Below are 105,328 nucleotides of genomic sequence, written 5' to 3'. Positions count from 1 at the left end.
TCAGTGGAATGCAAACTAGAACTGGCAGATGGTCTGAAATAGGATCGACTATTATTGCACTAAGGGGTTTACAATCAAAGATATTAGCCCAAATGTGGTCAATGATTGTAGAGCTGCTTTGAGTGATTCGAGTTGGCTATGATACCACCGGATAAAAAGAAGTTGAGTTCATCAGTTCACAAAATTCATCTACAGTCTTGTTATTTGTTTCAAGAAGATTATAATTGAGGTCTCCCATGATAGTACTATTTTTCGATAAGGATTGGAGTGTTGATTCGAGAATACTGATAAATTGATTATTGCTTTGACTATCTGATAAGGGGGATTTGTAAATTGTTTCACAGGTCACAATTCTATCTTTCAAATAAATGTCTACAAAAATGGATTCAAAAATTCGGTCATTCATAACTGAAATGTCAGGTCTAGCCTTGAAAGTAATATTTTTTTGATGTATAGACCAACACCTCCACCCTTCAAAGTAACACGCGAATTTGATAAAAAAGTATAACCACCCAGGTTCATATGAGATCCTAGCTGGTTTGGTTTTAGCCATGTTTCATTGACTGCTATTAAATCTGGGCAAATTGTCATTGAGACTATAAGAGCTTCAAGTTTGGAAAAATTGCTTGGGTTGGCCAAGGAACTCATATTGATACACATTGTGATAAGTGGGTTCATGTCATCCTTGCATAGGGTATCTAAATTAGTGGCAGAAAGGTATTGGCAATCAGACATACAAATTTTTGTGGAATCGCTTATTTCATCATTATCAATATTCGGCGGTGAAGCCTCAGTAAAAAATTCGTTGAGAATTTCTGGCATAGCCTGGGTATGAAGGCATTTGGGCTGGATTTCATACTTGTCATTCTGATCCGTAAAAAGGGGGAGAAACATCCATAAGCATTGCATAATCGATAACACGAAATGCATGATGTCCAAAACTAGTTGAGGTGAAAGGTTATCTTTTACGTGCGAAAATGCGGAACTGTGTGTTGATTAGTGACGCACCACTACCGATAATTCTGTATTTACTAGCTTACCAACGTGTTCAATCCATGCGATGTGTCGTCTTGGCAGTGGCGGTAGCGTTCGTGATCAGGATGCTGACTTAGGTCGTGTCGGTATTCTGCGGAAGGGTGCTGCGGTTCGGTTCGACACGAAAATTATAAACGTGAACAGTGAATAATTCACCTTTCAGTCGGTGACCGGTAACCTTTAAATATCGTTAACTTCAGTTTAGACCTATTTATGTATTTAGTGCAGCAGTAGTGTGGCAAATCGTTAGGAATACCTGAATACGCTCGCGACTGCCAGATCGCACTTCCTGACCTCTGATTACCCTGTGTCTGTGTGCGGCGTTGCTGCTGTGCTGTGGGGGTGAATCCAATGTGGGGATAATTATGTGTAAGAGGATTGCCGCACTCCTCGCTGTTGTGGGAGCATTATTGCTGATTTTCTATTTTGTTATAAGTAGGGTGGTGTAGCCAGTCTGCGGACGATTTCATCCAAACCGCTATAAAACGAAAACCAATATTTCTGACCGGAACCCGTTAATTTTTTCACCGTAGGTGCATTGGCATTTATTCTACACGCTGAACTTCGAATTAACTTTCTACGACCAGGGGTTAAAGCTATACAAACCACCAAAGTACGACACTCTGAAGACGTATTTGCGACCGAACGACCAGTGTGCGATCACGGATTTCAAGCCTTGAACATCGTTTCTGCTGCGTCGAGACTAGGGCATACGCAGCCATGCGTGAAAAAATGGGCTTCTAATTGCATTTCTGACCGTCATATATTTTAAGAACAAGATTATTTCAAACAAAATTCTTCAAGTTATAAACAAAGCACCGCATCACAGCAATCAAACAGACAAAAACACGGTGGTCGCAAATTAGTTGACAAAGATATTATTGACGTATTGGAAATGCGCATCCCCCTACTCCCCCTCCTTTGAAGGTAGTAACGCGAAACTTTAAAGATGGTTAAAAGAAACACAACTCTACCCACCTGTCAAGTTTCATCTCTTTATCCCTTATATTTGTATGGATTTTCAAGCTTTTTTGAAGGAACAATGGGTAGTTTGCGACATGGTAAAATGGTCCGTTTTTTTTCTTCGGTCAGGTTTTCGGTCGTAACTTTTTTATTTGTGGCCGCATTTTAGTGTAATTTCGCAGAGCTACGAGGGATAAGGGGACGATACCGCGTGAGAAATATCGTCACGGTTCGTTAATTTTTTCGGCATTAATTTAATCGATGAAGTTGATGGTCGCAGATAGGTCATGGCCGCAAAGTGGGTAAGCCACCCTAGTTTAATTGCTATTAAATTTAAGCGACATTTTATTTTGAATATCTTATTCCTTTGAAAGTTTGACCAGCCTTATTTAAAGTACAAAAATGGGTTTTTGAAATAACGACATCAATTTGTTTTGCCTATGTTTCATTCATTCCTTTAACGATTTCAATGTTTTGTTTGACACTTTTAGTATAACAAGTTTTTATGCAACTTTTTTGTCGTCAAGCCATGATTCTTAGATGGACATATTCATTTCTGCATTTATCTTTGATTCAGTATATTGCAGTTTCAGGAAAAAAAGACTTGGATCTTTACTGTGGAGGTAGGCCTAACATTATCTGAAAACTGAATGTTTTTTATAAAATAATTTTTTTTATATGTGGTCATTTGTTTTTGAAGGATTTTAAATCAGCAATTATGCTCAGGTTGTGCTTAATCATTGGTAGACTATAATAAATATTCACTAGAAGGTAAAGGGTAAAATTTTAAATATTTCTGTATTTGGGAAATTTCTCTCAATTTTTCTGAACTTTTTTCACATTCTCTCTTTTTACTGTCATCGGGTCAATTTTAAAAATTTGATTTACTGTAAGCAAACAACAACAGTATTTTACATACTGACATAAATGATTCCAAGATTAATGATAATGAGATACAGTAAACAAATAGAATCTGAACTTTGTTTCTGGCGTTCGCTGCCTGCCATGTCAGTTTTTTATTATCAGCTATCTGCAAAAGTTTTATTAACCTCGTTTGAAAATATATTCTTCACCTAACATGTTGGCATTGGCAGTACAAATTTGATAAAAATGACTCACTCTTGAAACAAATTTAAATCTTCCCAGTATCTATTCGGGTATGATACATCATGGCTGGTAAATAAATCAAATTTTGTTGTTTAGTATTCTTATCCTAGTCGAACATTTGACTGAGACGAATTATCAATTCACCTGGTTCCTCACTCAATTTGATTTTTGAAACCTTTTATTTTTGAGCAGCATGTAAAGCCATTGTCAACGAAGTTGAATACATTGTGAACAAGGTTGACCCAAAGAAAACAATTGACGTTGGAACTTTTAGACTTGATCCAAATGGAAAACAAAAGTCATCAAAGGTGACGTTATATCATTTTAATATCATTTATATATAAATATGATGCATAATTGTTCATAATGGAATTATTGAAGAACTTGAGACATTTTGTTTCCTGGTCAGAATTTATTTTTTGAGAAACAATTAAAACTAGAGCTAGTTCAATACCGGTGTAATCTTCCAATTAACATTTTCCAAATTGACGGATGAGAACAGAACAGGCCTAAGTCACAATTTTGAGTTTTGGGAAAAACGCAAAAAACATTTGGAATTTTTTTATTTTTGAATTTCTAGATTTTCACACTTAGTAAAGACCTGAGCTCTGGTTATTTTAATGTGGATGTGAATATCTTTGTAATCAATATTTTTTGGCACTTCAGCTTCAATTCCTTCCTGCTTTGTTAACCCCATAATGGACTTTGGCCCATTCTTCTGAATTTTTTTGTATGGGATGCAAGGCAAAACAAGGTGACTTAGGCCTAAGTTGCACTGAACAAATTTTTAGGGATGTAAGTTTCAGACATTTTATTTCTGATGTTTATGCCCATCCTATTGGAACTTGGGACTATCTTTTTTCTGTATTTTGGGGTTTTGAGCCATGCTCTACAAGGTGGTGGTCTTAAAATTCTGAATTTCATAATATTAAAAGTTTTAGCTGGACTTAGGCCCATTCTGTTCTTAACTTCTATAGTTCTAAGTCCAGCTAAAATTTTTAGTATTGAGAAATTCAGAATTTCAAGACTACCACCTTGTAGTAGAGCATGGCTCAAAACCCCAAAATATTGAAAAAAGTGAATTTTGCAAAAATGTGACTTAGGCCCCTTCTGTTCTCATCCAACGAAATATCGAATGTTAGACTGTGTATTTTGAATCTGTATGTCATAAATTTGTTTTAAATTGAAATATGCTTAAAATGCAACTGTATGAATACAACCAAATCTTGATTTATGAGAAATGTGCTTATGTAGTTGTTGACAAATTTAGCCATAAATGTTAACGGAAACTCGATTGATCATTATCTCAATTAATAAGATCCTTGAATTAATAAAAACAAAAGGTTTCATATGCCCGATCTGAAATACACTTAACTGAGTTATTGGAAGATGTATGTTCAAAAATGAATGGCTATGCAGAATCCAAATCTGACTCAGGAAAACGAGAATATGTGAGGACAAGTTCTCGGGATGGGGAGGCAATTGCGTTGAACAACATTTCAATTAGTGGCGACATCTCCAAAAAATTGAAATATGCTGTAAGGAAGTAGAATGTGTGATGCATGGCTCTCTTCATCATACTAATTTGTTGTAGTTGATTTTACTTAATCCTTTGATTGGAATCCTGAAGATATATTTTTGGTCAACTATCTCGAATGATGTCATATGCCCTGTGTATGGAACCTAGCTAAGTTTATCACAGTCTGTTTCATTCTTTTAATCAGCTTATTACCTCCACCTTTTAGTTTGTCATACATACATTATCTCCTTCATTTGTCATATAATTGGGAAGGAGAGTTTGGAATTTTTCAGGCCATTTGTGCTAAAAGAAAAAACATTTAGTTCAAACTCACCAGGGGCGCCATTCGCCGAACTTCTTTATCGTTTAACGTGTTAGTAAAGCACCCACTTTCTCGTAAAAGGCAAAAATGGTCTTCTCGAAGTATCGTTAATATTCGAGAGAATTTTTTGCTCACCAAAACAGACGTCTCGTAAAGTGCCTTCTTCTCTCATTTTACTGAGAATCTGTATTCACCCAAGTTCTTTAACGCGCCGGAGTGCTCGCAAACTGACTAGGGGAAAATTTTACTCGTTAACAGTAGTTTGGCCAGTTTCTAGCATGAATTCAGGTTAAAATGTATGTGTGTTTATTTGTAACAGTATATACATAATAATTAAACGGTACAACTAAGACGGGATACATGTTCAATACCTTACTGGCCTAAGACAAGTATGTGCGACATGCACCCCAACAAATGCCGTGGTGTTTGCATACAAAAATTGGTATGAAAATTCCCTAAATGCCTAATTTAGGTAAGAGTGACTGTAGTCTAGTAGCTGTGGACCCACCAATATATGCCAACTAACACTGTACCAACATCAAATATGGGATTACATATTCATCTATTTTGTTGTCTGTTACAGAAGTAGTTTAACAGTATGTATCTCAGAATTTATTTCATTCATCCATAGATTACTGCAATATTCCCCAAACTTTAAGTCACAGGCTGCAAAATGTAAAACAGACCGTTTCGAGAGAACTTGCGTGACTGGGCGTAAGGTTTTTACAAAATGTTTCGTGAATCGCACTTAACGATATGTAGTAACTGTGTTTTTGAGAGACAAGGTTACGTGCTCGTAAATGCGGCTTTTTACGAAGTTTGGCCAATGGGGCCCTTGATCTTATCAATTAAAGTGATCAGTCAATCAGTCATACATTGATTTCCTGGCTAGTTGTACTAAAAGAAAACAAAAACATTCAGTTAAACTCACCCGGTCTTATCAATCAAAGTGTTTGTAATATCTGATCATTGTCACTTGTCAATCAATTCCATTATTGGGATTTCTGTGTTGCACTGTGTAGACAAAAATAATTTATGTGTTTATCAGCTTGACTTGATCAGCATGTTTAGCTAATTCTGTTTTTGTTCTTTTTCTCTCACCCGTATATACAAAAACAACACACACCACATTGATGCAAAAATACAACACTATACATATATACACAAATGTACAAAATTGCATATACATTTCTGTGCTGATAAAGATAATCCTATATTTTACACTTCTAAAAACAAAGCTAATATAAAACATTCACATGACAAAATACAAAAAAAAACAGGTTTCATATGCTAGATCTGAAGGTCACCTAACAGAGGTTTTGGAATCTGTCTGCACAGAACTTTCAAGTGATTATGTGAGAAATAAAGATAAAGAAACTGGAAGAATGAGGTGATACTGAAAATAAATAGCAATCAGATGAATATTGAAAATATGAATTCTATATACCAGGGATGGCGAACCACTGACCCGCGGGTCACAAAGTGACCCACCGCTTTTTATTGTGACCCGCAAAGGCACGAATAAAATTGAAAAAAAAAAATGCTAAAATATCAGTGATAAAAATTTATAAAGCTGGCCTTAAATTAGTCTAACTATAACTAAACTATTATAATGTACCGTTGGGTAGTCAGGGCTGCGATCGCTCATATTCCAACTGATCATTTCCGGTATAATATTTTTTTATAATATAATTTTCAAAACCCCTAATCTTGGACGCATGTCTGCACCGATGTGTACTGTTATTCAGCTATTCATTAGCTCTGACATCGTTTATGACATAACAATGCAGTTGATCCATTCATTTCTCGCAACGTCTCGTCTCTTTCGGAAATGCATCTGCAGACTGTTTTAGGAATTAAACGAGAACTGGGTGCTACTTTGCATTTTATTAGCTTCTCGCCTACAACGGCAATGAGAAAAAAAAAATCTTTCAGATTTGAAATAAAAACCCAGAAATCTGAAATAACAATGGGGCAGTATAAAAGTGCCTTAATGTGGTTGGAAGCTGATCGGAAAATATAACACTATCAGAGTGGAATTCCCTCCAAACTGCTTGGAACTGTAAAATAATTTGCCTCATCATCCTAAACCTTTTTGTTAATTCATATGCATGTTTTCGTACTCTAATTTCATAAAATCGAGTGCCGTTCCTGATAGAAGTAAAGCCCAAAACTACACCATCACCAACAGAAACTAATGAGATTTGTTTCAGAAGTTTCTTATAGATGAAATATTGATTAAATATATGTGACCCACTCTCTTCTATTCTGTGATAAAAATGTATTTTTTGACCCACTCACTGTAAAAGGTTCGCCATCCCTTTTATATATACAATCATCTTGAGTGACTGTCTTAAACCCTTGTTTCGGTTACTATTTATTTCGTTGAACCAGTCAAATTGTTCAAACATTTGGCCACAATCAATATATTCTATGCATAAGCTTATATACTGATGTGTACAAATTGAATTGCTATTTGACTTTTTCCTCATTAGTTATTCTGAGCCTCTGAGTAGTGATGAATGTTATTGCAAACAAATCATTCAGACGAAAATTTCAGAAAAAGATCCACTCAGATTTAGTTTAAAGGCAGTTATTCAATTGCCATTGCTGATTTGGCTTATTGTATGCCAACAATGAGATGTAGAACCTATATATACGTTTCTCACTTTGAACCCAGAAACCTCAAACTGTATATGTTCCACAAATTTATGCTTCATGAAAACCGTTGAATTGAGTCCAATTTTATGTGTCACAGTTTGAAAAGAATGGTGACTCGTGATGGTAATATGGCAAGTGATGTTGATTTCCAAGCGCTCATGCAGAATGCACAAAATGCTGGAGACAAACCTCCTGATACCGATTCAAAACAAGTTAAATTCATCGTGAGTTCACATTTAGTATCATCTAAATTTTAAAACAATTTCCATTGCACAACTAATTTACTCACAACTGTACAATGTCTGATTGTCTCATTCTTAGTCTTGAAATAATATCTTATTAATGCCTAAACTTTGAATAATGTAAAATCAATTAACATGTATATCATTCATGCTATCAATTAACTTGATTTTCAGTGATCTTGCATGCTTTTTGATTTCAATAACACAATACTAAATATGAACTTATTCATTGTTTTATTGAATAGTTGTTATTAATAATAAATTCATTTAGATTTAGTTGGCATGTAATTAAGGTGGTTAGAAATTTTCTCACTTTTTTGCTATGCATTATGACAGTTTTATTTTGTTACTAGGAAATGTACTTGCTGTAAACAGTATATGTAATGCTTCCAATTTTTAGTGCTATGTCAGTGGGATGGCTATTCATAATAGATCCTACAAAAATTATTTTTGGATCTGGAATTACTTATGCATTTAAACACATAAATATTATTCAGTTTATTAAAATCCAAGAAAATAGCAATTATGCTTTATTAATGATGTTATCATAGTGAAACAGGTGAAAATAAGACCTAATATGGGATATGTGATGGGAATGAAATTTAAAGTGCCCTTCTTCGATTGGGGCTTCCTATGAATTCTGCACAAACCTATTAATCCTGCTTTGTATCCCAGTGTGAAAGTATCATAGAAGATCATGAAGATGAATTTGTAGCTTTGTTCGCCAAAGGTGACAAAAATATTATTGAAAAAGTATGCAGAGATCTTGGAGGTAAGTGGGTTGGTTTTTAAAGTTTGGCCAGTTCAATAAGTATATTGGTAAAGAATGCACATACTTCATAATTAGGTAAAACTTTTTCAAATCCGGTTCAAGCAACTACACGTCACTCAACTGACAGCAAATCGAGTACTAAAACTATATAGACTTGACAGGAATGGTTGTGATAAAAGGTGTAATTTTATAGCAAATTAAGAGTTTTCATTGCATACAAACAAAATTAGTAGTGTATAGCAGCATTGTTGTATTGAGTATCTCCTTCGCATCTGGTTTATCTCAGCCTTGGTGTTGAAAACGGGCATCCTACTTTCACTGGACATGCTACTGCGAACAATTGTTGCATAGTGTGGAAGTGAGTATGAAAACACTTGTGATACCGCCATAAAGTTCTTGACATTCTTCCATTTTACTGTTAGATATACTTTACTGCTGAGGTTATGTTTTTGATGGTGAGGTATTCATACTGGGTCTGCAGAACAAACAATGTTGGAATTACCAAACCATGTTATCTGTTGACAGCTTTAATTTGACTAGAAGTCTGTGGTTACCAACCATTTTTTATTGAATTCCCCCCATTGAATTTGTGATTGCGGCAGGAAATGTTTGTAGATGTGGCAGCTTCAAAATTTCTTTTGTTTTAAGTGTCTGTTTTAAGTGGCAACTGTAAGACCTTCGTGTTACTCATCTAATAACAATTTAGTTGTTAATCTGAAAAATTAAAAATTTAATTTTTAAGATAACCGGATAATAAAATAATTGATGGTATTTGAATTGATTCAAGATATCTATTTTGCAAAAAACTCATTGAAGCTTTCCAAAATATCATGGAAGGGGTCGCGGCATGTGAGAAAATATCCAAAGGGAGTTGCGACCAGTGGTGGGATTCAAATTTTTTGTCAGGCGGTTCCATCACAAAAGTCATATTGTTCAGCCGGTTCTGTCACAAAAAGTCATGTTTTTTTTCAGTAATGCTAACTGCTTCGCTGATCTAATAAAATTCTGTGAGACGGTTCTGTAGAACCGGTGCGAACTAGCTGAATCCCACCACTGGTTGCGACGCAAAAAAGTTTGGGAACCACTGGAATAGAGCAAGGGAAGGCAATTTATACAATTGTTTTGGGAAAACTGCAATAAGATATTGCTAGACTGTTGTGCAGGTTTCATAATGTTGTTCTTGCCCCATCACCGTTGGCATTTTTTTATTGCAGTGTGATAAAACGGATTTCTCACCCATAGGTAACAAAAAATGTTTGAGAAAGTATTGTTAGAGCTTTGGAGAATAATGTACATATGAACGCCAATAGAATCTGTACTCCATTATTCATGGGTTCCTGAAAGAAACATTTCTAAGCTCCTTATATATCTCACGGTAATGTGGATGTATGGGACACCGAATATTCCATATTGGGGCCATTCCAAGCAAAAGTTGAATTCCATCAATTTTTGAAAAGTGTAGTGAAAGTAATTTTTTTTTATTTTTGATATCAAAAGACATTGGAATTTTATTGGACTGCATTCATTTCATCGAACAATTTAAAATTTCACCCAGGTTTTTGATGGTTTTTAAAAAATGGCCTGAAATGTAGAAATTTTGGTATAATTGACATATTTTGTGATGATTCCGGACACAAAGTGTTTGATTGTGTGGTACAGTTATTTCATATGGAATTGATGCACTGAATTTAAGTTAATAAAGTTTAAATGTTTGCAGTGCTGTAGAACATTTCTTCACCCATTTAACGATTTATCACCAGAATTTTAAGAGATAATAGATGCCGCTATTCCGAAGGGGAAAAATGTCACGTCCTGTAGTGTCACATACAATATGCACATTATTGGCATGGATTTACAGTGTTACATTAAGTAACTTGAGCAACACATAGAGGGGTAGTTCAGCTACTGCACCAGAAAATATTATGGGCTCCCACTGTACCATCGCAGAAATTTACAGCACAACACAACGTACTGTTAGTGCATGGTGGATTTGCCGTCCTGTAGTGTCACGCTATATTTTACTATATTTTTTTTATCTACTAAGTAAGGTTGGGTGTAACTTTTGTGCAATTTTTTACATATTCAATAAAGCAACTGATTGGACAATAAAACAAAACATGTAGCTGAAAATATGAAAATATATTGAATCTAACAACATGCAAAATTTTTGGAATTGTCCCGTAGTGTCATTTGGAATAGCCCATTGGGACTGAATACTTTTGTTTCGGTCATTGTGCACTGAGGAGATTTCCTTTTCTGATAACCTTGGTGCGATATGGAACTGAGAATAAAGTAATTAGTTTCTCCCACAAACCCAATTTGAGTTGTGCAACCATGCTTAATTCCGTAGTAAAATGAATTTTTACTCCCAATTACCCCAAACAACACACAATTCAAGCATACCCGCCATGTACAACATGAATGTTTTTATTTCAGAGTACTGTAAAGATGAACAAACTAAAGATGAGCTTTGATACCTGTCGAAAAGTGGAGCTTTGCATCAGCTGATATGGCATATTCTGGGTGATCATCACGCTGAACTAATAATTGGGTGAAAGTTCTTTCGTAATTGAGCTTAGTTGTGATTCACTGGTATTGACCAAAAGCAGAATTTTATTTCGAAGCATATCCTGATTGAAGCCTCTCTATTTCTAATTCATTTCATCTCAAAATTGGTTCGGCCGATGCTTGTTTATCCATATTTTAATAAAGGTTTATGAAGGTTATAGCTTGAACTGCTCAAGTGTTGGGTGGAGGTGATTGGTCCAACTGCCAGTTAGGTAAGAAGGTGTTCCAGGGTATGCGATGCGAATTGTCTGCATGTTGTCTTTATTCACAAATTATGAAGACATTGTGCATGACTACTTAGGAATACGCATTACGTAGCTCTGATGCGAATAATTTGTTATAACAAGTCAAAAGTTTGAGTCTCGTTGAAAAATAAATTGAAATAACACAGCAAATGCAAATTTCCCACGGCCTTCGTACACCAACTGTTCAAGTTACGGTATGATGTTGAGGCTGAACATTACCTAGGTGATATATAGGTAAGGATGATTGTTACAATACTTAATAAGTGGAGGGAAAGTGGGCCCGTACTCTGCATGTTCTTACCCACGAGCATACTATTAGTCCAACAGATAAGGTTTTTTTTTGGGACCAACCTTGTTTTCAGACTAAGTTTTTTTATTTGCGATTATTCATATTGGGGTCATTGCCCATCATTTCTACATGGGTGTGGAGTTTGCAGCCTTGAGCAATTTTTTTTACGGCTTGATATTTGTATGGTTGTTTTTCGTCAAATCCACAACCTGAACCCGAACCTGGTACACCTATGTTCAGGTTGTGCGCCATCTTGAATCACCAAATTTACTTGAAAAAAAATCGTACCGAAAATATTTTCAGGCGACCCACAGATAGGGAAACACTGTTGAAACATACGGGTAATATAAAGAGTACTATTTCAAAATACCCGCTATTGTTGCAATTAACAATACAAGCCTGCTGATGCAGTCGGCAGTGGTTCAAGTGGAATGCGCACAGATATACACCCGGTGGAGAACAGTCAATTATTTGTTAGCAAGGATTGTTATGCAGCGGGATGATCACGACGATGCAGTGAAAGATAATGCTATCACGAGAACACGAATGAGAAAATTGCTACATTTCATAGTATATCCCTGGGGAAAAAATGTAATTTAGGTTTATGTCCCATGCCAATGCTTTTCAAACTACCAAAGACAATTGACTGGCGCGGCGGTGTGGCTCAACGGGCTAAGCGTTAGGAATACGCTCGCCACCGCACCTCTAATTACTCTGCGTGGGTTCGCAGGTTCGAATCCCATGCAGGGATGGTTATGTGCGAGAGGATTGCTGGACTCCTCGCCGTCGTTGGGTGGTTCACGTAACCGCTGGTCGGTTACGGCTTCCTCCACCACCAAGTCCATGCTTCCGAAAACAAACAATACAGTAAAAACTAATCCCATACCCGACTTGGAATGGTAACCGGACGAGAGGCCGTGGTTCGCCATATGGATAAGCCGTCTTATCGGCTTTCCTCTCCCCCGGGATAAATATGTAAATCCTATCCTATCCTACTCCAACATTTTTGCTTCTTCTCTTCTATAAAAATACATAGATATTATATTTATTTTGTTCGTGCTCCTAGATAACCGATCCGTGGTCTCCAAGGAGGCCGGAATAACCGTGCTTTTCTTGCCTGTTGTCATGCTGTCCCTCGAATTCAGCTACAACAAAAAATTCACTTAAACGGGTTTTAGATTTTGTGATCTCATTAATATTCTCGACAATGAATGATATGGTAAATAGTGGAGTTGTGCCACTATAGCTCAGCGGAAGAGTACAAATATAACATTGTATTACTGAAGTCTGTGTTTTTGGTGTAGTTACATTGCGTATATATTTTCTAGACTGGCGGTTTTTAGCCTTTGCAAACCTGCCGAATCCCTGCGTCCACGTTTCCCAATCACGGACGAATTTCTCTCTGGGGAAGAGTTTTGCTTTGTACTCACTATTATAGTATATATATTCATTATTACTAATATTTTTCAGATCTTCAATATTACTATATAACATTTACTTAGGAACACGTAATAAGCTTCAACTAACTAAGCTGCACAAGTGTGATTAGTGATATGGGGCGTATTTGAAAAAGATAATTCTAAAGAGGTTATAGACGCCAAGTTACAACAAAGAAACAAAAATATATTAAACTGTAGGCGAGTATAGTTGTCCGATGGAGTCCCCTTACGGCAGAGGTTTCCAAACTGCAGTAGGCTTCAAGCAATGGTTAAAAATGTGGCCCCGAATGCTCAATATACGCATTGTGTGATAGGCCTACAAGTGAGGCACTGGTAAGTGTTCCATTAAACATGCTACTTTCAAATATTGTAAAAGTCGTCAACTACACATGACCCCTTATTGTTATGCGACTGCATTTCACGCTTGTTGTCAAAGGGCGAGGTGCTCTTTCGTGTTCATGAATTTTGAAATGTGATGCTATGTTCTTGCGACAAGGAAACCACGAAAGAACTGGAGATTTTGAAGATCCGAGTTTTTTTTAAGAAATGAGGCATATCTGTGCGATATATCTGAAAAACTTAGTTGCCTCAACGGTGACCGTACATTTGAACCCATGCGTATATCCGCGGGTTCAATCTATATGCGGGTGCTAAAACCCATGGATTAGGGTTAATATGGGCTCAAATATCCGTGGAAAAAAAATTTCCATAGGTTCAACAGTATGCAGGTGCAATTGTCGTGGGTTCAAATGTAATGGAACCGTCTCAACACCCGTCTCCAAAGAGGAATACTCCCACTATAAGTTTTTTGATAGAATTAGTGGCTTTCAAAAGAGCTAGAAATATGGAAAGCGGATTTATTGAAAAATAACGAAAAGAGCGATTGTTTTCTAATATTAAAAGTACATATTTTTCACAAAATCTGAAAGTTGAAAACAAAAAAGGTTTTGATCAGCATCTTGACGGCCTTGTTTGTCATTTTGAACATTATTATTTAAAAGTATGGAACAGCATGATTCGATACGCAACCCATTTACCATGTGTCCTATATTTTCAGAGTACTTAGCAACTAGCGAAACTGAGCAATTTATCGATTTGATATCAGAACTTTCAGTCTTCTGAATTTATTGAATTTCGGGCAACCATCCGTTTGGAATATCCGCTAGTGGGGAAGGTTGGGACACTTTTTTCTTTTGCATATTTTGAGCCGTTTATTCTTCACATTCATTTCACTTTGCGGGACTCATGCAGAAAGGGGTAAATTTACTTTTTATTCCGAGACTAAGAAATTCGCTTGCGACACACACCTTATCACCAAAATGCTTTGAAAATCGTTTGTCAAGTGTCCCACTGTACCCCATTTGTGGGGCACATTCGGACAGACCCTGACACCATGGGACATTCTGTTAAATTCAACAAAGCTTGCCCTTAAGTATCTAAAAACGGGAGACTTCAAATTTGGAGATTTAATATTTTTGAAATCAATGTTCAACCAAAATATTTCAGATATTTTTCTAAAAAATTTCCGTAAAAAAATTTAAATTAGTTCTTTTTTGAATCTGAAAATAATGTTGGTTCTCGAATATATTCCATATTAGGACAAGGACTCCAGGTATAACACCGCGTTTCAAAAAGATGTGTTCAGCGCAGAAGCCGCATACCCTTCAATACATAAACTTACCAATTTACCAACCAGCAATTTATGTTTCTTGTAAGTGCGCCGTGAGTTTTTCCCAGGTAATTTGACGCGGCACAAACAAAAAGTTTGGAAACCGCTGCCTTACGGGACATATTTCACAATAATCTGCTGGTAATTGTGAAAAAAGTTTGGGATAAGCTTGGAACTACCACGAACATTGTGGCGTAACCTTAGATAGCATTTCATTGTGTCGAAATAAATATTGTTGTGACATAGTGGCGTCGGCGACAGAGAATACGTTGGCGGAACAGCGCTTTTTGTTTTAAAAGTTGTAAGAATTGGTAGTGTCAATTTAAAAATTGCAACTTTAGAATTACGAAAACCGAAACGTCCTAAAAACGTTGATTGCTTAAGACAGGGCTTCCTTGCCTTTTTTCGCTGTGAACACCTAAATTTTCCTTCAAAGTCGTATGAACCCCCAAGACGACTCGCATAGATTGGGGCAGTTTTGTCATCGTGCTTGTACCGTGCATCATATTTCTAGTACTGGTACTCAAAACAAAAAGTTTTTTTTCAATATATTTAAGTTTTTAGTACTATATTAAAATTTATTGGTAAAAAAGTCTCTAATATGGAGACTCATTTCTGCATTATCGTTAAAATGTATGCTCCCTAATAATCCAAGCACTAATCTAACATGATTGAGCTCATTTGGTGATTTAGTTCATCCAACAACATATCAATAGAGCAACATCTTTAATGAAATCTATACTCATTTAATATAATTAGCATCTGTGGTCCCCCTCTAATCGTGATGTGGCCCCATGGAGCATGGCGGTCCACCTGGACAACGTTGGGAAGCCTCTGGTTTAAGACATTCATTTCTCGGACTTCAAACTGCAGTCAAAAGTGGAAGAAAGCATTCACTCATCGGTTCATAGAAACCTACATGCGATATATATAACTCATATTGAGGTCGTCAGAACGTGTGATAATAATTTTGCGCAAAGCTCTGCAATGTAAAATTCCTGCTGAAAATTCAATATTTCAGTAAAATTCAAACACGCCCACATTTCATTATCAATTATGTATACTCACTTCCAATTTTGAACTCTAGCGCAATACTCACCTACATTTCATTAGTGAATATTTCGAAGCTATAAGCAGAAAACATCATGCAGGAGTAGGCTACGCTACGCCCAAGCGCACCACATTTGTGATGATACACAACGAGATTTCAATGAAGTTTGTAGACTATATATATATATTTTCATTAACTATACCAGTCAGTGATCTATACTTTATAGGCCTACCTGTCTTTTACCTCCAGGGAAGAAAATTCTAAATAAATAACTAAAAACTTTTGCGCGGGAAGAGGTGCATGCAAGAATGCAAACTGAGATGGACAAAAATATGCCTCGTCGAAATTACTTTTATTATGCGATATATCTCAGACGAAGTAACAATAAAAATCTTTCGTAGCGTTTCCTTTACAATATTTGGAATGAGGAGAAATGAAACTTCTACAAGTTATATTTCAAAACGAGACTTCTTATTTGTAATTGTTATATTTGTTTTGTCCATGCCCTTGTTGTTTGATAGATTGTTTAAATCTATTTGGTCTCTTAGGGGCAGGACGCAGCGCAAAATGTGATTGCGGTGTAACAATGTCAAATTTGAGCTGAACGCTACTATGGTCATAGTTATTGGATACGAATTGGGCCTGTTGTATTCCCGAAATTCGTGTATTCATTCTTATACTATTTTAAAAGTATATTGTTTCATTTGTCTCTTTCACTTGAAACTATTGAAATGAGTAGATTCGATATACTCGCTAACATGTGTAATGCAATGTCGCCTCTGCTTGCATGAAGCTGAGAGCTTACAACTACGAAAAAACCTCGCGTTGAATTTATTTATAATATATGTTCTACTAGTTCTTAATACAAGATAATGTTTAATAAAGTAAACACTTATATACATTTAAATTTTTTTTTAATTCCGGAATATCATGATCAATTTTTTTGGTATCAAAACTCTGCAAAGGTATTACAAACTACGGAATTTCAAAGTGTCAACTGCTATGCTTCTACGTTTCTTATTTGAATACGGCGGTTTGGGTTATTTTTAATCGGTATGGGAATTTCACGTTCTATGTTGGGCATTTGATGCGTTTTTATTTGGTTTGGTAAGGCACTTGGTCGATCGGCATCTGCGTTTCTTTTGATTTCTCGATTAGGAAGTTTTGTTGTCTTTATTCTTGTTTCAGATTTTGAAGTTTTTAACTTATGATACGAAGTCGCTTTGCTTCGATGTGCAATCGAAAGTTTTGTCGTATCTGAAGCAGTGTCTTTACCGGGCTGTAACAAAAATGATTTTCGACTATTTTTTCCAACCCCAGAGCTGTTCGATGTGGTATTTTTGTCGAAACAATCAATTCTAGCTGTCAATTTCTTCAGCTGAGCTTTGTTAGCTTGCTCTAATTCTTTCACTTGAGATTTTGCTCTCCTCAGTATTGGCTGAGATGCACTGAATATTAAATAAAATGTTTACCACATTTCTGAAATAAGTAGACGGTGTGCCATAAAACTAAAACGAAGTTGTTATTTTTTCAGAAAGAAAAACATAATTGCAACCGTCTTAATTATACGGTTTCAGGGGTGCAAGTGTGAAAAATCAGGTATCAGAATTAGGATGTGTAACGATTTTTACCTGATGCAACTGATAGAGTCTGAAAGCATTGAAATTTGTCTCCACTCTACTTCACTTTGTTTCCTATGTAGGCTCTGCAATGCTACGATATCCTCTGCAATTTCTTTTAATTGCGGATGTAGTTTTAATCCTTGAAACCAGTACTGTAGATAATGATAGAACAAAATTTAACATTTTTAATATAGTCTCAGATGATAATAATATATTATATATATAATATTTATTGTTACAGGTTTGGTGTTGAGAATGGTAAATCTGATTAAAATACTGTTTTTTTTTCGACTCGTCAACTAAAATATATAAAAAAGAGCCAAACAATTGTATGCTTTGCTCTCTAAAAAATAGAACTAGAACTGATGGAAAATTTGATTTCAAAATACTTCATTATGTTGTTGAATTTACACCATTGTTGGATCACGCCATCACTGTTGCTTTATGAAATAAATACCTGCATGGATATTAGAACATCATTGCTGTCGGCTGTCCACTTTATCGGGCGTACTCTGGACATACTTTTTTTTTCATTTCCTAATTCACGAACTTTTGTTTTTTGCCAAATTTTCACTTCTCTGCTTCGGTTTGACAAAAGTTCTTTTACGCGTCCCTTTGCGTTGTTCAACATAGAATTGCATTCTTCGATGCACTAAAATATTCAATTTATACGGTTCACAAAATTGGATACTGGTATACTAACTTGCACTTCATTAGCCTACAACAATTGCTAACAGTAATATTTTGTGAGTTATATCACGACCCACAGAACAATAAATAAAATATTTCATTGAGAACGCTCTCGATCATTTTTAAAGCAAAATCGCAAATATCACGGATTGGCAACCTAAAAAAGGAACTAAATGATCATCACAATCGGTTTGACAGGAACATCAGCTTTATGACTAAACATAATGCATTCAATTGTGTGTATTATTACTTATCGATTTTAATCGGTAAGTATGTTGATAGGTATTTGTCTGTCTGTTTGTTTGTCTGTTAGATACACGCGATATCTCACGAAACCAAGATTGAATATGCTCCAGATTTTGCATGTGCATTCATCATATGTCGTACCAGAAGCCTATTGATTTTGGATAAATTATGTCGTATAATTAGCGAATTATTAATTAATTAGTGATGGAACACAAGGTGTCACTATGGAGTAAGAGCGCTGTTTTGGGGGATCCCCTAACTTTCGATCGATAAGTCTTCGGTCTTTGACCAATATTCTCGTCTGGATGTATTTTTTAAATATACAAGTTTTGTAAATGGTAAGTCTGCGGCTATTGATTTGGCAATTTTTCGTCAACTGAAAATTATTTTTAGAACTTCACAGTTTTGGTGTGTAATATCATTCCCAATAACAAGAAGTTAACGCCTCGCCAAACTGCTTCAATGCATCATTTATTGTAGGATCTCAGTCGTTACTGAACTTTGATGCTGCACACATAAGTTTACTATATGTATATTTCAGAATTCAAAGAAAGATTGGTTAACGTATAGCGTATTGCTGCCCCTTCACTACTATATACTATTCCCCAGAGACAGATACCAAGGGACAAACGAACCTAGACTTCACTAGAGGGCTTTTTATCAACTAAGTTATCATAAAAGATCAAAAAATTTAATAGGCTCTTGCCACTTGAGCAATAGTTATAGTTACATCGTGAAATAATATACAATTTTTATTCTAAATTACCTTTTTTGCTCGACCAGCATTTTTAGATCGATTGCTAATTCTCTGTCTTAAATTTTCCATGTCAATCTTAGCGGAATGTAGAATATCTTTGACATCATACTTATCTATATCTATATACCGTTTGTAATCAAACGGCGTTCCAGTAGCAGTGGTTGAAGTTCGAATTCTTCTGAATGAAACCAGAAACATTCCTTTTATTTATACTTTAAATGTAAGATGCTGAGCACAATTTTGTTTATTACTTTGTATCAGTTAGGCCTGGTCATCTTGGGGTTACTTCCTTTGTCCATAAACATGGTATTGAGGAATAACAATCAAAATGTATTTGTTTATTAGATGATTTTAAATTAGACGAAACCCGGAAATATGAAAGATTCTTCGAACTAATGATTATAGTAAAAAGTTTGACGTAATAGTATTGCTTGTTTGAATAGCAGCAAAATAATTAATATGGTACAATTACATAATTTTTGCTTGATACGAAATAGCATTCAATAATATTGCTGGTTTTATGGTTTTATTTTAAATATCTCTATCTGAATTTACATTGATAATTGTTTCCAGTCCCGCGATTAAAAATATATTCACGAAAATATGACCAAAATACCTTTTTATTTGTCGCTCCCCTAGACTTCCATATTGTGGAGCACTTTTTGTCATACTGCCAAGTTGGTTTTCTGAGCAGATCGTAAATTGTTCGCTGGATTGTGTTTTATTCATTGCGCAAGGAGCAACTTTATTGTTTTTCTTGGATGGTATCGTTATGTATGAATAATTATTACATTCCCGACGTTGTGAGTCTGTCTCTGTTCCAGAATACGCGGTGTCTGTCATTGATAAATGAACTCGGTGAGACAAATCAGCGATCATGGATTCTTGTTTTTTCTTGACCACCTGGAACACGGTATAAATTATATTCAATACAAATCTACAAGTAGAAATGACTGGCATAAACCACTCTAAAAACGAACTCAAACAAGAAAACGGTGTATATTCTTTCTCATTATTATATCATATTACATTCACAATGTTTTTTTTTTCATAGTTGAATCATACAGTACATATTTGGGACGTGGGGATGTACCTCTAATATAGGAAAATGCTGTAGAAATAAATTTCCGTAGAAATTAGTATTAAATTGTAGTGAACGAAAAATATCCCAGAAAATTGATTTGGTTTTATCATGCAAAATGTGAATGCTCACAACAAATGAATTGGTAAAATAAGGAACTTTTGGTCCTACTAAATGGCCAAACTTTCAATTAAAAGATTCAGTGCTGAAGCATTCTATTTATGTTCACAATCGCACTCTCAACATGTTTACAGATGAAGACATACTCCTATATGTTAACATTTTATTATCTGCCATTTGTATTTTCTACTCTACTTTCCATTTTCTTACACCTAAAATATCACTTCACAAATAGATTTAATAAATAATATTTCTTAAAAGTATTTATACCTTATACAAGAAAACCAGCACTACACTGAGAGTTATGCAAGCACATAAAATTCCTATTGCTGTCTCTATTGAACTGTATCCTTGTATCGTATTCGTAGTAGAGTTTGAGCTGGGTAATGCAGGGAATACGTATGTGTGATTTAACAGTTCTTTGACGTCCATTCACTGTTTTATTTTCCTAAAGTGTATATGGTCTAAACTATAATTTAAGGTTACATTCTGCTTCTGTATCCAAACAATGAAAATCTGAAAACGACGGGAAAAGATAAAAAATCCACACTCTATTTTTCAAAGTTATATGCTTTATTTTTATAGCGGCAATTGAAAACTTTATTTGACTGCCATTCCAATAACCAGCCATGTGGAAGAATTAGTGGCATTATTTAAGCGCTCGTTTGCATAAAAATTGCACTCTACGTAGTGCATATTCGAGACTGAATGAAACAGTTTCATTTCTAGCAATTTTCTAAAGTAAATCTGAAAATCATTCGGTTTCGTTTTTATTAAGAAAGGCTAGCAAACAATAAAAGCTCGATAAATAGCCTATGTGAATTAACATACAACACAGCACTTTGAAAATAAATACTTTAACAGTCAAATGATCCCATGAAGTAGAAATAATTTTAAGAAAGCACAAGTTACAAAAATATATTTCAATGTTAGCTTTAAAGATTTTAAATAAGCGCTCAACCTGCGGTAGAGTGGAACAATTATAATACCATGCATTTAGCTCTTGAGCTGATACATTCCTATAAAACCAAATATGCATGTCTAGTCAACTCATTCTCAGCAAGCAGCTAATCAATTTCTGTCTTTATGCAACCATGTATTTGAGGTCAACATTTGAAAATTTTGTTGTCAGATTTGCTATTTAATAATACACTTTACTGGTACTACATATTTTAATATGCGTATTGTATACTCATTCTATTTCATCAACATTATATTTTATAGGTATACTTATAAGTATTAACATTTTTGAAAGTTTCTAAATATCCCAAACATATATATTATATAATGAAGTTTTTGCAATTTTTCAAACATTTTCAGATTATGACAACCCTATGAATAAAATTCCTCTTGCCCTATCCAGTGTGTTACTTTTTTCAATACTGTGTATGTATCACTGAGTTGCACTAAATTATTCTTCACATTCTCATCACAATAAAATTTTTGTCCCTGATCCACTGTGTATATATATCCATTTTTTCTGATTATTAACGTCCAAACCCCATTGAATTTAGTAATTTAGTTTTCAGATAAGTATAAATTCCCATCACATCATTCTGGGTGCTTTAGATTAATTTTTAATGAATGCAACACCGGACACCCCCTTTTTGATTTTCTTCTTTTTTTTTCCTTTAAAAACAAACGTTCATAACAATGCATTTACCCAGGAATCCCCTAATTTTATTTTTGCCACTGGTCATCTTTCAGTGTTAATCTTAATCACATCAGCGTATATGGTGGGAGCTGACTTCGATGACCGCATCGCTCCCTCCAGTCCATACCAAAACAATATTATTTGTTAGTGCTATTTTATTGATGACTGTATTTTTGGTTGACGAAATAATAATATCTCTCTCTCTCTCTCTGTATAATTTCCTGTTCGACTAACAACCCGCAAAATTTTGAAGCATTCTAATCTAATTTCATTCTACACAGTCCCAGTATCGTCGATGGAGACATTGGTAACGGAAAAAGTTGAAAAATAGTGTACATATCGTCACAAACATGAGTATGATCTATTTGAACAACTGTATCATACAAGCACTGAATTGCTGTGTCGCGGTGTCGAGTGGAACTTATACCAAAGACGTGTTATTGTGGCGGTTAGTTTTATCAAACTTCAGATTTTACGTTCAGGAAAGACTATTACGACATAATCAACCAGTCGTGTTAGTTGGCATATCCCAGGATTTCCCAAACTGTGTGCCGCGGCACACTGTAGTGTGTCGCTACGGTCCTGAAAGTGTGCCGCAGATTTTTACAGAATTTCCGAGATTTTTCCACAATACTCAAAACTGCAACATGAACTTTTTTATATTGCAATCAGCAACGGGTTCAGTTCATTAACACACATATATAGGGTGACCCCAAAAACGGAATCCAGTCCATTTGGAACATAGGCTATTGTATGGATTCCGTTTTTTGTATCACCATGTATAAAGATTTATAATTATGTCCATCGACAGGTGATGTGATATGCCACAATTCTCTAATATATAGGGCGTTATGCGTTTTCGACCCCAACCCAACAATGCAAGTTTAACTATAGGCAATTTTCTTCAAACTTTCAGTAGTTATGAAACTGAAGAGACTTTTGAAGTGATATTACTTTCATAACTTTTCACATTTCATGTTTTCACGTGAAATATTTCCAGTTGTTAAATTGTCCCCAAGTTTTCTGTCAGTATATCAGTAATACGTTATATCAGGGGTGGCCAACCTGCTTCCGACCGCGATTGACTAAAATCTTCAAAATAGCTCGCGATCGACTGATCTGTTGTAATGTCACAAAAAAAAAAAGTGAATGGATACGAATACGCAGATAACCGCACAAACGCATACAAAAATTCCACTACTGCTAATAAGCTCGGCTCTGCGGGCGCATTCTCAATGAAGTTGCCACAAAAATTGGCATTTTTTTATATTCCACTCAATTTGTTACTTTTTTAATTATGTAATTGTACCTGGAGTAGATATTTTATCATTTATTTTAAATTTATTCAAATCATACAATTCAATAGGGCCTGTCTTATTTTTAGTCGTAGGTGTTTTCAATTCCTCCAAAAACCTTGGATGAAAGTATCCATGGATTATCTAAACAGCGAATAATGAACAATCTCAAACCATAAATTTACATGACTGCTCGAACTTCTCTATCTAATTTACAGTGGTCTTCAAGTCCGATTCTTTGCTCGCTTGGAATTCAACTTTCGACGCGATCGACTACTCGAAACGTGGCGATCGACCGGTCTATCGCGATCGGCGTGTTGGCCACCCTTGCAATATATATATATAGTACAACAAAATATTTTTTCCGTTTGCATTTTCATAATTTTGCAAATATTAATTTTATGTGCTGACAGAATTAAAAGGCTAAAAACGATAAAGACTTGTTACAATTGACCCACGAAACCTTGTTTTAATCATATATTACTGCCGGAAAGCATATTATTTACGAATGAGGGATTTAATAAAACTGATTTGTAATAAGTGTGCCGCGACTTTTTAATCTTGTAGTTAGTGTGCGGCAAGCTGAAAATCCGATAAGTTTTTATCTAAATTATTGTTTTAAATGATATATCAATTATTATTTCACCCCCGGTATACGTACAGGTAACCATAAAATAGAGAAGTTAGCCACATATTTACTAGCCTACACACAGGGTGAATTTGAAAAAAAAGTTTTTGTGGTACATCAGACATGTTTGAAAAAACATGAAACGACCTGAACGATAGACGTATGCTCTGTTGACTGAGTTTTCCACGAATTCATAAATGTTTACAACCTTAATTATAAATCTGCATCGTGTATGGAAATAAAAATAGCTAATGCTATTTATTGATTCTGATATGTTAACACGACAAGATGAAATATTTCTATTCAAAATTAAGTCCTTGCAAAGAATTCTAAAAATGTAGTGTGAAACGACATGTAATCTATTCGTGTACAAAGTACGTAGAAGAGTATGGAAATGTTTTGGTCACGACTCCATTTTCGGCTACGTCAAGATTAAAATATTTATTTTAATGCTTACTCTCTGCAATTTGTATTTTGTTCGTCTGTATTTTCCCCGCATGTCACTTGTATTTTGACACGAATTTATTCACCAAATTTCCGTAATCTATATTAACTGTTTTTTTTTGTGAATAATGAATATTCAGTGACTACCTAATTCCAGTCACACGAGCAAAATTGTCTAAATACCTCTGATTTAGGTACATTCTCGGTGAGATTAAAAAAGTGTATTTTTGTAAGTTCAACATAGTTTGCTTTATATTGCACAACACATGAATATTCATTGAAATTATCCCGAAATTACATATTAATAAGACAGACAAACGTGATTATGATGGCAGCGTGACCTAAAACGATGTCTGGTACTTCATATTCACCTGCCAACAATAGCTGTTGCTTCCGTTTACAGAGGCAAACTTCATAATCGTATTTATTCATATTTTATGTGTATGCTGTGGTGAACGTGTTTATTATTAACTCACAATAAGAATCGTCTTGCGTATATTGATCCGGGATCTGATCTCAACTTTCAATGTAAAGGAATTACACAGTTAGTAGTTACCTAATTGAAGTTAGTGTTCTCTGTGTTATCGTTGCACATCAGGTATAGATACTGCCTAAATCCTACAGCAATCAATTATAATGGATAAAAGCTGTGAAGCGGAAAACAATTGTTAAAGCGGCCATTGAGCTATCGCACAATAATGAGATAAAACTTCATGTTTGAACGTGCTCATCAATTTGGCGCTGATTCTAATTTGGCTTCTCAGCCGTGACAACTGTATTTATAAATATTTCTGTTTCATTGTAGGATATTTTTATATAACTCTAAACGTTTTTATGATAACATGAAACATCAATTTTCACAGTAAAAAGAAAAAGAACCCATTGTTTTTTCTCTATTTTGGTATATATATAAGGTAGACACCTTAAAACTGCTTAAATGTAACCCAATTCATGGACGTAGAAATGAAATTTATATTGAATACGAATAACGATAACAGTTGGCTCTTATTATATTCTTTAATATCGGGTATTCCGCCGAGTGTATATATTTGCAGTGTATATCTTAGGAATTTTCTGTTTAAATGATTCAGATAAACGATGGCTTACCAACTTCTCTATGCACCTGCATTGACTTCTTAGTAAAGCCGGCATATGAAGTTAGTTTTAGTAAGGATTAAAACTAGCAGTCATAAATGTGGTATACTCTGAGATCAATAATCAAATTATTGGATTCAAGCCGATTTTTTTTAAATTTATCGCTTGCCAAAAACGCACCGACCGTTTGGTATGTATAGTAATTACGCATAATCAACCGCGGATAGTTGTTATTTTTAGTAGTGTAAATAAAAGAGATTTAACATGAATCTACCAATCTACGTACTGTCATTAATAATTTCCGTTGTTAATGGCAATATTTTCTTGGATTCGGAATGTAATATACTTTCATCCAAAAGTATTGAATGGAACCGAGTAAGTATCATATAAATATATTTTTCTCTATTGAATAAACCATCTGAAATTCATATTAAAATAGTGGATCTCAATCTCCTTGGTAATCTCGAAAGAGAACAACATACAAATAAAGCTCTGCGCAATTTTACAAGCCCAGAAATGAAGTTGAAATAATTGTTAAAACATTGCAGTTACAAGGGTTGTGGTATCTGACTTTAAACCATGAGGGAGATCATTTGTCATCCGATCGATTCTGTATTGCAACGACATATTTCGGTATTGTTGGAGACGGCGTCGCATTCGTGAAACACGTCATTTCTAGGAAGTAAGTATTTTTCTTTTCGACGCAGTAGCCGTTGTTTCGATATTTACCAGAAGTTATTCTGTATGTACATACATATATATTTACACATGAAGAGACAGATAGAAACTGAAGTCGACTCAAACTATCAAACAGTCGAACCATCTATAACTCATATATATGTTTGAAGCATATATACTAAACTTTCACTAGTGCTTTGCTCGTCCTCAACTCGTTCGTCGAGAGCATTGTTTACTGCAGCCAATAGTTTGGCGTTTCAGCTAGACTCGTGTAAGCTCAATATTAATAATTTATCATTTCAGTGGTGATCCCGAAACGAAATTGATAAGCTACCCTGAGTACTACCAAGAAGATCATAACATGCGACCAGGCACAGTCATGCCACAACCAGTATCACGTGAGAAAATTTTATTTTTCTTATAGCATGAGAATGCAATTATATCCAACCACAATTATTTCGAGGGCACAGTCTATGTCTCTATGACACCATGTAAATGTTTTATTGATCGTTATCTAAACATTCAATAGCCCATTGAATCACAAAGTACTCGCTGTGTCTACTATCATCGTTGTGATTTACCTTGGTTATTTATGCTTATATATCACTAGTTTGCATTTCTTCCGTCTCTCGTAGCTTGTAACGTATCAAACCAATTTTTCAGAATTAAAATACATGAAGGATACCTTGTATTTGAGACCCAATGCAGTGACAGATGTTTTTACTGGTGAGTATACAGCCTAAAGATACCTCCATTCTCAATATAACACAACATTTGAAAAATTGTTGTTCATCAATCAGATCATATTTACATGTTAATACCCAACGCAATCGTTGAGAAAAGTCTTTAATTAAGCGTGCATTTTGTATTCTTCAGAATTGCTCCAAAGCTACAAAAGTCCTGCAACGTTTTCTACAGATTACGATACGTACTATATGATAGAGCAATGTGGAGCGGACGGTTTGTTAAATATTCACTTGAACACGTCTGATATTTAGTCATGGTGCCGTCGGATTGGTAAAGAAAAATGAAAAGTTGGTATAGGCTCATCCGCCCTACTTTGCAAACAAATATTTTAACGAATTATAAAAATTTAGAAAAACAAGGTATTTCAAAAATTCAACTAAATCATTTGTTGAGCTAATTTATTATAGGTTTGATTCTTATATCATTAATATTTTTTAATATTTTTACATAATAACAACGCAATTTCAGGTAAAAGAATGGTGCATGTTTACACAAGATCAGAAAATCCATCAGAAAGTGAGATAAGCATCGTCAATGATGCTTTAAAATCTCGTAACGTCAACGCTACAATGGTGGTATCCGACTCTTGTGTTGATATCGGGCTGGCCATGCTCAAATGAATACTTTTATTCCCAGTGCTAAATACTGTACCACCAAGCTGTATTTTATAGGTACATGTGTGAATTTTAGACGGAAAGTCATATTGATTTACTCTATATTTACTATAGTTGCTTTTCCAATTTATTGCATGTTTATCTGAATGCTTAAAATTTACCAGTGGCAAAATTGCACCAATTTGACCCATAATGTTGTTGTTTTTGCGAAACCTGTGATATAATTTTGGGTACTCCTGGAGTATGCGTACCAAGATGGCGGACGCCGGAACGTAGTATATCTACCAGGTTAGGCCATAATTTAATAGATACAAATACCACGGGAGGCATATGGCTAGTCCCCTAACTCGTAATAGAACTAAAATAAGGAAAATTGGAATAAAATCATGACTTAACTCTAATCTGGTACACAATACACATACTACGTTCCGGTGTCCGCTATCTTGGTACACAGACTTCAAGTTCAATTTTAGCAGTTTAAAAGTACACAAACAGAGTAGCTAATAGTTCATGTATCTGATCATCACTGGTATTTCTGTCAACTTGCATACTTCCAAAAACTTCCAATTCCAAATGATAATGAGTTGAAAAGCCTATTTGCAATAAATATCTTGGCAGTCTTTTGGTCTATACTCTTAGAAAAATACTCAGACATTGCAGGAGAAGCTTCACAGACAGTGTTGCCTTTTTTATGTGGGACGGGTTTTCGATATTTGCAATTACAACTACAAAAATGAAATACCGAAATAGGGTGCGCGAGAACCACGTTACGTGTATCACTGCCGACCATATCTCGCAATTGCGAACAGTTAAATTGGCATACGTTTTTTGTGCATGCAACAATTCTGGTACATCAGGGGGTACCGGTATTATGGCAGCGTTTCCAGTGCTGGGGTCACCAGAAAAAAACAGACGAGAGAAACCGATAGAAGCAAACCTTTTTGTTATAATCAAAGAAATTATCAATATTAGTTAAGGAAAACATTTCAACCTGTGAATTAAAATGACATTCCGCATGATGCAAGTATTACTTTCCAAAAGCATCCCAGTATGTATAGTGTATGTGAATCATAGAACAAACCGGTCTTAAAAGTATCAAATAAAAAACAGTGTTATAGTTTGGTTAAGGTCCGTAAGTAGAGGTAGAGATATCCAACAAAATTATCAAAAATAAAATACATTGGTGAATGGTTGAAAAAAGTGTGGGCACTAATTTATATGACTACGGTATATATAAACTATCAATCCTAATCAATTGGAAGTCTGATTTACCTAATTAATAAACATAAATAAATTTGAAGTAATATCGGGTCGGGATGAACACAGGTGCCGCCTGCTTATTTGTTGTACCCCAGACACAAGCAAACACTAGCCGACCTAGTTCCCAGAGCACAAAAATGTTGTTAATGTTATTAATCAATTTTCATTTTGTTTGGTTTTTGAGATTTCAATGACACGTGATTTATAATAAATTTTATGAAATTCTTCGATGTGTAAATATGGCTCGAACAGGTAAACACCGTGTATTCACTGTGAAAGGTTTTCTCACTAACAGGAAATCCGAAACTGAAATTGTTCCTGCTAATGATATTTTGATTACCGGTGATGTTGGCCACTTTTATTTTACTGGTTTTGTCAACAAGCATTATTTTCGCTGCTGGACAATAAGTAACCCTAGATAACTACGTGTAAGTCCTCTTCATAGCGGGTGAGTAACAGTGTGATATGCAGTTTGGGGTCCTTACTATTTTGAGGATGAGAAAAAATCGGTTTCGCGTACTCCAGCTCGTTATGTACAGATGCTGACATGCTGCAAACCTTTTTAATGCCAAAACTCATGAATCTTAGACAAAATGCAACGCTATGGTAAACAACATGGAGCAACTGCCCATACTACAAAAACACATGTCATCTATCTTAACATTTTCGTACAAAATAACGGGTCATTAAAAAAAGAATCAGAAAAATTGCCTTTTCAAAGGTCTAGACCCGAAAAACATGCATGGTTAAAACAAAAAACCGTGATATAGAGATTAAAATCTAGGATAAAGTTTTAGTTAGTTAGATCTTCTTTACTCATTGTGAAATAATTATGAAATCATTATGAAATCATAGTTATGTTTACGGGTTTGACAGTAGTACAATGAAATATGGTTAATGGCTAACTAGCGGATTTATTTGTACAGCGTATTAATAACGCCAATATACCAGGCTTTAAAACAGCCTTTCGTTGTAGAAGGATTTCTAAAGTATTAGAGGCGGTATGCTCAACATCATTCAATCTCGAGGCAATAATATTTAATGATTACAATATACAGAGTGCGCGTTTGTGACAAAGTTTGTTTTCTTGATCGTGAGTTACCACCATGTAGTATTACTGTGCGTTGTTAAAGCTTAAATCTTCAAATTTGCGTTGGCATCTCTGAGGAAACAGTTTTTTCTCGTCAAGGTTTTTTCTTTGAAGATTTAAAAGTGCAGTAACAACAAGGATGAAAATTAGTTGAACTAATGTTGAAAGTACAAAGGCTGTAAACGTTTTTATTGTATTTTTTTTTCTAGAAAATATTGGGTATTCATCAATATAGGTCATAAATGTTATGGCCAGGATGCTACAAACACTTTGGTGCATTTTTCAAATCGTGTTGCACATTACTGACCTTGGGACAGACTGCCTAACATTGAGAATGTATTGGCTGGAAAGGTCGAATATAGTGTTTGGATTATCTTTAGTTTCGGTTCTGCTGGCGTTGCCCGTTGGCGGTTTCTATTATTATTACCAGTTCCAGGTATGCTCAGGACAAAGAGAAGAATCGAAAGATATTATTTTGACTATTAAGCTTCTTGAAATATTAGTTGAATCGATACCACAATTGACAATTAATTTATATCTTCTCTCAAGTTGTGGACAAACAATTTCCAACATTCAGTATATTTCAGCAATCATTTCTTTCCTCACTGTATGCATCGGGATTACACACTTTGATATTTCAGTGAAGTTGCACGAGGAAATAGCAGTACTTCAGAAGATTTTGATATTAATGTTCAGAACCAGCTATCTCGCTTCCAGAATGTTGGCTATCATATATTTTGCTTATGTGTTATCCTGGTGGATTGCTATAGTAGTTATTACACATTGGATAGTTGGCCTCATTTGTATCGTACGTAATCGTGAAATAACTCTGGCAAGATCAATCCTATTCGTGTTTTTGAACACATTCATATATGTGGGCGAAACTGTTGGAATACGAGCGCTTTCCGTTCTTCTGTTTTATGTTTTGGAGAACCTCATTTTAGTAGGGATTCCCTACCTAATAATATCACAAGTGTCTTCAATATACGTAATTACAACATCTGCATATACTGAAATAACGCAACAAGTTTTCACAACAACTGGGTATCTACCTTTTAGTATAAAAGAGGGCAATAATGACTTTTTCTTGTCATATTTTACTCAAATGATGACATCCTATAATGTGTCCACCTCGGCTACGAATACTGAAAACTTTGGATCGGATTTCTGCCTCCATCAGCATTTAATACCTGTACATATTACTCTCAATTGCATAGCGGTAATGGCATGTTGTTTGTACACTGCATCATTTCATCACAATTACTGTATGAGTGAAACGTCCAGTGCTAATCCGGACGAAGAAATTGCACTCAACCCAACAAGGTGAATGAGATGAAATTTAAGGATTTTTAAAGTTTATTGCAAAACAGCATTATATAATGGCTTCGCAGAAGCCTTCATATTGACTTTTCAGAATAAAGAGCGATGGGTTATGTTCCCTCTGGACTGCCTGTTTGTGGATTGTGGCTGCCTTTCATTAAATGCAGACCGAACCTCAAGTACTGAACTAGTGTGGCGTCGTGGATATTTCAGAATGGCTGTCAGTCGTTTCGTCCATTGTAGATGTGATGATCGGCGGTACGAAGACATATATATATCGTCAATCGCATAAACTATTTACTTTTTTACCAATAGTCGTAAACAAAGCTTTACTGATGAGGAACTGATTCGGAACATGTTTGTACTCATCCTTCCCCCTCGAAAAATAATTAAAACGCTAAATGTTCAACTTGTGCATAATGCAATTTACTTGTATTAGGACGTTGACCAACAACGGCGATTAGGTATTGCCTCCGACCTGACCATATTTATAAATTCTACCAAACAGTACAAAAATATATGCCTGTTCCATCCAATTCCATGGAACGTTGCTCATGGGATTCCCGTGGGAATGGGAATTCCTTAGCAATCTATGCCAATCTCAATAAATAAGCTGTATGTTATTATTCATTTATCTGACGTACCAATAACAAAATAAAAAGTCGTTTGTGTAAAATAGAAAAAATAGGTGGGACTATTAATTGTTTCGTTAATTCATTGGACACGAGGTGGACTATAGATCGATTTGTTATTATATCAATTTGTAGTAGTTGTTGTTATTTTTCTTCTTGCTATTCCTTTTCTTGTTAAATTTGAGTTGGGTCAACATAATTGTGGAGGAAATTTCTGTTATTGGGATTAAAACCTTATGCGCGTCATATCCATTATACAACAGATCCCATTGTATATGTTTGTACCTACTCGCGTCTGAGCTTTTTGCGTCCCGAACATATCATCTTAATCTCATCAGTTTCTTTGACCAGATATGAACAGTATTTCCCTACATTAATAAAGAAGTTTATAATTAACAAAAAGGTAGGCGATGTTCATTTTCATTCATTCATTCTTTCACCTTTTCTTGTTGTTGTCATTGTTGTGAAAAATCGTACTTGTTACCTACTGGATCAATTTCTTTGAAATTTCTGTGTTTAATTTTGTTATTGTCCATTTTATTTATTTCAAAAATGTCCATGGATTCTATGGATTCGTTTTTCAAATTGAATTGTTGTGTGATGACGTAATCAGAATAAAAATTGCTTAACGTGAGGCGCATAATAGCGACCTGGTGGTCAGCGAAGTTGAGGCCATCGGTACTTTATTATAAAAAATTTGATATTTCTACATACATATTACGTTGTCTCGGACAAAAAGGTCGTCTTTCACCTATAACATTGTGTTTTGGGAATGGGGGTCGCTAGTTTTTTCGATTTGATTGGAATATTGGAATCCGTCAAAAATTTTCTAATAACTTTATTTATGTTTTTGTTTGAATAATAAATTTTATTTGCAGTAGCTAGCTTTCGTGTGACGCGTGACATATCCTATCAAACTTGTATACATTTGGTATTTTACGCAACCGCCGCAGGGTGTCTGAGCAATTAGCGATATATTTTGCGAAGGATAAGCGAAGGATAATTTAGCGATATGAGAAAGTAATTTTTAAGGTTGGTTTTCAAAATTTGAGCTTCATAAGACAAATGTGAAGCAAGTCTAAAGAAAACCTTAAAAAAAGATTGATGCTACTAAGGCTTTATTCCAGGTTGTAGAAAAATTCCCGTTAAGATAAGGCGACAGACGAGTCTCAATAGGTCCAGTTTGTTTTGAGAGATATATATTGTTAGCACTTCTGTCGGAACTTTTATTATTGACTCGTGTTAATGGATATATCATAGTAAAATATTGTTGGGTATCACAATATCAAAAAGATGGAGATATCACGTGCGCTCGTTCATATAGTTGTTTACTGCTTTTTTCGAATACTTTCAGTGTCAGTCAAAGTTGACATCATAAATGGACGCAAAGGTAAGTTGGACGTATTTTTGATTATGCGCTTTGGAAAAATAATGTTTTTGAGATTAAATATTCGCCTTTCATTGTTCACTCGTAGTAATTGACACAGTATCGTACCGCATTTCACTAATGTTGTAAGTTGTTGCACACGATGTTATCACGCAGTATGAGCGTTCGAAAACAAGAAACTTGTTTCTATTGTTCAATACACTACTAATATTTGTTTTTAACTCTTATGTGTATTTCGGACATATTTTCTAATAGTGTGTGCGTAAATCATGGATTGTTTACGTATTTATATGCATAACGTAGTTCTCGTTAATTTCAGATGCTAGCACTTGCTGCAAACAGTTGCCGAATTCTTCTTTTTCCTCTGATTGCCAAACGTCTTATCTGTGGGCCGACATAGATGAAAAATACGCATATACACCAGGATTTCCCAATCAATTTCCAATCCAGAGGCTGTGTAAATGGGGGTAGGAAAAACTCCTATTGTTGGTTACATGAACACGACTGTATTTTATATTAGTGGTTTATGTATTAACTACATTTACGTATGGGAAAAACATTGTTGCTTACTTCCTGATTCATTATCGATTCAAGTTTGTTTCTTATTATCTGACTAATTTCCAATTGCGTCGAATAAAGATAAACAATATACGATTTGAATATCAACCTCGAATTCAAAATAAATCGGTTCACATATCATTCATATACAGACTATCGAACTCTAAATCTTACATAAAATATTCTTCTCTGTCATCACTCATCAGACTCGAAAAATCGAAATAAAATTTGAAACGTTCATATGAAAAACAACAAGAAAAATCTTTTAATTCACTTCTTTCATTTTTGAAATTGTCTTTATAAAACCACAGCACGACGGTCTCTGAATTTATTTTATGTACAATAATCTCAATGAATAGCAAGATTTATATAATCTTGTTAAATTATTTCATTCAGAATCTATACCAGACCTGGTAAGAGAATACGACTCGAATTTCGGGATTTTTATTTGATAGGACCAGGTGATGATGGAATGTGCTACTCGCAAGGTGTCATCATCAAATCTCCATTATCCAAGTTAGAAATGGGACCTCATTGTGGTAACGCCGGATTACCCACAGTGATATCAGCAGGTAAATTGGATTAGGATTTTGCAAGCACTATAAATAGTACAATGCATTAATGTGATAATAACCATTACTTGAAAACGTTCTAAAAGTAATCTACTGACAAAAATCAGTTGTTCTACAGTCTACAGTACATCCTACACAAAAGGATAATGGATTTATTTCCGAAACTTGCAACTGGCGCGATCGTGGTAGGTTAAAAGTTCAAGCAAAAAGTTAGTATCACGCTCCCTGACTTAACAGTGAGAAGAGCATGTGGAAATTGTTACCATAATAGAAAAATGATCTTTGACCGGAATTTAGTTGCTGAATTGAAAATTGAAATGCCGACATGTCTTCTTTCATCAGTAGTTTCGTCAGTAATCATTTTGTCTCACAAGTTTGGTTGTGACTATAGCGTGCGTGGTGTCCTTGCTCTTCAGGCAGAACATATTTTGTCAAATAAAATTCATATTACATTTAGCATGGTCGTTAGCAAGTTATGAACTACCCATAAACTTGTCATGTTCTGTGAATTTATATATTAATTATGATCAGTCGGAATTACCAGTATATATAATGCAAAGAACATGTGCCAGAAGGCGGGAAAAGGTATTGATTAAAATATTTTTTCATTGTAGACAATTACATTCTGTGTTTACTTGATTGAAATGATAAAAAAAAAATACTTAAAATGCATCGACATCATTTTATAAATATAATTTTATTTCAGGTAATTACCTCGAGGTAGACTTGGTTTCAAACATTCCTATGACATCTGAAAATTATCGTGGGTTCAAAATGTCCTTCATTGAGACTGTCGAAACTCCAAGTCCCCAATGTAAGTAGTAGAGTAATATCATACTACACAGTGAATATATCAACTTGAATCACCATTATTTCAATACATAAAATTAAATTAAAAAAATTAAATAAAGTATCTTTGTTCAGCAATGTAGTATCAATTTAATGAGCTTCAATGTCGTCATTTATGATATCATTGTCTTTGTCATAGTGCGACCACCAAACTGGGGAAATGGCGAACCTTTGACAGCAGATCCTGCAGTTGTCGAGAAAATATTCCCTTCCGCAACAATTTCTTCAAGAGGGTAATACAATAATAACCTGAGTTACAGCTATATTACCGTAGAAAATACATTAAAAGTGTTGTGACATTTCTTGAATAGGGTGGTTTTCAGAAATCTGACTAGATCAGTCTTATATTATAATCGTATTTTTGAGGGATTCAATTAGAGCTCGCTTGAATATTGACCATCTTATTTATATTAGAAATCGGTGGCACTTTTGTATTTGTCAATATATTACAAATGTATTGTATTACAAATAATTAAAGCATTGGACTTGTCAAGTCATTCGACGGCCTAGTTTTTAGCACTTTTGACAAAGTACTCAGCAATTTTTAAATGTGTACCAGGATTTTAAATAAGTTGTGATTATGCTCAATGAATCTATCTACTAGTAGACAATCCTGATAGTTTATAATACTACAACTACTACTATCTTTGTATTTATCGTTCGTACTTCCAGTGGAAGGCCAGTGAACTCGAAAACAACATCGAAACCGCCTAGATTCAGGCCAGGTCGAAAACTTGGAGTCCTGACACCAAACATACATTCAACAGGTAATTAAGTTTTTTGATTCATTTGCTAAATACCATTAGTTACATGATTGTGTATTATAACGGTTTCTAGTTGGTAGATTTTGTATGAGAAATCTACGTCAAATATTTGGTGATGCACCAATGGCAATCATTAAGGTAAGTTTGGTAGGTGACTAGAAAAAGCAGTCCGCATATGTACAAAAAAGTTTTACTCAGTTTTACTTACTTTTCACATTGCAACTACGTGTTGGATTATTGAAACATGACCTGGGGCAATACAACACGTGAAATAACAGGTTTTGTTTGAAACCGAGTACGGTTAGTCGCATTGAATTATATATAGCATTCCCACATGAGTTTACAATTTCACCAGAAAACCGAACAACCCGTTTAAAAAAGGCATAATTAAAATACTAGCATCAGAAAATTACCTTATAAAGATTTCACTGATCAAAAATATTGACATATTCACAAATATTATTGATTGTTGTTGATGTGGTTTAAGGCGCCTCTAGCATCAGTGGTATTTTGTTAACTGGTTTTATATCGCACGATCGACTGTGAGCAAAGTAATATTTCTCGCGCCCCATTTTGTAATACATAATAATAAACTTAATAAAATTATTCGTTTACCGCACCTTCTTACATTGTATTAGTTAGATATTTTTGTGTATGTCAATAGAAAAAGAATAAGTTTTTTTTTTTAATAAGGATTTTGTTTTCGATGGCAAAACCTCCAATCATTACACCAGTGTCATTGCAAAAAGATTGTCAAAGCATAACTCAACCCCCCCCCCCCCCCCAAAAAAAAAACGCGCCATGTATGGCAAAACACAAGAAGGCAAATGATTGGTAATAGCATCAAAACAGATACTAGTGCAATATTGTACAGTTTGTATAAGCCGTCAGAACCTGTCGTAAGCGTTTTCTGTATCGAAAATTATAGCCAAAACAGATCCATTCATCCATCCTCTCTGAATCCATTGTTGCATCTTTTCTATTAACAACTATAGTTACATAAATTAGACTAAGGTTATGTAGGCTTATTCTTTGATCTCCTAAATTTAAATAAAGGTCTATGATGGAGTGGGGCCAATGATCCGGTAAAAATACCAGGAGTATTATTTTACATTTATATTGCAAGTGTACGAGAATCACATATTTCATCATATATACCGGTGGAGTATTATTTCTATGCCACAAGAAATTTTCAAATTTTTATTCCTAAAACACAACATCTGAAATGTTGTCCGCCTCATCTCAGAGGATATCAGAGAAACTGAATAACACAAAATAATGTCAAAACGTTTTAAGCTTTTTCAAATAATTTACTAAAGTTTGGTTATTACGTTTAAAATTAATCACACCGGGGCCCCACAGATCGTTTTGTTTTACTGTACATGTTTTTTGTTTCAATCTTGCCATAAGTGTTTGAAGCACTCATCATTTAACCAAGATGTTGCTGGCTTTTTCTACATGGTTTAGTTTTAGGGAAAGTATTTCTATCTAATGTAACAAGGAAATTTGGAAATTTATTGCAAAACTCAAAATTTCTTCCAGTTCGCTTTAAATGCTGTTTTAATTGACCTGTTATTGATATCTTATTATTGAAAGATGTTGGAATAATATGATTAACGATCGTTCCCGATTGGTTTTTCTGACTCATCTATGCGCGATATCAATTAGGCTATCCCAGCCAAAAAGTGTAATATCGAATTAGAATTTCGATCTAGACAGCAGGTATTCATAACAACATCACAATGTAAGTCGACCACTTTATGTACCCACGTGTATTGCAGCGTGGGCTGCTCCAGAGTGTGTGATGTGAGGCAAAATCTTCGAAGTCGAGTGTGTCAAATTGTATTTAAAAATATGTTCATCAAGGTGTGCTTTGGCTATGTTTTGTATCTACATACGTGGTCAATATTAATGGCGCGTATGATAAAGATTTGCCCACGAAAATGAAAATGTATCCGCCAAAAGTATTCCGATTTTGTCTAATTAACGTATAACTGGCGTGTACCTACTTTGGTATGAATGTGTCGAAGAAAAAGAAATATTTGGTTTTGGAAACAAAGTACTGTAACTATATCACGTTTAAACTTGCGTAATTGGTATATATGCCTCTGTTGTTTCATTTCAAAGGTATCAGAACCATTCATTGAAAAGGCAGTTACATTTTTAACAGCCGCGATATGGTATGTCGAGAAATTGTGGTTTGCGACATATCAACTGCATGGCGGCGTATTTGTTGAGACTTAATATGACAAATGAGGATAGACTGTTGATATTGCTTCCAAGCAAATGACGTTTTGCTGTGTTCGAAATATTTGTATCTGTGCCTCTTCATTAAATATAGGGAACCCACCATAAGCCTCAATATGATTTTATTCACAAGGCGAGCATACCTGCTCAGTTTTTCCTTATTACCCTGTACATTTCGGGCATCGCGTTGATATACAACACTTTTTGAAAATATGCCCAAAAGACTGTCATATAAAACATGATTTAGGTGGCGGACTATATACTAGTAGGCCTACGACAAATCTTAAAAACCATACATGTACGACTGAAGGCAATAAAGCAGTAGGCCTATCAAAAATATCAAAACGGACCAAACTGGGAGTTTTTCCTCTTACTCATTTGAAATTCTCGAACTAAATTTGCGGCTTCAAAATATCAAGTGGTATAAAGCACACAGATTAAATTAATAACTTAAAAATATTGTGGATTATTCCGTCAAATGTAATGATTTCCTCATAGCCACCTAATCCTTTTTTTCTGAAATATATCAGAGCGTCGTCAAGTAAACAATTATATATCAATATTATGATTTTATATTTCAAAATGAACTTTGCACTATACATTACGGCGACTAAAAGCAGCTATTTTGCAGCTAAAAGATATTATCCTCCACGAACGACTTCATTTCCCCCAACAAAATCATCAAACAAAATATCACTGGAAGAAATTGTTGGAATTGTTGTTGGTGGAATTGTGCTTCTTGGAATTCTTGTTCTTGTTGTAATAAAATGGAAACAGACTCGGAGAAAAAAGGCAAAAAACAATATAGGTAATTGTTATTTGCTAACTGAAAACTACACAAATTGAAAAATGTAATGAACAGAAGAAATTTTCAATTTCCTGATTGAGTAGAAGTATATTATTGCAAATTCATTTCATAGATAAACAGCAAATTAATAAAGAAACATCGGAGTATCCATCAACGTACGCTACAGAAGACCACAAAAATGAGGCGGATCAAGAAAAACCCAACATTGCATCCGCTCCGGGTTATTACGTTTATTATATTCAAAAGAATGAGGAAAATATTGGAACGAATCATAAGTCTGACAAGCACATTTCAAAACGTTTGAACGACTCTAACAAACTGAATGGAAAACGTGAAAAATTTGCTTTGGGTGACGCAAAGACGTCAAATAAAAAGAAGGCTTCTACACATACTCGTCGCACGAGAGACATAAAGACTATGCCGATCACACGTCCACGCAGGAGAATAATAAGTAGACAAAGACATACAAAAACAAAAAAAAAGAAAGAAACTGAAATTGGAAGCGATAAGAAAGATTCTCCATCTCACATAGTTGAAAAGAAACAATTAGGCAGAAAGAAAAGGTTTCAAGAAAACGTCAAACAAAAACCACCATCTGGAAGTGGTAAATATAAAAACGAGGTCTCCAATGAGATTGAGGTATTTGTAATAAAAAAACCAAGAGATAGAACAAAGTTAAAATCTCAAAAAAATGATTCAACAAACACTAAAAAGAGGCAAAGTTCAAAGTCTTCACAAAGCAAGACCGACATCACACCCCGGCATCTTCGTGAAAAAAAGAGAAGGAGATGAAGAGAACAATTCAGAAAAATCGAATTTTCTGACCGGGGTTGGGACTAAATTATATTTTCATTTAGTCCTAAAATGTCAAAAATTTTAATCTGCATCATTGAAATCGAAGATGCATTGATTGTAAACTGCGTATAAACAGCAATTTAACAAGATATTTTGTTTGAATGTGAGGCAAATATCGTTCATGCAAAATATCATTTGTGACAGATATATTTGGTGTCATCTTTGAGAATATACAACACAGTAAACAAAAAGTTTTCTCACTGTAAAGTTGGAACGTGAATTCCAATCCACTCAACGTTGTTATAGTGGAGTCATATTTGCACCCGCACCCGCCTTGAAGAATTATGCGCAATCTCCCAGCTTCTAGTAACTGCACAACCAAAGTAAAGAGGCAACGAGATCTTTAGAAAACGAACTGTATTCATCAATCTCCACATATGAGTAAAATGTTGCTACAGCACAGAAACTTGAAGACCAACGATAAAACTAATTTATAACGACACGGATGCACTATAAACAACCAATGAAAGAATGACAAAATAACATTCACAATGACAAGCAATAATAACCAATACTAAATAGGACCTAACTGAGCTAAATTAATATAACAGATTTCACGAAACCCGCACCCCTAATGTAAACTATATCCAAGACAAATCTCAATTCTAAATGCCACTTTACTGGACTCACTGCACCTGGCTATTGCTAGGTTTGGGGTGTGTTCCGACGGAGTCGCCACAATAACAGGATGTATAGCCGGATTTCATGCGAAAGAGCGATCTGCAAGTGATACGGGTACATCCATTACTTTTATCCATTGTATGACTCATCGAAAGACCCTAGTAGACGAAAAAATTCTCCTGATCTAAATGCAGTTGTGCATGATGCTGTAAAAGTAATTAACTTCATTGAGAGTCACGCACTCAATACCCGTATTTTTGCAAATATATATATTTGATGAAACGGAATCGGAGTTCAAAACCCTTTTACTGCATACAGAAAGTAGTAAGCTGGCCGTCGAAAGAAAAATCTTAAAAAGGCTAATAATAGTTATTCGAAGTTGGTCCACCACTTCCACAATGACAGCTGGTTGTTTAAATTATCCTATTTATAAGATTTGCCTGAAAATTCAAGCGAACTTAATTTGTCTTTTCAAGGAGAAAACACCAATATATATTTCTAATTTGAAATCCAAAATTAGAATAAAAAGAAAAAAAGGAAACGAAAAGCTCAAATTGAGTCATTAGAGATGTTTCCATTTACTTTTACAGAAGACATTTTGGATAACAATAACGTGTGATTTAAGATGATTAGGCACATTGTAATTAACCATTTGTCAAATATATTTTCATTGGCCATTGGGGAGGACTGCATTAACAAAGATTGAGCCACGTCTGGACTTTCTATAGAGCAAATAGAAGTCGCACTCAATAATAAAGAGATGTTAATCTGAATAAATGCGCGTTTCTTTTAGTTCTCGTGTAGGTCTATTAGAAGTTAAGAATTAAGTGTGTAAATAAAACATCAAAAATGCATATTTCGAACTGTTAGCATTTTAAACGTGAACCGGAGTCGCGAAAATATTTACTGTCTATATTAGAAGGAGTCGCGAAGTTAAAAATCTGGGAAGCCCTAGACCAGAGTTACTCAACTATTTTCACCAAAGGTCCGTACACAAAATTTAAAAATTACCGCGGTCCGCTCAATATATTTTACGTATGCAAACAAAATTTCAAACGCATTGTTTGACAAAATACAAGAGCAATGCTCAATATCACGCTTCGGAGCCGGTGTGACAAGGCTTCAAAAATGTCGCTGAGCGCCGACTTTTTTGAAAAGATGTGAACTATTTGTCACCATAGCACCCGTAACAATATATATATTTGAAAGTCTTCCAGCGACTGCAATTATCTTTAGAACTGAAAATTTGTAATATATATATATATTAATTGCGGAGAAGAAGAATTTTTCCAAGCAAAATTGAGACAAACCACAACGCCCGCAAGACTTTCAGCAAAACGATTTATTAGTCACCAAATGCAAAGTTATTTGTCAATGGTTATTTCATTTTTTTGTTTTTGCCATTGATTTCAATATTGGTTCTAGAAAGTGAGAGTATACTATTTTGCTTGCTGATTAGCCAATGCTAAGGGAGTGAACGAGTATTCTGAGAATTTTTTCCTAAGTGGTTTAGCGAAAAATGCATTATGTTACAATTGTGAAATTAAAAGAAGCGATACATTCAAAGTCAAGAAGCAGCAACGGTCCAAATTGAATACTCGAAAGGTCCGGATTCGGACCGCGGTCCGCCAGTTGAGTAGCCCTGCCCTAGACCACTTCATTGGCCAAATTATAGTCCGGAAAATAATAGGTATTTAATGTTACCGGTAACAGTACAAGTTAGTACATATATAAAATTAAATTAAGGTAGTACTGGGGTAGAACAATAGGGTATTCAGGCATGGGAATGTATCGGTTATCAAGGGTGTTGTAGGTAAGATTTTTTTTCTATTTATAGACCACGACTTCAGTCAAGGACAGGACAGTTCAGTTGTTCTTTCACACCCCACCGGATCACTTCGTAATTAACATGAAAAATGCTCACATAAAAAATATAAAACCACGTTAAAATGACTAACAGCAAATTAAAAGTTGCAGGGGGAATCCAATATAGCTCGCCTGCTCGCCTATTTGAAAAAATTTGTAATCTTGCAGGAACCAGGCTTGTCCACGGGGATGGGTCTACCATGGGAAACGTCTCATGGGATAGGGTCGGACAGCACACATTTGTATTTCCTATGGAGCAGGTAGGTGAGATAAGTGGACTCATGGGACAAGAGGGACACGTAAGAAAATTGGGGTTATACGATTATATTCCTAGAGCGTGAACAGAATTCTAGCTTTTGGACTCGGACGAAACTTGGCATGTAGGTCTGGGATGGTGACTACGTCATGGTGTTCAAATTCATTGCGATCGATCCAGAGAAGTCCAACCTGCTCTTGATATAAACTATGTGTACATCAGATTTGCATGTAACATGTGAGTTGAGGAAATGGTTCAGGAATTACCCGGATTAACTGAAATATAAGAAACCGTCCATGATCGCGAAATTGATAATTTGCTGAATGTGTAGAGTGACAGAAATAGAACGGGAGTGTCAGAATGATACTGAATTTTAAAGTTAAATTTTGAAGTTTAAACACAGTCAATGGATATTTTCGGTTTCCATGTCTTTTTGTATATATATATATATATATTGTATGTATATATCTTTGTGTAGACTGTATATATATATATATTGTATATATATATATATATATATATGTTTTGTTTTGGTATATATACATATATATATTCCTATTACATAAACACTAAACCTAAATTTTCATGAATTTAGTAATTTTTTATTGAATTGTATTCCGATGGCCCATGGGATGGGGCGGACATATATAGCTATGAGATGAGACAGAAAAATATATCTCATGGACAAGCGTAGCAGGGACTAATTATATTGTCTACAACCCTTATAGAGAAATACTACCACTCATACAGAAAACCAAAACCGTCCATGTGTAATAAGAAAGACCTCACATCAAGAAAAGAGTAACAAACATGCACATGAAAAGGTGAACAGCTATTGAAAACACCATCCAAGTTTGTCAGCTACAATATAAAACAACGAACCCAACCATGCATAATCCGATGCGAGTGTTTTGATACCAGACCAGGCCTAAATAAAACTAATGAAAATTTAGAGGCAGAGAATGGCTCAACTGCAAGCCTACTTATAGTAATTATGCATACAGGAACAATAACGATATTATTATATATAGCTGTCCAAAATTCCCACGAAAACAACAATGTGCAATTGAGGAGTGTCCCAACCATTGACGCTAATTTCATAGAAATCGGTGTAGGATCAGGATTCATCAGTGTGGTTTCATAACAGTAATTTTTACTATTTGGAAACTAAATGAGAATTACCTTGTTTCTGTAAATTTATTTTGGACCTCAGCGTCTTCAAATTCAAGGGAAGATAATTCCAAAGTTTGAGCCCAGTAAAAGACAAGGAATGCCGACTAGAAGATTGACTCATGAAAGGTATTACCTCTTCAGTCGGAGGTATTTTGACAAGTGTATATATATATACAGTGGCGTAGCAGGACTCTCGTGGGCCCCCCCGCAAAAATATTTTGTGGAAATGACCCTAAAAACTCTCGGACATAACCTAAAACCATGCTTTTGTTATTTTGTCAAAAAGCATAACATGTCGCTATTAAAAGGCAATGGTTACCTAAAATTTGCCGTTTATCTTGATTGCTTTATTTTTTCATACGTGCTTCCTCTTCTGCCATGTTTCTGTGTGCCACTGAAAGGTTTTGCTTTCGACATCATTCTGACAGCCTTCGTAATTTTGCCCGTGCGATAAACTACAAGACGCCGAAAATAGACGACTCCCTGGCATAACAAAACGATTTGAGCAGAACTAACATCAACGTTATAAGATGTGCATTACTGGTTTAGCAATGCAGCTTTTGGTTTTGTGGCTTAAATTTCTAAATTCTAACCGCTTGGGCCCCTTTGCGCTGTGGGCCCTCCCGCGACCGCGGGGGTGGATGCTACGCCACTGTATATATATATATATATATATATATATGTCGCCAAAAAAGTTGGGTATCACATTATTATGAAAGTCATTAGCTAATGGTAGTAGTTTATTTATGTTGAATCCGATAAAAAAGAAAAAGGTTGAGTAAAATTGTGATTCTACTTCACAGACCATATATATTTAAAAAAGAATCACTGTCACAATTTTGGTTATCTCTTGATAGCAAATCGCTAAGTCATCGAGCAATCAAACTGTTGCCCGTATTTTCAACCAGTTACTTATGCGAAAAAACTAACTTTTCATCACTAGCTTTAATTAAAACGGAGCAAAGAAATCTGCTGGACGCGCTGCAGAGCTACCGGTTGCAGAAACTTCTTTGGGGCCTCGTTTTCAATCGTATATTGGAAAAGTAGCAGCAGCAAAATTCTCACTAGAGTTAATTGTGTTTGTGCATGATTTGGCATGTAGCCTAAATGTTTTTTCATTTGAGATGTTTTTTGGGTGCCCGGCACTGCATTTTATTACACAAATATATGGTATTATTTCATGTTTCACACAATTCAATTTTTGACCGGCACATTATTTGATAGTTTATCTGTGAAATGTTTTAAAGTGTGCCTTTTTATGTAGAGGCACAGTGAGCGCCCAACATTGATTGCTCTATATTATGCAAATGTATGTTATTATTTTCTGTTCCAGTCATTTCAATTTTTTGCTGGTCCGTGAGTACATTTTATTTAACCACTTCCACATAACAGGGCTACTCAAATATTTTTACCAAAGATCCTTAAAAAGGTCCGTCCGTAAAATTGAAAAATTACCAGGGTCCGGTCATTCCAAGAATATATTTTAACTATGCAAACAAATACATCATTTGACAAAATACAAATTGACAAATCACGCCTCGGTGCCGGCTTCAGTTGTGTAGCCGAGCGCGTGAGATATTGTGAAATATTCGCCCCCATAGTACCCGTAAAATATATAAATTTAAAAGTCTTCCAGCGACTTGAATTGTCTTTAATCAAACCCTAATAAGTTTCTCACGTCCACGTCTTGCTCATGACGGCCTAATGTTTATTTTTAATATTTATTCGCCGATTGGTTGAAGTATATACAGCATCGTAATCGGTTGACGACTTTTGGACAAAGAGTTTCCTGGCAAGCCCGGGAAATGTTATGTAATTCAGAGCAACAATTCAACAACAGTGAGTAGGGGAAGGTTGGGTCACTTTTTTTCTTTTGCATATTTTGAGCCGTTTATTCTGCACATTCACTTAACTGTGCGGGACTACTGCAGCGACACACATCTAACCACCAAAATACTTTGAAAAACGTTTGTCAAATGTCCCACTGTACCCCACTTGTAGTGCACATTCGGACAAACCCGGGGGCACAATGGGGCTATTCTGTTGAATTCAACGAAGTAAGCCTTAAAAATAAGCTAAGAATCAGCATTATCCTCTAACCTTTAGATTCTAAAGAACGGGGGGACTTCAGAAATCAATGTTCAACCAAAATACTTCAGAGATATTTTTTCCAAAAAATTACCTAAACAAATTAATTTCTTTTTCGAACCTGAAAATATTTTTGATTCTCGAATATATTCCATATTGGGCCATGGGCCAAAAGACACCCTAATATTACACAAAACATAACGCATCTCCAGTCCTCTAAGCACTTAATGGATCAAACACTGTCGAATTGTGTACCGTGGAGCATGTCCCACTGAACCCCAGTCCATTGTTCCCCATAGGAAACAAATATTTTCAAACCGTTTCACGACGAGATTAGGAAGGCACATCCACTCGCCATCGTTATATATATTTAGGGGCGTTGTAACTCACCAATAGGGCTGGGCATTTCGAATCGAATATTCGAATCGAATCGAATAGTAAATTATTCGAATCGGTTCAAAGCTAAATTTCGAATCGCCGCCATCTTGTTTTTATCCTTCCGCTAATGGTCGAGGTGAATTCCTCAATTTTTTTTTCATTGAAGTCGTATTTTTTCAACGAAATTCTGACATATGACTATTTTCTGTAGTGAGTTATTGATAAAACGTGTTTGTTATTCTGTGTGAGCGCTCAGTAATCTATTTGGGTGATTTATTCTATGTCTTCGGTAATTCATTTGTTGAGAGGACCAATTACTATAATAAAATCGCTTACAATTATATATTTTCAAGTATTCGAGATTCGATTCGATTCGAAATATATTATTCGATTCGATTCTGAAATCACAAGGTATTCGAAAATGCCCAGCCCTACTCACCAAAGGGCATATTTAAACATCAAACCTCAGCTGATTTTCCACTGTGCTCAATGTCCCACCTTCCCCTACTGTATACTGATATCACCCATACATATTATCCGCTAGTCTGGCTTTAGAAACCGCACAGTTTCTCACAAATCCAGTTGATATTCTAGTTTTAAAAATCCATGCCTTCCTTACAGCTCTCCTAATTGGATATCATTTCAACATTAAACTTAATTAAACATAAAGCTTCGTTGGATGCATTGTAGTTATCAGCACAGATTTGAGAACAAAACCGGAACGCTGAAGTAAGAAACCTATGTATTGGATGGAATTAAAGCGGAAGTTTGGAAGCCAGGTTCCAAAAGATGAAATATAGAAAAAAATGCCAGGATCCGCAGTCAGCTTCAGCGAATTTGCTAGTTGCTTTGGTTTGCTGCCAACAGATGTGATCATGTGCCAAATGATACATAAATATGCTTGGATCAAAGTTGATCTACAAATTATATATACTTCAACTGAATGGTTGAATGCTTGTGCCAAAGGCTGAGCTCACATAACTGTAGTTAAATTCTAAATAGTGATAAATATGGCATATAGCAACCAATTTCAGCCATTTGTAATATGCAAAATATTAATACTCTCAAACCTAAATAAATATCTCCATAATCACGACACCAGACAGTCTTGAATCAAGAATATAATATTTGAAAAATACAGTAATTCAAAAGATTGAAGTATTGCACAATCGAATGATCACTTGAATGTTAATGCTTGTTTTGAGATGCAGAAGAAGATACCTTCGAGGATGTTAAATTTCTTGCAGAAGTTGTGCGGAATATCTCTGGAAGCATCGCTGACAAGCGATAGAACGTTCGGTCACTAATATCAGGGGGAACCACAAATTGCATTGTTCTTGATATTCCACCGTCCCAAGCCGCCATTTCCATCATGAAACCTGTATCAGAAATAGTCAAATTTGTTTGATTTCCGACATCTCCAACAAAATGAAAGGTAGTCAGGACGATGAGAAAAATGAGATAGCGCTAATAGAGTCATCACAAATTACTCCCGACCTAACACTTGTGGACAGACCACAACACCAACCACATTTATATTGAAGGCTGTCTGAATATATCTGAACTTCAACTAAATTTCAATTCTTCGAACCCCCATTCTATGCAACTAGTAAGTATTTCCATTTCACTAACACATACCTTACCTATATTTAATTCCCTCAAGTGATATGACATATTATAGAACAAATTGAAACAGACAATTGGTGGATAGAATTTAGAAAATTGGTTCATATTATTTTTGTCATTTGCTATTTACTCGTATAGCATTGGTATTACCTTTTAAACATTTCATTACAAGTTCTGCACGTTTAACAATCCACGCTTCATCATTTTTAGCAGATAATTCATGACAGAGTAATATAGGAACACTTAGTGTTCCAACATCATGACTTGACATTACCTGTAAACATATAAACATATACTTCCATCAACAATGAAACCCACAAAATTGTATAAGGTACTATTGCTGATAAACAACTAGATTCCTTATACAAAAGTCATGCACAAAATAGATAGACTTTTGTAGACTTTTCCCCCATGTGGTCAAAATTCACTCAAATGCAAAGTAATCTTTTTCAATCAGTAAAAGTAAATTGTACCAAAATCAGGTGAAAAAAACAAATAGTTTCATATCACTGCTATTACCAGTATGGTTTCGGTGAATTATTCCCCCAACATTAATCCAGGGATCAAATTGGAGCTATCAGTAGTCCAGCAACTAAATTGTGGACTAACAAACCTTTTTTATGGTACAATTGGCTTGTAGCTTATTTACAAACCTTCAAAATATGTCTCAATCCAAGTATAACAGAATGCCGAGATGACATGGTAGCAGAAGATTCTGATGACCGTAAAGAAGAGGTGTTCGCAGCAAGATGAAACACAATGTGAACTTTCGACAAATTTGAATGCTTTGTGACATAAAAATCTCCATCTTGAAATGTTCCGTCTGCTACAGACCTGTTAAAAGAAATACAGTTTTAACTACCGTACCTTAATTCAAACAAATTGCAACAATTTTAACATATTTTTAAAACCACAATTTCTGGCTTGACAAAATGATTCTGAATACAGGGTTGCACAAAATTCAACTGGATGATAATTCTTTGTTTCAGGCAGTGAACTTTCTGCCCAAAAGAATAGGAGAGACTTGTATCAGAAAAGCATAAGTTGGAAGAGTACCTCCACTTTCAGTCAGGGCATAGAACAGGGGCGGGCAAAAATTTTTTAGTATAAAATCCGCATGCAGCAAGTCAGAAATATGTGAGAGCCGCATAAAATTAATAATATTGAAATTAATAATATTAGAATACCGTGAACTGAAAAGAACTTTACAAACGTATAATAACAATATTGCAAAGTATATATTCTTCAACCGCTCAGTGAATAAAAAAAAAAACTTTTTACGCTACAGTTTCTCTTAATTAAACTTGGATAATATATAATTATTGCCAGCAGGAAGAGCCGCGGCTTGCCCACTGTTCGCATAGCCTTGGACCAATAACTGCACCAGAAATGTCAGTTAATCTCCAATTTTTAACATAAAATGCATTAGTGACACTAAGCCTCAAGCCCCCTTTTAATTGACGAGGAGGTCGAAGATGAACCCCACAGAAATTACAAGCTCATGGTTTATAAACTCTGTTCCACTGAAGCATAACAAATACTAACAATCTCTCATTGTACAAAACTAATCTGAACTTTGGGCCAAAGCAGCGCAATAACGGTGACTTCAAATTTTTGCATTCATTTGTCATTTGTGGTTAAGGTATATTAACAAATAACAATTGCGCGAATGTGTGAAACTGATTTGACATCGTTCTATTGCCAAATCGGGAATGAAGCATTTGAAGAACCTTTCAAAAGCTTCAAGAATTTTGCATCAATTATGGAGTTTCTTAAAGCTCAACTGGTGCTATATTAAGCAATACAGCCACAATTTTTCAATGACGCAGAAAAAACAATACCAGCTGAAAACATTTTCGTTACATACCTATAATTAGATGAGCTATCGATAGTTAAGTCATCATTTGATGTTATTGATAATTTATCCCTTGAAGTATATTTTTACCTGGATTTAATTTCAGTCAACTGCTCCCTATACTGAGGAAAATGAAATTCAGTTGATTCTTCACAAATTGAAGAAAATTCTGCAATGAATGTACAATAAATTTTTAATTTTTATTCGAAAGGGCAAGTGATGGGTAGCATATAAGTATGCATGCTTATTTGCCTCAAATTTAACAGCAGCTGTACAATAAATAAACATTATTACAGTGGCTGGATTAAAGAAATGAAATAACGAAAATATACAAGTAAAACCTTAGGACAACACACAAGACAGATGCACAGCACAACGACGATATGTATAATAGTCAGTTAATGACGGGGGCATGTCTTAGGTTCAATGTGAAAAATGGAAGTAGGATACCTTTTATGAGAAATCTTATAACAAGGATTTGACATAAAGTTCTACTAGAGACGAAAACTTGCCAAGGCACTAAAATTGAGCACGGCAAATAAAAAGAATAAATCAGTATCCTGCATTCCACTCACATTTCCAACTAACCTGATTTCAGTCCACTCACAGAATCGATGGAATTATCAGAAAGTAGAATGAGTCCTGATAATGAGTTAGAGTAAAGTGATAATATAGTTTGAAGTCTTTGTGCCTGCACATCCCTAAAAAAAAGATGAAATGCAAACATTGAAACTTATAATTTTAAATCTTGTTCTGAGCTAATTAAATCTCATTTTTTCAGGAATTGAATATAGCCACGTGAAAGATTAGAAAATATTAATCAACAACCTACCCAGACTGGTTACTGTGACGACAGTATTGTAGTATTGGGGCTGCAATAAGACGTATATTGTGCATTGTCTTCATTTGGGCGCCCAGATTGATAGTAAAGCTTTCTTCCAAACGAGCGGCATTAAAATTTCCATCTGACGATATCTCATCAACGTTTTCTACAAGACTATCATTCGTTACAGCACTTTTGGATCTGCAAATGCATTGTCTTTATAGTAGTGAACAAAACAATATTCACATCATAGGCACTGGAAATAGACCACCAAGTACAAGCACGAAAAAATTGTTATTTTCAAAGTTGATCGAGTATAACGCTACACTCTGGGATTGTGGAACCGGGGTTCCTGAGTGAAAGGAAAATAACTGAATTTAGAAAATGGTGATAAAATCTTGATCAATATTTTTATCTCATAAATTAATCAAGCATCAAGAAGAATTTTTCTCCAAGGTGCAATTGCTTTCAAGTAAAAATAATTTAGTCAAATAACATAAAATATTCACCCTTTTTGAACCTGCTTGCCAGATCTAGGTTCATGCTGCTGAGCAACATACGGTGACAAAATATTTATATCGCTACTTTTTGATGAGAGATCAAGTATTTTCTTCACTTCGTTACTGTAAAATTGATTTCATTATTTCGTAAAAAAGCTTGTAAGACAAGGTTAATCAATTTTTATCAACATTAAATCACATACAATTGTATGCTCCATTCGATATAGAATATAAATCCTAGGTAGGCTACTGCATAACCCCTCCATATGCAAACGAGTAGATGTGGAGACATTCACCACAAAACCATCAGAAATCAGGCTTCGCAGAAAAGTAGTTGTATTTTCAAATCAGAAGAATGGGTAGTTGTAGTTAAAGCCAGAAAACTTTTAGAACTTGAATATATATTATGCAGTTTTAAACTTCAAACTATAAGATTGGCTAACCAAGATTAAGGATTAGGTTATAAGATTATTAGGGAACAGAGACCAATTCTAAATAAAGTACATAGGAGAGACACAACTAGACTATAACACCAGTAAATTTTTATTATGTTTCAATTAACATTAAATGTATTGCAATTTGCAATGAAAGATTAAGAATCAAGGGTGATTGATCACAATAATGAAATGATGGAGCACTCTCAAAATGATGTTGGAAATCTTGCAATAATGGCTTTGTAGGAATTGGATAGAATTTAATTTGGTGAATGAATATTTTGCCATTTTTTTAAAAATATTGTATAACTTAAAAAACAGTCATTATATATAGAGTTATACAGACATTGATTACCTTGGTAAAATAAACTTATGTTTATGCGTATAGAACTAATGTAAAGCCTGTTCATGGATAAGAGATGGAGAAGCACTGACATGTGTGTCACTAAGCGACCTAACTATGGCAAAATATTCAGAATCAAGGGATAAATAAAATTATTCAAATCGCATAAAAAAATTAATGAAGAATTGCCATCTGTAGCAGCATCGAAAGAATATATCTTAAAAACATATCACAGAAGCATATTCATTCTTTTACGTTTGAAAACCCTCAATAGCGGTTGAATTTTCCTTTCTCTCCTTGAAACAGACATGAAAAGAACGTTTTGGGTGCTCAAAAGGAGAGAAGTGGTATACGGTATGTTAGGACTCTCTTTTCAAACTCAATCACTTCCATTGATAATACAAATCAAGGTGCATTGGAAAGCAAAAAAGACTTTATTAACATCCATATGAAAGTAGAGTTACGAATAAGAATTTACCTATGGCTCTCGCTAACAGACAGAAACGAAAATTGTGAGAAATCTTTGCGTTATGTTTTTTGTTTTCTTTCTGCGCCTATCATATCTTTTCAATTCTTAATTTTGTATGAAGCGTGGCAACACCGTTCTGTAACTAAGTTTCGAAACGTCCAACCAGATAAAGTAAGACAGGTAAATATGAATTCCCATGATTTTAAGAGGAAGTATTATTTTGACTACGTGAAAATGCCATTATTGACGATTTATTTATTATACAATTTAGTATCAATATTTCAACTCAAAGCTGAGCTGCGTGAATACTCAACACTGAGTAGATGGCCAATTTGCGAAGTTTTTATTATAATAATTCTTTCGAAAGTAACACCAACACAATAGAAAATTCAGAGCATAAAAAAGTCAACTATCAGCTTCATAAATATCCGCGCATACGAGGTCAGTAATGATGATATTGTTCGCTTAAAATAGTGACCTTAAAATACAAATGTGATATGGGAGATCAAATCCTAGGCAGAAGATAATAATCAGAATAATATTAATTTGTGATGTAAATTCACTCATTAATATAATAGCTTTTTTTTTAAACATTTTCGCCGATGTGAACTCACAGTTCTTCCGAAATATATATACCAAACTATGATGTCCGCGATTGCCTGATGAGAGGTAATGCAGTGCTTTAATAAAGTTTACCAACATTAATTGGAGTGTCGACCATCAAATCCAGCGGTGACAAAAAAACAATCAGCTATTATGACAAAATTAAGAAGTAAAAACGTCGGTATTCGATTGAAAAAATTGATTTTGCCCACCACTAATCACGGTACATGTAAATACTCGTTGAATATAATGAAATATTTGACTTGATTACAAGTAGTTTCAAATTTCATGCGCGATTGATCTATGCTACAGGTGAGCTTGTTTTGGTGCATATAAACGATTATAAGCCACTGACATCCACGAGTTTTCACAATTTTTATCATTTTATTTTTAAATACGGATACTCAAGGAACAGTTTTTTAGGAAATAGATTGATATTTCTCGACAAACTTAAAATTTGTTTGAGATCACTGGCATATATCATTCGTTTATTTTCTATATTCAATTGGTTTTTGGATTGTCAAGATTCTATTTGCGCTCGTTGTATATCGCGTACATTTAACACGTTTGTGCAAGTCATTTGGTTTTTGGATTGTCAAGATTCTATTTTGCGCTCGTTGTATATCGTGTACATATAACACGTTTGTGCATGGGCATGGGGACGCAAATATCACTCACTAGGATTATGACATTCGTGGAAGTGCGGTTGCATTTGTTTCTCTCCGGCAAAAAGCCAGCTCATTTATAAAACAATGAAGAGCGAACAACCCGACATGGTTACATCTAACTAAGGATTAATAATGGTCGACATTAAGTAGATGTATGAAATAGAACGTGCAAATATTAACCAAACGTCGTCTGTCTAAGGAAGGCTACACCTAACTCTAGAACAGTGCTTGTCAACCTTTTTTTTTAATGGAACACCCTTTTAACCCTAAATCTGGTACACCCCGCCCATCCTACATTTAAAATACGTAGAAAGATCTTATATATATGTTTATGTCGACGCAATAGTTTATTTTTATTACTTGGGAAATGTAGCGTTGCTCTTGGATTCCGTCGGCCATTTGTGCAAAGCTAAGTAATATCTTGTTTCCATGACCCCTTTCATTAGAGCAGTGGTTCTCTACCTTTTACTGACAACGTACCATTTTTGTGTTTTTTACTCCGGCCACCTTCTTGGGGATACCACAAGATACGCGGTATGGAAGTCTTTTATGGTAGGTTTACCCATTTTTACACTGTCGTGCACAAGGTTTCAACATGTAAATTATGTGCAGTAACAACTTATTAATTGCATGCAAAATCGCGAGATCTGAAAGGATTATCAATACAAGTTCCTGATAAAGTAACATTTCTACGATTTCCGAACTGATATATTAATTTGAATGAGGAGAAATGCCATTAAGTCAATTTTATCCCAACATTTGAAACCAATATTTATGTGCATGCAATTACGTTTCTTGTTATAGTTGTAAAATGCTTGTCTGAAGAAGTCTGACCTCGGTCAGACGAAACGTTACAGAAATATATTTGTGTTCGTGTGCAGAAAGACTCTTGAATTGAATGGGGCATGGTAGTAGGAAATTTGCATAAAGCAATAAAGGAGACTGATTTATGAGCAAAGCGCAACAACTGAAATACCAAGGAAAAAGCTACTGAGAAAAGAAGTAGGGCATAGAATTACTTGTTAGAAAATAGTGAATGTCCATTCGACCGGGAAAAATGCTGGCAAAATGTTTGCATCACTGTCATAAATGATAAAAAATTTTGTATGTCAGGAGTCAAAATACAATTTTATTCTTTTATCAAATCCTTATAATAATACTAATGCCATTGGCGTTTATCCTATGCTGTTTTAACCATAGATATTTCGATACTAAAATTCTGCAGTCTAATAATCACTAATTATACAAGTTTATGGTTGTACAAGTTGGAAGTCAAAGACTTCTAGCCCTACCTATTATATCATCTTGCAAGTATATAAAATGGCATTAAATGAACAATGTATCACTCTTACTAAGTGTGGCCATGTTCATCAACTTTTCCATCGTTAGCTATCATTTCAGCATATAGTCTTGATACAACATTCCTGTATTCTTTTCTTTGATTTTCTACTTGCTTAGCATATTTTTTTCTCCAATCTCCAAGCAATCTCTTGAAAAGAATGAAAATAAACAATTTAAAATCAATACAGAGTCAAACACAATAAAAAATTAGAACATAAATGGAATTTAGGTTTGCATCATACCCTCTCATTGGTCCGAATATAATTTGTGCTACATATATATGATATATTTGATACTTATCTTATGTAGCAAAAAATTGCACATTTTTCTGATGACACAGTTGGGAAATTAACATAGATAAATTCTTGAAAATTGTCGAGAAAATGAATTAATATTTAGTTACACAGACTAAGCTGGTTTGGAAACCACTGACACTGTTCTTTTTACTATTCTCGTGTTGTTCGAGGCCATTGGTCGGCAATTACCATAGCAGATATTTGAACATAAGATCCAGCCAACTGCACTAACAAAATCATATCCATTTGTTGTCATATTAAGCGTAAAAAATCATAAAAACAATTTTTTGAATTTACAAAATCTCATTTTGAAGAAATCGAAAATAAAACTATGTAACCTCTGTATCAGCACTCTGTTTATCGGCCAGTTCATTTACATCAGCTTCAGTATATAATGAACTGTTAATATGTTCGCAAGCACGTTGCATTTCCAACTCTTGTCTTTCACGTAATTTCAACATAGAATTCTCTTGATCACTGATGACCTGATTTGTAAAATTTGAATCAGATATGAATTTAATACATAATAAACATGCAAATAATAGCATTTTTTCGAGAACATGCTTGGAAAAATAAATCAAATGCATGATACATAGGTTTACCATTTGTCCCGGTTTATCCGGGACAGTCCCACCATCCGGCATGGTAGGTTTATTAAATTTCCCTGTCGTGAAGTAGGGTAGTAAAATATTTTTTTTTTCAATATTAAGTGATAATATTTGTTAATGGCAGCCCTTTTGTTACTTATTTGCACTTCACTTTATTAAGAGACAGAGACTTCTATATTGTTATGTCATAATTATTATAATTAACTAGGTCAATTTAATATCTAACGTTAGCTGCCCCGGAATTTTGTATATGGTTTGATTAACATTAAGCCCAGCAAATATTTCCTAGTAATGATTTGCAGTCCACTATTATATGAAGGTTTGACGCATGTCTAGATAGTTTTGGTAAAAGTCCCTTTCTGATATTTGATGAAAGACATATATTCATATTGCATGAAATAAGTCCCGAAATATATGGCGATCATCTCAACTAGCTTCTGCACCTTGCATCCTCCACCATTACGACTCGCTTTGACAAACTTATTAGAAATTGAAGCCAAATTCAATGGTTGTTATTATAGGGGTCGGCAAAATCGAATATTTTTCCGAATTGAATAGTTTGAATATTTTTAACGAATACCGAATGGTCGAATAATGAATATTTCTTATACACAACAGGGATCCAGAACGTCGCAGGTTGATACTGCATTTGGTAATTATTAGAAACAATAAAAAGTCGGCAATAAAGCGGTATTTTAATGGTTAATTTCATCATAATCGTTGATTGTCTTTGTCACCGCGATTGTTTCGGCGGCGATATCCTAAAGTTGGTAATCTATATTCCCACCCTTCCTCGTTTTTCAAGTATAAGGAGTAGTCGGATATCAAAGTTTTATATTTCTAGTATACCCGTGCGTTCACATCATCGACAGCTGTTGAAGACATTAATAAGGACTGATTTCAAAACCAAATTAATTTTATACTGAGTTTTCTCCTCTGCATTGGCTTTGATCTTACTTATCATCGCTTGTAAATTAACCATGCCTGTTTAAAGCGAACGGTAATCGAGATGTAGATATTTTAAAACGATACTTGAGTTTCTCGTGCTTTTCTATGGTGTTCCTGTTATTTTAGTATTAAATAGATAAACCCTGCAAATATGCGATTGCGTGTATCCTGAATGTTGATTTAAAATAGAGATTAAATAAGTTGGGTCGGGCTCTACTTTAACTAATTCCTTCAAGTTTTAACGTTTTTTTTTTCTTCAACAAAACAACACCCCGATGGTTATTATAGCTAAAATACGTACTGAGTAATGCTCGATTTTATTTACGGAATTTGCAAATTCAGCACTACACTTAATGATTTTGATTATGTTGTCATGCTTTAATTATTACTGCCCAAATGCTTCAAAATTTAACAATTGTAATCATTTGCGATGATAATAGGCGCAACTATTATTATTAAACGAGTCAGTGTGCATTGTTACAACGAAATTCACGATTGATTGTACATAAAATTTCTTATCTGGCTACAACTTATTGAGTGTTTTTCATACAAGTAACTCAAACTTTGACTGGTCATTAATAAATCCATGCTATTTATATAACTCGAATTTTCTGACTCCCTAAAATTGCCTTTTTCACAATGAAACGCCAAAAAGTCATTTTAACACTTGATTTTAATCAATATTATGTTCGGGTCATGCAAGAAATGGCTAATGACATGGAGTTTAAAATCGGGAAAATTTATTTTATATGCCTAATCTGGTTTGCCGTTTCTAAATTCACGGAACGGTCGGTACGTTTTTTGCAAAATATAAAATTGAAACGATACATTAGGTGCAAAGAAAAGCATATAACACCAGAACGCAAAGACAACGACTTTTCAAATTTATTGCTTTTATCTGGTAGCTAGCGCCGTGAGGAAATCTCGCACAATTCACGATTGAGTTTGAGACGCGCGAGTTCGGTGTCCAAGCAAATCGGTGCAGGTCACAAGGTACCGGATAATCGAATAATAAAATGTCATTCGAATATTTTGCCCAACCCTAGTAGTTACGTGTGTTGTTGTTACGATGACTTGGTATTTTGAATACGTGCCTAAGTTTTGTTGCTATTTTAACTCACGTTGTTCGTGTGCGGCTCTTCGCAACTTTAGGGTTTTGAAATTTGGCTCTGGGACTAAAAAAGTTTGAGAACCACTGGGTTAAACTCTAAATTGTTATCTGGTTATCTCTCTTTTTGGTCGGGAATATATGCTAACAATTTGGGCATCATAGAAAACTAAAAATCGAATGCGGATCCTATTAGTCTAGGTCGGCTATTTTCCGTTATGAAGAGTTTGAAATTTTACACTAAATGTGGATATAGAAAGACTTTTACGGGTTTAAGTAAGTTTATTGGTGGTTTCTGTTTGCTTTAGCTTGATAAATGACAAATACTTGTACTTGTACAAGTAGTATTGTGGCCTGCGAACAACGCAAAAATAAATTTGTAGCCCCCGGAGCCGCCAATCTTAGACCACCCTGAAATAGATCATTTTCTCAGTGGAATATAGTTAAAGATAATACTTTCTTGCCCATTAGCAGGCTGCTTACCTTTTGCACACAATGATAGTAATTTTCTTCGAGTGACAAAAGAATATACATAGCTTGAGAATGAATAAGTTTATGATACATTGTTGAAAATTCTCCATTATCGTCGAAACCTCTAAACTTCGTAAACCCAGCCCATGTCTACAAAAATTGAATGAGAAATTAAAGCCATATAAGAATATAAGAAAAAAAATCATAGCATATCTCGTTGAAGGTGAGATTTTCGTAATTATTTCAGAAAAATAAAAGAAGCTTCTCATCTGGTTGCCAGTCCAGGTTAGGGATAGAGCTAAACAGATAATCATTCCAAATATATAGAAATGGTATCAACTTCAGACATTGGAGGTATGAAATATGTAACTATCCACAGTGCTGACTAAATGAGTGGATATTAAAATCATCAAAATCCTGATGTGTTAAACTACAATACATTGCTAATTGCTATAACAGTAAAGTTGGCTGGAACACTTTATCTATGAACACTTTATCTATAAACGATTTATCTATAATGATATAATAATATAATTTTAGAGTAACCATTCTTGCTATAATAGTGATTTTGGTGTTGTTCTGTTGGAAAATAACACAAGAAAACGTTGAAATAAAAATTAATTAATTAGGAATAATTATTAACCCTCTACTAGACACAAAATCTCGCAAGTTCAATAGAAATTCTGGGATTTTGGCGTAAAATTTTTTTTTTTCATATATGAGTGCGTTTTACATATATTGCTGAATAGAGCTCTATCACACGCTAATAAAAAGATATGAGTGAAGCTTTAGGGCCTAATGGTTGACAAAAAAATAACCCAAGTAAAATGGCACCAGAACGACCGGCTGGGGAGGGTTTTAATAAACTTTTGAAGTCCCCTTTTTCGCTGACCTTATTAAAAAGACATCGATGATTAATCGCAGACCAAGGTTGTTCGCAAACCCTTATTGGACATACATTGTGATCTATTTCGCTTACTGTAGTTGGGACTAGAGGTGTGAAAAATTGAATATGTTTTTCGCATTGAATAATTCGAATATTTATTATCGAATAGTCGAATATTTCATTATACAACAGGAATGCAGACTGTCAGAGATCGATACTCCCTTTGGAAAAAATAGAACACTTAAAAGTTTATAACAATGCGGCGTTTTTTTTTGGTAAATTTTATCATAATCGCTGATTGATTTTGTCACCAGAATCGTTTTGGCGGCTGACCAGGGATGGCCATTTCCGAATACTAAACTATTCCGAATACATTCTAAAATAATATTTTCAAATTTGGAATTCTGAATTCATTCTAAAATCAGACCTAACACATTTTCGTTTTAGTTTATTAATAAAACCCAGTAAAATAGTAAATAAGCTTTAATAGAAATATCGAAATAAAGCCACAAACCAACAGTATATGTACACAAAGTACGATCGTTAATGGCTGTCAATAGAAATAATAGCAACTTCTGACATAGTAAATTTATTGAAATTGTACATTTTGTACAATTGAAAACATGGAAAGATAGCCAAGTTCTCTGGCGCTTTCTCTCGTTGGTACCATGATATTACGATATTAGTCTATTGACAAAAGTACTATTTGTATTCATATAAATTTGTATATATTTCTGAGAGAATATAATTCATTGGCAATACAGGCAACTGAAGCAAGCAACAACAATCGAATATCCATGAGCATGTGAGAAAGAACGCGAGAAGCGACAATAACAGCGAGACAGGGAAAGAAATAGATTTTTGCAAAGCGAGAAAACGTGTATGACCTAGATTTTCGTGGCGAGAACGCGCATGTGCTGAGTGTGTGTGTGATGCGCAAGTTTCTATCGAGAAAGTTTCCATTCAACGAAGACGTCTTGAAAGCGGCGAAGCAAATGTATAACGTCAAACAAATATTCGATATTCTTATGAACGCTAACTCCGATATTCGAATACCGTATTTCTCCGTGTATAATACGCACTTCCAGATTTCATCTCCAAAATTAGGGGGTGCGTATTATACATTGGTATGAAAATTTTCAAAAAATCCTGATCGATATTTTACACGCAATTGCCAAATACACATGTTTCCTTTCCGTCTTATTTCTATTAATTTTATGTGACAAAGTCCGTTATAACCAGATCATGCTTGTTGCAGAAGAATCACACCCACGAAATGGAATATCTCCCATTCCATGGACTAACCTCGGTATTTTCATACAATCCACATCCTAAAAGAGCCCTGCGTATTATACGTAGGTTATACGTACGGAGAAATACGGTACTTTATTCGAATTGGCCATCCCTGCGGCCGACATCCTAATGTTGATAATTAATTCATACCGGCCTTTATCTTCTCTTCACAAGTACAGTATTATTTATTACAGGTGGGTAGACATCTAAGTTTGTTTTTTACATTTCTGGAAGAAATGAGCGTTCACATCGGTGACAGATGTTAATAAAGGATATCGGGACTGAATTCAGAACCCAAATTCATTTTATTCTAATTTCTTTTTCTGATCCGCATATTTTGCCCAGCTGCAACTCACAGCCCTTGTTTCGTTCAGATTAATATATATACGGTAGGTATTATATTATTATTATATATCATTTTATTTATACCTTGATCGAGGCAGTGCCCAGACAGGCAACATCATTTTGAGGCACTTGTTCTATGGCTACTACTGTACTATCACAGCATATCATGAGAATTTGACTCGTTGAGAGTAATTTGCCAACCCCAATTGATCATGCATTGATCATATCCCACCGGCCGTAATCAGACTCTCACTGACGGTATATATAGCTGACCTCAATTAGGGGCTGTATTTCGCCCAGACTCCACCTGATAAGACTTACTTACCTTTCCGTATTTCATAGCCACACTTTTTTCAATTTCTGCAGCATTAACAGGATTTTGGTTAAATCTTTCAATCCGTTTCATAGATACATCATGTGAAAGTTTGATTTTTTCTGATTCAACGAATTTGTTTAACGCCTCTTTCAGATCTAAAACAACACATTGACCTCATATTAAATACTGGTTGAAAGGTTACAGAGATGAGGAATATATCAAGATTAAATCTGCACTCCCAATTTGCCTAGCTGCTGCATTAATAGAGTATTATAAATAGTGATGCTTATACACTTGCAGTTTTAATAGAGTAGTCTACATCAAGAGCCAAGAAAATAATTTGAAAAGTTTACATCTTTCTATACTGAGGATGTATTCTGATTCCTTAACAATTACTAGCATGGACAAATTTATTGAATAAATAAGCAATATTTCATTATTATAGGCCTACTGTATTTTTTTGTTGATGTTTATAGTGATATAAAAAATTAAAATTGATTTAATACATAGAAAAATGCAGGTCCAATGCAATATTACAGCATTAGTTGAAAGTTAAAAATAATCTTTATAATATGTAAAGCATATCATCATATAGAGTCTATTGTCAGATTGTACAGTAAAGAAACAGTAAGCTTGTATAAAACCTAGAACTAACTTCCTTCCACAAAGCAAGGCATATTATGGTGTCCAGCAATACGCGATGAAAGTTCATCTATATTTTGTGGCTCAGAAATATTAAGTTGAAGAGTGAACGTTTTTTTAGATTGATCATCTCTATTAGAAAATGTGTAAGTAAATGTTCTCTCATAATATGGATCTGGACAGTCTTGTAAGAGCACCATTCTCCATTCACTGAACCAAGCTGGGTTAATACATTTAAGTAGGCCGCAGGACAAGTCTGAAAACAGAATAGACATGATAGACTAAGCATTAGACCAGTGTTTTTCAACCTTTTTTATCGTGGTATACCTTTTACAATTTGTCGAGCACTTTGAGCACGTATTGTACTGCAATATCATCACGCAATCTAATAGACTAGTGTCTTTAAGTTATAAATTTAACTGACGGCATCAACAGGAGTAATGTTCAACATAAATCAAATGAAGTGCATGGCAGCCGAAATCACCAACCCAGACACGTGCCCGCATTATCTAGACCAGGGCTTCCCAAACTAGAGGCCGCGGCCCCTCAAGGGGCCGCGAAACGATTTTTGGGGGCCGCAAAGAGAACACCAATTTTACACAAAGATTTCTTGCTATCGACTGGGTCAAAAAAAAATTGCGCTATCGAGTTAGTTTTATTTTAATAAGTGGAGGACTAGGTCGCATTTTCTTATTTTCGGGGAAACACTGTAGAATCCTCGCGCTTACATAACAATGTCTATATATACTGATCGTAAACCCGATTTGATTGCACAACGATGCCGGTTTTAATCGTTATGCCAGCGGTTCCCGAAGGAGCTTTGCTAAGTGTGCTTCGAAAATTAAGAGATTTGTGTTAAATATCAACTAATATATATATGATTGAATATTTTATTTATTCTAAAGGTTTTATTGTTTCTCATCATTGTAAATGATGTATATTATGAATCAATAATTTCATTTCACCGCTCTATGTTGTTCACTTTCTGTTACGTAGGGTCTATTGTTACGTAACAGTAGAAGTAAACCCTACTTGCTGCAACATGAGTGATTTTTTTAGCTTCTTAAAAAAGAACATGGCAGAAATAAGAGAAGTTAACTATTTGCCTGTATTCTTTAGGTATAGGCTACTACTTGTTTATGAACTCTAAAAGGCATAAAGTACACATTGACGATGATAAAATTGTGTTTTATTCAGAGGCAGCATTTTTTTGTGTAGGTGGCCGTGAGTTTTTTCCCTGATAATTTGGCGCCGCACGAACCGGCGCTTATGCCAAATTGGATCATTGAAAGTGAGTAACAAAGCCTGATAAGGACCATGCCGTCGGTGGCCAGATATCGTAATTCATTGAGGCCTTCAATCAACAAACATTAAGCCACGGCTGGACTTGCTGCAAAACATTTCGCACTCATCACACTGAATAATTAAGTTGTGTTAATCGGAGTAAAAGTGAACTTGTTTTTACTAAAAGTTGAGAATTGACTGTGTCAATAAAATAATTTCGAAATGTTTAGCATTATTTTAACGTAAACAGGAGCCGCGAAAAATTTTAATACTTCAAAAGGGGCCGCGAGCTCCGAAGTTTGGGAAGCCCTGATCTAGACTATATAATTTGTGATGTAACAATGTGCTCACATTGATTCTTTGTGTAAACAACATTTTACATTTCATGTGCGCCGCATTTGCATTGTCCGCTTGCATCAGGGGCGTGCCAAACTCTCCTGATGCTCGGGGCGAGTTTTGATAATGCTGCCCCTTATAACTAACTTCAGAAATAATTCGTGGAAATAACAAATTATAGATATTGTTATGCATGAGAATAAATAAACTAAAGGCCAAGTAAGATGGAAACGTTTGTTTTATTCAATAAATCATCAACCTAAGCAACAAACTCATATTTACAAGATCGAACACATTTATTAGCAAAAAACATGTTCAATTGCTACAACAGGCTCTTCCACCTCGTTAGTCAGAATTTTCTTCTCGATGCTGATCAAAGATAAACTTGACAGGCCCTGATTTGACATCGAAGACATTAAATATATTTTTATCTGTTTCAATTTTGATAAAGATCGTTCGCAATTAGGCTAGCAATTGAGTAGCCAATTATGAGTAATAAAGAATATGCAATGAACAAAGTATGAAAAACATTCCAGCCGAGCCTAATAAATGAAGCAATAAAATCTTCAACATTTTTTGAAAAATCTTTGTTTCCACGTCGGAAAACTGGAAAAGCGACGCATCAGTAGACTAGTAGTAGATAGGATTTACATATTTATCCCAGGGGAGAAGAAAGCCGATAAAACGGCTTAATCATATGGCGAACCACGGCCTCTCGTCCGGTTACCAGTCCAGGTCGGGTATGGGATTAGTTAGCCACTTATTTGTTTTCGGAAGCATGGACTTGATGGTGGAAGAAGCCGTAACCGACCAGCGGTTAGGTACCTGTACCACTACCACCCTACCGCGGCGAGGAGTCCAGCAATCCTCTCGCACATGATCATCCCCGCATGGGGATCCGACGAAGGGTAATCAGAGATGAGGTGGCGAGCGTATTCCTAACGCTTACCACGATGCGCCACACCGCCGAGCCACACAGACAGATTTTCTCGCATGATTGTAAACATTATCTTTTTGCATGCTATTTGTTAGTTATTGCTTTTTGCTTGCGTTTCGGAAATTACCGTACAGTATGGAATTGGATCAAATAATTCAATGATTATTCTGTCTACGCATGGTGAGCCTAAATATAGGAAGAGGTTTTCTGGGTTCAATAGTCGGGGAAACGTCCATTGTTGACTCACCATCACCACAGTTAGTCACAAAAGTCTAAACGCCCATTGTCAGCTTCTAACGTTAATTAAGAAAAAAAAACGTCGAGGAAAGCATGTGTACACGCAAACTAAAGCTCGGTTCTGCTGCCCGGGCGACGTCTCCGACGTAACTTATACCGTACCCGGCTGAAGAGCACTGCATTAGACAGTGCAGCCGTTGAGGCTATGGACCTTTGACCCCCAAAAATTCTTCTATATTTTACCATTGGTAAATTTTCGGGGCTATTTCAAGTGCTTTTACGAGTTGGCGCCTGTAAAATGGGGTATGTGTTCCAAACCATCACTATGATTAATCGCATACAACAAATCTATTTTTTAAAAGTACCGGTAATAAATTTTAGCCTAGTTTATCACAGCTATTTCTACCCTAATTTTTTATTACTGCAAATAAATTAAAACGCCTAGGAAGACAGAGTGGTCATTGAATTATCTGATTTATATTTCGAGTTTCCGAAACACAACTGAAAACTAACGAATAGAGTTCAAAAACGCAAAAACGAGGTAATGTCTGAATGTTTACGAACACGCTTGAAAATCTGTCTGAGCGGATGCAAAAAGGGAGCATTGTCAGCCAATGTCACGAAGTAAATAAGGAAGTCGATGCTCGGGGGAAGGTCCATTGTCATAATAGCCTAATAATCAAAATTTGTTAGGAAAAATTGTTTTCACAGAAAACATAAAAAAGCATAGTTTAGTCTAAGTCCAGAAGTCTGTAAGTATACCCAAAGACTTGAAAAGCAGCAAATTAACATACAGCTGTAAAAAAGGTTTGGTATAGCATACGGGTAGTTATAAAATGGCTATGTCCCCACTAAAATGGCTATGTCCCTACTAAAATGGCCATGTCCCTTCTAAAATCGCAATCCCGATATGTTCCTACTGAAAAAGGCGATGTCCACTATGTCCCTACTGAAATGACTATGTCCCTACTAAAATGGCGGCGTCTCCAAAATGTAGTGTCCCACCGATACTTTCCCACTTGTACTACTTGTCCCACGTGTACCACATGTCACATTCAACCCACGTGTACCACTTGCACTACGTGTCCCACCAGTTGTCCCAAGTGTACCCCTTGTACCACGTGTCCCACTTAACCCACATGTACAACTTGTACCACGCGTCCCAAGTGTACCACGGACAAGTGGACCACTTGTCCCACGTGTAACATTTGCCCCACTTGTCACATTAAATATTTAGAAGAAATGTTTCCTAATTCAAATTTTTTAATTGAGATACATACATTCAAGATATACCGATACTGCTTTTATCGCCGATATCGGTTCCGATCCGATATCGACACGGCTATATTCCGGCACTGATAACCCGTGTCATAACATGTTCCGCTGCAACACTTTTTCAAACGAATTATGGTAGTTTCTGCAAACGTGTTGTTGCGAACAAGCGCAAGGATTGTGGATTGTGACTTCCACCACAAATAAATGAAATGTAGTGTTTAGTAATCGCCATACACAGTGCTGTGCAAGTTTCAAGAAAGACGAGAATAGCTATATTTTAAATTGCGCGTGGTTAGATAGAGCAAGTTGATTAGATTAACCCCGTGTAACTCCGGAAATTTCTTCCGATGTTGAATTCGCCGACACGCTTGACTTGGTGCTAACAGATCATTATTGCTTCGAAAATCATCGTGCGACCTCCTGCGTTTTTCTGTGTTCTGACGGCGCTGTCTCGCGTTAAAATTAAGTGAGTGCCCTTTAAATATATCCAAGTAAAATGTCACAACATAGATCATCCATTACTCTCAATATGAATTTTTGATAGTGTCGGCCCTGATATTCAATATCAGCTGCTGTGCAACCTTTTATAGGCATGGAACACGCCAGAGAAGCCATTGCTACCTTGTCTTTAACTGTGTCCCTTTTGATTGGGAGGTTACACCTTTCTATGAGACGAGGGTGTATGAAACTCTGACTACTGCAACTATCAAAAAGTGCGCGTACTTTGTGTCCTTCAATATGAATCACAGACGACGACCCTCTCAATGATTTTGGGGTATTGTCAAAAGCCATCCCTATATATACGAGTTAGAACATGCAGTGACTTCGTCAGGATTTTGTGGGTTGAAAACGGTTCCTCTGCAGACTTTTATGAAATGTCCTTTTTTATGACACTTGAAACAAAACACATTTCGGGCTGGACATTTTGAACGAGGATGTTCCTTTCCGCCACAGAAAAAGCACGCGGAATTTGCAGTAGCAGATATTTTCTCGATATCACTGTTTTGAGCAGCCGCAGACACAGTAGAAGGATCGGATACTCGATAAGCTTCAGCATTCTTAATTGCTACTTCTAAGCTTCTGGCTTGATCGTATGTCGTATTAAGATCAAGGTGTTTGTTTTCCAACAAACGCTGTCGTATCCATGTGGAGTTTAACCCCCGGATAAAAGCGTCTCGGACATAAGCATCTCGGTTTTGAACAGCAGATACAGCTTTGAAATTACAATGTTTGCTTAACGATTTCAATGCTTGCATCTTGCATGTATTCGTCTACATTTTCAGATGCTTGTTGGTTCCTGGTTGCCAGAACATGCCGAGAATAAAATTCATTGAGAGGTTTGACAAACATTGTTTTCAGAATCTCAATCGCAGTATCGTACGATTCTGCCTCCTCAATGTTTTGGAATATACGAGGAGATACGAAATTCACCAATACACCAAGTTTATCAAGGCCTTCAGACGGCAAGGCGTTTAGAAAATTATCGAAAGTCTTCTTCCAGTGCAGCCACTCACAGGATGCTTCACTAGAGTTAGGATCTACCTCCAGTCTCTCTGGTCTCAAAACCTTGTCCATGCTTGTACCGGAATACTCTTGTGAAATGATTTAAGTTGAATAAATTGTAATGAATGAGAAATATAGTACCTTGATATAAGGCTTTATTCAACTTAAATTTAAAGCACTCTTAGAATGAATCTAATGAAAGTAATATAACACAAGAAATGTTATTAAACAAGAAAACAAATACGTATCGAATTGCTGATGCTAACAGTGAGCGGCTCAAAAGGTAAATGAATAAAGTTGAAAGAATTAACACACTACATCTACAGCACAGCAATGATTGGTGTCTGATTTAAAACGCCACAGCAATCATCGCTTGACTGCAGCTGTATAAACAAATAGATACATTGAGTTGCATTTCCAAGTTATCACACAAGTTAGTTGTGTAGAATATTACACGATATACCTGACTATAGAACTGATAGAATGCAGATTACAAAACAAAATAGAGGAACAATCAATTGAGTGGGAAGGCCCTAGGACCGGTTCAGCACTCGAAAGCACATTGACAGTACCGGTAAGATTTTAAATTCACTTTAAAGCTCCCATGGGAGATGTAGTCTAGTAGAGAGCCGCTTTGGGCTACGATTGTTCAGCATAAAAAAGAGTAAGTTGTAAATGTTCTTATAGGTACCCAATACAGTAATGATTTGTCAAGTAATGTAAATTTGGATAAGAGATATGTGTATTTTCGGATCATAAAAAAGTTGCAGTGTGAGGATTTATGCTGTGTGATCAATGCAGTAAGCAAGAATATAAATGGACTGATGGGTGATTGAAATTGTGACGTCTGTATGAAAAACATAAATTAAACACACATATTTTAACTTAATTAGTGTTTTATGATGGAGTTCTACTGATCTTGATAATTTTTTCCCAGACTCATTCTGTCATTGTATACAAAGTCACCAGCTGCATATTACAACATAAGAGGTGTTTCACGTTTGCCATGATAATCCATTTTGCTTGATTTCAGGCTGGTACTAATAACTTTTTTCACATAAATTGGATACCTATTATTGCTATTATCTAAACATGGCTTCAACATATATATCTATTTATAATTTTAGATATGCCAAAAAGTTTTGAATTATTTTGTCGAGTGTTTTTAAATTATTGATTTGTGATCAATAGCAATAACTTTTTTGCTACTGCAATATCCACCACATTTATTGAATGCCTTCTGGAACCGTTACATTTTATTAATTCCAATTTGTTTTGTGGGATATTCACATTTTTGTTTCAAATAATACTTTGTCAAAGTGGCTGTTATACTTATATATAAACACATACATGCTTAGATGGTAGACAAGGTTCAAACGTTGTGGGCAATTTATTTCAAAATATCGTAACTAAAATATAAATTTTTGCAGACGTCTCGAAACTCACTTTTGAAGAATGATTTGCTGTCACCAGATGAGGTTTTGGCATGGAAACACATCAAGAGGGAATTTATGAAGATATGTTTAAAAAAACATTTGAAACAGCCATGTAAACTAACAGACCAACATGTTTAACTCAATAGCTTGATAAAAATGTCTGTTAAATATTAAGCACAGGTATAGCACAAAGAATTATTTTGGGTATTAATTCATTCGTATTTTCCTATTAGATCTATCTCCTATTGAACATTTAAATACTTGGATCATGATTATTATTTCTAAAATTATTCAGGTCTTTAATAACGGAGGAACCGGGGAAATTTTTCTTTGTAGGTTCTTCCTGCATCTGTTGCTAGGATTTCGGAGATGTCTGAATTTGAAGCAACGCCAAGTTTTGCAAACTGCAATATACCTTTTTTGACATATGCAACAGCACTACTAATGTGGCTTCCCTCAAAAACGGAAATCTACTACTACTCTCTGAAACATCTGGAGACAAAAGACTGCAGTAGATCAGCTGAAATTTCATAAATTATTTTACACACTGGAAGTCTACAACAGGTGATTTGCTCAAGGGTTTTTTAACAAAATAAATGCTATACAGCTACATGCAACACATTCTGTAGTTCATTTCATTGCTTCTCCAGCGTATGAAGGGCTCCAAATACTGGTACCTTCAACATGTGATATACCATATAGATAGGCTTACCATAAATCTGAAACAAAAAACCGGGACGGTGCGATATGGCAAACATTCGGCCAGTCTTTGTAATATTGAAACGTCTACCATGTCATTAAGGGTATATACGGCTGTAAATTTCTACTGATCATTGAATTAGGAAAAACACAAAAAAATAGTTTGTACGAGTATTATTTATTTAGACCAAAAGTATTGTCCGCAGATGGAACCCTTCTCAAAAATTCATGTTCTGATTTTTCCATAAAACTGATAACAAGAGACATCACCATTAAATTTGCATGTCACGAGTGCTTTTATATATTCTTCTGGCATTCTGAACCTGCTTTCGGATCAAAAAATTTTAACTATGGAGAAAATCCGTTCAACAGATGCCGATGTTCCGGCAAACAAAATCTACGAGTTTCTGCAAATTCGAAATGCTAATATTTCTGTTAGAAAAAACGTTAAACATCTCTGTCCATTTAATTTCAACCGGCAAAGTAAGCCAACTTGCATTTGAACCATGCTCAGATAAATATCTCTTCAACGGTATTTGTCGAAAAGTGCATCGCTATTCAAAATCTGACTAGCCAACCAAACATATATATCATTTATCAATTTTGAAGACCAATCACCTCAGTCCAGTTTATTTCACCCTTCAAATTTGTCCATATGTTTGGCCTGACAGCATTGTAGGCTTCCTCATGCAGCTACGATAGACATTTCTCGTAAAAATCGCAAACATTACGTCGATTTAGCTAGAGCGTTCCAAGGATTTCAGAAGTAGGCTACAAGCGATTGCGACGGAATTACCAGACTTTACCCTTTTTCTTTCAAATTTAGCTTCACCTTTGACATCTACGACAGGGATCGGCAACCTTTTGTCGATCGCGGGCCAAAATTAAGGGTTGCGAGTCATTGGCGGGCCGCACATATTTTTAGAAAGCTCGAATAGAATATAGATTTTTTTCTTCATTGCATCTCAAAAAATTCCATTTGAATATTTTCAGCGCTATTGAATTTGCACTTAGCATCAACTTTTCTGCGTTTTGTTGCCATTTGTCTAATTATAATTAAATTAAAGGCTCATTAAACGAGTAATTGTGAATTATATACTTGTAAGGTTATAATATGATTTAGTTCAAAAAATATAATCGTCAAAACAGCTGTTTTGTTACTATAATTCAGTGAAGCGTCACGAGCCGGATTATAATACTCTGCGGGCCGGATCCGGCCCGGGGGCTGTAGGTTGCCGACCCCTGATCTAAGGCATTACTATTATCTTTTTCCAAAATTAAAATAATTTTGCTGAAGTAGGTGAGCTGGCAAAGGACAAATTTCAAGTGAAGTTCGTACGTTGGAACATTTAAGCATAAGAGTAGGACATCCTTCTTGAGAATTTGAATAACTTATCAAGCTTTCAAACATTTCCGTAATTCTTTGCAAAGCAGGTAATAAAGGGAGAAACCGAGTGTTGCCATGCTGTAATAGCCGTTGATATTCAATATCAACAAAATCGCAGAATGATTTCTGCTCTGTTACTCGGACAGTGTGAATGTAAAAATAATAATACATTCTGACAACAACACAAACAGGCAAAGTATCTACTGCATGTTGGAAAGGGCATCGCAGTGCAGTGTTGAACTACAGGAGCCGCACAATCTATACCGGTTATATTTCTTTTAGTTTGAAAAAAAAGCATTATTTGTTTTTCGTCTTTTACGCCTCCAAAGTTGGTGCTGCAGTTATCCGCCCAGAATCCAACAACTTTTCCGAGAACAGAGAGCAAGTATTCAGTAAAAGTTTTGGCGGTTTCCCTGGGTAAAGATTTGAATTCTAATAGTTTTATCTTCACACCAACATCAGGTAAAAAAATAACGAACCACAACTGGAAAAAGCTTTAAATTTTTTCTGTTTGATGCATCGAAGGTTACTGATACGAAACTGGTTTAAAGTAAATCGTCATTAGGTTCAGAGGAGAACAGCGGAGCAATGCAATTAAGAATCACCGACTCTCATTTATTTCTGGCTAAGCGTGCAAAATCAGCGAATCCGCTTATCAGACAGCGGACATCAGAAATTCTAACTGTGTATATTTACAAGTTAACGCAAATTTAGGCTAAAGAAAAATTAATTTAGAGGTGCAGTCAAAACTTTGGCCATGAATAGCAGTGTGATAGTAAAACATATATCGATTGTGACATAACAATAGAGCAATTTCTCTCTCTGAACTAGCGAAGTGTGTCGCAAACAGTGGTAAATGGATTGCCACCGTTGAAAAAAAATAGTAATAATAATGAATATGAATTTTTTACCCACGACAGTCGTGCTGACAAACCGGGACATTTGAGTCAACCGGCCGGGACGCCGGGACAAGACACGTGGTACAAGTGTGACACATGGTACAAGGGGTACACGTGGGACAAGTGTGACACGCGGGGCAAGTGGCACACTTGGGACAAGTGATGGGACATGTGGTACACTTGGGACACATGGGTTAAGTGTGACATGTGGTACAATTGGGACACGTGGGACAAGTGTGACACTTGGGACAAGTGGGTTAAGTGTGACATGTGGGACACGTGGTACACGCGGGACAAGTGTGACACGTAAGACAAGTAGTACAAAGGGGACAAGTGGGACACGACATTTTGGAGACACCGCTATTTTAGTAGGGACATAGCCATTTTAGTAGGGACATAGCGGACATAGTCATTTTATTAGGAAAATATCGGATTCGCGATTTTAGATGGGACATATATATTTTAGTGAGGACGTAGCGTACATAGCCATTTTAGTAGAAACATAGCGAGCATTGCCATTTTAGTAGGGACATAGCAGACATAGCAATTTTAGTAGGGACATAGCGGACATAGCCATTTTGGTAGGGACATAGCGGACATAGCCATTTTGGTAGGGACATAGTGGACATCGCCATTTTAGTAGAGACATAGCGGACATAGTCATTTTAGTGGGGATATTGCCATTTTAGTAGAGACATAGCGGACATAGCCATTTTAGTAGGAACATAGCGGACATAGCCATTTTAGTAGGGACATAGCCATTTTAGTATGGACATAGCGGACATAGTCATTTTAGTAGGAAATATCGGAGTCGCAAATTTAGATGGGACATAGCCATTTTAGTGGGGACATAGCCATTTTAGTAGGGACATAGCCATTTTATAACTACCTTAGCATACCGGTAGTGGTGTGATAACAATTGAACATTATTCAATATTCTACAAAACTCAGTCTCAGTAAACGTAGCTTCTTTCTAGATATACAGATAAAGGCCTAGCCTTGCAGTCTTGTGTAGTTTTTCACCTAAATAACTTTGGGTAAGAAACTACACCAGACCCTAGACTTGCAGCAGAAAGAAAATGTGGAACATCTGATATCTGGATATTGAAGTTCACCGGTGTCATTCTACCAGAATTTCAGCAGAAAAAACACAACTTCACGTCCGGATGTCATAGTAAATTTAATATTAGTTACCACATTTTAGCTAAAACATGACGAAGTAGATTAATGACTGCGGAATCTAACGCAAAACATAATATAAAAAAAAACGTTGAAAATGCATTTATTACATTATCAATTTAAATGCTATAACATTTCAAAATATCATTCAAAAAATCGACATAGCAAACTCCCAATTTACGTGTAAAAATTATGGACACAATATATATTAAATTCTACATCCAGAAATCATATTCCAGTTTTTCCTTTAAATGCACAATTTTTCGCTACAGCGAAATTGCTTCCGTCATTTTTTATTTTGGTAACTCCTACTGTGTATTTATCGCAAAGTTTAATATATTCTGTTGGCATTCCTAATATTATTTCAAAAATATAACTTATTCTATGTCTTACTGCATTAAATTCTACGTTAAGAAATGATATTTAAGTTTTTCCTTCAATGCACAATTTTTCGCTACATCGAAATTGCTTCTATCATCAACACTAAATGAACTGCAATGGCACTGCACGCAAGCAGCAGCATGGTTCCAACATCAGTTCACTGTCCAGCACAAAAACATCCAACCAATCCTAATCCAACAGTCACAAAACCACAAACAAACATCCCCGATAACCCACCGATTTGATATAAAAATTGCATGGTAGCATATGAAATGACGGTTCCATTACATTTGAACCCATGTACATTTGAACCCACGTACATTTGAACCCACGTACATTTGAACCCACGACAATTGCACCGGCATACTATTGCACCTATGGAATATTTTCTTGTTTTACGGATATTTGAACCCATACTAACCCTAACCCATGGGTTTTAGCACCCGCATATAGATTAAACCCGCGGATATACACATGGGTTCAAATGTACATGGGTTCAAATGTACGTAGGTTCAAATGTAATGGAACCGTCATTTCATATGCTACCATGCAATTTTTATATCAAATCGGTGGGTCACCTGAAATGACATTTGCAAGACATCCAAAGGTCCGTTCCGTTAGGTTTTGTACTCCGTTCCGGCGATTTAGGATCCGTTCCGGTAATTGAAGAAAATTATTTTTATCACTGTCCCCCCAAAGTTGGCCGATTTAATGTAACAAATTATAACACTCACCCTGCGGTCAACGGTATTCTGATAATATATAGACCATACCTGATATATCCAACGCAAATACAATACCAAACACGGTCTACTTACCCCTAATATGGCCCAACCGCTAATTCATTCGAGGCCGGAAATAATGCATTGGAAATGGAAATAGAGCACTGGCCGAACTAATTGGTGGTGCCTATTCTACATTTTACTTTACAACGCCGGAATCAATAAATACATCTGGATCACAAACATCAATTAATTATGTTCTGGAATATTCGTTCTCATATTGGTCAACTTGGAAGATTAGACGAAAACGCTTGAAGATTACTGGATCAGAATGAGATTTATGCCGGTAACTCCAGTTTTGCTAAGGCACTCGACATTCCGGTGTAGTCCGCCTGCTTTTGTCAATCAAAATGGAAAGCAATTTATCAGTAACCAAGTCAATGGAAAACACATCAACATTTAAGGAATCAAGCAAGCAATCAATCTTCAGTCTCGGCAGTATGTCAATTAGCAGAATTTTGACACAAAAATAGATATCTGGACCAGAATTAACTTCCTGACTCCAAGTTTAAAGCCCGAGTTCACGCTCGTGTATTTTTATTTTTCAAGCTTCAACGCCCGAATTCAACAATTCGCGTTCATATACTTTCCTTTCTCAAGAATCAACTCCCAAACTCTTTGAATTTGTGTCTTATTATCAAGTTATATATTAAAACTAAATGTTTTGTGTGTCAAACAGATCAGATGATACATGGTTTCTGTAACTGTGAATCTTAATAGTGAATTTGGGGAGAGCTGACATTGATGACTCTATGGTCGTATCGCTCCCTCCAGTCTATACCAAATTAACTTGCATATTTTTTATATATTCTTCATTGTACCTTTGCTTGTTTTCTGGTTGACGAAACAATAAATCTCTCTCTCTCTTCCTACTAAAACAGCGATGTCTATATTAAAATGAACGATCATTAAAACGATCATGTTGTGTTCCTAGTTCCTACTAAAATGACTATGTCCCCACTAAAATGTCTATGTCCCTTCTAAAATCACGATCCCGATATCTTCCTACTGGAAAGGCTATGTCCCTACTAATACAGGGATGTCCGCTATGTCCCTCGCGATCTTGGGTGTTCCTGAAGCATGTGCACCAAGATGGCACACAACGGAACATAGTATGTGTACCAGGTTAGAGTTTAGGTGTGCGCCATCTTGGTGCACATACTTCCAGAGCGCCCGATCTTATTATGTTATGAAAAGGACTTTAAGACAAAAGCACAATTTATTGGATGTTTAAATCTACGTTGCGCATGATTTTGTCTCCTTTCAGGCCTCGACTTGATCGGGTAATACAGATCCAATACGCAAGCTCAAGTTTTGCATTTGGTAAATGGCATTCGGATACATTGCCCTTTTCTCATATATATATATAAACATTTCATTGTGGGTCTCATAGAAAAAATGACAATAAAAGTGGGTCGCGAACTGAAACGGGGGTTGGGAAGCACAGCATTAATTGATATGAACAATAAATGCGACATCACAACACCATTTTTAGAATATTGTTAGCTGCGGAATGCGGATCATGGCTTCCTATAGAAGTGTGTTTAGGCAGCAAAAATCGTATAGCTTCACCAAACCGACAAATTCTTCGAAATCATCTGGATATTACATATTAGAATATAACTTAAGTATCTTCAAGATTTGTCAGAATGTGAGATTCAGTTCCTGAAAAAAATAAAAAAATCCTTGTCGATCACCATCATACCATCCTCACTCTGATTTTTATTGTACTTTTGTAAATAGGCCTACTCCGAAAGTAAATAGGTAAATACTCAGAATCGCCAAACATCGTTAGCTCCGTTTGAGTTCACGAACTTCAACAAACCTGTTCGCTTAATTTTCATCGCAATAATCCATATCAATCAATCAATCAAATTGATGACCTTTGAAGACACTTTTAGCAAAGATTAACAGTCAATTAGAGACCAACTTACAGTGTTTTATATTCATGAGTGGTCATACATTAGATAACTTTTTCTAGGGCCCAAAAGTTTTGGCTGCTGAATAACTTTTCAATCATAACTAACTGTCTCTGGATATTCAGCCAAATTGTCTTTTTCTATCGTATTTGCTGAATCTGAATTTTTAACCAGATTAAGCATATATATATATATATATATATATGGTTTTTCTGACAATATTTACCAATCTTATCCTCATTTCATTCTCCTTCCATTCTTCAAATATCAGATTTCCTCCTATATGTTTTTGATCGACTCAAAATTATCTTATATATATACAGGACAAGGAAGCTTAGCGCAAAATTCAAATGCGGTCGGCAATAGTCAAGAATGTGGTCAAGAATATGGACATGTGCAAATTGTTTAACTTTATATATATCAGCTGTTTTAGCAGGTAATTTTCTGATTGAGCAATACTAGAATGTACAGAATTGATTTGTTTGAATAACTTTATTTTTCAAGCTCAAAACAAAACACAGTCAGGTGTTTCTAAAACAAATGGTGTATATTTGACATTATAATCATTATTCAATATAGGCTATATAATCACCTTCAAGTAACGAACTTTCTTAACTTCACGAGCTGTAATTAGATATCCAGTAACTGTCCACTCGTTTAAATAAAACTATTATTATGCAATTTATATTAAATATTAACTGGCAAAACATGCGGCATCTTGGTGCGCATACTTCAGGAGTAGGGGAAGGTGGGGTACGTTGGGACATGGGGCACAGTGGAAAATCAGCTATCACACTGATACTATATCCGCAATCCTGTCCGCGGCTCAATGTTCCAATCCGCCCTTCGGTGAGTTACAACGTCCCCGCGAACGGACAACGGACGGGTAGAGCGGCGCAAGCTATGGGGTGAAATTGGTTTTGGGAGGTTGAAAAAAAAATTTCACCGTTCCAGTTTTTTCTTTTTTTTAGTTTAGCCTTTCCAACGAGACAAACCATCGTCTGATATTCTTTAGCGGCAGTCCACTGTAAAATATTCCTAACGTTAGCGAGTGGCTGTGCCTTCCGAATTTTGCCGTGGGATGGTCTGAAAATATTTGTTTCCTATGGGGAACAATGGACCGGGGTTCAGTGGGACATGCTCTACAGGGCACAATTCGACAGTGTTTGATACAATAAGTGCTTAGAGACTTAGAGATGCGTTATATTTTGTGTAATATAATGGTTTCTTTCGACCCGTGGCCCAATATGGAATATATTCGAGAATCAATAATATTTCCAGATTTAGATTCGAGGAAGGAAATAATCAAATTTTTTTGCAAAATGTTTTGTCAAAATATCTGAACTATTTCAGTTGAACATTGATTTTAAAAATATTAAATCTTCAAATCCGAAGTCTCCCCGTACTTTAGACGATTATGCTGATTAATTGCTTATTTTTAAGGACATACTTCGTTGAATTTTGACAGACTGACCCATTGTGCCCCAGGGTCTGTCCGATTGTGCCCCACAAGTGGGGTACAGTGGGACACTTGACAGACGTTTTTCAAAGCATTTTGGTGGTAAGATGTATGTCGCAAGGGAATTTCTTTGTTGCTGAGTAAAAACTACATTTACCCCTCTATGCATTAGTCCCGTAAACTTAAGATAATATGCAGAACTAACGGCTCAAAATATGCAAAAGAAAAAAAGTGTCCCAACCTTCCCCACTTTCCCCTACCTATAATCTTTATTATGTTGTTTTGTTTTGCCAGCCATCTTGGTGCGCATACTTCAGGAGGTCCAGATTTTATATAGCCTATATATAGTTAGTTGAACTGATACATCAGCCCACACTGAAAAGAATAAACTCACTTATAATAATATATAGAGTTACCGTATTTTTTGGACTTCAAAGCGGGACGCCTCCAAAGACACGAACCCTTAGCTGTGATCCTATAACTTTACAATTTCCGATTTTACTACATAGGCCTACATTTAAAGCCATCCCGGCCGTCTTCATTGACCATATTGTCATAGAGAGTTCATGCGCATATTCTCTGTCTAAATATCGGGTTCAGTTCGAAAAATAGAAAGGAATAGACGCTAACGATACAAATGATCCGAATTTAGATTTTTTTATGTACAGCAAATAGAATAAAGAATAATGAAATAAACTGCCGTTTTCAAGCATTGAGAATTTACTTATTCCCTAAGCATGCTTTTCTGTAGATAACAACTTCAAAAAGACGTTGCTCAATGTTACATTCACGTGAATGTCCGAACAGGACCAATTAGAATTGAGAAAGCGGGACTTTTGACTGACTTGTCGGGACGGCGGGATAAGACGCTAAAAAGTGGGACGTATGGTAAGCCTAATAATATATATAACAAAGAGAATAAAAATTACGTAGGCTTTCAGTGGCGTTCCTCCCTCACTGTCTTCTTCGAACTAGAGGTGGGATGAATGAAAATTGTCACAAAATCTGCTTATTCTTACCAATCCAACCAACGCAACCAGTTAGCTATTCTGAACAGTGTCGCTGTATTATGGTAATACGATCCTGGGAATATTGAATTCAATACTGGTGAAACTGTCACATACACCACTAACTACCGTGAAACCTATTTTTCTGCCGCGTTGGAGAGGACCGTCACAATCGTGTAAATAATTTTTTTTTGAACTTGATCGACTTTTGTGTATAAAGACAAGAACGGCGATCTCCAGCCGTAACGCTCCTCAAGAATTTGTTGTACATGTCGTTGACATTTGATGAGTAGGACTTTAAAATATTTTGCCACAATGGTTGAATTTTAGTAATAACATCTCAAACGCGGTAGGGGGCAAATCGATATCAAATCACTTATATAAAATGCGCCCATCATTGTTAAATAATAAACTTTGATTTATTTTACGACTGAAAGCGTCAGTGCAAAGGGAATCAAGATGCCGTGAGGTACACAGCGACATATTTTACAGGCTCCTTTTTAACCTATTTCTAGCTCATGAACTTCATTTGTAAAGAATCCCCCCCATGCCGTTAAATGATCATCCGAACAATTTTTACAAACTTGACCCTAACTTTCAGTTTGTGCCGCAGAGCCATTTTTATCCATCAACAATTCACTTCTCACAAGTTGAACTTGATTCTTTTGGAGATCGTATTGTTAATAAATATTTGCATACATTTCATCAACCTGGTTTATGGACTGCGAAACGCATACATACGCGGTTTTGCTCGTTCAGTCGGACCAGTCCCAGAAATCTGTAGACTACCCAAGCTGGTTTATCAAAGGACATCGCATAAAAAAGATCCGCCTTCATTATTATACATTTATATCATTATAGAATAATTTAATCGATAGGCGGACAGAATTATTCATCACCATTAAGTGCAATATTACTAGATAATACAACTAGGTATACTTAAGCATAATACAACTTACACAGGATAACTTCATGTTCCTGAATAAATGAATATCTCCTAACAGCTGGCGACAGGAAGCTGAAGAATGACCATCACAAAGGCCGGATTTGTCATTAGCAGGACTGGTAATTTCAGGTAAAACATTTCAATCGTTAACCGGGTAAAATTAACCAGCTAACCGCTGCGTGACATTTGACGTAATAAGTAATAATTTTAGCTTGTTACGTCAAATTGGTTATAAAGCAATTTCGCGTGATCTTTTCCAGGTATCGCTCGAAATTATTCACGAATCGAGATAGTTTCATGATCGCCCTGCTGCAAGAGATATGCAATGCAGTCTGCTTTGGACATACCTATGAGAGTATTTTAGTAAAACCCCATTCCGTTATTAAATGTCATTTATGTGACAAATTTTCAGTTTTCGATGTACAAATTCTACTTTGAGATATCATAAAACTGTGCACTTGTTGGATGACATTATATTGACGCTTGTGCAATAAAATCGAGAACGATACATTTCGACTGAAAACTGATTCTAAATTGTCAGCAATATTGCCACTTCAATTATTTGTCACATTCACACTCACCAATACAGTCAATGACATTCTTTTGTATCAAACGCCACAGGAGATGAAATCAATTTTGAAGAAAATGTACATTGTAAAGATGAGAATGTCAGTTAACAGTTAAAAAATAAATCGTAACCGTTAACCATCTGAAATCGGTTAACCAATTAACTATTACCACTTACCAGCCCTAGCCATTAGGCATCACAGGCCGAAGCCAGGGGCCATCGACATTTAATTTTGAACTGTTATTCATCTTCAATTGTGAATGCCTAATTCAGAATAAAACTGGCTTAAAATTTGATGGTATTTGATATTAATCATTCTTGTCCTAACAAGATGGGACATCATTATTCAAAACGTTATCAGCATGGCAAAAAAGCAACAAAACGGTTTATCTTTCAAAACTCCATGTTCATATAATATTAGCTTCCTTTCTAAACATGTGGTCAACCAAAGCACAATTTGTCATTTTCGATACTGATAGTCAACATCCCATTATCACAACTGCCACAAAGTATATTGGATTTACCAAGTGGAGCTATACACAACAAATTTCCACAATTGACAGGAAGCGTCGAGATCATTTGCATTGAACCGTTAGTGTGTTCTTGAAGATCCCATAACTTCACGGTGCCATCATGTGAACAGGAAACAAAATGACAATTATCTGAGAGGAACTTGCAATCCGTTACACTTTCAGTATGACCCCTAAAAAGTATATCAACAGCAAAAATGTATGTGTGGTATAGGAGTATTCAAAATCCATGTCAATTATTGAATTGCTGATATTTATCCTTCAAGCAAAAATTCAGCCTATATGCTGAAACGTCAAGTGCAAATGGATATGCGAAAGGTATAGTCTGGTTCCTCAGGCTACAAGTTACTACAGCGATTCCCAAAGGGTGGGCCGCGGCAAACCTGTTAATACGCGGCTGTGTACATCAGATTGTAACTTCACCCATGTGGCAGTAATGAATATTATGAAATTTCATGAACTAACCTTAAGGTCCATACTAGCTTTCTTTCTCTTAGATCCCAGACACATATTTCACAACCTCTTCCATCAAAACCGTTATTTGATGTTATCCCTAGGTTTCCTGATATATCACAACTTGTTTGGATTTGGCTCTGTGTTGGAAACGAATACACCATCTGTTGAAAGCATTGAATCCTTAAGATCAGATATGATTCACAGATAAAAATAGATCTATTCAACTTAAGACATTGTGAAAATAAAAAATAAACAGTTGTCTGGACTTTTCTATGCATGTGTGTGACCAAAACAAAACCAACTATATTTTCTTCATTTTCCTAAAATTAAAATTTTTTTATTTCTGTTTTAGATAAGATTCACAGATGAAATCTATTCAAGTTATGACATTGTAAAAATTAAAAAAAATTACGCAGTTGGAGTCACCCTTAGTCATCTCAAGTAAATTGCTAGATACATTTTGATGGTTGTTGCGTAGTAATAATGAAGAAGGTCATCAAACATACCCTACAATCAATCTGCGACCACCAAAAATACAATTTTGAATTTGGGCAATGGTTTTCGCTATTTTAATAATTGTAAATCATTTAGTTGGAAAATTTTCTTTGGTCAGACGTCTTCAGAGAATATTTTGCCCTATTTCGAATTAGTCAGCGGTAACTATATCGCGTTGTTCGATCTTCATTGTTTCATAAGCCATCTTAAGTATCGGATATTTACCAAGAGGCAACGAAAGCCGTAGCACTCTTTGGAATGCTGCAGACACGCAGCCCCAGTATAAAAAATGTTTGCAAAGCAGTGTTCACTATTAGCGCACTTTTTTGCGAAAATTGCGAAGCACTTTCGCAACTTTTTTTAGGGACTGCGAAATAGCACTTTTTTCCGATTTTGAAGAGAAATAGCACTTTTATCCGATTTTGAATGGATTAAAAATTCAAAGTTAACAAATATTTTCGAGTATTAAGTTGACAAATGAGTAACATACTAGTACTTTTGTAACTCAATTCTGCATATCATAACGATATTTACCGGAATTCTAACCTATGAGATGCAGACATAGGAGATAAAGCTTTTGCATTAACGCAAAATTCTTGTTTATAATATGATTATTATACAAGCACACTGATTCCGCTTCTCCCGCAAAAAACGCTCCCCGGGCGTTTCTTTGAAGGAGAGTGGTCATGTGACTATCAATGATATCGATGAATTCAAAATGACTATAAAAGTGTTAGTAACCTGTTATAGTCACTTTGGATGAATTGTGACCAAACTGCACGATTTTCAAATCAGACGAAACTTTTAGCAGCATGTCACAGATTTGCAAAATCAACAAATTCACAAAATACCATTAAGTGCCATTTTATTGTAATCACAATGTTGAAAGGACGTGGCATTTTCCGGAATTTTGCGATATTTACACAACTATTTCTCATTGATATGCGAGGACGGGTGGGCAAAATTCAATATTTTTTTGAATCGAATATTTATAGGAGTACCGAATAAACGTGGTGGAAACATTAAAAAATCGGCAACAAAGCCTTTTTACTGGTTAATTCCGTTATAATCGCTAATTGTTCTTGTCACCGATCGTTTTGGCGGCGATATCTAGGTTTTGGGTAATCTTTATTCCCGACCTCTCTTTTTTACAAATATGAATTCTTGTGGGTCGGCGGACATCGAAGTTTTATATTTCGGGTTTACCCGTTGGTTCACATCGGCAACAGCTGTTGAAGACATTGAGGACTCAAATTAACATTTGCGTTGGCTTTAATATTACCTATCAAGATTTGTAAATATACCGGTCCCAAACATTGAGGAATCAAATTAACACTTGCGTTGGCTTTAATATTACCTATCAAGATTTGTAAATTTACCGGTCCCAATTTTATGCGAATGGTAATATTATTGTCCATACCGTGATGCAGATATTTATTAAGACGATAATTACCTTTCATGTATTTCTATGGTGATAAACTTCGCAAATCTGAAATTGTGCCAATCCTGAATGTTGATTTGAAATAGTGATTGAATAATTCGGCTATAAAGGCATTTCTGCGTGGTCATAAGACGAGATGACGTTAATGAACAGCTCTTCTTTTACAGGATATTTTACGTATGCGACTTAATGCTAAAAAAATTGGGCTCGAGTGCTTTTTTTTTCGAGTGCTCGAGTGCCTAATAGAGGTCAGGCGCTAATTGTAACTAATTCCCTAAAGTTTCAACGTGTTTTCAACAAAACAATACCCCGGCGATAATGTTACCGAGCAATTCACAATTTTATTTATGGAATTTGCAAATTCACCAGTTTCTTGACGATTTTGATATTGTCACGCCCTAATTATTAGTGCAAAAAATACTCCCCTTCTTCCGCGGCGGTTTGACGGGTTCTTTGTTCCATTCTTTAGAAAGTTCTGACACGGGGGATATAGAATACTGAATCGGGAGGGTTGAATCCCTGTCCACTTACTGGTGATTTTCCGTTTTAAAATGCGTGAAACATTCTCTATTTTAAATTAAATGACGTTTCGCGGGCTAGAGTTCTCCCCGAAAATGATGTGTTCCAGACGTTAGTTAGACGATAGATAAAACATTAGATTAATAATTTTCGTGACGCCCCGTTTTCGAAAATACAAAGTTATATCGTAAAAAATTACACCCGGTATCCGAAAATACAGTTGTATCTCGAAAAATGTGTTTTGTTACATTTAAAATAAAACATTTTTGGGATTAATTTAGATCATATTTTACTTTTCACGACACCCGTTTCCGAAAATACAAGGTTATATGGCGAAAATGTGTTTTGTTACATTTAAAATAAAATATTTTTGCGATTAATTTAGATCATAATTTACTTTTCAGGACACCCGTTTTCGAAAATACAAGGTTATATCGCAAAATGTGTTTTGTTACATTTAAAATAAAACATATTTGCGATTAATTTAGATCAAATTTTACCTTTCACGGCAACCTGTTTCCGAAAATACAAAGTTATATCACTAAAAAATGCGTTTTGGTACATTTATTTTGCATTCCCAATAAAATACATATTTTCCCTAATTAAGATCGTCGATGAATCTGTTCCTGTCGTTCAAGCTCGACACACGTTTGGACGAGTGTGGGGTGGTTTTTTGGTCGACGATAAATTAAAAAGTTGCCACACGTTATTTGTATAACGATAATAACTGAAAATTAAGGTTTTATAATAGAAGTGAATTTGTCTCAAGATGGTATTTCACGATTCCGGCCCACAGAAAATAAACACGCTGACAGGCTTGGTTATAATTGATATTCGTTTAATTTATTTTACACTATTAATAAACGCGCCACACCAATTGGGACCATATAAATTGCAGTCGCATCGGTATGGACTGTATGTTTTTGGCGCTCTCACATTAATAATAATTTTCAACAAAACAAAGCCCCGACGGTCATTAAAGCTGAATTCGTTACCGAATAATTCACAATTTTATTTAAGGAATTTGCAATTTCAAGATCTCACTTGACGATTTTGATGATGTCATGCCGTAATTATTACTGCTTAAATGCCTCAAAATACAACAAATGTAATCATTTTCGACGATAACAGGCGCAACAATTCGTAAACGAACCGTTATAACGAAATTCGCGATTGATTTTACCTTTCTCTTGTTTACAATTTTAACATCCCGCCGGCCATGTATGGTCGAATAAAATGTTCACATATTCAAAACATGACCCGGCCAAGGATGGAAGGGATTCCTAAAAAGCTAATAGAAAGTACATACGCGAGGGTATGATATTAATATCGAGAATATTTGTGAGCATATCACAGGACGGAAATATTTTGCACCCGGCTGTTTGTTGGCAGAACAACGATACGCTAAAGTTAATTGTTCGAATACAGGGAAGTATTTATTTATCATCTCACTTGCGAACATCGAGGTTTTGGCGGAATTGTACGATCATGTTGTCTTTCTTAAATAATAACTTTTTCAATAAATGTTCATTTTACTTTTGCGTTTTTTACTTTATTTTTACTTTTACTTTATTATATGTCGGGTTTTCATTTATTTTAAATTCGAAATTGTCCGAAATACTCCAACAGGTGTATAGGTACAATAATAATAGTACTTACCAGGGAAGTTTAATACACACGATGTGTAAAGTGCGTCGTAACTCCCGTTTATTAATTATAATTTTTTTTACATTCTGCTTAAAAAACAACGGCAGTCATCTCACGTAAATCTCGCGACCAAATCTTTTTTGTATGGCATCGTCTTGGCGACGAATTTATTGCCGACTGAATTTTAATTGTGTTTTAGGATAAGTTATTTTCTGTTTGTTGGTTTCTAAACTTTACAAACTTGGGTAGCAATTACTATTAATGTGAGATTTGTGCATAGGAACGATTGAATATCGCGACTGGATGTCCGATATCTGAGAATGCGTAATTCTCTTTCAAAATTAATTTTCAGGATATCAGCGTTCAGGATATCAAAGAGTGCTATTTATGAATGCTGAAAGTACATGACATTACTAAACATTTTGCCAATATATGATGTTTTCTGCCCGATTTAAACTAACTCGCACGCAAACCAAGGCATGTCGACATTTAAAAATTACTTGTCTTTGAGTAAGCTCTGAAATAGGATAATATAAATGTAAATGAGAAATTAGGTCACGCTAGCTCACGAAACGGGAGGATTTTCAAAGTGATGTTGTGTAATATTTCGGAGAAAAAAGTTTGAAAGGAAAGTAGGTCAACCTATCTCCTAAAGCAGGGGAGTATCGTGTGTAATATTTCGGAGGGAACGTAGGTTAACTTATCTTTTAAAACAGCGGGTGGCGACTTTCAAAGTGGTTCAAAATCACAAATTAATAATTATCAGATTAGGTTTAGGGATAAATCGAAAAGTTGAATTTCCAGCGCACCTAACCCTAATTAGTTGATTGCTACTTATATTTGGGGGGGAGGGGTTGCGGGGATTATTTTGCACGGGATTTGTACAAACGATCCACCCTGTAACTAATATGGTTTCCAGCCTGCCTCGTGTCTGTTAGATGGAAGGAGTAACAAGTGTGAAAGTCTTTGCTGTTTACGCGAGTAAGGACACCATGATACATTGCATGAAAGTTTTGTCCGCGGCAGGTGTTAGCAGATGTCATTTCGTTGCGATGAATTCGCTTGTTTTAATTAAACATGAATTCGCTTAAAGGGAACTGGGTTAACGAAAAGGCTCCTCCTTAATTTATAATATTAACCGGAGGAGCGCTTTTTCGAGTATCTATGCCGTTTTAAATGGGTTATATGAAAGGCTAGGGCACCTAACTTGTTAAAATCGGCAAAAGCACTTTCGCACTTTTTTTTTCGACTGCGAAACACTTTCGCACTCATAATTTGCTTAGAGTTAACACTGTTGCAAAGTATCAATCCATTTCTAAAAAACATTATTTCTTATGCGCCCACATAAACGATATAATCCTGGAAATTAATGTTGAAAGTACGATTCTGAGATATCAGACATCCAGTCACGATATAATCGGTTATGAACAAAGGCATGTAGCATCGGTTTGATGTCCATGAAATGTATAACTATTGGTGTATTTTAATGTTAATGAAATCAAATTATTTTTTCCCTGCCTCCTGGCTTGTATTGTTAATAATGATTATTAAGTCCTGAGTTTGAAAAATTCAAAAAACTCTTAAATGTGTGCATATTACAGTTCTAACTGAGCTGACTGTAAAATGACTTTATTTTACTAAGCAAAAGGTAGAACACTCGTAATTAAAAAAATCCAAAACGGGGGTTAAGACTCTGTAACACACTCCAGTTCACAGAAACGAACTTTCACTCGACTTTTCTTTTAGCAAGTTCATTACTTGAGTACATTTGTTTGAGCATTTTATACAATATCGAATTTAATAAAATGAATGAAAACCCAACATAATTATAGTAATTAATAATGGCAGACTGAAATAAGTAAACAGTACATAAAATAAACATGAATTAAAAAAGTTATTTTCAAAGGCCGACAATATGATCATAAAATTTTGTGAAATCCCGATGTTGCCCAATGAGATGATGAATAAAGAAATACTTTTCAAGTTATTTGTGTTAATTGAGCAAAAATTTTGTATCACATTCTGTATCGATCCAAACAAGAAAAAAATGGCGATTTCGTAGTCTCTAAAACTTACTGCAAAGGTGTCTTGCAGTTTTCGCAAAAATGAGCGGTAATGGTGAACAATGATTGCCAGCAGTGTTCACTATTTGCGCACTTTTTTGCGAAAAGTAAGAAGCGGAAGCGGGTTGGGGGGCGGTCGCCCCCCCCCCCCCAATAATTTCGCAAAAAAATTTAATACATGTTGTTTCTTACAAAATTATCATTTTCGAAAAGTGCGATAGTCAAGCGCAATTGAACGGTTAAATAGTTACCGATATTATAACTGTCTTCTTACAATAATGTGGTCCAGGGCGCCTTCGGAGCCCCTCACATTTTCGTGAAACATGCGCGCCCACACGGGTAATACTCCGTCTTCAAACGCACCTCCGATCACGCGCCACGGTTTTGCACAACTAATTCATTTTTGTACAATTTAAAATATGGTTCTCATTGTCAAAATCTTTCAATAGTGTTATTGTTGACACTTGCGAGAGAAGTAAAAGAGGCAAACTGTATCTCATTACATCAATTAATTATTATCGCTAAAAATTAACTAGATCTAAAGTTGTTATAAACAATTTTCACCGCTGGACGTATCTTTTCACGTTATGGATTTTTTAGAAAACTGAAAAAGTCGCCAATAACGCGTGCAATTGCCTTTTGCTAAAATCGCCGATTGTTTTCATCATTGTTTTGTGACCTATTATTTAGGTCGTAAACGCCTTTACGTTGGCGTTTATCCTCTCTAAATCACAAATTTTCCACAAATTTGTGACACGATGACTATGATAATTATTTTATTTTCGTACAAGCACGGACTTATGAACCCGGCGAGAATACTAAGTATCCATAAGTTGAAAAGCGGCAATATAAAATACTAAAAATAAAACTGTAAACAATATAAGTTTAATCGAGGCCCGCGACAGTCTAAAAACGCTTTTCTAGGCATCGAAAATCGCAAAATTTCGTGTCCCTACGACACAAATTATGTTTGCTTGACCTTTAAAAAGATTTCGTCACTAAAATCGAAACACGGTCAATTGTGAGCGGGATTTGCCTTTTTATCTATTACTTTTAAATTGACGTCGAAAATTTTCGTGTTAACATTAAACAAAGCCGAGAACGCGCCTTTTTGCCGGTTTGTGATGATATATAAGATAAAAAAAGTATATTCGATCAATAGTTGTATTTATTTATGTATTTTTATTGTACTGATATAACTTTTACTACGTGAGAATTGACAGAAAATTTACGGATTTTTCGAAAGGTTTCATCTTTAAAAATAATCGGAGTGACAACATTGCGATTGAGCGGAGCCAGTGTTACAGGTAGCCTACATCTCAAATTTATCGAATTCGCAAAATAGCAAAAATACGGATCAAAACAAGTTATAAACGGGCAGTTTACCACACATTTTTATGTCCGTGGTGTTTTGGAGTGGCCGTGAATTTGTATTTTTGATTTTCTAGTATACTTCATAAATATTTTAATTGTATGAAGTAAAATTGTACTATATGGGATTTTATATCAGATATCGAGATTTTTGTAACGGCGATAACGAGTTCGGAAGATTGCAAAAATACGTATCAAAATTAAATACATCAGGCAGCTTACCTCATATTTTCATGTCCACATATCGCCGTGGTACTTTAGTTTAGTAATATTTTTATTTCGACGTAAGAAGTCGCAACCGCGAGTTACGTTGTACACAATTAAATTAATATATAAGGACATTTTAGAATCTCGTGGCTGTCATGGATTGAATATTTTACGCGACAGAAAAATCTTTATACGCTTATATAGGCGGCTCTTTTAACGAGCGTGTAATCGCGGTGCTTGTTGCAGACGACAATGGGAAGTTCCGACTTAGACAAACCTTTTTATAAATAAAAACCCTGCAAAGGCATTGCGTGAATCCTGAATGTTATTTCAAGTTCAAATGATGATTTAATAAATCGGCAATAATGGCAATTCTACAAGTCAAATGATAATTCCTTGGTAAAATTTAGGAAACAATTTCGCACAATAGCTTGTTACCTTATTTTGCATTTCTAATTTTACGAAACGGCGTTAGTGCGCTTTATGCAGAACTAGGAATTGAAACAATAACCTAATACGACTCCTCAAATTTGTTATTTTCTGTTTGTGGGCTAATTCTCGCGGAATTCAAGAAATTGGTTCAGTGATGCGCAAGTTCCGTGTCTAAGCGAAGCATCCAAGGTACTCGATATATGAGTAGCAAAATAACATTCTAATACTAAGAGAATGACATCGACAGGTTATTGTTACGTGACGATACACGGCGCGGTGTTTTTCGGTAGGCGATCCAAGGTCGCCCCCCAAAAATTATGGAAAGTGTCCGTCCCTGTATGTGGAGCAGACATGGGAGATAAAGGTTTTGCATTAAAGGCAAAATTCTTGTTTATATCATGATTATTATACAAACACACCGATTCCGCATCTCCCGCAAAAACGCTCGGCGGCGTCTTTGAAACCAGATGTTGGAATACTACACAGTGCGTTTCTTTGAACGAAAGTGGTCATGTGACTATCAATGAATTGTGACAAAAGTGCACGTTTTCTAATTAGACGAAACTTTTAGCAGCATGTCACAGATTTGCAAAATCACCAGATTCACTGAATACATAGGTCGTATTAACTGCCATTTTATTGTAACCACGAATGTTAAAAGCACGTGGCATTTCCCGGAATTTTGCGACATTCAATATTATCTAGTCACTCACGAGTCACGATAAATCAAAGGCATTTCTTGCGTGGTCATAAGACGAGATGACGTTAATAAACAGCACTTCTTAAGGGATATTTCACATATGTGACATAATGCTAAAAATATTGGACTCGAGTGCTTTTGTGTCTAATAGAGGGTATTGTTTTAACGTATTTTTTTTAACAAAACGAAACCCCGGCGATAATTATAGCTAAATGTTACCCAGTAATTCACAATTTTATTTACGGAATTTTCAAATTCACCAGTTTACTGAGGATTTTGATAATGTCACGCCCTAATTATTAGTGCAAAAAATAATACAAATATAACGAATGTAATCATTTCCGATGATAATAGGCGCAATTTGTGATCGAGACAGTGTGCGTTGTTACATCGTAATTCACGATTGATTTTACGTTCTACTCTTGGTCACGATTTCAACACTCCATCCGCCATACATGGCTGAGTAGAAGATTGACATTTTCGAAACATTACTTGGCCAAGGATGGAAGGGATCACTAACGAGCTAATTGAACGCACATGAAAAGAATTATGACCTGCCATTTCTTTTATGGATATAGCTTGTACGTGTTACCCAGGGGTGGCAATTACTTTCCTGAGTGGGCCGGATGCGGATAATAGACTGGATTACTGGGCCGGATGATCAAAACTCAATATGATTAAAAACGGTTTATTTGCAAATTCGCAACTCGCAAGTCTATCAGTCATTAGTCAATCTCATTCCCGTTTCACTAATCGCATTTAAGTGATGTAAAGCATCAGGTATTTGCAGCAGGGATTATAGTAAATACATTGAAATATTAGCGTTGAAAGAACATTGAAAATGTCATGAGTACAGACAGAATAATTTAAGTACTGTAAATCATGTACTAGACCAGTGGTTGTCAAACTTTTTTCGCCCCATACTGCACTTTTAACGTTATCATCGCCCCCAAAAACTACAACAAAACATAAGTTACAAACAAATTTATTGCGAATCATTTATTAAGAAATAGCATGGTCATCATCATTATTTGATTTGACCCTTTTCTACCATCAAATATGATGTTAGAAATGAAAGAATCAACAAGTTTCCTTCGTCAAAAATGCCAGATGACTTGCGGTTACTATATTTTCAGTACATTTACAAGGGAAACGAGTCGTCGCGCTTACGACATTCATTAAAATTGCCGACTTTGTCACCGATGATGATTTTCTGTTGCGTAAAATATTCAGTTCATGGCCGATACGAGCATTAAAATTGTCTCGCGATATTAATTCAATTATTTTCAACGTAAATCGCCGTTGCGCCGAGTTACAATAAATGAAAATTTCACTATTCTGAAATACTACAATCTGAATTTCGGTTTAAGATAATTTTAGGATATCACCGTTTGTAAAATCCCAATGTCTGAGTACCATTTAATACGATAAAGTAAAAGCATTATAACTCTAATGCAGTAAACTGGCGCCACAAAAACAAAATGTTTAAGAACCGCTGGACTAAGAAGTTATAGTTTCCGATTGAAAATTTCGAGATAATTTAGTTTACCGACATAATTTCGATGTTCTCGGCTTAAATACCCGCGTCAGGAAAACAATCGGTGTTTTTAACTTAATTTTACCTACCGAGAATGCGCAATTGCCCCCTGTCGCCCCGTTTCTTATCTCTTTTGTCCCCACTTTGGGAATCGTTGTACTAGACAAAAGGAAAGAACATATGTTGGGGCATTCACAAACGCAAGAAAAAATTTGCAGGCCCAAATGCTGATATATCAGGAGCTTGAGTTTTTTTAATGACTTAAATCAGGGGTGTGCAACCTTTTTCGCGAATTCAAAATTGTCCGGAATACTCAAACAGGTGTGTAAGAATAATAATAATAGTAATTGTAATCGAGAAACCAACTTACCAAAAAGGAAATGTCGAATGAACTTGATGTGTTACGGGCACCGTAACCCCCGTTTTGTTATTAAATTTGATTGTTCTACCTTCTGCTTAAAAAACAACTTCGTTTTACAGTCTAGCGTAACTCTCGCGACCAAATCTTTTTTGTTCTGTATGGCATCACCTTAGCGCAATTTATTACCGACTGAATTTGGATTGTATTTTATGATAAGATATTTTCTGTTAGTTGGCACTGATAACGTCGCTAATTTCCGTTTAAACCTTCGAAATTTGAAATATGTTCCTTACGCACCGTCTCTGCTATAATTGACAAGCGATAGCACAAGATTCAGCAGCAAATGAAAAGCAAAATTATTTTATAATCATGTTTTTTTTGATAAAGATTTGCTAATTATGGCGAGATATAAAGAATATGGCCTGAAATATATAAATAACAGAACGATATTTATTTTTCAGTCGACGATAACCCTCAATAATAACGATTGCCGAAATTGAGAAAATAAAAATGAATACGAATTGTCGATTGTGATCCAATGACTGAGAGGGCACAATTCTTTTCTTTGTTCAAAGCAGATATGAAACGGATACCATGTTCCCGAAAAGCGGTTACGTGGTATCTTTTTTTAGCCAATCAAAAATAGTGGTATATACATATACAATAAGTTTCTAAACTTTACAAACTCGGGACGCAATTACTAATAAAAATACGAGTAATGGTGCATGGAAAAACGAATTTGATTTTATTGAAATTGAAACACACACATAAGAGCTTTACATTTCATGCACAACTAACCGATGCTACATGTGAGATTTGTGCACATAAACGATTATACATCGCGATTATATAACTTTAATTTCCAGGATTTCAGCGTTCAGGTGGTCGAATAAAAATCAAATGAATTGGTATTTCGCGACACACTCAAAATTATTTGGGAACCACCATTTTCTTTTCGAGTATCCTTGTTGTATTTCGTGTACCTTCGCAAAAGAAAAATCTTTGGTGTCATCGTTCCTATTAGTGTAATTGTAATATATGGAAACATTGCAAGTGGCGTTGAGATGCGAATATTTCATACTAGGTCTGTAGCATTAGAGAGATAGCTATTTACAAATGCTGAAAGGCATTTCTAAAAAAAATTGCCAATTTAATCATGATGTTTTCTACCCTATTTAAACAAACTCGCACGCAAACCAATGCAAGTCAATATTTGAAAATTACATTTCTTCGCGTAATCCCTGAGATAGTATAATATAAACGTAAATTAGGTCAAGCTAGCTCATGAAAGGGAGGAGGATTTTTAAAGTGGTCTTGCGTGATATTTCGGAAAAAAATCTTCGGATAGAAAGTAGGTCACTCTATCTCTCAAAACAGCGGTACTTTCATGGTGATCTTGCGTAATCTTTCGAAGAATAAATGGCCGGGGAGAAACACAAGGTCAACCCATCTCCTAAAAGGGGAGAGGACGGACTACTTTCAAGCATATTCTTTCGGACGAGGAAGCGTGTTATACGAAAGCGATATCAGTGACGGGGATGTCATTTTGCCCGGGCTTTGTACAAATGATCCCCCTCCCCAGCTATGGCCGGTAGTAACTAGTATCAATACCAACCTGCATGTATCAATAATTGTTTGTTAGATGGAAGGATTAACAAAAGTGTGCAAGGCTTTGCTGTTCACGCGAAGGAGTGCTCTTCGCTAGTGAGTACTGACACGGGTGGTTGAGTTCGCGACGTGTGCTTAGCAGGTGTCCTTCCGTTACCAATGAATTCGCTTGTTTTAAGCAAGAGTTGAAACGAAACGGAAAGACTCCTCTTTAATTCGCAATATCAACTGAATGAGCGTATTTTCGAGTATCTATGCAATTGTATGTATGTTTATTTGCCTCAAAAATGTAACAGTATCTGCATAATAATTCAACAGTGAAAAAATATGTTTGAAATGAGTTAAAACAAATACTAGGGCACCTAACTTGTTGAAATCGGCAGAAGCACTCTCGCACTTTTTTTTCAACTGCAAAGACTTTCGCACTCATAATTTCCTTACAGTTAAGACTGATTGCCAGGTTTCACTGGTTTGGGGGATTTGTGGGGGATAATTATGTGCGAGAGGATTGCTGGACTCTTCGCCGCCACAGGGTGGTTCACGTAACCACTTGGCAGTAACGGCTTCTTCCACCATCATGGCCATGCATCTGAAACTAAGAACTGGCTAACTAACCCTATACCTAGCTTGTGACACGGCATTTATGCTTCTAAATCAAAAATATCAATTTCTTTCCCCCTCGTCCCATGCACTCAAGAAGATATTTGCATTTGCATAATACCAGTCTCAGTATATCAGAATATCCCTACCCATGAAAAAAGTGATATTGGTATGTCTCCAGTTCAAGCCAACTCCACAATCCTGATTTATAGCATAGTATATAAAAAAGTCAAAAGTACAATCTTAAACGACAAAGCAGCTTACCTGCAGATCTCTGGAGTCCCAAAGTTTTATAGCACGATCTTCAGATGTCTGAAAGACTAGATTATGTTCGGAAGAAATACAGATATCAGTGACCAAATTTCTGTAATGTAAAAAAAGTATCAAGCAGTTTCAAGTAAATATAGGGCAATTCAATTTTAATATTCAGGCTGTTTCAAAGATTTGGAGTTGTAACTGTATGACATTTTTGTTCATGCTAACTAAAATATCTTGTATAAATAACTATTCTCACCTGCTTACTTTGTTTTCCTCTGTACATACTCCTGTCGCAAGATCCCACAGTCTAACAGAGTTATCCCTGGAGCCAGAGTATGCTTGACTGAATTCTTCATTGCAGTCCAGAGCAGTAACAGCCAAAGTATGTCCAAGCAACTGACCTGCTTTGATTAAACTATTTTGCAGATAATTTAAATGCCTCCGTAAGTTAGAATATTGAAAATCTGAGCAGATTGGTTATAAATTTTTTTCCTTTTTTCAATTTTTATTTCTTACCAAAAATAATGAAACTTGTAATATTTACAACATAATACCTTGCTCAACAGCAATGCCAGATTTCCATATTTTGATAGTTTTATCTCTCGAGGCTGACAGTATTCTGGTATCATGTATTCGAACCTTGGTTATCTCTTTCTCATGTCTCCAGGTTTGAGTGACAATATTCTCACTGAAGTCCTGAAACCAATTATAAAGCTTTAGCAAATTTAAATAGAACATTGGACAACAACAAGAAGTTAATAACATCGGCATCTACACGTTATCCCAACTGTCCCGAATCATATGATACATATGCATGATACCAAAGTCAGAATTACTCATGAGCCATATTTTTTAACCTCGAAATCAAATTTTTGCCAACCAAAATTTCGCCAAATTGACCATTTTCGAACCTTGAAAAGTTCGAAAACTCGTTGGATGGCAATTATTTTGTTTAAATAAGTTCTAATATGAATCCTCTATCCAATAGTATAATCAAATTTTTGGCCCAGAGACCGGAAAAGAATGAAATAATTTGATTTTTTGTGAAAAAAATCTAATTTTTGCCAAATCGACCCCTTTCGAATCTCAAAAAGTTTGAAAACTTGTTGGATGTCACCATAATATTTTTGTTGGAATAAGTTCATATAATAGTCCTCTAAATGGTATATTCAAATTTTTGCCCCCGAGACTGGAATAGTTCGAAACAATTCGAATATTTTGTATAAAAATTAAATTTTTGTGAAATTGACTACTTTAGAATCTCAAAAAGGTTGAAAACTTGTCGGATGTCACCACAATTTGTTTTGGGGGATAATTTCTTATATGAATCCTCTATTCCAGGGTCGGCCAACCTTTTTGGCCGACGGGCCACATTTAGTTTACTAATAATTGCGCGGGCCACTTAACATGGTAATTATTTTCTAGTTTTGCCACACTGACTAAAAGTTAATGAAAAAACAAACAAAACCCTTGCATCAAACTTTCTCAATAATAAGAACAATAAAAAAACGAAAATACTGTAGAGTCAACAAAGGTATTTCTACGCATAGATATTTTGGTGTAAAGTTTGGCAAAATTTCAATATTCGCTGAAATGGACGATGTAGCAATGCGAAGCCAATTTTTCATATGACTGTCAGAAATTAGTGATCTCACAGGGGATTCAAAGCGCCAAAGCAATCCAAAGTTGTCAACTCATCAATATTTTGCTTCATTGCCAAAACATCAAGGATTTTATGCATGCACATACCACGCCTAAACACACAGGATTGGCAATTATCATATGTGCCCCAAGCAGGTTTGACCAAGTAATATTTGGTTGGTGCTACATTTGAACGAGAGACCACGTGATAAAATAAAAGAAGATTGTCTCACAGATGAGATAACGTTAAAGAGAGTAGTAGCAGACCCAAGTGTGTAAGCGACTATTTAAGTATCAATATCTTCCAGTTGGTTTCGATTCAAAATGGCACTCATCGCTCGTTTGAAAGGGCTAGCAGAGCGCATTTTAGGAAAATGAACAAATTTTTGGTATCAAATCTTTATATTAACTACATCACTTGAAAAATAAAAGTTTTACGCAATTTTTTTTTATTTATTTCCGAAAATACAGCGCGGGCCACTCGAAACTCCTCGGCGGGCCACATGTGGCCCACGGGCCACGGGTTGGACGACCCTGCTCTATTCAATGGTATAATCAAATTTTCGCCCCCGAAAACGAAAAAGTTTGAAATAATTCGACTACATCGTGAGAAAATTTTTTTTCACCACATGACAATTTTCAAACCTCAAAAAGTTTGAAACCTCTTAAGATGTCATCACAATTCTATATTGCAATAACTTCTCATAATTGTCTTCTATCAAATGGTATATTCAAATTTTTGCTTCTGAGACCGGAAAAGTTTGAAATAATCTGATTAAAACGTTACAAAAATCAAGCCTCGCCAAATTTGCCTTATTCAATCGAACCTCCAAAAGTTCTAGAACTCTTCAGATGTCACCACAAATTTTTTATTGTAATTATGGTAGTTCTTTTATGAATCCTCTATCTAATGGTATAATCAAAATTTCGTCCCTGAGACCGGAAAAGTTTACAATAATGCGATATTTTGTGAAAAAATCAATTTTTGCTAAACTGACCACTTTCGAACCTCAAATAGTTTGAAAACCTTGTCAGATGTCACCACAATTTTTTTGTTAGAATAAGTTTTCATATTAAGCTGTTATATGATATATAAATGTAAAATTAGAAATAACTGAATTATATTGTAAAAAATTCAATTTTCGCAAAACTGACATACTTTTGAACCTCAGAAAATTTGTCAAATGTCACCACAATTTGTTGTAATAGTTTCTCATATTTTATCCTCTATACCAGGGGTGTCAAACATACGGGGTTTCGAAGGCCGCATTGCATTTTGGGAATTGTGCGAAGGGCCGCAAACAGTTTTTGTTATATTTCGATAATGCATACTTGAAGCATATTTTTAGATAGGTGTAGTTTGTGACATATAATATGCAATTAAACAGCCAAATGAAGTTTAGTTATTTTCTCAAATTTTTAAATGCCATTCACATATTAATTTTGGCATTTTACTAGTATTGCAATTTACTGTATTTATTACAAAAAATCATAAATTTTTATGTACAACTATCCAAAACATTTTTGAACAAAGTTTTGATGAGGAAAGAACAATACATATACTAAAAATGACTCGATCTAAACATATAGACCTAACATTTAGAAAAATACTACAGTATATCCTCAGTGCAAGTGTATATCCTGCTGAGCTTTTTCTAATAATGTCTACTTATATTATATTTTTTAATTGTACTAATGGAAATGTGATAAATTAAACAATGTGCTTTAAAATTTTGAGAAATGCATAAATATTACAGTTATTGTTGAGCGTTCGAGGGCCGCATTGGAAGTGGGGGGGGGGCCTCGAGTTTGACACCCCTGCTATTCAATGCTATACTCAATTTGCCCCAGAATGAAATAATTCAATTTTTTTGTGAAAAAAATTAATTTTCACAAAATTGACCATTTTCGAATCTCAAAAAGGGGTCTCGTGTAGTTTCGTACCTAATGTACTTCTAGTAGGCGTAGTATAACAATTTTTTGTCAATCCTAACCCCTATCTGGCTATGCTATCCAGGAATCATGTCACTACGACATCACAATCAAGTCATAGAGCTTGCCAAATATCCGTACGATCGCCCGGAATGGCGTCGACGATAAAGAACTGACTGACGTTATCGATCTCTCTCATAGTGAGATCGTTGCGACGAGAAAAATAGCTGTTCGATTTCGGGTGCTCGTCTGCGCGTCTTGGATGGCAGTTCGTATAGTTTGAAGGGCCCTATTACGTCACTGTGTGGTGTAATCAGGTGGGGGTTGAGATTGACACGTTAAAAAATTATCATGCTACGCCCACTAGAAGTATGTTAGGTACGGAACTTTAGGAGACCCTCAAAAAGTAGGTAACACATTTTTCAAGTGCAATAATTTTCTTTATTATTCATTTATCCAATGGTGTATATTCAGATATTATGAAAAAAATTACACAATTTTCAAATTTATTTGGTATTTTAAAATTCACGGACACACCTTGATACCGGTATGACATTCGGTACAATTATTCAAGATTTTTGCTGGCATTGCTGGGGCTATTTGTAACAAATAAATTTAATTCAGATAAGTGCCTAAGATCTGAAAATAGATTTATACCTGGAGCGAAACAGTGCCATTGCAGGTTCCAGAAACGCAAAGATTCCCATCCCACACATCTATGCAAGTCACCGACGTATTCTGTTGATGAACAGTTGAGTGAGGAACAAGTTCAGAATCCTCTTGTCTATAACCGTATGACTCGATGATTCTTTTATTTTTTTGTGTACTAGGCCTATCTCGTCTTCTGTTTTTGCTTAGTCGCTTACCCATAACCAAACCAATTAAATCCCGCGAGAGCAGATTCGTCAATGAAGGCCTTTCTCCGTCTTTTTATAGCTTTTAAAGTTAAAATTGACAAACACAGAATCATCTTCTTGAAAAGAGACTTTTATAAGAAATACCATACCGGTACCGGTACCGGTACCACTGTACCATAGCATTCCACCCTATCAATTCTAGAAATGTCCATTCGATCGTATTTTTTTCAGTTGCACATTACAGCATAGCGACTAGAGTTGCTGTTGTTGTTAAGGTTATCATTATACAGTTAGACTATATATATCATTCTCAAAAAAGCCACACAAGAATGCAATCAGCAAGCCGTCAAGCATACGTTAACCGGTAAATTTTTGCGAATACTGAAATAAGAAGTTGGCCTTCGGTCCCTTCGGGAAGGCGCAGGCCACGAAAGTACCGCGGCGTCTCTTGTCATGGTTTTATGGCGCTATTATCGGTACGGTATATTTACGAAGTCATGTACAATATTTTAGTTTATCATGTGGAATTAACGTTATATCTACTTAAACCCAAAGTGACTATGGACCTTTCCCCGACATCAAAACATCCGTATTTTCAACCAATCACAAGCGAGCAGATGTAAACAAACATTCTACGCTGAAAAGTCGCTCAGACAACTTTGGCCGCGTTCCGCGCAGGTTGCCGGCGGTATAGGCAGATCTTTGTCCCTTTTTTTCTTCTTCACAGGGCTGCGAGAATTAGAAATCTGTAATACTGTACCGGTATGTTACTTGTTGCAAATCACGTTCACGAAATCTATATATATATCCTATATTAAAATGCTGTACCGGTACCCGTTGCAGGCACCTTACAGGTACGGTACTGTACAGGTCACAACTGCTATTTCGAACCAAAAAATAGTAGACAGTCATGCTGATGCAATCAAGGGTACCGAGGCCTACCGTATGTCAGTACGGAAGAATTTGTCTTCGATACGATGTTGCATTTTTATTAAACAGAATCTATTAGTGAAATATTTTGGTAGACTAACTATGTGTAAACGCTGCGCATATGGTATTTGCCGGTCTGAAAACCTGTACGGTACCCCTGCCGTTCAAATGGAGTAAGATTTGTGTCTTTTCCGAAGCCACATATTGAATGCCAAAAAGCGATGAGGTGGATAAAGTAATGCAACAGGCCTCACACTCACAGTATATTCAATCTAGGAAAAATCACCGGAAATACCTTCGTGTGTACCAAGGTAGGCCAACATAAATATTGTTTTCGATACATATGATATATTCAATATGTTAATTCCTCTATAAAATAAATTTTCATACAAGAAACGCGTTCCATCATGCATTTTCATGGATGCGATGGACCAACTGATGAATACCCTGACCCTATATCAGATTCTTGTCGCCCAACAGAAAAGCACCATCAAATTGTGAGGTAAGGATTACTAATACCATAATTTAACTTTGGATCATAATTTAACAGGATCTGTCACCAGATACTTCATTTGATACAGAGACATGCGAATCTGACGAAAGTGAGAAAGGATTGTCAGGGATCCAACCAGATCTGCCCCCAGACTCTTTAGTTGAAACTACCTCAAGTGCCGCTGATGAAAAAAACAGCGCTTCGTAAGACAGCAGAAAAATGAAAGCAAGCATCACCATTTTTGTTTGGTTCTCTGGCATAAAACAATACAAAAAGTCAACATACAAACAAAATGCAGAGAAAAGTGGATGTCGAGCATAACTTGAAATAGATTTTAAAATGTATGCGACTACTTACCAGAAAAATAAATAATAATAATAAAAGAGCACGAAAAAATTAACAAGATTTAGAATCGGAACTGCAACTGCAAAGTCACACCAAGCTGCCCCTGATACCAGAAGTTGGCCCTGCACTTGGTAGTAACTGTGGTGTGTGATGAATATCCTTATTTTGTTAGGTTGTTTTGCATTTATCACTGTCATATAAATCACAACTTGTTCATAATCACCTGATAACTTTAGAACCGAACCAAGTGGTGGGTGTTTGCGCATCTGACAATGAGGTAGTGCCCAGTGAGAGCAATTCTTCCCTATTATCAGGAGATGAAACCAGGCAGCTTTAATAAAATAGCTCAGACGCTCCATTACTTTCATGGTTTTTGTTTGTTGTGCCCAAAAGCATATATCTGGTGTGTATTTTTATTCCTATACAACACAATATCTGCAAAACTCAGTGGCGGCGCGTGGTCATTTTGAAAACCGGGGCAAGCTACTGCGGGACCAAGTCACCCCCATCTACGGGGACAGGATGAGCGCTGTAAGTTCTCCCATCATTTTATGAGTATAAAAACCATTCCATCGGTAACAACCAATCGGCAAAAGCGACAATTTTTAACGATAAGAAAGTGTCTTTAAAACCGGTCCAAGTCAAGGGATTAATAAATATAGACATAGTTTATTTTGAAACCTCTTTCAAAAGGAAAGGCAATATTTACCCAGATAAATACAATGACATATTAACAGAAACTTCGGGAAAGCAGACAAAACCTAAAATAAGGTTTAAAACGTTAATATGAAGAAAGGAAATATAATGCAAAGATAAGGACATGCGTCGCTCACTCATAGATATATATGCTGCTAGACTTCTACTGCTTGAACATATATGCAACACGCCGCGGTTTCTTGGAAGCAAAATGCTCAATAACGCGCTGATTAAAGTCATGCATCCCAGATATAACGTCTCTGTGAATGGATAAAACAGCCAAAGAATTTAATCTATCTTGCTTCATTGTGTTTCTGAGATACGTTTTAATGCGCTTCAGCGTGCTGAATGTTCGCTCTGCGTCGGCGGAAGAAATAGGCGTCGTCAAAATGATGTCCAGAAATTTTGCAGACGCCGCAAAGGTAGTTACTAGAGTGTTATCTATGAGGAACCCATAGAGCGCGCAAGTTGATGTGATGTTCAAAAAAGTTTGATTGGTGTATATAAATCGCAATTCATTTTCCAATTTACCCACGTTTATCATGGGGTAAAATTTGGAGACAGTAGCCAACAAATGGATGGGAAATCGACGTGCAAATTTTGAAAAATTTTAGGGGTTAATCAAAGAGAACGCGGCAAGGTGTTCAGTGCGCAGACGATCGCCTATTTGATTCACCAGCATTCCTTTGCAGACAAAATCAAACGCTGCGTTGTTTGCCCGCGGCGTAAAGAAGCACTCCATGTGTCGTTGTATTTTATTGTTTCCCGGATACGAGATACAGCATCGCAGAAGTCTGAAATACACGACTGCACAGACGCTCCATCCATTAGCCTTGACTGCAATGCGCCGTATAATACATCCACGTGATAGAATATTGTGGAGAAAAAAGCGAGGAAAAATGAAAACTGACCATCTTCTAGCAGACGCTTTAGACCTGCCGCCTCCCTCACAGAGCGTTCGTCCCAAACCGGAGAGCTCTGAATGCCATTGAAACACTCAATGAGCTCAGACCTAACTTTGGACACGCCCTGCACCACGCGTGATTGGAAGTTCCAACGTGTTGGTGCACAAGCTGGGAGATGGCGGCTACATATCTGGCGAAGGAGGTCAGAGCGCTTCGGCGAAACGGAAAAAAAAGAAGAAAACCCCGAAACATTTGCAAAAAATATACGGACGTGAGGGGTATCAAGACACATATTTTTAATAACGAGGTTAAATTGGTGTGCATAACAATGTAAAAAATGCGCATGAGGAAAATCTTCTTTTATATAAACTTGAACACCATGTTTCGACCCACTCATGACTGCCGCGCCGTCATAAGTTTGAGCTATCAATTTTGACTTCGCGTTGTAAGGCTGTAACACTTCTTTCAGTACAGCCGATATCCCACAAGCCGTGCGATCAACGATTGGTACAAAGCTGTGAAAAATCACAGCCAGTTGGGAAACGCACGTGATGTCAGTTGTCTCGTCAGACTGAATCGAAAGGAACTGGCAATTCTCAATTTCCAGAGCCAAATGTTGTAAATAAATTTTATACATTGAGTCGAGCAAATCATTTTGGATATCCTTAGATGTCCCTTTCGAAACAGTTGCGGCATCAAGATGATCTCTCAATACTGTATCTAGGAATGCGGTGCATTCCACCATATCCAAAAATACCCCTCTATTAGAAGAGCCAGCCCGTTCATCGTGCCCACGGAGGGACAGCTCGTGACAACCAATGAACTTCAAAACATCTATCAATCGACCGAGAACATGGCGGTTTTTCTCGACGTTTTGGTTGTGCCGACGAATAGAAACCGCGCGTCCTTCATCCAACTGTGCTGCAATATTAACATTTCCGAATGTTCGGTATTTTACTGCATTGTCCAGATGCTCCATAGAAGATTGATGATCCCTGGCACGCTCGGAAAGATGTTTAAGATCTCTAAAACCAAATTTACACCAACGTGAGTCACGGGCGGTAGCAAAAAGTAGGCAATAAAAACAAAAGAGTGCATTTTTGTCCTCGCTGTAACACAACCATTCGTGTTTTTTATACCAAGTTTCTGCGCAGAATGTACGCCGACGCTTTCCTCCGTCATGGGATTGTTCCAGTGAACAATTGTTTGGTTGATAAGGCCCAAGACGTTGTAGCCTACCTCTAATTTTTGTTCCAGCGGCAGCTGCGAAAACGGAGTGCGAAGTAGTGCATCAACCTTATTCATTATGAGGTCTAAGGCTAAGAAATGCGAAGCCGGAAAGAAGTGAGGAGCTCAAAAGGAATGTGGAAAATCGAAAGCAAATGGACTAAAGGTCTCTAACTGATTCAAATAGCGAAACAAGCGACAAAAACGAAGGCGAGGAAACTATCAACTCTTCAAGCAACCAACGAACGAGAAGGAATGCGTGAATATGTCAACACGTTGTTGTAAGAAACGTCGGCATTGTGTCGTCATAATTTCGGGGCTAGCCCCGATGATTTAGTAAAAGAAACAGAAAACAAACGAGACAAACGCGGCGAGTGGAAGATAAAAGAGAGAATACGATATACAATGAGCAACCGGGGCAAAATCGGCGTCGCCCCGTCGACGTTTGGCGAAGGCTTTGCGAGCGAAAAATGAACCATGTCGGGAGAATATGGCTAGTGCAGACAGTCTGTGCAACCGATATTGAGGTATTTTTCGAATATTTTTTATTATACCGAAAAAACAACCGGGGCATTGCCCCCGTTGGCCCTATTGACGCGCCGCCACTGGCAAAACTGTATAATTTATAGTAATTTTCTTGGATTTACTTGCTTGTTCCTTCATCATATATTTTTTATAATCTGTTATACTCTATTTCTACACTGAATGAATGAACTATATTGTAAAACCTATCAGATACCCGACTGTTTTGGTTTAACCGGCATGATTGGAACTCTGGCTCGATCTAACTTCGTGGGATTAGCACCAACTACAGACGACAAAACTGTTGGATCTATTTTGTTCCCTCCAATAGGTTGTTACCAATGCTTGGGAAGGCTTGTACATGTTTGGCTCAGCGGGAAATCTTTTATTCCCCTCAATTTAATCTGTTGGATAGTCTTGGTTAGTCCATTTAAACCATGTTTATCACTATAACATTATTGGTCTTGTAATTTTATGTGGTATGTAATCGATCATAATACCTCAATAAACCTGTTGAATCTAATCTTTCAATAGTATATTTGCACCCATCTTACTGAGCTAATAAATCTGTGTTTTTTTCTGTGATACGACATAAACTTAAGTGCCCTCACCGTGCCTAGCATGTACAAATTGCATCAGAGGCTTGGTGACTATCCAGCGACACCACTATTTGAAGATGTTGTGGTGGCAGAGACTCCTGAACTTATCTATAGCACTTCGCTTTGAAATCTAGCGTTGAACCAAGATGGACGACTGAACCATCATGAATGAATCTGAAAAATAATATTCACCTGTTCAAAAATACAGATTTCTGTAGTTTGTGCAATGTTTCCAAGAATGTATTTAAAAAACTTTTTAAACTGCCCCTGCATTTCATTTGTTTCTATACTAAACCCACCAATTCAGCCCTAACTTGGACGCTATCTATCAGTCTATGAACTATGGGATATGGTACCGGTTGTCATGCAGGTCTCCCGGTCCTATCACCACTCTCTGACATTCTTCAACCATATAAGTTTAAATATTACCTTTCAATGAAAAGTATTGTATCCTTCTCCTGCTGGGGGAAAGAAAAGTTCTTGGAGAACCAAGTCATAGAAAAGTCATCTCTGAGTGATTCCATATTTTTATGTTAAATAAGATTTTAGAACTAAGTTTGGTACTGAATAGTGCATGATTGCCACCAGGTAACTAAGTTAACTATCTACGTTAACGGCAATGTGAAGGCGGAATAACGTTAATAATAGATCACTTGACAATAGGTTATAACGTTAGAAGCACGAAAATACCGCCATCACCAGTGAAATGCCATTCGAAGGCCTTTAAAACGAGCAAGGTACACTTTATCGTCCTAAACAAGCCTGAATATTTTCAATGTTTGTCTGAGCGACCGAAATCAAAACGAGAATATCGGTCGGAGACCGAAGACTTATCGATCTTAGATCGGTAATTAGTTAATAACTCGCTAA

The 105,328-nt window shown here is 35.7% G+C and overlaps 6 protein-coding genes and 1 long non-coding RNA gene across 12 annotated transcripts; 4 read left to right on the top strand and 3 right to left on the bottom strand.

The window, feature by feature from the left end:
* The first annotated feature begins 2,465 nt into the window (after window positions 1–2,465).
* Window positions 2,466–11,347, top strand: LOC120342947 (protein canopy homolog 1-like). 2 transcript variants are annotated; one of them, XM_039412003.2, is made up of 6 exons: window positions 2,466–2,621; window positions 3,298–3,413; window positions 6,227–6,336; window positions 7,705–7,831; window positions 8,525–8,621; window positions 11,058–11,347. In XM_039412003.2, the coding sequence occupies exons 1-6, from the start codon at window positions 2,504–2,506 to the stop codon at window positions 11,093–11,095; spliced, it is 606 nt and encodes a 201-aa protein (XP_039267937.2). In that variant the 5' UTR covers window positions 2,466–2,503; the 3' UTR covers window positions 11,096–11,347. The 2 variants fall into 2 exon arrangements, with proteins under 2 accessions (XP_039267937.2, XP_039267938.1); XM_039412004.2 differs by lacking the exons at window positions 6,227–6,336; window positions 7,705–7,831 and adding an exon at window positions 4,449–4,643.
* A 5,291-nt stretch (window positions 11,348–16,638) lies between these two features.
* LOC144421086 (uncharacterized) lies at window positions 16,639–20,910 on the bottom strand. 2 transcript variants are annotated; one of them, XM_078111301.1, is made up of 6 exons: window positions 20,669–20,910; window positions 19,814–20,100; window positions 19,207–19,375; window positions 17,962–18,156; window positions 17,514–17,656; window positions 16,639–17,330 (listed from the first exon to the last, which is right to left on the bottom strand). In XM_078111301.1, the coding sequence occupies exons 1-6, from the start codon at window positions 20,828–20,830 to the stop codon at window positions 16,883–16,885; spliced, it is 1,404 nt and encodes a 467-aa protein (XP_077967427.1). In that variant the 5' UTR covers window positions 20,831–20,910; the 3' UTR covers window positions 16,639–16,882. The 2 variants fall into 2 exon arrangements, with proteins under 2 accessions (XP_077967427.1, XP_077967428.1); XM_078111302.1 differs by having other exon boundaries at window positions 19,207–19,372.
* A 4,472-nt stretch (window positions 20,911–25,382) lies between these two features.
* On the top strand, window positions 25,383–27,959 carry LOC120343520 (uncharacterized). The gene is made up of 6 exons (XM_039412720.2): window positions 25,383–25,889; window positions 26,063–26,196; window positions 26,496–26,590; window positions 26,856–26,918; window positions 27,069–27,152; window positions 27,408–27,959. The coding sequence occupies exons 1-6, from the start codon at window positions 25,779–25,781 to the stop codon at window positions 27,557–27,559; spliced, it is 639 nt and encodes a 212-aa protein (XP_039268654.1). The 5' UTR covers window positions 25,383–25,778; the 3' UTR covers window positions 27,560–27,959.
* A 4,888-nt stretch (window positions 27,960–32,847) lies between these two features.
* On the top strand, window positions 32,848–42,012 carry LOC120343186 (uncharacterized). Its single transcript, XM_039412318.2, has 8 exons — window positions 32,848–33,245; window positions 33,562–33,709; window positions 34,197–34,372; window positions 35,079–35,186; window positions 35,361–35,454; window positions 35,894–35,988; window positions 38,864–39,040; window positions 39,153–42,012. The coding sequence occupies exons 1-8, from the start codon at window positions 33,149–33,151 to the stop codon at window positions 39,830–39,832; spliced, it is 1,575 nt and encodes a 524-aa protein (XP_039268252.1). The 5' UTR covers window positions 32,848–33,148; the 3' UTR covers window positions 39,833–42,012.
* Window positions 42,013–47,380: 5,368 nt separating this feature from the next.
* On the bottom strand, window positions 47,381–64,769 carry LOC120342603 (FERRY endosomal RAB5 effector complex subunit 3-like). Of its 3 annotated transcripts, none has more exons than XM_039411516.2 (13): window positions 64,657–64,769; window positions 61,866–62,108; window positions 61,220–61,365; window positions 58,383–58,520; window positions 55,574–55,720; window positions 54,951–55,087; window positions 51,091–51,204; window positions 50,591–50,782; window positions 50,347–50,459; window positions 49,849–49,927; window positions 48,557–48,737; window positions 48,054–48,177; window positions 47,381–47,656 (listed from the first exon to the last, which is right to left on the bottom strand). In XM_039411516.2, the coding sequence occupies exons 2-13, from the start codon at window positions 62,050–62,052 to the stop codon at window positions 47,466–47,468; spliced, it is 1,749 nt and encodes a 582-aa protein (XP_039267450.2). In that variant the 5' UTR covers window positions 62,053–62,108; window positions 64,657–64,769; the 3' UTR covers window positions 47,381–47,465. The 3 variants fall into 3 exon arrangements, with proteins under 3 accessions (XP_039267450.2, XP_039267447.2, XP_039267448.2); XM_039411513.2 differs by lacking the exon at window positions 64,657–64,769 and adding an exon at window positions 63,755–64,606; XM_039411514.2 differs by lacking the exon at window positions 64,657–64,769 and adding an exon at window positions 62,180–63,430.
* Window positions 64,770–67,723: 2,954 nt separating this feature from the next.
* Window positions 67,724–69,454, top strand: LOC144421118 (uncharacterized). Its single transcript, XR_013474968.1, has 3 exons — window positions 67,724–67,992; window positions 68,855–69,040; window positions 69,197–69,454. It is a non-coding gene; the product is annotated as an uncharacterized LOC144421118 (long non-coding RNA).
* Window positions 69,455–79,975: 10,521 nt separating this feature from the next.
* LOC120342851 (WD repeat-containing protein 31-like) lies at window positions 79,976–99,196 on the bottom strand. 2 transcript variants are annotated; one of them, XM_039411836.2, is made up of 6 exons: window positions 98,542–99,196; window positions 94,866–95,007; window positions 94,568–94,715; window positions 94,318–94,417; window positions 81,082–81,233; window positions 79,976–80,789 (listed from the first exon to the last, which is right to left on the bottom strand). In XM_039411836.2, exons 1-6 carry the CDS (start codon window positions 98,752–98,754, stop codon window positions 80,528–80,530), a joined length of 1,017 nt encoding a protein of 338 aa, XP_039267770.2. In that variant the 5' UTR covers window positions 98,755–99,196; the 3' UTR covers window positions 79,976–80,527. The 2 variants fall into 2 exon arrangements, with proteins under 2 accessions (XP_039267770.2, XP_039267772.2); XM_039411838.2 differs by having other exon boundaries at window positions 94,568–94,712.
* Between the last annotated feature and the right edge of the window lie 6,132 nt (window positions 99,197–105,328).

Source organism: Styela clava, chromosome 3 (genome assembly GCF_964204865.1).
Source record: "Styela clava chromosome 3, kaStyClav1.hap1.2, whole genome shotgun sequence".
Lineage (NCBI taxonomy): Eukaryota > Metazoa > Chordata > Ascidiacea > Stolidobranchia > Styelidae > Styela > Styela clava.
The sequence above is the reverse complement of the archived record's forward strand: the minus strand, read 5'-3'. Positions and strand labels throughout refer to the sequence as shown.

Bases quoted from the DNA above. Each gene is read 5' to 3' on its own strand.
- LOC120342947 (XM_039412003.2), top strand. From the start codon at position 2,504: ATGCAACTTTTTTGTCGTCAAGCCATGATTCTTAGATGGACATATTCA. The intron at 6,337-7,704 runs GTGATACTGAAA...TATGTGTCACAG, and splicing joins AAAGAAACTGGAAGAATGAG to TTTGAAAAGAATGGTGACTC. The intron at 7,832-8,524 runs GTGAGTTCACAT...TTTGTATCCCAG, and splicing joins CAAAACAAGTTAAATTCATC to TGTGAAAGTATCATAGAAGA.
- LOC144421086 (XM_078111301.1), bottom strand. From the start codon at position 20,830: ATGGACGTCAAAGAACTGTTAAATCACACATACGTATTCCCTGCATTA. The intron at 18,157-19,206 runs GTAATTTAGAAT...TGAATATTTTAG, and splicing joins ATGCTGGTCGAGCAAAAAAG to TGCATCGAAGAATGCAATTC. The intron at 17,657-17,961 runs GTATTTATTTCA...CATTATCTACAG, and splicing joins ATGTTCTAATATCCATGCAG to TACTGGTTTCAAGGATTAAA.
- LOC120343520 (XM_039412720.2), top strand. From the start codon at position 25,779: ATGAATCTACCAATCTACGTACTGTCATTAATAATTTCCGTTGTTAAT. The intron at 26,197-26,495 runs GTAAGTATTTTT...TTATCATTTCAG, and splicing joins AAACACGTCATTTCTAGGAA to TGGTGATCCCGAAACGAAAT. The intron at 26,591-26,855 runs GTGAGAAAATTT...CCAATTTTTCAG, and splicing joins CATGCCACAACCAGTATCAC to AATTAAAATACATGAAGGAT.
- LOC120343186 (XM_039412318.2), top strand. From the start codon at position 33,149: ATGGAGATATCACGTGCGCTCGTTCATATAGTTGTTTACTGCTTTTTT. The intron at 35,455-35,893 runs GTAATACAATAA...TCGTACTTCCAG, and splicing joins GCAACAATTTCTTCAAGAGG to TGGAAGGCCAGTGAACTCGA. The intron at 39,041-39,152 runs GTAATTGTTATT...TTCATTTCATAG, and splicing joins AAAGGCAAAAAACAATATAG to ATAAACAGCAAATTAATAAA.
- LOC120342603 (XM_039411513.2), bottom strand. From the start codon at position 63,785: ATGTTTTTTGCTAATAAATGTGTTCGATCTT. The intron at 50,783-51,090 runs GTGAATATTTTA...ATGCATTTGCAG, and splicing joins GGCAAGCAGGTTCAAAAAGG to ATCCAAAAGTGCTGTAACGA. The intron at 49,928-50,346 runs GTTAGTTGGAAA...CATTCATTGCAG, and splicing joins TGTGAGTGGACTGAAATCAG to AATTTTCTTCAATTTGTGAA.
- LOC120342851 (XM_039411836.2), bottom strand. From the start codon at position 98,754: ATGGGTAAGCGACTAAGCAAAAACAGAAGACGAGATAGGCCTAGTACA. The intron at 94,716-94,865 runs GTATTATGTTGT...GTTTAATCAAAG, and splicing joins TGGCATTGCTGTTGAGCAAG to CAGGTCAGTTGCTTGGACAT. The intron at 94,418-94,567 runs GTGAGAATAGTT...TTTACATTACAG, and splicing joins GAGGAAAACAAAGTAAGCAG to AAATTTGGTCACTGATATCT.